A 144,179-nucleotide genomic window follows, 5' to 3' on the forward strand; every position below is an offset into this window, starting at 1 on the left:
CTTGCATAATAGGTTATCATTTAATATTTTCTTTAGGACATCCCACATGATTTGTTTTAGTGTATATTAGTATGCTGTTGGAATATATTACTTTAGAATTAAAGTTTAATTTGAAAAAACTTTTATCACAGGCAACTCACTCACTCTTGGCCTGAATGATTCATTACAACTAACAAGCACAAAAAATCTGCGATCGTCACAAAAACTAGACACGTCCACCTGCCAGAGATCTCAACTTGCAGTCAAGAGCACCAATGACGAAGATGTACAACTCAAAAAGCGTGCAGCTACATTTGTGCAAGATATCCTAGCCACTGCAGTTGCAAAATGCCAAGCCATAGAACAAGACGAGAACAACACTGACCGTAAGAACATAATACACTACCATCATGCCTAAGCCAATTGAAAGGCCTACCACTAGCATATAGATATCGAAAAGTAATTCAAGCCATCAAATGTGGAGCATGTGTACCTAAAGACAACCTCTCCCCAACACCCAACCCAGTCCACCTCGTTAAATAAACCAATCAATCTCTCATCCTTTTTTTATAATTGATTAAATTCTCTTTCACATTTATATTTAGATTTGTTCTCAGAATTGAAGGACAAAATATATAGCTCATGTTTTTCTGTTTTCTTTTCGTCTCTTAATTTAATTTTCTTGTTTTGTTTTTAGATAAACAATTTGATGATGAATAACGGTTATTTAAATTTTTTTTAAATAAATTCATTTTTTTTTATCTTAATCATAAAAGAATTGTATAATAATTGATTATAATTTTAGACATATCAAAATAATTGTAATAATATCTTTATAGACAAGGCAACTGAAGCACAGCAGCCAGCTGAAACCTCCACCTCTGATGAGGATGTCGAGCTTGACAATCTGGCAACAAGTCTTGTGGAAGAAACTTTGTCAATAGTAATGGCAGAACACCTGGCCACTGTTCATAACAATGAAGCACATCATCCAACTGCAGGTAGGCCAGCCTTGCATAATAGCTTATCCTCTAATATTTTCTTTAGGACATCCCACATATTTTTTTTTTTAGTTTATATTAGTATGCTGTTGGAATATATTACTTTATAATTAAAGTTTAATTTGAAAAAACTTTTATCACAGTCAACCCACTCACCCCTAGCCTGAATGACTCATTACAACTAACAAGCGCAAAACATCTGCGATCGTCACAAAAACTAGACACGTCCACCTGCCAGACATCTCAACTTGCAGTCAAGAGCACCAATGACGAAGATGTACAACTCAAAAAGCGTGCAGCTACATTTGTGCAAGATATCCTAGCCACTGCAGTTGCAAAATGCCAAGCCATAGAACAAGACGAGAACAACACTGACCGTAAGAACATACACTACCATCATGCCTAAGCCAATTGAAAGGCCTACCACTAGCATAAATAGATATCGAAAAGTAATTCAAGCCATCAAATGTGGAGCATGTGTACCTATAGCCAACCTCTCCCCAACACCCAACCCAGTCCACCTCGTTAAATAAACCAATCAATCTCTCATCTTTTTTTATCTCTTGAATTGAAGGACAAAATATATAGCTCATGTTTTTCTGTTTTCTTTTCGTCTCTTAATTTAATTTTCTTGTTTTGTTTTTAGATAAACAATTTGATGATGAATAACGGTTATTTAAATTTTTTTAAAATAAAGTCTTTTTTTTTTATCTTAATCATAAAAGAATTGTATAATAATTGATTATAATTTTAGACATATCAAAATAATTGTAATAATATCTCTATAGACAAGGCAACTGAAGCACAGCAGCCAGCTGAAACCTCCACCTCTGATGAGGATGTCGAGCTTGACAATCTGGCAACAAGTCTTGTGGAAGAAACTTTGTCAATAGTAATGGCAGAACAACTGGCCACTGTTCATAACAATGAAGCACATCATCCAACTGCAGGTAGGCCAGCCTTGCATTATAGCTTATCATCTAATATTTTCTTTAGGACATCCCACATGATTTGTTTTAGTGTATATTAGTATGCTGTTGGAATATATTACTTTAGAATTAAAGTTTAATTTGAAAAAACTTTTATCACAGGAAACTCACTCACTCTTGGCCTTAATGGCTCATTACAATTAACAAGCGCAAAACATCTGCGATCGACACAAAAACTAGACACGTCCACCTTTGAGACATCACAATTTGCAGTCAAGAGCAACAATAATGAGGATGTACAACTCAAACAGCGTGTAGCTACATTTATACAAGATGTCCTAGCCACTGCAGTTGCAAAATATCAAGCCATAGAGCAAGACGAGAACAACACTGACCGTAAGAACATACACTACCTTTATGACTAAGCCAATTGATAGGCGGCCTAACCAACCGATTTCCTAAACTGTTATATTTATTAACAATTAGAAATCTATATTATAACATATCAATAACCCAATTTGTTTTTGCTCTCCCCCTCCTCCTAGACCTCACAACCTATACTTGTACAGATCGATGGTCAGAATATGGAGACACTTTCTTCAGATTGAAAGGAAATACTATGGCAGGTGGCCACTTTGTAAGTAACTCATAGACCCTGCCCCACAAAAACATGTACACAGGCAGTGGCATGTGCCTCTTTCAATGTACGCAGTTTAATGAATGTCAAAAAAGAGGAAAACAAATTCTTCTTCCCAAAAATAATTTTTTCCCAACAAAAGCAAAAACCAGAAAAAGAAAATTTAAGCAAAATAAAGACGATCTAGGCTACCAAACAACAGGACACTGACCTTCACTACATAAAACGTTATTATGCGGATGCTATACGATTATGCCCAACCCCACATTAGGCGACTAGTAGTACCACGGTACCATCCATAGTCCATATTATTATTTTTTTTTTTACTATGTTTGAATTTTTTATAGGCATCAGATTGCAAAAGCATCCAGGAACAGAATGACGAAATGGATGAAGCATTTTATAAGTATGAAGTGGAAAGTGATTATGACTGGATAGACATGGGACCTTCAGACCCAAGCGATGAAGAACCAGATGCCTGGGTGAGGCAGAGAGCTATCGCCCAGAGATTAGCAGCCAAGGCTGCAAGGAGATCTTTGAATATTAACCCTGGTAAGCCAACTGAAGCCTCCATCTGTGATGATGATGAGGAGCTGAACAATCATCCAACTGCAGGTAGGTCAGCCTTGCATAATAGCTTATCATTTAATATTTTCTTTAGGACATCCCACATGATTTGTTTTAGTATATATTATATAAATATTAAACTTTTATCACAGTCAACTCACTCACTCTTGGCCTGAATGACTCATTACAACTAACAAGCACAAAACATCTGCGATCGACACTAAAACTAGACACGTCCACCTGCCAGACATCACAACTTGCAGTCATGTTCACCAATGATGAAGATGTGCATCTCAAACAGCAAGCAGCTACCTTTGTACAAAATGTCCTATCAACTGCAGTTGCAAAATGTCAAGACGAGAACAACACTGACCGTAAGAACATACACTATCATCAATTGATAACATACAGTATTTATTTGTAGATTTCTAAAAGAAGTTTTAAGCTGTAAAAAAGGAGTGTGTGTACCTGTAGCCAACCTCTCTCCCAACACCCACCCAGTTAAATAGACAAATCAATCTTTCATCTTTTGTTTTTTTAAACAGATTCTTGTTTACATTTGTTCATTCTCATTTTTAAAGGAGACAGTATATTAAGCTCATCTTTTTCTGTTTTCTTTTCATCTCTTAATTTCCTTTTCATGCTTTGTTTTTCGACGAAAAATTTTATGATTAAAGAAAATTTGAATAAAAAAAGATAAATATTCATGATTTGTTGTTATAATTGTTATTATTATTGTATAATTTTTAGAATATTAATTAATTGTAATAATTATCAAACAAATTTCTCTATAGACAAGGCAACTGAAGCCCAGCAGAAAACTGCAGCAGAGCAGACAACTGCAGAAAAGCAAACAACTGCAGCCTCCATCTCTGAGGAGGATGAGGAGCTCGACAAGCTTTCAAATTCTGTTGTTCAAGATGTTTTGTCAAAGGTCGCAGAAAATCTTGCCACCACCAACCTGCTAACTGAAAAACAGCAGACAACTGATGCCCAGCAGCCACCTGAATCAGCCTACACGGATACAGTAGAGAAAGATCAGAGGAAAGGTACAATATGACTTTTCATTCATATGAATTTTCATTTAAGCCTAACCAATCATTTCTTATACTGTTATATTTTTTAACAATTTGATATCTATATTATAACATATCAGTAACTGAATTTCCTTTTACCCTGCCCTAGATCTCACAACCGATACTTGCACAGAATACGGAGACCCTTTCTTCGGAATCAAAGGAGATACAGCTATGGCAGGTGGACAATTTGTAAGTAACTCATAGACCTCACAAAAACAGGTACACAACAAGCAGTGGCATGAGCCTATTTCAATGTACTTAATTTACTGAATGTGAAAAGAGTGAAAAAATAATTCGGCTTCCCAAAAATAATTTAAAAATAAAGAAGATCTAGGCTATCAAACAACAGGACAATGACCATCCTTGTACATAAAACGTTTTGTGCGTATGCGATATGATTATGCCCCACCCCACAACATTTCATTAGAGTCCACGGTACCATCCATAATCCGTATTATTTTTTTAAAGTTTTTACTATGTTTGAATTTTTTATAGGCATCAGATTGCAAAAGCATCCAGGAACAGAATGACGAAATGGATGAAGCATTTTATAAGTATGGAATGGAAAGTGACTATGACTGGATAGACATGGGACCTACAGACCCAAGCGACGAAGAACCAGATGCCTGGGTGAGGCAGAGAGCTATCGCCCAAAGATTAGCAGCTAAGGCTGCTATGAAATCATCGAATATTAACCCTGGTAAGTTTATTTTTATTTTTAAAAGCTGATTTGTTTGTCTACGCTTTACAAATTCTTCCCTATTAGTAGGGCCTCATGAGTACTAAAAATATTCATTCATTTTAATGTTTAGACCAACACGAGCTACAAGACGTCGACAATGATGAGGAAACAAATTGCCGACCAATAGTAGTTGACATGACATCACTGGCTGACATGACAGCAGATGATGATCCAAACTTAACCTATCATGATGCTACGATAGACCAATACAATTACTGAATACTTTAATCATATTTACAATGGACTAATTATAATCATTTCAATATTAATTTTTACGATAAGGATACATTATTTGATATGTTTGTTTTATGAATTTTACAGTTGTGCAATAATAAATGAAAATTTGATATATATATTGTAAACTTTGTTTTTAATTTTATTTATTTCTCTTTCGGGCTTTTGATTTTAATATAGTTAATGAAATCTTTTTACTTTCCTACATTGAAGTACTTTCTATTATAATAATTATAAATAAGATAAGAATTTCACCTAATTAACACATAAAGTACTACAAATCATTATTGTCAATTCTGTATGATTTTAATTGGTTCTATATTAATTATATCCTTATTCTCATATAAAACAAAAAATCAATAAAACCGCTAAACTCAGTTTTTAAATAATTTTGATAATTTAATAAATAAAATTTTTGAATACTAGTATTGTAAGATGAAATGACAGAAATGTTAAAATTATTGAGAGAATTTAAAATATTAATTAATTCAGGCTTCTCTGATTATTGTTAAAAAAACCAAAAATAACACTCTGACAACATAAAATCAGAGCCATATAAATATATATATATGGCTCTGCATAAAATAATTTTTAACGGTCGATAAACTTTTTAACAGCACTTAGGCCCAACATTCGGTTCACGATGTGAGGACATAGTTACCATTTCTGGCATTATTATTATTATTATTTTATTTTTCTTTTATTAGGTGATATTTTATAATAAAAAGATCACTTATTGTTATTGTATGAAAATATTATTATTGTTTTACTTTATTTTTAGTCGCATTCAACGGTCGGTCGGTTGGTCGGTAAATACTAACTTGAGCACACGACTGCAACCATGTATATGGACTTGTTTCTTATTTTTACTATTTCAAAGACTTATTTTTTCACCAAAACACTTGGCGTTTGTCCATCCATAGTCGTCAGTTCTTGCACTTTTTTTAAATACCTTTTTGACAAAATTCTCCGGCCCAATTTCCACATTTAAATTAGTTTATTTTTGCACAGTGACAACATCGTCGCAGATCCGTTTTTAATAGTGGGTGAAGGGATGTATAAAAATGAAATACTTTGCGAGCGAACCAAGGGCCCAGGTCGGGAACCAGGGGGATGGGGGAAAGCCCACTTGAAAGCTCGGCTCTTTGAGTAATTTATAGATCGTTTCAATCGATTTCTGAACACATAAAAATTCCACCCAGAAGAATACAATTAGGTTACGCATTTTTTAAGCACTGGTCCTGATGCCCCACTGGGTATATATTCACACAAAATATATAATCTTTATTTGTATGTAGATACTGTATTTTCAGAAATTACATACGATATGTCGATATAAGAAGTCTTACTTTATATTTCATTTCAATAATTTAACGATTTTGCCTTTCAAAAGTGAGGGGGACAATCACTCACTAATCAAATTATCTACAACTCCGTGGATGCGTAAGATCGTATCTGTAAATTTGGTGATTTACTATAACAACTTTTAATTGATGTCCACTTGTCTGTTGTTAGTAACATACCTTTTACGAGCTTATATCGAATATTCTTCTTATGGCATGAGAACATTTCCCGAATGATCTTAATCGAAACGGTACTGAGTTTGGTCTTCTAGCGTCCCAGCCGCTCCCCCAAAAGTCATCCATTCAGAAGCACTGATGAACACAGTTTATCCGTGGTGGCTATGAGTGGTCCGGTCCCGGGACATGACTAATTATAATTATGCCCGAGAGCACTCTATAGAATTTCAATGAATTGTATGTTTGTACTAACTTAATGCTGTACTTTATTCTTTATTCTTACAACCAACAGTGCACGGGTTCATAATACAAATATATATTTAAAAACACAACGATAACATGTTTATAATAATACCGTTCAAAAAACATTTAAATTGCGAACCGCAACAGTTAAAAATACCTAAAAAATTATTAGATTTATAATTATAAATCTTGAAACGAAGATTATGAACACAGACATTAAATTAAATTAGATTAAGACATTTAAACAGAAAAAAATAAATAAAAAAAATAAAGTCCTGTTTTGCTTTTCTTTTAAATGGGGAAAACGATATATACTATATAACTTAGATTTAATAATTCATTAATTTTGTAGACGATTTCAATAAATCGTATAAATTAATAATATAACACATAGGCCATGTTTCATTTTATACCTACACTTTCTTAAAATTATTTTTGTGTTTGTAAACATTAATGTTTAAAAAACAAACATTCTTTGTGCCGCACTTGGGGTATGCGTATGACATGTCGGTGCGCTTTGCATGACGTCACACAATCACCATGGATAGAAATGTAAACGTACGCACGAAACAAAACCTCAAATGGCAACTAGCGACAGCTTGTGCCGGATGGCTGGTGAATAGCCCGATAAATATCGGTCGTTTTTCCAGTCTTTACAACCGTTTTCGGAAGTATTTTAATAAATTAATTGATATGCCTATTTCTCTTTGTTGTGGAATTAAACTCCGCCTTCCCAAATGTTTACGTAGAACAAGAATAGGTAAGTTAATTACGTTACATTACAACATAGGCCTAGTCTGATTCTAACTTTAGGCAAGTTATCCTATCTAGGCACCATGCCTAATTTAGGTTATATTACAATGATCTGCGCACTTAATTAGTAACTGGTGTTGTTTTCTTTACATTTTTGGTAGGCCTATTTACACTTTAAAAAGATAAGGTTAAAAGTATTAAAACTATGGGAAAATGGCATAATTATTGTTACAATAATGTTTGTTGTTTATGTAACCGTAGTTACTGAACTTGTAGTGGTGCGTATAAAATGGTCGCGTAAAAGAGCATCAGCGCGGTCTTAGTTGACCTCTCACGTCACGAGATCACAAAAAGCGGTGTGACGTATGTAAAACAATGAATTGCTCTGGGGGGCGTGGCCTGTATTATAATCACAATGCTATTGGTGTAAAGTTAGGCGCTTAATTACGTCATAAAATGAAAAAAAAATCGTGATACGTTGCGAGTGTGTGGGGTGTGTTTGTTGTCGAGAGTCGGTGGTTGATCGGGGGTCGGATCCGTGGACGTGGTAGTTTGTACTAGCTTAGGCCTTAGGCTAGCTATAGGCCTACTAGGCCTAGTAGTAGAAGCAGTAGGCCTACTGGCCAAAACCACAAAACATGCCTAGCTAGGCCTAGGTAGCGGTACTACTACTAGCCTACTACAGTAGGGGTAGGCCTAGTACTAGCCTAGCCTATAGAGGGCCTAGCTAGGCCTAGAGCCTGCCCTGAGGCTAGCCTAGCCTCAGCTCAGGCCTAGCTAGAGTAGTAGGTCTAGACTCTCTAGGCTAGGCCTAATGCTAGTCATCTAGGCCCTAGCTAGGCTAGCCTCTAGCCAGCTACACTAGCTTAGCCTCTCTATAGCTTTAGCCTAGGCTAGTAGGGTAGGTAGGCCTAATTAGTATATAGAATTATAGGTTAGGCAGCCTAACCTAGAGGCCTACTACTAGGCTAGCCTAGGCCTTAGCCTAGTACTAGCTAGTAGAAAGCTAGCCTCTAGCTAGGGCTAGGCCTACTATTATAGGCTAGACTAGCCTAGTATTAACTATTATTAGTTTAATAGTTTAGTATTACGAGGCCTCTCACTAGGCGATCCTATACTAAGCTACCCAAGAGTATAAGAGCCTACCTAGCTAGGAGGCCTGGCTAGTATTTTAGGCTGTGCCCTATCTAGCCTAGTTGATATCCCTTCCCAACCAACACTCTATCTTCACGCATTGCAAGGCCGTAGCGAGAGGTTAAAATCAGACGAAGCAATATGCTTTTAATATAATTATATTATATAAAATATGAACTCAGCTTCTTAGTGGGCTGGGTTGTGAAATTTTCAGAGATAATTCGAGCGCCTCTTCTTCCTCATGCTAACTACGGCCCTGCATTGTTCATATTGGTATCTTTTTTTGTAGTTGTAGCAGTCTTACCAGCAGGACCCCCAGCCCCAGTAGTAGCAGCAGCAACAGGAGATGTAGAAGATGAATCCTATAGACCAATAGATGGAAGTTCAAACAATCAATCATCATCTTCACCTGCTGCAGGTAGGCCAGCCTTGCATAATAGCCTATCATTTACTATTTTCCTTAGGACACCACAGATTTGTATACAGTATATAGGGTATGCTGTTTACTTTAGAATTAAAGATTAATTTGAAAAATTTTTATCACAGTCAACTCACTCACTCCTGGCCTGAATGACTTATTACAACTAACAAGCGCAAAACATCTGCGATTGACACTAAAACTAGACACGTCCACCTGCCAGACATCGCAACTTGCAGTCAAGAGCACCAATGACGAAGATGTGCAACTCAAAAAGCGTGCAGCTACATTTGTACAAGATGTCCTAGCCACTGCAGTTGCAAAATGCCAAGCCATAGAACAAGACGAGAACAACACTGACCGTAAGAACATACACTACCTTTATGCCTAAGCCAATTGAAAGGCCTACCACTAGCATAAATAGATATCGAAATAATTTTCTTGTTTTGTTTTTAGATAAAGAATTTGATGATGAATAATTGTTATTTGAATTTTTTTTAAATAAAGTCTTTTTTTTATCTTAATCATAAAAGAATTGTATAATAATTGATTATAATTTTAGACATATCAAAATAATTGTAATAATGTCTCTTTAGACAAGGCAACTGAAGCACAGCAGCCAGCTGAAACCTCCACCTCTGATGAGGATGTCGAGCTTGACAATCTGGCCACAAATCTTGTGGAAGAAACTTTGTCAGTAGTAATGGCAGAACAACTGGCAACTGTTCATAACAATAAAGCACATTATCCAACTGCAGGTAGGCCAGCCTTGCATAATAGGTTATCATTTAATATTTTCTTTAGGACATCCCACATGATTTGTTTTAGTGTATATTAGTATGCTGTTGGAATATATTACTTTAGAATTAAAGTTTAATTTGAAAAAACTTTTATCACAGGCAACTCACTCACTCTTGGCCTGAATGATTCATTACAACTAACAAGCACAAAAAATCTGCGATCGTCACAAAAACTAGACACGTCCACCTGCCAGAGATCTCAACTTGCAGTCAAGAGCACCAATGACGAAGATGTACAACTCAAAAAGCGTGCAGCTACATTTGTGCAAGATATCCTAGCCACTGCAGTTGCAAAATGCCAAGCCATAGAACAAGACGAGAACAACACTGACCGTAAGAACATAATACACTACCATCATGCCTAAGCCAATTGAAAGGCCTACCACTAGCATATAGATATCGAAAAGTAATTCAAGCCATCAAATGTGGAGCATGTGTACCTAAAGACAACCTCTCCCCAACACCCAACCCAGTCCACCTCGTTAAATAAACCAATCAATCTCTCATCCTTTTTTTATAATTGATTAAATTCTCTTTCACATTTATATTTAGATTTGTTCTCAGAATTGAAGGACAAAATATATAGCTCATGTTTTTCTGTTTTCTTTTCGTCTCTTAATTTAATTTTCTTGTTTTGTTTTTAGATAAACAATTTGATGATGAATAACGGTTATTTAAATTTTTTTTAAATAAATTCATTTTTTTTTATCTTAATCATAAAAGAATTGTATAATAATTGATTATAATTTTAGACATATCAAAATAATTGTAATAATATCTTTATAGACAAGGCAACTGAAGCACAGCAGCCAGCTGAAACCTCCACCTCTGATGAGGATGTCGAGCTTGACAATCTGGCAACAAGTCTTGTGGAAGAAACTTTGTCAATAGTAATGGCAGAACACCTGGCCACTGTTCATAACAATGAAGCACATCATCCAACTGCAGGTAGGCCAGCCTTGCATAATAGCTTATCCTCTAATATTTTCTTTAGGACATCCCACATATTTTTTTTTTTAGTTTATATTAGTATGCTGTTGGAATATATTACTTTATAATTAAAGTTTAATTTGAAAAAACTTTTATCACAGTCAACCCACTCACCCCTAGCCTGAATGACTCATTACAACTAACAAGCGCAAAACATCTGCGATCGTCACAAAAACTAGACACGTCCACCTGCCAGACATCTCAACTTGCAGTCAAGAGCACCAATGACGAAGATGTACAACTCAAAAAGCGTGCAGCTACATTTGTGCAAGATATCCTAGCCACTGCAGTTGCAAAATGCCAAGCCATAGAACAAGACGAGAACAACACTGACCGTAAGAACATACACTACCATCATGCCTAAGCCAATTGAAAGGCCTACCACTAGCATAAATAGATATCGAAAAGTAATTCAAGCCATCAAATGTGGAGCATGTGTACCTAAAGACAACCTCTCCCCAACACCCACCCCAGTCCACCTCGTTAAATAAACCAATCAATCTCTCATCTTTTTTTTATAATTGGTTAAATTCTCTTTCACATTTATATTTAGATTTGTTCTCAGAATTGAAGGACAAAATATATAGCTCATGTTTTTCTGTTTTCTTTTCGTCTCTTAATTTAATTTTCTTGTTTTGTTTTTAGATAAACAATTTGATGATGAATAACGGTTATTTAAATTTTTTTTAAATAAAGTCTTTTTTTTTTATCTTAATCATAAAAGAATTGTATAATAATTGATTATAATTTTAGACATATCAAAATAATTGTAATAATATCTTTATAGACAAGGCAACTGAAGCACAGCAGCCAGCTGAAACCTCCACCTCTGATGAGGATGTCGAGCTTGACAATCTGGCAACAAGTCTTGTGGAAGAAACTTTGTCAATAGTAATGGCAGAACACCTGGCCACTGTTCATGACAATGAAGCACATCATCCAACTGCAGGTAGGCCAGCCTTGCATTATAGCTTATCATCTAATATTTTCTTTAGGACATCCCACATGATTTGTTTTAGTGTATATCAGTATGCTGTTGGAATATATTACTTTAGAATTAAAGTTTAATTTGAAAAAACTTTTATCACAGGTAACTCACTCACTCTTGGCCTGAATGATTCATTACAACTAACAAGCGCAAAACATCTGCGATCGACACAAAAACTAGACACGTCCACCTGCCAGACATCGCAACTTGCAGTCAAGAGCATCAACGACGAAGATATGGAAATCAAACAGCGTGCAGCTACCTTTGTGCAAGATGTCCTAGCCACTGCAGTTGCAAAATGCCAAGCCATAGAACAAGACGAGAACAACACTGACCGTAAGAACATACACTACCATCATGCCTAAGCCAATTAAAAGGCCTACCACTAGCATAAATAGATATCGAAAAGTAGTTTAAGCCATCAAAGTTGGAGCATGTGTACCTAATGCCAACCTCTCCCCAACACCCACCACAGTCCACCTCAATAAATAAACCAATCTCTCATCTTTTTTATAATAATTGGTTAAATTCTTGTTCACATTTATATTTAGATTTGTTCTCAGAATTGAAGGACAAAATATATAGCTCATGTTTTTCTTTTTTCTTTTCGTCTCTTAATTTAATTTTCTTGTTTTGTTTTTAGATAAAGAATTTGATGATGAATAACGGTTATTTAAATTTTTTTTAAATAAAGTCTTTTTTTTTATCTTAATCATAAAAGAATTGTATAATAATTGATTATAATTTTAGACATATCAAAATAATTGTAATAATATCTTTATAGACAAGGCAACTGAAGCACAGCAGCCAGCTGAAACCTCCACCTCTGATGAGGATGTCGAGCTTGACAATCTGGCAACAAGTCTTGTGGAAGAAACTTTGTCAATAGTAATGGCAGAACAACTGGCCACTGTTCATAACAATGAAGCACATCATCCAACTGCAGGTAGGCCAGCCTTGCATTATAGCTTATCATCTAATATTTTCTTTAGGACATCCCACATGATTTGTTTTAGTGTATATTAGTATGCTGTTGGAATATATTACTTTTGAATTAAAGTTTAATTTGAAAAAAACTTTTATCACAGGCAACTCACTCACTCTTGGCCTTAATGGCTCATTACAATTAACAAGCGCAAAACATCTGCGATCGACACAAAAACTAGACACGTGTACCTGTGAGACATCACAATTTGCAGTCAAGAGCAACAATAATGAGGATGTACAACTCAAACAGCTTGTAGCTACATTTATACAAGATGTCCTAGCCACTGCAGTTGCAAAATGTCAAGCCATAGAGCAAGACGAGAACAACACTGACCGTAAGAACATACACTACCTTTATGCCTAAGCCAATTGATAGGCGGCCTAACCAACCGATTTCCTAAACTGTTATATTTATTAACAATTAGAAATCTATATTATAACATATCAATAACCCAATTTGTTTTTGCTCTCCCCCTCCTCCTAGACCTCACAACCTATACTTGTACAGATCGATGGTCAGAATATGGAGACACTTTCTTCAGATTGAAAGGAAATACTATGGCAGGTGGCCACTTTGTAAGTAACTCATAGACCCTGCCCCACAAAAACATGTACACAGGCAGTGGCATGTGCCTCTTTCAATGTACGCAGTTTAATGAATGTCAAAAAAGAGGAAAACAAATTCTGCTTCCCAAAAATAATTTTTTCCCAACAAAAGCAAAAACCAGAAAAAGAAAATTTAAGCAAAATAAAGACGATCTAGGCTACCAAACAACAGGACACTGACCTTCACTACATAAAACGTTATTATGCGGATGCTATACGATTATGCCCAACCCCACATTAGGCGACTGGTAGTACCACGGTACCATCCATAGTCCATATTATTTTATTTTTTTTATTTACTATGTTTTAATTTTTTATAGGCATCAGATTGCAAAAGCATCCAGGAACAGAATGACGAAATGGATGAAGCATTTTATAAGTATGGAGTGGAAAGTGACTATGACTGGATAGACATGGGACCTACAGACCCAAGCGACGAAGAACCAGATGCCTGGGTGAGGCAGAGAGCTATCGCCCAGAGATTAGCAGCTAAGGCTGCTATGAAATCATCGAATATTAACCCTGGTAAGTTTATTTTTATTTTTAATAGCTGATTTGTTTGTCTACGATTTACAAATTCTTCCCTATTAGTAGGGCCTCATGAGTACTAAAAATATTCATTCATTTTAATATTTAGACCAACACGAGCTACAAGACGTCGACAATGATGAGGAAACAAATTGCCGACCAATAGTAGTTGACATGACATCACTGGCTGACATTACAGCAGATGATGATTCAAACTTAACCGATCATGATGCTACGATAGACCAATACAATTACTGAATACTTTAATCATATTTACAATGGACTAATTATAATCATTTCAATATTAATTTTACGATAAAGATACATTATTTGATATGTTTGTTTTATGAATTTTACAGTTGTGCAATAATAAATGATAATTTGATATATATTGTAAACTTTGTTTTAAATTTTATTTATTTCTCTGTGATATATATCTCAAGTGGACCCAATTTGGTACAAGGGGAGCACAGCGATATAACAGAAATAAAGTCACTAAATGTTAATATCTCATTTCGTATGTTAATAAACTGTGCTCAAGTGGACCCAATTTGAAACCAATGGAGCACACTGATATAAAATAGAAATAAGTTACTGACTTTAATATCTTTTCGTATGTACTGTGCTCAAGTGGACCCAATTTGGCGCCAGTGGAGCACACTGATATAACATAGAAAATAATTAAGTCACTGAACTTTAATATCTGTTTGTATGTTCTATACATTGTAAGCAAGTGGACCCAATCTTGCGCCAGTGGAGCACAGATAATATGGAAATAAAATATTTCATTCGTATGTTAATACACGTCTGTTCTCATGCGCAAGTGGACCCAATTTGGTTCTAGTGGAGAACAGTGATATAAAATAAAAATAATAAAGTCACTGCATTTTATTAATTTTTTTTATGTTAATACAGAGCTGAGAGCACTCGACCTGAGCATGACTTGTTGCGCCACAAAGTAGTACATGACTGGACAGCTGATAATAGTCTATTTATACGTGTATTACGTAATTCTACGTCATACATATTAACCTTGTCAAAACCAAAATGACCAGTTAGCTCAGTCGCCTGAGCGTCGTGTTGACAACACATAATTATGTCCTGGGTTCAATTCCCACACAGGTCGGTGGAATAGATTTAAAGCTATGCGAGAAACTGTGTTTGGGGTTCACAGATATGTCCACCTTTCTGTTTAAAACAAAAATTAAAAGAAATTAAATATATAATTCCATCGCAGGTGTACAAAACGGTTTGGTATGCCGTTCGTTGTTATGCAATAGTTCTGTAGGAAAGGTGTATAGGAAAGATGGAATTGTTTGTCACTCTGATAACTTTAAAAACTAGAAAGACACTCCGAGAGGGCATACCTCCGCCCACTGTAAAATTCTCCTACATAAGATTTCTCCGGTAAAAAAGAAATATATACGGTATATATTTGTGTGTGACTTAATGCTGTTTCTGATTTAGGCTAATTTAAATACAAGCATGACGTGTATGCGAGTTTGGCGTAATGGTTATGTAACAAGCCTTTCAACAACAATAGCTTCAGTTGACTAACAATAGAACAGCAACGCGAAAATCAAACGAGTGAATTTGAAAAGAAATAGGTTTTTTTAAACTACTCGCATCAAAAAACGTGCACATAAATAAAATTATGTTTTAAAATTACAAATCAGAAATTATAACTCTTGCCTCTTGTACAAAAATGAAGTTTTTTGGACTTGCAGTTTTCGATAAAATGCAATTACAGTTTACTTGTTACTTTAAGACTGCTCGCCGGCTTTTTGACAAATTTTGTCCTATCTTTTAACACTAGCAGGTCTGAAAAGTATACTAAAATGTGGTCCAGAATTAGGACTGTTGTCCGAATTGGTCCCACAATTTAATGGAATGGTCCTTGACCACATATCTATTGTACATTCATTTTGGTAAAGACCTTGTAATTACTTTTTGAGTAATACTTGGCCAAATCAAAATTGGCCTCCTGACATTGACCCAATTTTTACCAAAAGTGTGTGGGTTATGCTGTATGATTTAGGCTAATTTCACTACAATCATGTGTATACGAGTTTGGTGTCAAGGTTATGTTCAACTAACAATAGCGCTTCAGTCGACTAACAATAGAACAGCAACGCGACAAACAAACGGGTGAATTTTAAAAGAATTAGGTTTTTTAAACTATTCGCATCAAAAAACCTGTATATTATTATTAAATCAACTTATGTTTTAAAATTACAAATCACAAATTATAACTCTTGCCACTTGTACAAAAATGAAGTTTTTTGGAGAAGTAGTTCTCGAGAAAATGCAATTTTAGTTTACTTGTTAATTTAAGACTGCTCACCGGCTTTTGATAATTCTGTCCTATCTTTTAACACTAGCAGGTCTGAAAATAATTTTTAAAAGTGGTCCAGAATTGGGACCGTGGTCCAGATTTTAACCAAAATTGGGCAGTGTCGTTCTTGCACCAGGTGATGTATGGTAGTAATTTGGAGTCATTCGAATCAAAATTGTGAGCGCTAGAGTGATGACAAACAAACAAACACACACACACACACACAAACCGCACCGATCAACATACTTGGCCAATTTTCAATTTGGCCAAGTAACAAACAGACAAACACACACGCGATCGATTACATTATACCTCCTTGGCGGAGGTAAAAAATAAAACAGCGCCATCTATTTTTTACTGGTCGATGAACTTTTTAACAGCAGGTACTTCCGGTTCATGAGACGATGGATATTAATAAATGAGTGGACGATATTATATTTTTGTTGTTTATTCTGAAAGTTTTGTTGTTCAAAAGAATTAAATTCTATGAAGAAACACCACGTGCTTGTAATATATCGTTGTATAACATATATACCCTCTATTTCTCGGTAAGTTTAGTTAGATATTTGTGATTGATTAATATTAGAAAGGATCCATTTACTTTTGATTTGTGTGTATGTTTACACATTTCATTGTTCTCTGGCGCTCGGATCGTGTGTCGTGGTGGTACGTGTATGAGGTTTTTCGTCGGCGTGGAGGGATGGGTATACTCTCATGGAACTTCGGCCTAGGCCCTATCTCTTAGCAAAGAAGGCCTAGCCATGACATTAACCATTGTAACCAAATTACTATTATTTTTAGTAACTTTATTCAATCAGGCCTAGGTAGACAGATAGGCCATGTTTGCTTGGTTAAGTCATTACAATATGAATACAAATTTATAAACAATCATATCATTATGATATGAATGAAGAGAATTTATTAATAATTATAATATTGAAACAACATGCTGCCGTACATATTCATTCATACAGTACAGATGACAATGTTATGCGTGAGTGTCTTTCTTGTATAGTAGGCCTAGCCTAGAGGCCTAGTTATTCATTTTTCTTGTGAACTTTATTCAATCAAGCGTAGGCCTAGTAAGTAGTAGGCTAAATTCATAATTAATAATAATATTAATAACCATAACAACGTGTGTAAGGAAGTACAGTGATTTTTACAAAAAATATTAATTATAAAATATACATTGATTATTTACAAACATTACAGTAGGCCTAATGATAATAATAAAAAATAAGAAAATACTTACTAGGCCTACTGTAGGCCTATTATTAATTGAATTATTCTGACCATGGAGGCTATTTTTATACCTCCATGTACTGACTAAGTATTATTGAAAAAAAAATATAGAAGTTGAATAATGAATACTGAATATTATAATGTTTCATGATTTATTAATCTATATATCAGCCTAACCCATGTGTTGAATAACAATATATCACTCAGTGATAGTAAGAAGATCCAACCAGACATCACATGTTATTACTTTTAATCCCAATGTCAGCCGGTTGAATTAAACCACTTCCTACAGCAGTTGTACTGTACATGCTATACTACAGTACTACTGTATAGGAAAATGCAATTCATCCAGTAAGGCAAGCAATTTAAAGGCAAATTCAGTTATATAGTTATATAGGCATACAGATACAGTAAATTGTTTCCTTGATAAAAAAAATGTTTGTTGAATATATTTTAAAGTCACATTTAATAGTCAAATTTAACTGTTTATTTTTTCATTTTTTTTTCTTTATTTTTTCTACCAAAGTCTGATTTTAATGTTTTTTGTAGACAATACCATGAAATGAAAAGTATTCTCTTTATACAGGGGTGTCCACTCTGTATAAGTTGGTTGTAGTGAAATTTTGCCCTTCAGGGATAGTGTCCTCTACAGTACTGTATGTGTATCCAGAAGAACTAAAGGTCATATTTTATTTCTGAACATACAGGAGAATGAGTTGTTATTAGGAACTCACTTTATGAAGCCTCTGGGTTATCTGGTTAGGTGGCCAGTTCCTTTTCATACCACCTATCCTACCTACAGTATTTTCAACCAGGTACTCATTTAAAGTTAAAACTGCCCTTAAGATGTGACCTACAATTTATTACTCTTTTATTAATTAAAATAATAACAATAACTATAATCACAATAACAATAATTAAAAATAATAATAACCACTACAGTAGTATTAAATGACTATAATTTTTATGTGTTTAAATTTTAAATGTAAATATGTATGATGTTGGTATGATGTAGTATGTTTAAGCGGATATTAGCCCTTGATGGCATTTGCAGCAATAAAGAAATTGACTTGAATTGAATTGAGTGGTCGGGAATTGAACCCAGGTCTCTCTGTATGACAGTAAAGTGTTCTAACCACTCAGCTACCCAACTCCTGAATGGGGTTGTCTATGAAGCCTTCTACAGCAACTAACAATGCTATGGCGCCAGTTTTCTGGGTTATACTGTAGTTACCAATTTCAGAGAATCCTGTCATGTTTGTTTTGATAAACAACTGTATACTGTTAATAAAACATCTGTTGGTTTCCTTTTACAGTATTTTAAAGCAATCATTTATGATTTTATTTCCTTTGACAAAATTTCAACTTTGAACTTGATCAGGTGATATGTAGGGTTTTTGATTCAATTGATTACACACAGAAAATAGGAACTAGACAAAATCAATTGTGCTTCGTTCCCAAAAAGATGTGTTGTTGTAACAATAGCAATATACAGTACAGTTGCAACACGCCATTGGAATCTGTGAGTGTGACAGCCTTTCATACTGTTTCTCATCACAGTTAAATAGTACTGATATGCTATAGCTATTGTAATGAGCACTGCAGTCTACTAAATTACTTTATCTTCGTTTTGTTTGTCAATCATAGTTTTCATAGAACATTATACAATGGGTAAGTATAGTTTGTTAAGTTCTGTTTACACTATCAAACTTTATGTGACAACAAAATGTGATGTGGCCATATATACTGTATGGACATGATACTGATTGTCACTATTACCATATTTGAGCACATCACTACAATATTTGGGCACATCACACTTGTTTGATAAGTGTAGACAAGGCTTTAATGTTGAACTCTTGCTTTGAATTGAGATCATGTTATGTGCATACCTTCCATTACTGCATGCATGACAGTAACCAACTTTTACCAGGGGCTAATTCAACTGGCTCAGCAAGCAAAGTTTCCTACTTATACTGTTTGGAGAATTATTAAATCCAATTAAATAGTGTGTTTTCTTGTGTAGAGTATATTTATGTTTTATTATAACACCTAATACATTCCTGTCATTTTGAAATCCAATAGCAATATCGTGAAACGAGGTAGTGACGCACATGGCACGATCTATCCTTTACAATAACAATATCAGAACAATGACAATGACAAGAATCTACTTATAAAACAAATAACGTTTTTATATTTGTCCGATGGTACAAATAATTCCATTTTAGTGAAATATAACATTCTATTTTCGCCTCATGAAAATAGAATTTCATCTGTGACTCACCTCATGAAATTATTTGTACCATCACATTTCATAAACATTCACTATCCTCCCCATAACTCCCACTATACATTTTCTGTTTCCGCCCCTGCTTAATGTACTGTATCAGGGAATAATTTCGCCAGTGTAGCATAGCAAAAAGCTATACAAAACAACCTTATTGCTACACATTTCTAAAATTGTATAGCAAAAATACAATACAAAACTATGTTCCTGGACTAAAAAATCAGTTTGATTAGCAATATTGCTAAATAAAATTTTACAATGAAATTTTTCCCTGTGTATGTCAGTTCAGGAATAGGGCCTACTGTACTTTTCTCTATATTCTTTCCGCTTTTGATAATCAAGTGTTGCATTGCATTACATTAATAATAGTTACTGTAATACTTTATAATCAGACTATTACTCTTGTATGAATATTAGCACACTCATTTAATGCGTACTGTAGTGTATGGTGACTTGATTCTAAAATGACTACAGTATTTACTTTTTATTGTGTTGTCAGGACACAAAGTGTTCAAAACATTGAGATTTACTGTAGATTTAGATTAACTTATGATTGACTGTCATAATTGGTTTTTGCTTTAATAATAAACAATTAAAATAATGCTGTGTTTAGTAGAGCTACTTTTTACAGAATGCTCCATTAAGAACCTACTATTGATCGGTGCATGGATTAAATTATATTTTTGGAAAAAAAAGCAAGCCTTCAGTACTACTACTAACTACAGTATAGTAAATTTGTTAATGATTGTAAAAAAATCAGGTATGCAGTAATGAGACAGTCTGTCCATATTGTCAGTAAGCCTTATTAATCCTCCAGGAATTTTACTCCCACAACTCAAGAACCAATAGCAACTGAGGCACTCTACAGTGATCACTAAAGCCCTGTTCACACACACAGCTGCTGAGCTGCGGTAATAAATTATTAACCAGCATTGGTTTCCTTTCTGAAGTACAGTAGGTCATGTTATAACAACATGATGGTAGCATCCAGCCAGTTTATTTGCAATATTTTATTTTCTGCAACAATATGGGACATGTAGGCCTAACTGATCAATTCCTGTCATAAGTAGGAATGCTCATGCTGCCCCGTCTGTTAAAAAAATGTGGCTGCAAAGGGTGTTAGGAATAATCATGAATGTTAGTCTAGTATGTTTGTTTCCAGAGATTGGAGTACGTCCTTTATGGGTCCACAATCACCACAATGCAGTTCCAAATAATAAATATCCTGGATTTATAAAGCACATAATGTTGTGAAATTTCTTAGAGCTGTACATATTTATTACCCCGGTCATTTTTTTATCAAACACGTATGGAAACACTCCCATATTGCAGGCTGGTATCAGCGTAAAGTACACAACAAGTTGTACACAACATAATTTCCTTGCCAAAGGATACAAGCAATACGACAAGAGTTGGATTCGAACCCACGATCTCACGACCATTAGTCCAGTGATGAACACACTGTAAAGGGTTTCTTTTACATTCTTTTGACAGTTATTAGTAGAAATCACAGAATAGAAACTTTCCCCTTAAAATCTTTTCCACAAACATTATGTTTGGTTATCTTCCAAAACAATTCTTATTGAAATGTTCTGCACTACCCTTACTTTCTTCCAAGGATAATAATTTAAATTTTATACTGGTTGAGATAATATCACACCAATAAGTCATTAAGATAAAAATATCAAATGGTTAAAGAGATGCATTTATGATTTAATGGTGCAGTGTGTAGCAAGCTTTGGGTGTTAAAATTTGAAAATAGTAAAAACAGTAGTTGCAAGGTCTTCCCTAAAAGGGTATGTTGTCTTCATACTTTAGGGTTGGTGCTACTAGGTGAAAAGTAAGCTACTGTATAGGTGGATGAGTTGTATACAGTAGGCAATACAGTATGTTCACAATGACGTGTACGGCATAAGACTGACGTACTGTATGAATTTGCATGTGAAATAGACTAGGCAGAATTGCTATTGTTAACGCCACTCGCTACACGTGGCTGGCTGGGGATTTTAGACAAAAGCCATCATTTTCAAACTACTCTGGGCTGCTTCCTTCAATTCTTAAAACTTTAAGATATCATGACTACACTACAGTACATTGCAATTCTATGTTTAAAGGCATTCGTTATTTTGAATGCTGTTGTCAACTTGTTCATCTTATCAATTTAGAATGTGGATTACCTTTATGACTTGCATAAACCACGCCAGAGAGAGACAAAAGAACAATTTTAATGGAACATCCCAACTGAAAATAGGATAGTCTGCTTAAAGGCACCTCACTCTAAATGGGAGTATCATATGGCCATAATCCATAACCCCATTATGGTGCCCTCTGATAAACCTTACTTTTTTTTGGTACTAATACAGTATTTTTTGTTTTAAAATAATAATAATATTTCATTGTTATACTCTTGTTTTGATTCTAGGTGCTGTCCTTATTCTGTCCTTGTTTCTCTCTACCAATCAATCTAATTCTCATCACCAAAAATGAGTACTCTACACGATATATGGACAAAAATGTCTGAATATATAGAGATGCGGACATTGGAGCGTGAGAACGGTATCACGCACGAACACGACGATGAGATCATTGAAGCTGCGTCGAGTAACGGCGGACTCCTTAGCGGCATGGGGTACTTCTTAGGCTGGCGCCAAAAGTTAATGGTGAAACAAACAAGCGATTCAGACAAGTCACGACTGAGACACAGAAAGAAGAACGGTATCAAGAACGAGAAAGACAGTGGACACGACTTTGTACCGATACGGTTAATGACGAATCCGACGTGGTGCGATAAATGCGGGGCATTCATCTGGGGATTTTATGCACAGAGCTTCCGATGTAAACGTAAGTACAATTTATTTTAAAATGTTTTAATTTGTAATCATGGGAATACAGTAGAACACACCATACAGTAGTTTGTATACCCCGTATTAAGGGGACATTTTTCTGTGAAATCAACACTACAGCCAATCCCTATCCAAAGGACACCCATTGTTAAAGGGACACTTTGTTTGGTCCTGAAGGTATCTTTAAAAGAGGTTCTACTGAATACTAATTACTACCGATTTTTAAAGAAAGTTTTATACTGAACAGTCACTTTCATACATGTCACATCAACTAAACTGTACTGTATCTGGAGGAATAGTAGGAACGCAATTTCTACTATCAGTTTGATAAAATCCATAGTCTTAATAGTAATTGTCTCCATTGAAATCGCAAAGGTGTTCCGGCCCGGCTGTCCAAGAGGACTTTGAAAGCATTGTTTTATTGTTGTAAAATACATACATACTGTACATACACTGGTAACAGTACAGCTACAGTATACTCTAGTCTTCCTGTTGAGTAATATTATTGAAATTATTTATGCTGGTTGGTATCAACTAAAGTATCAATGAATCTGCTATAAATCCACACAGTTTGACAAAGAATAAGTAATTTTGCATACCACTCGTGTTACAGTAGGTCTACTGTACTGACTTTTAGATCATGTGCGAAGTCTTTTTTTACTATTATTAAATATTAAAGAATTATATAAATATTGGTTTTGTATTTTATTTTAAAGTACTTTGTATAGAATGGTATACTGTACAAACTAGCATACTGTAAATTACTGTACAAAATGGCATAGAATGGTATAGTTTACTGTACAGAATAGTATAGTTTACTGTACAGAATAGTATAGTTTACTGTACAGAATAGTAAAGTTTACTGTACAGAATGGTATAGTTTACTGTACAGAATAGTAAACATTTCATTTGAATAAACAAAATATAATATTGATTGTGTTTTCTTGCTAATATAATAGCATCCTGTCTCAATTTTGAATACTTTCATTTTGGTTATTGTTGTACTGCAGTTAGTAGGTGAGTGGTTTTGTCTGCATACAACCAGATTCAGTCAAGTTGACCTTTCAACTCTCTGTATTGTGCTATTTCTGATACATTTATACAATAAAAATCAATGGTTTCACTTAGTGTTTAGTATATGGCCATAAAAAAACTCTACAGTCACATCACAGTGATAAAATTAATATTTGTAAATTGTCTGAATGTACAGTATTAATGCAATAATGATCTATTCTATAATTAATAATAAATAATACAAACTTCTTTAAAGTTTTGATTCGTTTTCAAAAGAAAAGAAATACATTTTTTTTCTATTATAAAATAATAAAAAGATTTTCTTTTTCGTTGGAAGATTGTTTTCAGTACTCACTCGGACTGTAAAGTATTTTTTCCTTCTTTTTTTTCTATAACAATCAAATATGTTTAGGATACTAAACAACAATTTAAAAATAAATTGTAGTGGTACAGTGTTGCTTTGTGTTTAAAAATTCTTGCTTACCAATCATTGGGGATATGTTTCAAAGCCCTAGCACAGTACTTTCTCATGCCCAAAATAAAGTGCCATTGCCTTAAAAAAAAACCTCATAAACTTTGTTTTTAGAAGCATCACAAGGGGTTTTTTTCCAGCGTATAATTATCAAGTCATGTGCATTTTGTTGGACACATTAAAATTTAAACAAAACAAATAATATTGCCATGTGATTGCTACCTAATGTACCTATTTTTAAAAGTACAGTATGTTTTTCGCATGTGACAACTCCTTTAGGAAGTAATTCAGGTTTCACAGAGAATATCCTGATTATCCGAAGTTCATGAACGTACAGTACAGCATCACGGTTGATTTTGTATTTTAAATTAATAACAGATGTACTGTATGATTACACAACATTTTACAAATAGTAATACCTTACATCTTCTGGTATAATCCCAACCCCTCTAGAACATGAAATCGGGCCGATTTTTGGTGGTGGGACTATACCCGGAGAAACCATGGTTCAGGTAAAAATGATTGGTAAGCTTTCTTGTAAAAACTCATCTGAACTTGCTAGAGAGAGGTCTACAGTACATCCAGACCAAAAGTCAATACTAGGACTACCTACAGTATAGCAGGGATGCCTGTTTGTGAAATCAGACATAAAGTAGGGATTGGGATTAGACCTGAAGTGGGATAATAATAATAATAATAAACAGTATTTATATAGCGCCTAATGGATCACTGACCCCTCTAGGTGCTTTACATAGGACCTTAACTAATGGTAATAAACTATCCCCCGCCGGACACCATTCCGGTATTTCTTAGTCGAGGTTTCGGGGATGGAGACAATCAATAATGTGAAAAAAAAATGTAACTAAGCTTAACTATGCTTAACTAAGGTAAAACTATCCCCCGCCGGACACCATCCCGGTATTTCTGAGTCAAGGTTTCGGGGCCAGAATTAAGAATAGAGAGTAAATGAAGCATGCACAACTTAAGCTAGGGTTAAACAGGTATACCCGAAGATACAGTAATAATAATAATATGTTGATCTTATATAGACTTGCTTAATATGCAAAGCCTCTAATGAACAGTACTGTATGCGCTTCTGATTATTACCCCAGAATTGTTTTCAATCAAACACATCAACAACATAATCTCATAAATGTTGCAGCCGTAATCAGCGCAGTTGTGTTTTGACCTGGTATACCAGGTACCAACTTTGTAAAACATAGGTAGAGAAAGGCAAATGTAAGTAAAGGCCTACTGTAGGATACAAGCATTGAATTTGTTTGCTTGTTTGTTTTTATTGATTTTCCACACTAAAATGAATATGATAATTAAGTAACAATAAACATATATAAGAAAGATGTGTGGCTGGTGGGCAAATAAGTTCAAAGAACTTTAGGCTTACCCACCAGAAAAGATACAATAAACATAATCAAGTGAGATACAAGAAAGCCAAAAATAGCAAATCAAATCATCAATTAAAGAAAAAAAAAAAATAGAAATGTAGAGTAAATAAACTTTTCATTTGTAGTTGAAATCAATTTGGTATTAAATACTGTATGATTGAATACAACAAGTCATTGTAACATGAACATCTGCAGGATGTGCTCTACACCATACAGTACACTTGGTGTCTATTTGCCGCTTCTTTTAATATTCAATGATATTATCTAACTGCAAGAAGTAGGCTTTTCCTTAATTAGGTTCTATTGTACTACTTCCTTTTCCATTTATGATATTCTGTTTGATAAAGACATTGTTCAGAATCAAATCTAATGGCATGTTTTCCAATTTCCCTTTTTTCATTTTCCTGTTTCAGTATGTTACAGAACTTACAGCCTTTTTTGTGTTTTTTATTTTTTTTAAATTTGTATTTTTCTTGTCTAATAATAACTATCGGGTAGAAATTACTTCATGTAAAAGAAACCGATCATGTTCGAATGATTTATTTAAATGATAATGTTTTGCAAAAGTTGGTTATTGGTGTTTTATTTATTTTCTTTTTGCTCATTCATTACAGTATACCGTATTTTACTATTTACTATATCGACTTTTAAACGTTATATTGTTGATTTAACATTAACAACGTTCTTTACAATTTACAAACCCTTCCATAAGGCAAACTACAGCATGCACTGTTGTTAACCTTTAGTATTTAAACACATGTGTTTTATATCATAAAAAAACTAATGTGTGTATTAGCAATATCTGTAGATTATACATTATAACATATTTCACTGTACCTACAGTATGTACTGCTGTTCGATCCTGATCTAGTGTCAGGGTTGTTTGTAACCCAACTTTTTCTGCTCCATCCCTAAAGAAAGCTTGAGAGATGAGATGAGACCACATTTACACTTACAGTTTGGGCCAGCCCTGGGTCTGCAATCGATAAGTGTAAACATGCCATAAAGTTAGGCCAGCTCTGGGCCAGATGCAGACCTGGACCATCTTGAGAGATGGTTCCAGGAGCGACTTGTATGTTTTGGATGGCTTATGTCATGAACCGTGACCAAAAAACGCTTGAGAAAATTAAGTACAGTAAATTTTGTATTGTACTGCATCGTACAATACTGATCTTACTGTTTTAATTTATCAATAATTAATTAATGAATTAATTCTATTATTTATTATATTACTCTTATCATTTTTGCCTCCCTAGTCTGTTCAGTTTAAAAATCTATGTTTTTTGGTTTCAGTCTCCAACATCTCATTACACAAATGAGCAAAATGTATGAAGAATAGTTTTAGTTTAAATACTGTGACATCTGTCAGCAATAACTAGTAATGTTGTTAGATAGAAGAAGCTGTACTGTACAATACATATTATTTTTCAAAATATTTTTAATGACTCTGAGTTAGAATCTCTGCAGATACATGTAGTTGGTAGAGTACTCAATTTGTTTGTCAACTGTTGTTTTGTTTAATACATTAGGAGAATCTAAATACAGCCTTATATTTATTCTGTGCCTAACTTACCTAGATAAACTGACATTGGCCTATTTAACTACAACTCAAATACATACAATTAAATATTTACCCCTATTAGACAATGGTACATTCTATGAACTTTGCCCCCAATTTTTGAGAAACAGTAGTTTTCAATATTAGTTTATCCAGCGGTACTCAAACTCAGTTTGGTTTGTGTAATTGTTGAAAGTGAGGCTGGTTTAACAGTCCAGTACCCATCTTGTTTAGCGAGAGGTCATGGTTTAAATCTTTTCGGTTTCAGTTAATTTTATACCAAAGTGTGAATTGAGGCTTACTATAGAATTTTCCTTTTCCTTTTGAACTTCCTTTGAATTAAATTTAGTGTGTGAACATCCTTTGAAAGTTTGATGTTACAGGATATTGACTTTTGTACTACCTCTTTTAACCTGTACAGTACAATACAACTGAGTTGACCATGAATGATGATACCAGAAATTATCAATAATGTATTGATTATGTGGTATTGCGTAATACCTCACAGTACTACAGTACATTATTTCCAACATCTATTATTATTTATGTTGAATGTACTGTATTTTCCCACAATTTGTGGGCTACTGTATAGTAATTTTAAGGTTAAAATTTATGGTTTTTATTACCCCTTTTGTTTGGGACTCAACAAAGTGACACTGAATAGGGGTTTGTTTAAGAATGATTCTACTGTACACTGTTATTCAAATTTTAGAAGATGGCTATCAACGGAAAGAGGTTATAAACTCATAATGTAGGCCTACTGTACAGCTAGAGAGACTAGCTTTGATGCATGTTAATATGGTTAGCTGTTATTCAAATTTTAGAAGATGGCTATCAGCGGAAAAATGTTATAAACTCATAATGTAGGCCTACAACTAGAGAGACTAGCTTTGAAGCATGTTAATATGGTTAGCTGTTATTCAAATTTTAGAAGATGGCTATCAGTATCAGCCGAAAGAGGTTATAAACTCATAATAGAGAATATTTTGCTTTGTTGCATGTTGTGGTAATTATGGTACAAAAAGTGAATAGCCTACCTATATCTAGGATGTGGTCTAATAATGGAAATAAGTGAATTATTAATTAACTTAATTAATATCAGTACTATCACATGTCAAGGTGAATAACCTTTCTAATTAATCTGATTAATTATTGTCTAGTCTGTGAATCCTTGGACATTCCACTTTTAGTACAATGGAGCAGCACCATGACCACTAATTAAGGAGAAATACCATAAGTCATCCGGATTATTTTAGTTCAAATTAGTGTCCCCTGACTAATTAAATGTTGTTTTATTAAATTAGTACTGTTGACAGTGCCTTTTCATTGTAATACTAATAGGTAGTTGCTGGCTTCTAGTTTTACTACTAACTATAGTTCTGTAATTAGTTTGATCAGATGTTTCTTCCATTTTAATTTTATAGAAACCCTAATGAATCTTGTTTGTTTATTCTATTCTGTCGCCATTGATTGATGGCTTTGACCTCTCCACCAGTACTCTGATAATTAGAAAGATAGAGGACAGCAAACATACCAATTTGAGAAAAGAATGGATGTTCCTATTTTATATCATACATTGTAATAAAACCATATTTTTCTTATAAATTTATTAGTGCCATCCTGAATATGGATTTAATTTTCCTGCAATTTTCCAATCCAATATGTCGTTCATTATCACACTACCATTCAAATTAAGCATTATTGTTTTGAATGTACAATAATGTATGCATGAGTTATTGAAAATCAAGTGTTCTCATTTTGTGACAAATAAAGTTCTGTACATCTGTTTATCCCTTTGTCACAAATGTTCACACATAGTTCATCTTCATCAATGGCAATTAATGTGGTGATGCTATAACACAATCATTTTTTTTTTTTCATTTAATAATAATTTGTTTTATTGATTTTATTGAAGTGCAGCACCTAATTTGTCCAATTATTCACAGTATCCATAGCTACAAAATTTCCCCACAATGCACATCAACTATTATTTACCCACAAATGCACATCAACACCCACTGACCTCTGAACTTTAAATCTTATATGAATTTCAGTCAAAAATCAATCATATTTCTTTGTTGATTTTCAAATGAAACAAAGAAATTATCGCACCTTATGTTTTATAACATAGCATCAAATGCAGTGATTCCCATGAGAAATTGCCCTTTTAGTGACAACTTCCATGTCCCCAAATTGTGAACTCCATTAGATTAAAATATTTTATCAAGTTGGTGACACAATAGATGAATTGTTTGTCAGGTTTCCATGTTGTAATAGCAACCTCATTGGTATGTTGTTGTAAAGTTGTATTTTTGGAATTATTTGAATGAGCTCTTTCAATGAATTTGGTTTGAAAGATGGATCGTAGTAGCGTCGGTCTGCCCTGTTACGAAGTTGTTCTCTCTACAGGTATTGTAATTTTTCTCCTTCTATATTTTTAAAACCATTGGTATAATTTTTGAATGAAAATGAATAATTATCATCAATATGTTAAGACCGTTATTTTGTTTTATCCTTTCTAGTTCTAGTTGTCCCATGACCTAGAGGGGCGTAGCAGATAAGATAGGCCTATACTCATCATGATACGATACACAGGCATAGCCATAACTCCCAGCCGTGCCTATAGTATCTCCTCTACTTTTCAAGGAACATTTTCAATAAAAAGATTTGATCATTAGATCAAGACACAACTTTGCACTGATTACTAGCTGCATTATGGGAGTATGTTTCCATAAAGGTTTGATCCAAAAAAATGATTGGGGTAATAATGTTCAGCGCTTAGAGAAGCTTGCTTGTAGAGCGCTATATAAGAATGAACTATTATTATTATTAGAATTTAAAAGGAGTAGAAAACATAGTTTTTCATTGCGTTTTTGACTATATATAATTTGATTATACTGCATATTGGATAAATTGGTATTATCGTCAAAATAGACTTGTAGGTCTGCCACTGTACTCTGCCAAAAATATTCTGAGTGATAGTTATTCTATAATTTTTGTTTAGTCCTAGTTTCAGCTTTGATGGCTTGACTTTAGCCTAGATGTAATTTAGGGTATGGTAATAAAAATGCTTAACATCCCTATGAGTCACTATACATTGTCATCAAACTGTTAATGACATTTTCAGAGAAAATTAAATAGATTTTTTTTACAAAGGTACCTGTAAAATAATTGTATACTTTGTGGACAGTACTAATTGTAGGGTACCTGTATCTTTCTTGTTATGAATCACTAAACATGGGTACTACTATGTAATATTGAAGACTTAAGATTTAATAAATTTAATTTTCATCTTTAAATGAGGAAAGTTGAATTAGGCCTCTAAAGCTCTGTCTAGTACACTATCAAACCTTATGTGACAAGAAAATGTGATGTGCCCATTATGGATATGATGAATTCTGATGTCATACTAGCATACTGTATTTGGGCATATCAATACCATTTTTTGTCAAACTAGTTTGATAGTGTAGGCAGAGCTTTAGGATCTATGGTAGCTAGCCGGTAGTGCCTACCCAGATGAGCAGATCCCCTTTCCTTTCGAATAGTGTACACATTTTTGTACGATTTTGCCAGATGTTGGTATGTTTTGATAGATGTGCTGTTCTGAGGAACACAAGACTATATTTTTAGCTTGATTAATTTTTATCCAGGTAAGCACCATTCATTCAAGCAATGAATCATCCAAATATTTATAGAAATATTACATCATCAATTGCAACGTGGATAATATGATGTGTGCTTGCATAGAAAACGTAAATTATTGCCTTCATGCATCATTGATTAATATTATTATTTGGTTGAACTATTGACTGGATATGCTGAAACCTATTCCCTCAGATTTTAATATTAATGAGCCAGGGTTAAGCTCGTGCTTGACTGATCACTATAATTATTAGTCTGCTCCCCTCTATAGTTGAATTTTTAAGTTTTATATTGAGGGCAGTATAGATGGAAACTTTTGCCTACTTTTATCAACTCTAATTCTTGTATACTGTATGTGACTGAGCATAGTCCCAGTGGGCTTGATTAGAACACATTTTCAAAAAATGTTGCAGGTGGGATTCTTTATTATTATATTAAATTACATTTTAATAATAAATTTACTTAAATGTGATTATGCTCGAGTTTGGGATCCTCGGTTATCATATTTTCTTCATTATTTTTAATAAAAGTATGTTTGTTTTTGTCGGCAAGTTCTTAATTAACTAATTAGCCCTCTTAGAAGTTACTGTACCTTTTAAAAAATCTTTTTGGAGTTTATTAAGCAAGATCATTTACTATAGTTTATGGAACTAGAGAGAATAATATTTCAAAGGTTTATAGAAGTAGTCTATAGTGTGATTGAGATTATAGGTTGAAATATATCCTGACTTTCAAATTTAAAAGATTAAACTTGTTAAAGAATGATTTGGCTCAAACTATTAAAAGTACGCAATTTGTTCATTGACAAAAAGGACATGGTCCGATGCCTTTAAAGGAAAATAGATTACCTAACGACTCCACTGAGTCTTATTATTAAAGCGTGGATCTATTTTGTGTAAAGGAAGCCAATCCCTCATAATCCAGTAAAGAAGGGCGTATTGCTATAAGCTTGGTCAATAGCATGAAACTAGATTTACAACTTGAACTACGACCCCAGGATAGCATGCTATGGTTGTCCGTATTTACAAAAACAATATTTTCGGTGATTGTTTTTCAAAGAATCCAATTAGTAGTTGGATATTTGAAAGGCCCTAAACATACACAGAATTGACAAAGCATGTTTCTTTACACCATCGTCATAGTACACTCATCATACTATTTTGTGCCATTCATTTCTGCATGGTATATATCATTATCATCTATCATAGTGACCATTACAGAAAAAAAAGTGGTCTTTTTGATTGTAAAAAATAATGACCGATGAATTAATGATGTGCCCATTTTTTGTTCTATTACAATAAATTCACAAATGGCCTTCAAAATAAAAAAAAGAAATTTAAAAGGTGTGTAAATCTTAACAAGTCAACGACCGGAACCTTCAATGAATTTAAAGCTGCCGTGACGTTTACAAATCTTTAACAGTACGCTATACCTCTTTAATTCATAAAAACTGCGATTATATTTGTGTGAGATTGTCTCTTTAATATGCGTGGTATTCTAAAAGGAAACGGCTTGATACTTGACAGGAAGGTAGTGCACACTAGATCGATTGTTTTAACGATTTTAATTGGCTTTTTTTTCCTCGGTTAAAAACTGACCCTGATAGTTTAATTTTAGACAACTTTAATTTCAACCGGTTTGGCAAACGCATTTCTAGAAATAAGATGAGATATCGTTTTTGTTTTATTTCTTTTTTGGTTTTATTCCATAAAGTATAAAGAGAAATTGAACATGCTTTACAATATGGTAGTGTTTTTACTCTACAGCTCACTATGTTGGTCAGTTTGTCTGTAAACACTAACTTGAGCATGTGACTGCAGCCATGTATATGCCCTTGTTAAATTAAAAAACCATGGCAGAATGGGATTATTTACATAAGGAAACTATCCACAAATGATTGAGAAAATATGAAAATATTTTCGATTTACCCTAAAATAACATTGAAATTAAAAGTTTAACTTGTTTTAATATCAGATTTTAAACTGGCTTCTTTTACAATTCAATTCGTCAACACTGTTAAGTACAGGTGTCAATACTGCACATGTATGCTAATTAACCACCTGTATAACAAACATTGACTCAGTCAATTGATTTGTTAAATTGCGCACTTCCTAATATCTCTCTCTTCCTGTGATTCAGTTTTAGATAAAAATGGCGTTTCCAATTCGAAATTAAATATAGTGCGAAATAAATTATCTTTAATTAAACAGTTTAGACGCGTTGGAGTAACTTTGCATATTTTGTTATGTTTTGGTGTTTACCGAATGATTACACAGGCAGTTAGATCATAGGTGACTCAATAGACTTGGAGCCTGATATTCTACACGATGAGGTTGTCTGCACAGGCTGTTCCTTCCTTTACCCCTCCCTAGTAGATTGTTCAGTTGATCAATTTACAAATGTAATATTAAACGAATGAACACCATCACTCATCATCCATACATTAATTTTCCTATGTTTCAACTAGCCGGACCTCAATCAAAGTTTGAAATTTAACCATACTTTTTTGCACCTTATTAAATTAAAATTAATTTGTTTCTGATTTTATAGCGAGCCAAGTTTGTTTTAATCTGCAATCTATATATTTCCATTTCCTCCAGGCCAGTTTTTAGGTCAATTTCAATATTTTAGATTAAAAAATATATATATTTGTATAACTCTGAACTTTTTTGTAACACTTTTTGCACCATAATTTGTCAATAGAGTTCTGAAACTAGGTTAGCGTTCACATTTTTATGTCAATTGCAATACTTTTAAATGAACATTTATTAATATTTTTATATTACTGAACTTTTTAGTAACATTTGATTGTTCAAAGTTCACCATAATTTGTGAATAAAGTTGTGAAACTGGGTTACAGTTGGAATGATAAATTTATTATAATTTGTTTTGATCTGTGAAAGCAAAATACACAATACTCCTACAGTTAATAGCCTAATATTTTTCAAGATACAGTCAGATTCCCTTATCGTCTTCCTGGTTATCCTGCCTCTTGGGGGAGTCTAAACACTCCTCTGACGTCATCATCATCTACATCTTAAATTTTGTTATTGGATTTTTATCTCTATGGGACACTAGAAATTATCTGTTTACCAAAGAGTATTCAGTATCACTATAAAAAGACATAACTCAAGTTGTTACATGTAATTTAAAGTTACTGATATGAGGGAAAGTATTTTATAATGTGTTCAGTTTGTAAGTACCTACCGTAGTGTGCAGTACAGCACGTTGACTAGAGCACTCTGTAGATATTGCAAGGTACAATTGTGTACCTTAGTGATTTGTCACTGTACCACGCACCTGTATAAAAAAAGCGATATTTGGCGTGGCGTAAAAATGTCAACAGGATGTTTTCAGTTCACAAAGTCTGTTTATAACTTCTCTTTTAACAGATCGCTATGTAAGTAATTTTTTTTTACTTATTTAATTTTTAAAATATTTATAAATGTCTTGATATTCTTATTTAGTTATTATTGTCTGTGAATTTGCTTTTTATTATCTAATTGTATTTTGAAATATAAATTATCTGGCAAAAGTAATATCATCATCATCATCACCATCACCATCATATCATTTTATGCTCCACATCTTCCAACAAGTTTCGCTCAAAAATATTTTGAATTTTCAAAGCCAAACCTATGACATCTGTCTTCCAACATAAAAGGAAACGTACTCAATTAGTGCACACAGTAAATTGAAGAAAGTCAAATATATAATACTCTGTCTACACTATAGTATCAAACTAGTTTGACAAAAATGTGTTGTGCCCAAATATGGTAGTGATATGCCCAAATATGGTAGTGATGTGCCCAAATATGGTAGTGATGTGTCCAAATATGGTAGTGATGTGCCCAAATATGGTAGTGATGTGCCCAAATATGGTAGTGATGTGCCCAAATATGGTAGTGATATTCCCAAATATTGTAGTGATATGCCCAAATGGTAGTGATGTGCCCAAATATAGTAGTGATATGCCTATAAATATGGTAGTGATATGCCTATAAATATGGTAGTGATATGACATCATCGTGTTCATATGGGCACACCACCTTTAAAGTTGTTTCCTCTTGACAAGAAACATTTTTTTAGGCCATATCTGAACTTTAATAATTAAATTAACTTTTAAAATAAAAAAAATTAATTAAATTATTCTTTAATCCATGTGGCAAATCCTGTAAAAGTTTCTTAATTACAGTTTTATCTAAACATCTGTTTACAGAAATAACAACTAAACTGTTCATACATTAACAAGAAAAACAAACTAGATAATATCATTACAATATCCAGAATGTTTAATCTTTATTGCTAATTAGTGACTAAGATATTTTCTATAGAGTTAGTAGAGATTGCATGTTTTCCTTGTAGGAGCCAACCACCGGTTACAGGTGTATCTGTATTCTGTTCTGTGGACTGACATTAACTTAATGTTTTATTTATAACAATGTTTACACAGTATTTTTAATCGGAGTAATAGTATGATCTATTGGAGTTATAGTTGAGGTTTAGATTGTTGTTGTACAAGTTAAAAAGGTGGTTATTGTTTTCTCATTTTTTTTTCTCATGTGTGTGTCAATAGTGCTATATTGGTACAGTATTTTTAACAAGTTTTGTTTAGTATTAAATTTAGAAAATTATACACATAATTTCTATGGATCTAATATTCTTATAATTTTATTTAAAGGTGACTTTCCTTTTCCGGATAAATTATCTGAAATAATTATTAAATATAATAAATGATAACAGATTTCCTCATTTTCAGATTTTATAATATTAATATTGTATATAGAATGGGAAGGTGACTACCCATACCCTCTTTATTTTCCCTTAACTCCATCCAGCACCGCAGAACTCTATACCCTCTTTAATGCCCCTTAACTCCCCCTTAAAAGCTGAAAGTTTATTTGTGAATGAATCATAGTTGAGGAATTCTTGTTGTTTGCACAAAACAAACATAATACCATTGAATAAACTTTGAAAAGCCTAAAGCATTTTATTCACAAAATTACTCCACATAAAAATGGTAACTCCCTAGCTCATGAATATTCTTTAATGGCATTATTTACACTGACCAATCAGCAGATAGTTTTCCGTAGTCTGACAAGAAGTAATGAATTATTCATCAGATGAGGTAATTGTGTGATGTCATTGCTCCCTCATGCGGATAGTTCTATTCTTGTCTGGTTTTCAGTTGAGTTAGCAGAGTCTACCTGATTTCACTAAGGTTTTTCAAAATATCTTACAATAATATATGATTAGACGCTGATGTGGACGCCACACTGGTTAGAAAAAGAACAGCACAAAATGTTTGTGATATTATGCTCAAAATTGAGGCAGACCTTTAGTAAGGCTGCAGAATGGCTTTCTTGGACTTATAAAGATAAGAAAAAACCTGAAGTGAACAGTAATGGAATGATAGTAGCCTGTGCTAACGGAGGTACGTAAAAAGGATTTTAAAGATTACCTTTTTGATAGCCTACAGTACATCGTTTAGAGCTATACTTAAATCACTGTTGATTGCATCACTTTTACCGTCAAGGCACTACAGTATCCACCCATTGTTAATTGATAATTTTTTCTAATTAGAAATATTTTTATAAGCTACTAGGAATTTTTTTATTAGATTTCTTCCCTTGGCAGCTGTTGATTTAAAAAAATGATAATTGATTCTTGGATGTGTTGTTAGGCGTCATGTGATACAAAGTGCACTGCATTAATTATCTTTTCTATCAGTCTATTAAATACATGCTTTTAATTTTTGCTTGGAATACAGTAGTGGGTGTAGCTTTTTTTGTCTCATACTAATTTTTATGTTGTGTATTTAAATGCAGGGAGGGTCAAACATGTTATTGTTTATTTTGTTTATTATAAAGTACAGGTAAACAGGGTACCTGTATAATATGCTAATTATTATTACTCTCACAAGTTGATTGGTTGTTTGTTATGTTTTTCCTTGTACAATTGTTGTTCAGAGTAATAATATTATATACTATTATTATTATATTAAATATTTAATTAAGTTTAAACAATATATAATTAGTAGAAACTGCACTCAATTAACATCAAACAAATGCGCGCAAAATATTGTGAGTAACAAACGCCGTAATAATTTATACCAGATTTTGTGATACAATTGCTTATTTATTGTTTTTTTTGTACACTACAATTGTAATACAGTAAATTATATTATAATTTTACACAATTATTATTATACTAGTGTAAACAAATTTATAATTAGTAGGAACTGAACTTTGTCAATTGACATCAAACAAACACGCGCCAAATATTGTGAGTAACCAATGTTGAAATAATTCATACCGGGCGGCGGATTTGGTGATACAATTGTTATTTTAAAAATTCAATAATAACTACTGTAAGTAGCTTACTGGAATGTCTCTATAATGAAGGTGATTTTACACAATATTACCCTCAAAGTTGCGTAATTAAAATCCTATTATTACTCGTTTTCTTAACAATCGCATCTTACACATGATTTCTCAAATTTCTCTATTTTAATCATTTCAACATGAGTACTTACAATAAACAATTAAGTTATTGTAACCCAGGGTCACTTTCAGGTGACCTTTCACAGTTTTAATCCACTGTTAAAACTATTGTTTAAAGTGGTATTCAATTGTATAACATTTTGGAGGGAATTCATAGTCCTTTTCCTGTGTTGACACTACTGTCGATGTTTAAGAGCATTAAAAGATTTAAATGCCACACCTGGTAGTTCAGTAGATTTAATATCAGTGTCTCGGAATATACAGCTGTACGTTCTGTAGATTAATTACATTATACTAATATTTACTCATATTCACTTATTGTAACAATACTATCTACATCAGTTAAAATACTTCATTAGTAGCAGTAAAATATAATATTTCATAATAGTACAGATTGGAACACTTTAATTATTTTTGTCAAAGATTCATTTACTTTGCAACTCATAAAGGCATTCTACTGTACCATTTCTACAATATTAATTGTACTTACCTAAAACTCTGTAAATTTAATATGAAATTTTAACAGAATACTGTATTGTAAGTGTAACATTCACATTTATTTCTGAGTAAATACATTAGAATCCCTATTGGGGACACCTTCATTCAAGACCAAACAAATTATCTCCTTAATACTGTAGAGGTGGAAAGGAAAATTCCTGGAAAGGTGACAACCATATTGTACAGTAGTATTGATATTACAGACTGTAGCCTACTGTATATTAATTTCGAAATGTCCCCATAATAAATGCATGGTTCTACCGCATCTGATATGTTGATGAAGTCATTGCCAGGAAATAAAGTACTAATCTAATACAACTATAATGACCTTATTAATAAAAATAATTACTGTACATGATTAACATTATACTAGTCTATTCTCACTTTGACTTTGTCCATAAAAAATTACCTAAACATTATGTTATTTTTTAACTGGCTGTTGATTGAATTTTTAACGATGTCCTTGATTTAGATGACAGGTTTTTAAAATCATTGCCAAATATCTCTATCAAAATTATCTTTAACCTAAATTAGTAACTGGTACATTTCTTAGTCATTTAAAAACAGAATGATAGCCCATAGTTTCAACTAAATCTTGGTACATGTAGAACAATTGAGGTGTCATGGATAGAAGTATTAATGACTGTAAACATTTGTTGTGCATATACAGTATTTTGGTTTAAGCATTTACAATGTCCTGTAGTTATGTTATGACTGTTTTATTTGCGACATGCTTCAATTTGTTTATAAGGATAAAAAAATGCTGTTTTCCCATCATGTGGTTTTACAGTTACTGTAGTTTCCCAAGAAACACAGGGAAAGTTTTCTGTGAGTCATTTTTAAAAGTATCTGTTTTATTGAACTATTCAATTATTATTTAATGTTAAAAAAGTGTTCAACAAATTTAAAAGATTTTCTAGTCTTGTGGCTGTTTTTGATTGCGACATGTTCTAATTTTTTCCCATGTGTGATTTATAATCTGCTTAAAAATACAAGAAACTGGTTGCCCATCATGTGACTCTAGTTGCCCAATTTGGAAAGGTTTTTGCGGGTCATGCCTAAATTATTAACATAGAGATAGTGTTATTTAACTAGAGAGGCCCTTGTATATAAAAGTGTTTAGTATTCAACAAATTGAAAATGTTGTCTTGAGACTTATAGAAATATCAGACAAGATCAGGTGAGACATTTTGCAACAGGGCTGGAAATGACATAAGAGCTTCATCTACAGTACTTCCAAGTGACTTCTTAAACTTTCTTTCTCCTTTCACAATTCAAAGTTAAATTTCTTATCATTTTAGCCCACAAGTACTGCACATGTTTTATAGACTGATATGCTTTTTTTTTCTGTGTGTTTTAACTCTTACCAGTTGGTCTGACCTGGTCCAGTTTGACGTGACTCAATTGTGTCGTGTCAGTTCTAGCTGAGAGGGCCTAGCTATGGGAGGTTGTCAGAAATGAGTCACAGAAAGTTGACGAAACGTCAAATTTGTTAAATTAACTTTAAAGACCCTGTAGTTATCATGGCAGTACTGTCGATGATTAACATACAGTCTTGGGCTCCCTGCTGCTAATTAGCATAAGGTTTTTATTCAAATGTACGCCCTGGGTGTTTTGTTGTTGAAGGATTTTGGCAAGAAGCAGGACTTCTCGATGAATAAGATCTTGATTTGGTTAAGGGTTGTTTAATGAAGCCTGCATTAATATAAGTTTGTTGGCCAGTGTCTGGAAATTTGTCAAGTTTTGGATTGAAATAAAAGATGTCTATCACGGTAGCCTTAATACGTTATTTTATAAGGGTGTGTATAGTTAAACTAAAACGAAAAAAAAATCATGTCATATTTTTGCTATCACTAACTACAGTAGAGAAACATGTACTGTAGACATACTGTAACTGTACATATTGGGAATTGAATGTTTATTAATTATTCTATTATAATTAATAATTTCTTGAGGTACCCCGAATCAGAGGACACCCCTACGGGTATAAAGTGGATAGATTCCTTTGAAATGATCCAAGAAAAATATGGTCTAAGTTCCAAGTTCAACTTTATTTATCCACGGAGACCCAGATCAACACAAGATTGTTCTTTCCTGGGACTGTTTAACAACCCCTATTCAGAGGGACAGACACCCATATTAAGAAGACACTTTAATGAGTTCAACCTTATTAGAGGTTCTATAAAAAGTAATGTTTATTTAAATATGTTTCAATTTTTTTTTTAATATTTTGTTTTGACTTTCTCTTTATTTAGTACATATTTTAATTTTATGAAATCTGCAAATTTGTTAACACCTTTTTGGTGATTGGATTAAATAGGTTTAACTTTTATTGTATACCTGCCAAATGGTGTCCTGAGGTAAACTTTATATTGTTGTTGTTTTACAAAGAAACTGACGTGTAATTGACGTCATCGTTGCACACAAACAGAGATTCCAACTGTTACAATAACCGAGCACAGTTTGAAGTACCTGTGTAGCGATAAAAATAAGTTAAATATTAATGTCTTGCTTTATCAACTTTGATTTCAGTTTCAGGTCCTTTTAAACTACTATTCATTTATGTTAAACAATTTAATTTGAAATTGAATCATACTAACTACTCAAAATAAATTTGAAAATTTAATTGTAAGATGTTTGTAGTGGAAATTTTATTTTCAGGTAAATTATACTGCAGAAAGTTGTTTAAAAATTCAACCCAGACTTAACTTAATTTGTTTCTTGATAGTTTGTGAAAATATTCTTCTTGTTCTCCAACTACTACTGTAGTTCTTACTGTTGTTTTAAATTTTAAATAAGATTATAAGATTTTTGTCCAATGCTTGCTTGCAGTAAGCATGTAGGTTTGGGGTTGGTTAACATACTAGTATTGCTATTTGGTTGGATCTTTCTTTTGTAAACACATTGAGACTATGACATATTTTATTAAATATGATCATGTTGATGAGAACGTTCTTTAAGTCTGTCCCCATCCCCTCTTGGCAACTATAAGTATTTTTCTACCAAATGTATGCATAATTCCAGCGCAATCCTACCCCACTCAAGTTCGTTTCACTTCCCTTCTTGCCATCGCTTTGTTACTTTCCACACAATATAAAACACATTTTTTTCTATGTGGCCGTAAATAATAAACATGTGTTTGTCGTGGGAATTAGCTTCCCAAGAAATTATAATTCGGAAGTTTGAAAATAGATTGTATCAAGAATAATACGATGTTCGATTTTCTTCCCATAGAGGCCTTTTAAATATTAAAAATAAATGTTTAAGTACTTTATCAAATTAATTAGCTAGTTCTGTAAATTATTTTAACTAGCTACAACAGTGTTCTGTAAAGTCTGTTAGCTACTGTAGCTAACAGAAATCTTTTGTAATCCGTCACTGTTTAATAAGTACTGTAACTTATAGTCTGTTAGCTAGCTAAATTTGATTTCTACAAAGTGACTACAGTATACTAGGTAGTGCTCTGTAATGTCTGGTAGTGTTCTGTAAAGTTTGTTAATTTGCTACAGAAATTATTCTGTAAAGTTTGTTAACTAACTACAGAGAGTGTTCTGTAAAGTGTGTTAACTTGCTACAGAAAGTGTTCTGTAAAGTTTGTTAACTTGCTACAAAAAGTGTTCTGTAAAGTTTGTTAACTAGCTACAGAGAGTGTTCTGTAAGTGTGTTAACTAGCTACAGAGAGTGATCTACCTATAGTTTCTGTATGGTCTGTGAAAACTAGCTAAATGTAGAGTGTTCTGCAAAAACTAGCATTATGTACTTGTTTGTAGAATGCTGTATAGTTGCTAGCTACAGGTAGTGTTCTGTAAAGTCAGTAACCAGCTACTGGCAGTATCAGATGGTGTTCTGTTGTAGATATGATAAAGGTGGGAAGAGAACCATTTACCAACTTCAATCTTTATCCAGTAATGAGAGACCATTGGGTGAATCCTAGGATATGAACCCATTCATAATGTAGGGTGTAACTTTGACCATCCTTTTATTGTCAACTCATTGTTCTCTATCCAGCCTATTGTTTTCCCTCTTCTAATTGAACAATCATTGTATTGTATTAAGCTTCTATATCCATAAGGTATTTGTAAGCTTCCCTTTTAGTTCATTCCTTTTTTTCCTAAGCTAGAACAAGGAAGAAACGAAACTGTACTCAACACATCAATTAACAGTTTCTCTTTGATAGGAGCACTTCGTGCCATGTTGATAATTGATCCAAGTTTTGTCAAACCAATTTTATAGAATTTCAAACGTGTGTTAAGTATTTTATTAAAGTTTTGAATTATGAAGTTTGTAAAATCTAGGTGTAGATTATGCGGATGGGTTAAAGAAAAGTTGGAACAAGTTTCAAAAGGTAAGGTTGCTGTGTAATTTAGAGTATGTAAATTGTATTCAAATTTAAAAAGTATTTGTCAACATCCTATAAATTACTTATTAAAGTTGATAGTTATTGTACTATTAACAACTGTTGCTGTTTTTATAGTACTGTTGAACCACTATTAAAGAAACACACATAGCAGAGTCCCCGTTAATAGGAATGTTCCAATGGAGGAGTTCTACGATTCATAAGTTATTTAATGTTCTGTTCTTTATGATTTTGAGAGGCTAAGAAATACATTATTAATGCTAAGTTTACAATAAGTGTTGATACTCTGGTTTTAAATTAGGAATGTTTACTAAGTTTTATAGAGTTTTTTTAGTTTTTTTTCAGAAACAAGCATTGGGTTGGCCCAAAACTTATAGTAAATTAAACTTTAAGAAAATAGAGAGTTTGTGGTTTTCTGGAAGTTCTTGTAGTGGTTTCTATTTAGTGGTTTCTGGATGTGAAAGGCCATTTGTATCAGTTACAGTAATTAACATCTTTCTATATAGTATCATCAGTGTTTCATTAAACCTACAGTTAATCTTATTAAAAAAGTTTTACTTTATCCTCCATAATAAATAACAGTAATGCCACACGTTGAAGTCGATACACGAAATGAATATCGGAAAAATTATAACACTTTTCGAGTGTACTTTAATCCAATTACCTTTCCAACCAAAACACTGTCGTACGATCAAATTTAAATCAAACAATTTCATATGTTTCTTCAGCCTAGTTTTACTTTTCAAATCAGTGTTATTAGTAAATTGGCAAAAGTTGTTGTTTAATAAGGAGTAGGGGAGAAATAAAAAATTAACTGTTTCCCTTTTTATCTACATAATTATGTTAATTTATTAAATTTACAAATAACAGCTAATTCAATTAATAATATTTTATCATGTTTCTCTTTTAGTATGTTTTCCGAATTTTCTGAGGATATTGATTTTGTACTAATTCAATAACTCTTGTTGTTTTAAAGTTGTGAGGTATTTAGTCAAGGTTAATAACTTTCAAAAGAAACCTACAGTATAAAGAGTGTCTCTTTAATATTTCTTTACTAAATGATATTTTGAAAATAGATTTCTTTTCAATGCCAAACAATTAAATGTAAAAGGTGTACCAATAAAGTTTATTACTGTCCAGTATGTTTTTCGAAAAGTTAAAATATGCTATATTTAATATGTTAATGTACTATAAGTTTAGCAGGCAGCCACCTTTAACTGATAGGTAACTAATTTAGTAGCGATGGCCTTATTTTAAAAATATATTAAAACCGTAGTCTGTAAGAAAGTAAAAATACTTATTTTATATGTTTACACTTTTGTAAAATGATGTGAATGTCTATTACCAGTTGATTACTTATTTTAACATGATACAGTTTCTGAAAAAATATCCGCCTTTTCTCTGACGTTCAGGAAACTGCAATTCAATTGCAGTTAGGGCTGAATGAATGAAGGACAGGAAATGTACAATATGTTTACAGTCTATTGTGTTGGGCAGAGTCCAAAGAACTACTGTAGTAAAAAACGCATGCTTATTTTACTGTATGACTATTTGCTGTGTCCAGTTTCATATTTAACCGGTCTTTTCTTCTAAACTGAGGCTAGCCTCATTTTAAGTTTTTTCCGCCAACTGACACTACAGACTGACAACCTGTGCTGTAGTTACCAATTATGTACAGTACAGTAGTGATAGGGTTATGAAACTGTATTTTTGTATTTTTTAAGCTTTAATTAACAGTCATCATACTTACTGTACAGTACATCTCCAGTAAACCACAGACTGATCCCACAGAAAATATGTTTTTGTAGTTACTCTATACAACTCTACAGTATACTCTAAGATCCTGGTTGCAAGATTCTACAGTTTTAGTACACATTACTGTATATTTTTTATTTTTTTATGTAATGAACAAACAATTAGTAAATAAAAAAACAAACAAATTTGTTGTTTTCAATCTATGATTATTTTATAGCTGATACTAAAGGAGTTCTCATGGTCATATAATCCTGTCTGGACTAAGGAGTTCACCCACAACCTGTGGTGCAGTACTCGCCTACACAAAAAACAATTTGATTAAACGACGTCAATAATAATTGTATGAAGGTGTATTGGAATGTAAAATCCTACAGTATTTTGTAAATTATATAGTAAATTTAGTTAGTATTTTACCATTTTCTTCCAAACAAATTTAGTAAATTAATGGAAACATTGTCACACTTTTTTCTTGCCATAACAGCTTCCGATTCCTAAGTGATTTGTAACAGTCTCCGCTGCAAAGTCCACATTCATTAAATGTTGTTTAAATAAATCTACAGTAGAGAATGTTCAAGCAAAATGTACTTGTTATTGTACTGAACATCTTATTTTTTTTCAAGATTTTTAATCTGTAAATTACAGTAAAACTAAGTGATTTACTAAGTGATTTGTAACAGTCTCCGCTGCAAAGTCCACATTCATTAAATGTTGTTTAAATAAATCTACAGTAGAGAATGTTCAAGAAAAATGTACTTGTTATTGTACTGAACATCTTATTTTTTTTCAAGATTTTTAATCTGTAATACAGTAAAACTGCTATTAAGGAGACACCTTCAGGACCCAACACATTGTGCCCATTAAGAAGGGTGTTAAAACATATATTTCTCCATGTTGATTTTACAGAAAGTGACCCTTTTATAGCGGTCCCACTGAATAGGGACATCCCAAGAAGAGATTTTACTGTAAAAACACAATACATTATTTTCTTTTGAACATGTTATTGTTATACTTGTCATCATTTTCTTTAAATACAATCTCAATCAGTTCTCCTTAACAGACAATTAAGGAAACATTACCACGTGCTGAAACAATTTATTCTCGATCATGTGACACAAATATTGGGTGGAGTACACTGATTGTATTTCCTTATTGACTGTAATTGTGAAAGTCCAACGATCTATAGCTGCTGTTTCTGTCGCCAATGTAGTCCTTGTTTCGTAAGATCGACCTGATATGCATGTAAATTTTAGCATGCAGTATTTAAAAAAAAAAACTGTGACGATGCCTTTGGACATTTATCAGCTGCAGAAAGCCCTGCATTTGTCAGGTGATTGCGGATATGGTGCGTGCAAGTTGTTTTATATGTTGTTGCAAATATATTTATTACCTTACTGTATAACTACGATAGTTTTTAGCTTCTGTATTTGACTGATTGAAACAATGTGCTAGGCCATTCAGTTTGCTTTGAGTTGTCTGTTATAAGAAAAGTGTATAGGATTTAAGCTCTGTCTACACTATCAAACTTTATGTGTAAAAACATATGATGTGCTGCCCAATGGACATGATGATGTCATATCACTTCCATATTTGGGCACATTGTACTAGTTTGATAGTGTGGAAAGGCTTCTCCCCATAACATAGAGTTTGCATGGGATTTTTGTGTACATGTATTTAAACTTGCTACTGTAGGATATTTTAGCTTTGGTTGGATTTGACTGATTGAAGCAATGGAGTGCACATAGGCCAGTCAGTTTGCTAGAGTAGTTGTATTGTATAAAGTATTATAGGCTTGAATTGAATAAGAGAGATGACGACAACACATATCTATGAATAGGATTCTGTATCATGTTGATGGACAATTTTCCATATGGGAAATTCCATAAATGTGCTAAGCTGCAGTATGAGGTCATTTTTTGTCATCTCTCTAAGATGTCTTCCTTATCACAAAAACTGTTTAGAAGCACACCATTATGATAAGCGACAGTCAAATGTAATAAAAAACACATTGTACATCACCTCACTGTAGCAAAACTCCCGAGTATACAGTTCAATACCAGAGAACACTATCAAAACAAAACACAAGGGTTGACAAGCTATTTTTGCTAGTGGATGTTAAAGACCTTATAATGGATATTCACATGTTTGACTGTTTACAGTACAGTAATATTAATGAGGGGAAAAACGATTCTAATTTTCTATTTTGGTTTACAAACTGTGTCGTAAATCCTGCGAATAATGATAGTAATGTTGCACACTTCCTGGTTGCACAAGCAATAAAAAAGATGTTAACGTATCAAAGATGACGTATTTTAAAGATCGAATTGAAACTTCTAAGACATATTATAACACAATTAATAAAAACACGCCCCAATGATAGTCTCACTGAATTTTTATTTTCTATGAAGTTATTCTTCAAATCGTAAACAAGGTCAAACTGTAACAGATGTTTTACGATTTACTAACGTTTTCGTTAAAATAAAAACTGTTTAAAATGTATCCGATGGACAAAATCCAGTATGCTAAATATTAAATTTGATTGGTTAGAAATCTAAATTTGTGATGCTTTGTAACGTAATCGTTATACACTAAACGTACATTGCGCTTCCATAATAGAACAAAAGCTGGTCAGTGTCATAAGATGTTGTTTTTCCACTACAGTTATCCTGGTTCGGACATGGAGTTGTCCTGACGTACTATATGAACAGCATTACTGTAGAGCTTTTGTTAAGTGAATACAGTACTCCACAAAAATTTTTTTTGTTCAAAAAATATTGTTCATATTTGGAATTTAACGTTGCCTATATTAAATTAATTTCAATTTTATTTTAGATTGCAACTACACATGTCATTACAAATGCGTAAAAGTGAATACAGTACTCCATTTTTTTTTTTCAAAAAATATTGTTCATATTTGGAATTTAACGTTGCCTATATTAAATTAATTTCAATTTTATTTTAGATTGCAACTACACATGTCATTACAAATGCGTAAAAGACGTCAGACTTGGATGCAAGAAGACGCAAGAATTCCGAGACCAATATGAAGAAGAGGATACAGACGGTGGATTCACAAATGTAGCGCAGACAACGGTAGTTCCATCTAAGGTACCCGTTGTTAGTACTCAAAGCTTTTTGTTTTACAAAATAAAATAAGTAATAATTTCAATAGTAGATACTTAGTGTACCCAAGCAACTTTAGTGTTAACTCAAGCGAATACCAAGGTTGACCGGACACATTTCTAAAAGTTTGCCAGACTAGAAAACTCGGACAAACTGCAGCAAACTAGTTTGCTAAGGTTTTGGAACAACTCAGCCAATCAAGTGACAGATCTATAGTCATGTGTTAGAATTGCCAACATTTAGGATGAGACTAATAGTCCCCAAAAACTTCACCCAACTGTCGAGAATTGTTAGATAACACAATTGGTTGTAGTAATAAGAGAACCATTTGTGCGAATTCATAATTTATTTTCAATAACTTGTGTTAACAAAATTATGAAATTCAAATCTAATCATTTAAGATCAGAAACCTTGGCACAATTAATACAGTAATATTCAGTCTCCAGTTGGATTATTCCAAACTAAAAAATAGAAGTTTCAATTATACCATATGATTTTATTTGAGGCTGTGATTGGTTGTTTGCTGGTCACCTGATAATGTCAATGGCCCAAGCTCTTCCTGTTATACAATTTTCAAATGATGCAATTTACTTATCTACAGTACACATGCTCAGTAGAACTACTAACATACCTGACAGATTATATAATTGGTATACTGTACTGTAATTGAGTGAACAAAAAAAAAACGTACAGTAAAGATCTACCATTACTTTTCAGTAACAATAACAGTACCCTGAACTCGGACCAAAAACCATATTATTATAATAATTATATTATGTTGTCATTCCATACAATTACAACAATACCTTATCCTTAATCTTACTTTATCCTATATGTAATATATAAAAGTAAATCATATACATACTGAAAAAGTGAAAAAAAGGATGACAATACAATGATTAATTAACATGTTTTGCCCAGCCTAGGAATTAGGATACATAGTATTTGATGTAATATTTATTTTTATTTTTATTTTCCTTTTTTTGCAGATCCCTGTTGGTGTTTGCTCTCCGTTGTTGACACGGGACCAATTAAAGAAAAGAATTGATATGTACAACTCAAATGCGGATGGGACAGCCATCACTTTGGTAAGGTTTCTTCGCCTCTTTGGAACAGACTTCCACTTTATGTCAACATTCACCCGCTTTTATTTTCAACCTGTTATTGGTGTTTTACACTGTTGGTTTGATATAAAGAATAAAAAAATCAAAAAAAAAAAAAAAAAAAAAAAAAAAAAAAAAAAAAATGAATGTTAAAGACACATTTCTTCAGCAAAATTCAGGGTACAATGCGCCTTTGAATCATTTTTTTTAATTGGCTGGTTATTAACTTAATAATATATAATAAAATACAGTAAATATTACAAACAAACAAACTTATTACTAAAACAACTCATATTTGATCACAAATTGAAATCTGATTTTCAAATATAATCAATGTACAGCTACGTAGTCTAACTGTGCTCACAACCAATTAATAAAAATTGTCAAAACATTAACAAAATATTGTATGAAATATGATATTATATTTACATTTTACTCTATGTGTCATTATAAAAAGAATTATAAAACGGATTATATTCATTTCTCTTCTTGGCCTTCAATTATACTTCGCCAGCACATTTTAAAACCGTCCATATTTTTTTTTTAAATGCTTAAAAAACGTGATTAAAAAGACCGCTGCCAATAGAAATGTATTCACTATTTCGCATAATATATCCATCCATTTTGCTTTCAAGCCTTATGTTAGCAAACACTTAAAATTTGATTTAATCTATAAGTAGTTATTAATGTTTAATGTCTTTGTTTGAAAAAACATGAAATGAGAAAAACAGGAAATTTGAATATAGCGACGTACATTATGTTTATGATATGGAAGAATATTGATATCGAATATTAACATGTTTGCTGGCTTTCATCAAGAGAAAACAACAACATTTGAATAATTCAATTTGCCTTCTTTTTTTTCATAGAGTTTATTTGTTGGATATTTATAGTTACACTACAGTACAATTGTAAAAAACAATTATTTCTAAAGTCCAGATGAAATTAAACAAAAAAACAAAAAAAAATTCTCCCAATACTGGACACCTTTGGGTTGGTTTTCTGGAAAGTCTGGTACAGTCAAATATCCCAATACCAGACACCTTTGGGCTGGCATACAGTATGTCTGGTTTTCTGGATAATCTGGTATTTAGAACTTTTGAAAGTCTGGTTTTCAGAGAGTTCTGTACCAGTCACCTTTGGCTGGGCTTCAGATTTTGAAATTCTGATTATTCAAGATAAATATCTTTGACGACTTCAATTCAATTAATGTTAGGTTTACCTTTATTTATACCACACCCCCATAAAGTTATAAATCAGTATTATTAACCTTAACGGACAAATAAGTAATGGTTTTTTGAAATCTAATATCATCATTGTCCTCATTGTCTCGTATCGTCGTATTCTGGGCAAGCGTCGCTCTCAACTTGAGAGATTTCTCTGTCTTCTGCATTTCCTGTCCATGGTAGTGTCCCTGTCTTCTTCACTATCTCGTCTCTTCATCTAATACTAAGACGCTCACTTTACAGACACTAGATATACATGACCAGTATGGATCAATTTATAAAAACAGTTAATTATATAAAAAAAACAATTAGCCTAGGTCATTGATAATTCCATTTAAATTGTAAACTATAATTGAATGGAAATTTAATTTCGTTTTTTCTCCTTCAAAACTTTTTTAAAGCCTTGGAGATCGTTTGATAAAATGTACTGTATGTGAAACATTGATAATATTCAATAATGTTTGCGACACTAAATAGCATTAATTGACGTAAAATATTCCAGATATTATCCAAACCCTTGGGTTTGAGAAATTTGCATATGTCATGCTGTTTTTTTATATGATTGATCGCAGTTAGACTCTGATGTACCGCCAAATTAGATTACCATACAATGTTCATTTAATAACATTTTCATTTTTACTTTCTCTTGGCAGGAAAGCGAGGGATGTAGTTTCGTAGGATCAGTAAGAGTGCGACTGAATCTTTCCCGACCAATCAGTGTACCAACAGACTCTCACATGGCACGGTGCCATGGCGCACCGGAGCAGTACGATCATTGCGAGGACACGTCAAGAGCGAGGACATCTTTCTTTCTTCCAAAAAATACTGTAAAGGTATACAAACAGTCCATCTTTGAATTGTTAAAAATAGAACACCTCTTTAGAGGACCCCTTCAGAGCCCAAACAATGTGTCGGCTTGTGTTAATTAAAGCATACACCGACCCTCATACAGTTCACTGGAAAATGTCCTCTTAATAGTGATGTCCCCTTAATAGCGGTGTCCCCTGAATAAGAGTGTCTCAGATAATAGAATCTATCCACATAGCTTCTCACTGCCTTTTCTCTCACTGACTTCGTATAGCATTTTCTCATGGTATCATTTCTTCATGTTTTCGTAGGCCTTACACATTACTAGCGAAACCACAGCTCAAGAGGTTATTATGCTGCTACTAAACAAGTTTAAGGTTATAGATAATCCACAGAAGTTTGCCTTATTTGAAAAGATTGATGAGAATGGAAAATGTAAGTGTTATGACAGTTATCATAATTATTATTGCATCATCATCATTATCACCATAGTCACATTATTAACAATATTAAACTTTTCAAAATCCATAATATAAACTCAAGCTCACACTAAAACTTTATGTGACAACAAAATGTGATGTGCCCATTGTGGAAATAAAGATGTCGTATCGCTACCATATTTATGCATATCACTACCATAATTGGCACATCACACTTTGTTCAAACTAGTTTGATAGTGTAGATGGATCTTCACAAAATAAATTAAATGTAAATTTACTTTTGTTGTTGCAGCTCTTATTAGACGTTTAGGAGACCAAGAGTGCCCGCTGTTTCTCTGCTTGTCTTGGGGCGGGGATAATGGAATGAAGCGATTTTTGCTGCAAGAAAATGAAACTGGACAAATTCTCGTAAGTATATACTGCAAAAAAAACTTATTCTTATTTAGCAATAAACATACAAAACAACAAAAAATATTATAACGTACAAAAAAACAACAAAAAACACCACAAAGAAAGATAGCAGGAAATACAAAGAAAAACCTATTCTTAATAGAAAAAAAAACAAAAAACAACACATAACAGTAACACATACAAAACAAAAATATCACAAAAAACATACCAAACATTAAAAAAAGAAACACCACAAAGCAAGTTATCAGGAAACACTAAGAAAAACTTATTGTTAATGGAAAAAAAACAACAACAAAAAACATACAAAAAATACCACAAAAAACATTCAAAACAACAACACCACAAACAACAACAAAATTACCACAAAAAACATTCAAAACTACAACACCACAAACAACAACAACATAAATACAAAACACAACATATTTGTATTAGTTTGTATTTTTAATAACCTTGACTCCATTATTAATGACTTATTATATAGATCTCTTTACAGACGTACTACCAGCAGTTTTTCAAAATTCTGAATAATCAAATTTTAATAATATTATGGTTTTGTGTTGTGATGATGACCTGAATTAGTCTTTATTTGTCCTTGTACACAATAATAAATAAAACATCACTGTTTCTCCTTTCCATTCTGTCTCTCCTGTCCCCTCCATCTCACAACTTCGCCCCCCCCAATCCTCTGTATACTCATCCCTTTCCCCTATAACACTTGGTAACAGGCACGAACAAACCCCCCAATGCCAAATATTTCATATTTCCTTCCATTGAACATTTTTTAATCTCAACCGCTTATAATTTCACTTTTAATGACAATATGAGGTTTTGAATTAATTATTAGTTGTGTTAAATTTGGAAAATAAAAGTTGTTTTGAACTTTTAATTTGTGGATTTTCCCAAGAGATTTCAAAACATAAACCAAGTTTTGCTAGGTCATTTATAAATTTGTAAATGAATAGGAAGTATTAGGAACCAGCACAGATTACATAAGCTCTGTTCCTTCATGTTTTCAAAGGTTTTAACATTTTCCTGGAACAATGGATAGCATTAATGTTTTCTTAGAACTTAGAACCAGGAAATATCTCAAATTATTATATCAAATCTTCCATTTAAGTTATATAACGTTAGTTCATTTAAGAAATTTAAGAAATTATTAATAAAATGTATAAAACAGTTATAAACGGTCTTAGCCAGCGCTACCGGCTATAATTCGTGACGTAGCAAGTAGTCTTATATTATAGACCATTGCTATACCGCAGTCTAACCTGCAAACTGTCTTTAAAATTAAAGCCTACTCGAAGGAGTCTTAAAACAGTCTTAATCATTTCTCATTATTTATCGTCAAAGATAACCAATTGAACGAGTTTTAAGTGTTAAATCAAATAATGGTGATTTTATTCTTATATAGGCCTAGAACAGATTTTCTTGCGTAGAAATGTACGTACTGTTATGATTGTGAATTGAACAAGCGTGATGAACATTACCTTATTTGGTATTCTACGCGAAAAGTACGCCCTCAATTTGTTACTTTACGCTGTCTTATCTAAGACTGTTTTATAGCAATGGTCTAACAGGGGTGGCTTTAGTAAGACCATCTATCTGATAAAGCCGGCTTTAATCGGGGAGTTAAGACCATCAGTTAAGACTGTTTTATAGCAATGGTCTAACAAGGGTGGCTTTAGTAAGACCGTCTATCTGATAAAGCTGGCTTTAATCGGGGAGTTAAGACCATCAGTTAAGACTGTTTTATAGCAATGGTCTAACAAGGGTGGCTTTAGTAAGACCATCTATCTGATAAAGCCGGCTTTAATCGGGAAGTTAAGACCATCAGTTAAGACGGTTTTATAGCAATCCACCCCTGATCTTTCTCAGTGTAGTTAATTTATTTGTGAAAATATTCAGACATTTATGACAGTCATCAGACAAACTCGGGTTAGGTTTACATACACACGTCATGTGACTCACCAACAACCAACCATGACTAACCGTCTGCAACAGGTTAACATTTTGTTTAATTACTCTGAACTATAGTTTGCTAAAGCTCTGTTTACACTATCAAACTTTATGTAACAATAAAATACCTTTACATGAATATAATAACATCATAGCACTACCATATTTGGGCACATCACACTTTGTTTGTCAAACTAGTTTGATAGTGTAGACAGAGCTTAATACTAAAATGACAATCAGGTATCTGCATATCCCATCACATCCTATCATACTTAGGTCTCAAGGGAGTGGAGTAGAAAAATCCTTGAGTTTCTAGTTCTGGCACTAGGCTAGGATTGAACCAAGGGCCTTAGGATTGGAAAGCCTCAAGCTACAGCTTTAATATAAAACTGAATGCTCTTTTGCTACACCATGATATCTTGTTTTCCTTACAATTTGATTTTTAAAATATATTTTAAGTAGTGTATCTTTGAATTTGAGTCATTTTCTGTCAGGTTTTAAGGAAGTTGATGGTATAAATAAGTAAATAGTTTGAGTACAGTTTGTTTACATTTTCATCATGAACATGTGACGCACTTTAAAATTATCTTCAGTAGATCAACATTTTATGAGATTTGATTAAATAACATAGTCTAGCCGTTTAGATTACTTGCTTTTTCTGAGGATTTTAAAGGCTTCCTTTTCCATTAAGTAGAGTTACTGTATAATGTTATTATAATGATTTGCATTATGACGAATAAGGCAATAATCCTGTATGGTTCTAACTACAACAAGTGAAAATTATGACTGAATGTATTGTTAGGGCTATTTTAGTGGTCTTTAGATGGTCTAAAGCTCTGTCTACCCTATCAAACTTTACGTGGCAAAAATTTGATCTTCAGGCACAGCACACTTTCTTGTCACAAAGTTTGATAGTGTAGACCTAGCTATTTACACAATATTGTGTAAATCTTGTAAGATCGGTGCCTTGATGAATTCTATTCAGTTGGCCTTTGCTTTACCTTGATCAGCTTGCTGGAAAATTGTACTGCATGTTTAAAAAGTCGGCTGGACCAGTTAGGATGAAAGTCTTTTCTTATAATACCCAGGGTGGCCTTAATAAGTATGTGCCGTAGGATGATAATACATATCTATTAATGTTTATATGTTACAAGAATCTTCATCATTATTCAAGTCTTACCTCCTGTATCAGACTACTGCTACTACTAAATACCTTAATAATCTCTAAGCATGTTTTCTGATTAAAATTCAGACAAGTAAAGATGATTAATGGGGCAGCTCAAAAGCAACTTAAATTCTTTTTAAGATTATAGAACATAGCATTGTTTGTTTAAATGATGAATTAAATTCTACAGCTGACACAATGTCCACAGTTTTCTAGAAAAAAATGATGAAATAGAAGAATATATAATATACTGCGAGTTTCTGTTTATATCTGTGTATAGGAATATAATATTAATCTATGGTTTAAGAAACTGTAAAAAGGTAAAGGTGAGTCCCGTGTTCTCTGAACGTAGGGGAATGAGCTGTTAGGAGCTCATTGTACTAAGCCTCGGCATTATGTGGTAGGGTGGCCAGTTCCTTTCCACGCCGCCTTTTTTCTCCCTAGTATTTTCAACCAGGTACTCATTTACAGCTGAGTGGACTGGGAGTTGTCGGGAATTGAACCCGGGTCTATCTGTATGACAGTCAAGTGTCCTAACCACTCGGCTATCAAGAAACTGTATTGTATTGAATAAAATGTTTTAAATGAATATTATAATCCCATGCTGAAGTATAATCCCATGCTGAAGTACAATCCCATTCTAAAAAGTATAATCGCATTCTAAAAAGTATAATGATAATCCCATGCTGAAGTATAATCCCATGCTGAAGTATAATCCCATGCTGAAGTATAAACCCATGCTGAAGCATAAACCCATTCTAAAAAGTATAATCCCATGCTGAAGTATAATCCCATGCTGAAGTATAATCCCATTCTGAAGTATAATCCCATTCTGAAGTATAATCCCATGCTGAAGTATAATCCAATGCTGAATTATAATCCCACGCTGAAGTACAATCCCGTGCTGAAGTATAATCCCATGCTGAAGTATAATCCCATGCTGAATTATAATCCCACGCTGAAGTACAATCCCGTGCTGAAGTATAATCCCATTCTGAAGTATAATCCCATTCTGAAGTATAATCCCATGCTGAAGTATAAACCCATGCTGAAGTATAAACCCATGCTGAAGTATAATCCCATGCTGAAGTATAAACCCATGCTGAAGCATAAACCCATTCTAAAAAGTATAATCCCATGCTGAAGTATAATCCCATGCTGAAGTATAATCCCATGCTGAAGTATAATCCAATGCTGAATTATAATCCCGTGCTGAAGTATAATCCCATTCTGAAGTATAATCCCATTCTGAAGTATAATCCCATTCTGAAGTATAATCCCATTCTGAAGTATAATCCCATGCTGAAGTATAATCCCATGCTGAAGTATAATCCCATGCTGAAGTATAATCCCATGCTGAAGTATAAACCCATGCTGAAGCATAAACCCATTCTAAAAAGTATAATCCCATGCTGAAGTATAATCCCATGCTGAAGTATAATCCCATTCTGAAGTATAATCCCATGCTGAAGTATAATCCAATGCTGAATTATAATCCCGTGCTGAAGTATAATCCCATTCTGAAGTATAATCCCATTCTGAAGTATAATCCCATTCTGAAGTATAATCCCATTCTGAAGTATAATCCCATGCTGAAGTATAATCCCATGCTGAAGTATAATCCCATGTTCAAGTACAATCACATGTTCAAGTACAATCACATGTTCAAGTACAATCACATGTTATTTTTATTTTATTTTATTTTATTTAATTTTCAGGCAAACATACATGACAACACAGCGGTGCAGCACCCTGAGGATTGCCATGAGTGCAAAGCACTATCGAGATGGCTCTCCATATACTGCACTAGAACATATAAGACAAACATATACACAAGATGCTCTACATAGACAAAGATTGTTCAAGTACAATCACATGTTCAAGTACAATCCCATGCTGAAATCTAATCATTATCATCCTTGTTGTGTTACTGATAGATTTGAGAACTTTGTTAAAATTATCTTTCTGTTTCATTGTCACTTACAGTGGGAAAATTTCAGCAATGCAGAGTTGACCAACTTCTTGATGATGCTGGATAAAGAACAAGAAGACCACATTGCTGAAATCCGTCACCGATATGCAATGAAAGCGATACGTTTACGGGACTGTATGAAAGCAGCCAAGAAACGAGAAAAAGGAAAAGCATAAACGAAGAAATACATAAACATATGCAGAATATAAATTATTATTTTAAATACTGAAGAAAGTATAATGTATACTTCATATTAATATTAAATTATTAAATATTGTTGAATTACTAGGTCATCAAATGAAATGTTGAAATTGATTATGTTTCAACACTATAGTGTTTGTCATAATAATAACAAAATATATGAAGACTATTGTATTTCATCATCAAATGAATTAAAATAATGTTAATGACATATTTCAATTCAGCAATTTCGTCGTCATCATGATATATTTCAAAATTAAAAACTAAACAATTTCACAATATTCCATTATAAAAATTAAATAAAATCATCATGTTGATGGTATATTTCAACATTTATGTTATCATCAAATGATATAAAGCTATTACGCTGAAATTCAACGTTTCTACTTGCTTATATCTTATCATTGATGATGACAAAATTAATGTTGTAATATATAATCTTGATATCAAAAAGGTCTTTGTTTCCTATGAAGTTTCCATTATACTTTTATCAGTTATTATAAGTTTAACTGACTTCTATTACTATTTTCCTAATATATTTTGGATCGAATACATGCTCTGAATTTCCACATTCCATCCAAATTTGAATAAGTACTCAATCGGAACAAAATGTAATGAGCTTTGATATTATTATTTTGAATTCTAATTTTAGTTGAAATTTATCAACTTGTATTACAAAAACATACTAAGAAAATCATTATTTTGAAATATTTTTGCATGTTTTTTGGTTAAAATGGAGAAATATATAGCCAAAATATAAATAATTCTGAATATTTTAACAATGAACTTTTGCAGCATTATCTAATTATAGTTTTTTTCATACTTGGTAAAGTTTTAATTAAAGTTAATTAACTGATAGGTCAGGATGCTAGGAACAGGAAGTTAGGGTCATGAAGCTAGGAACAGGAAGTTAGGGTCATGAAGCTAGGGTCAAAGGTTGTTAAGTGTTAGCTAATTCAGAAGATTTGTTAAGTATCTTAAGTGAATGAGGCAGGAAAATTTAAACAGATAGGATATAATTATTGATCATGACAACTTAAGCTGTGTTTCAAGCATTACCAATTCTCACATCAATCAATGACTACAAGAAAATCCTCTGAATAAAGTCAGGTAAATTAAAGAAAATTAGCTCTTTTAAACATTGATGGAAGGTTTGCCTTACCTGCTGTTAGTACAGTAGATGTGTGGATATTCTACATTGTTTTATTTTGAGTTAACGTCTGTCTAATTATTCATTATTAATGAATATAATCTATATTAAGATTTGTTTATAACTAACCATATTGATGTTTCTTTCAAATTAAATGAGTTATTAATATAATGTCGCCATTAAACCTCCACCAATTGGGTTGTCCCAATGATGTTAGAAGGGGGTTAATATTACCCTTATAACCCATTTGATCTTATGGTGTGGGTCTTTGACTATGACATATGATTCTGTCTGTAAACTTTGCGCATGTTTCTCTTCCAATCACATCCATCCATTCTTGTTGTCGTGGCAATACAGTGTTTTAACATGCTGAACCACAAATAATTTATGTTCAAATAATGTTTAATCCTAATAATACTGTATTGTGTTATGACTATATTATCACAAAGTTTATTAGTTGACTATTCAATATTTATACAAGTTCGTCATTGTTGACGTAGTTTGCCAATGTTTTAATAGGATGCAATGAATAAATAATTCCCTTTGTTTTCGTCCTCACTACCAATAATTAATTTTCTTATAGTACATTGCATTATTTGCTGTTAATTGTAATAAACACAATGCCAGCCTTTGTTGTCTGATCTGAGAATAGTAGGCCTAGGTTTAGAATCCGTCAAGTTTTTTTTATACAGTAGGTAGACCTAAAGCTCTGTCTACACTATCGAAATGTGATGTGCCCATATATGGACATGATGATGTTGTATCACCACGATATTAGGGCACATCACACTTTTTTGGATAGTGTAGACAGAGCTTTAGTCAAGATTGTCTAGGCTAGGGACCATCTATCAAATCACTTTGACACTCTCTGGCAAGTGTATGCATAATTTTTATTATTTTTCTAAAATGTTGTTTTTTAAATATCTTTTATTTTGGAAAACTGCAGTGTTTTGCCTCAAGATCTAATGCTTTTGTCGATTTTCTTTCAAAATTATTCCACTCTTTTTTTTTTTTTTAACTCAAAATAAATATGAAACCCAAAAAAAAAAAATTAAAAACACATTCTAACCTTATACTGATTTTTTAATAGTATTTTCCATATTTGAAAATTAATATTATTTTATTTTGTTTTTCTTATATTCTTCATAAACATTTACTGTAACTCTACCCATGCTAATTGTTGTATATGAATATATTTATGTTTATATCTAACTGTGTATATTTAACTCTGTAAAGTGATTTGTAAATAACATGTATATCATTGTATATATTATACTGTAAAAAATGTATATAATGCTAGGCTTAGGCTAGGTTATTTAAATTAAAGTGTTTAAAACCTTGTAAAAACCTCTGATGTTTATACACTTGACCATTGTAATTAAATGTTTGCATGGCGAGAAAATGCTAATCATTTTTACGGTACACCATGTAATTAAAAAAAGATAAAAACATTTTTTATTCGCAGTTTTTGTTATAACAGTGTTTTACCATATCGGTATATGCTGTATTTAAAGGTATAGCAAACACAGAGGTCCACTGGATAGCATTTATCATAAAGATATAATAAATCATTTTTCAATATAATTCAATTTTTTTATGAAATATTATTATGGGAAAAAAAATACAAAGACAAATGCTTGAGTTATAAACATCAGAACGTCAAAGTTGAGGTAAAGATAGGAGTATTGTTAAGTATTATTTTAAGATATTGAAACAAGTTATGTTAAATAAAATGATATGGTATTGTGAAGTCCATTGTTAAAAGGTGCTACCGTTGTTATCTGTAAGTTGTTGATACCAAATTAAATCTCTGTACTGTACTGTATCTATACTGTGTGCAGTATCTTAGGAAAAACCTGTAATACAGTATCATATGAATTACAGTTGGTGCCTTTAGTCAGAGTCAGAAGCCTAACCTTAGTGTAACACTAGGACACATGTGATACAATGTGACACTGTATTACAGCATTTGCCTGATACTGTATATAAAATGCCATACAGTATGTGTAAATTTAGCACAGAGACGAAGGTGACTGTTCCCATTCTTTATTTAAGTCTAATACACCATGCAAACTTTTTTTTTCACTTTATTTTCCACTTATTCAAAGATAATATCTTTAACCTCATCCAAAAACGTCACGATATATTAACATTACAATTATAAATGACAGGTGTGGTTGCAAGCCATTGATAACCCCTTCCCTCGAAAGTAGTCTCATGGGGTTTTTATAACCCCTAAGGAAGCTGTGACATGTCAAAATACTTTACTTGATTCCTTATTAACAAATAGGATACCTTGATTGGATTGTTAATTATGAATATTAATTTCAAAAGAAAATATAACAAGTTAAATTAACCTTCTGTGAAATAAAAATTAAAAATTAGTAATCTTTGATGGTTATTTAAGTTCTGCATGATTATTTATGGTTTGCCTTTGACATGGTATTAATTATTTCTAATTAATTTGTGGATGACTATATGGAAACCAGCAAGTTCCATAAGTTTGCTAACAATTATATCGATTTGATCATCTTGTAAGATAAGAGAGTTAATGACAGAAATATCCTGTAATATTGAATTGAAAACAAAGAATGATAACTTATATTAAGATGACGTTCATTTTTTAAGATATTGTATTGATAAAGTTAAGTCGGATACATAGAGTTTCAATAAAAAATAAGTCTTAAGTATTAAACTCCTTGTTTATAATATTTTATAAGTTTGGTTTGTTGTGTGAAAGAAATTGGTTATAAGGATTTTATGATTCAATAAGTAACAAAAAATAAAGCTCTGTCTACACTATCAAACTAGTCTGACAGAAAAAGTGTGATGTGCCCAAATATGGTAGTGATATTCTCAAATATGGTAGTGATATGTCATCATCATATCCATATATGGGCACATCAAATTTTTTTGTCACATAAAGTTTGATAGTGTAAACAGAGCTTTAGATAGTTTTGAAGACAAATTATTTATGTATTTACTGTTTTTGATGATTGAACAAATATGCAGGCATATACATTGAATCATTCCATGATGGACATCCATTGCAGTATGTTCCTTCATTCTCCAATCAATCCAATCCAATTTTTTTCTGCTCAATGTTTGTTCGATACTTCATTTGATGTCAGTGGAATATATCATACCTTGACGTATGTAATACAACAATGTACTGTATTAGCTGCTAAAGGGTAACATAGCAAATGGTGCGTTTGGACTTTATGAAAAATATGACTCGCAACGATCTTTATATTTTGGTTTATCTAGTTGAAAAATGAAAGTGAAATTTTGGAGGATTTTTAGGTTGTTTGATATAGGGTTGAATGTTGCGATATTGTTATTAGTATGTCAATGTCACATTCACTTACTATAAATAGGCCCACAGTCTGGATTATGTGTATTTTAGTACATTATAGTTCGAGGAATGAACCTGGTTAAACCTTTGTGGTCATTTTTCCAATCAATTACATCTGTCTTGATACTAGGCTTATTTTCTACCTCTCGATTACCAGATGTTTAACCTGTATAATAATAATATAATAATTATTTCATTATGGAATCATTTCAACATTCTGGTTTCTTTTGTATATTTTTATTAATATTTAAACAAATTTTATAGAAGAAAAAAAATAAAAAAATAATTAAATAATATTTATCGCATAATATACAATCTACAATAATGTAATTAATTGATATAAAAAAATGTATTAAATAAATAATATCATTTGAGTAAAAGAACAAATCACACATCTACACATAATCAAACATCGTATATCTCTAACAATTTTTTCAATCTTCTACCGACTAAAGCCGAAGTATAGTCGTTATCTCGGAACCGTTCTATGGTTACCACCAGGTAGGCTTACTTCATCAAAGCTTCTATGAATGGATGTACTGGTTGGGAGCAGAAAAACTAGTAGACATACCCAGTACCGTTTTGATTACGATCAATCGGGAAATTACCTCACGACATACATAATCATCAACGTTTACCATTGTAGTTCCATTTCTCCTTAATATTGTTTTAGATATGTAACTATTATTTTTATAACTCTAAAAGTTTAATATGAAAGTTACACTATGTTTAATTGTTTGCATGGTAAATAGACATAGGCTTGTAGTAGCTTAGTGGTTAACGTGATTGCCTTCCAATCCCGGGGTTCAATCCTGACCTAGTGCTAAGGTCTGGGTTGCACTATTTATTTCTTAAAAGGAAAGTTGCAATTGGCCTAGCATTACTCTAGAGAGTGGTTGTAGCATAACAACTAAACTGTCAAGAAATTATCAACTTTGCTTTATTTCCTTTCTGAAACAGACGGTGTACCGCAATTTTTAGTGTTTATTCCCCAAGCAGGATTATTTTTTTAGTTAATTCAAACTATTGTATGGAATCATTTCAACATTCTGTTTTCGTCTTTTCCTTAGTTTACTTCTTTTATAATGCTAGTTAATAATGACACACTTTCTGCTAGGCCTATAAATCCATGCCAAGAAGAAATAGTACAACACATTTATTTTATCCTCAGGAAATCCATGACATAAACAAGTTCTTTGTTGTGTACTGAATTTAACATAATTCCCAGGCTATTTTACATTATGTTTGTCTAAAACATCATAAAAATATAATAAAAACAAGAATACTCCATTTATACCCGAAATCCCCCAGATACTAAACTGTTCCAGTTCAAGCTATTTCCTTAATTCATCTTGAGACTATTTTTACACAATACAATAGAAAGTGAAATATTGGTTTATTTTACTTTGGACATATGTCAGGGGTTTATTTTTTTTTAAATATTGTCATTATGGCGATAAATCGCAAATAATCTCCAGAAGTAATTAATTAATTATACAATGTTCCAACAAACGAATTGCAAATTTGTTTGTGTTTTCTGCATAGCTTACCTGTATAAACCGACGTAGGCCCTTTCCCCTCTGAGAGGAGAACATATACCTCAAAAAGTAACTAACGAGCAATTAACAGACCTGGGTAGTGTCAATTACCAATAAATATTGCTGATCAATTTGGTTTAGTTTACTGGCCTGGACCTGTTAAGGTTAGAGATAGACTGCTGACATGTTGCAGTAAAAGTGATACACTTTATAGTCTTGAGAATGATTGTTGCATTTTTTATCTCAATGGCCTACTTCAGAACGGTTTCATTTTTTGTTTCTTAAGTAGGTCTCGTCATTCTCAACGGCCAGACATAGGTTATATGTATAATTTGATTATTTTATCAGAATCATCACTCCATATGTTGAAGTAGTTATTCAATCTTCTGATTATTCACCCAGAGGTTTTAATGTTGTAAATTGGACATCATTTTAAAATTTATGTTTGCCGCCCTCTATCTTTGAAAACATTATTATTAGGTAATACTCACTATGTAGGACGTCTATTGCTTTTCTGTTTTCTTATTCTTATTCCTTCAAAAGTGTTTTAAGTTGTTTAAATTGAACTGGCAATTTTTTATTTGTTTGCCGCCCTCTATGTTTAAAAACTTTATTATTGGGTAATACTCAGTAGCGAGTCGTCTTTTTTATTTATATTTTTTTTTTCGTATTCTTATTTTTTAAACAGTATATTAAGTTGTTGAAATTGAACGATTTTTAATTTGGTTGCTGCCCTCTATGCATGAAAACATTATTATTAGGTAATCCCAAAATAATAAATACTGTATCATATTTATTTCTCTTCTTTTATTATAAAAACATAATCTATATTTTCACTTAGAATGAGAATTCGAAACATATTTCATATTTTCACTTACAGTAGAATTTAGAAAATACCCATATTTAGGAAACACTTTCTGACATGAACGAAGGCAATATGATTTAACACTAGAGTCAAGGAACTTGAGGGGATACTTTCTTTGGCCCTGAAGGTCCCCTAATAGATTTTATTTTTATTTTTATTTTATTCAATCGAAACCAACAGCGATAATTACCGCCACTAACAGGTTTGATACAACAAAGCCAGGACTGTTTAAAGCACCTTGATTGGTCCTGACATTGATCAAGGGCTTCTCTTGTCCAGTGCCCACCTTGACCGGAGGTCTGAGGCAGATACTAGATGCAGGGGCTGCCATAAGAGTCAGCAGTGCTGATTTCAAATGCCTAACTGGACCCTAGCTCCGTATACAGCACCCGCTATTCCCAGATGGTCTCCCATCCAAGCTCTAATCAGGCCCAACGTTGCTTAACTTCGGTGATCTGACGAGAACCGGTGTTTCAACGTGGTAAAGCCGTATTTCAGAGAGATGTTCTACTGTATAAAAATCCAGATACTGTTTAAAACAAAGTTTCAAGATAACAATCTAAATTTTAAAGACCAGATTGTTTTAATCAAAATATATTTTCTGACATAAAACATAATAACAAGTATTACTTTTACATTTTTTTTCTTTTATGTTTTCTAAATAACGTATTAATGTATAGCAACAATCTAAACAAAAATGTGTTTCTTAATTTTTAAATATAATTTTCTCTAAATCGCAACAATAATTGTGAGAAATAACCTGGACCAGGATTTGAACTAGTGCACTGGAATTGGTAAGAAAAATATGCCACATTTAGTCTATGGGATATTGACACACACGTCTGTGTTGTTCTTTGTAATAATACCAATGTCCTATAGAATGGACATTTTAATAAAAACTGTCCAGTCTGCCTCCCTCTATCAAGAGGTTAAGTTTTTCTGTTCACGGTATTTCTTGTAATGCTGCGTTATGTCCTGGTCTAGCTGGTAATACATTGGAATACGTATTGAAGGTTTCGGGTCCAAATCCACAATGTTGCAGTGGTATTTAAATAAGTTCCCATTACCTGAAGATATATGTTGACTTGCATCTTCCACTCTAAGAAAAAAGAAAAAAATAATAAAATAATTTGTAAATATCAATAGTAAATAAATCCAGGTGATGTAGGCTATACAAGCTTCCATTCTAGTTTTCACCTCCTGATCTCTTCTTATTTTTGCACATATGGCCCTTCATACAATAATCATTGAGTTGTTGGCTCTCTCATTAGTTCACTAAATTTAGCTTTTAATCACAGGTGCTGTTTATGCAAATCAACCAAATATGTTTTTCTTATTCTCCTTAGTTTGCAGAGGCAACACATACAATGTTTTTCAGAGACTAACAATGTAGAGATGTCATTTTGGTAAGTGAATCTATATTTTTGTTTTTGATACAAGCCAAAGAACTTTATACATTATAACCTTCATAGTTTTAAAATGTGTGTAATTTATTTATTTATACAATGAGTAAATAGATTCAAGTGTACACCAACATCAAACACGTTATCAATCGATAAGTAATCAAGAAATATTTGCAACAAATAAATACAGAAAGCACTAAATTTTAGTCAAAGTGCTGTTTTCTGGGAAACATTAACCACAAACCATCACAAATTTTTACTTTTTCTGTTTACTGCCCTCAATATGATCGTACAGTGGGAATCTGTAAACCTTTCTTAAAGTAATTTTTTGTTTAATTTATACACAAATCCAATTGGAAAATAATCTGTTCTGTTCCAACTTAATGCGGTTTCATTTTCTTTTTTCAACTTCCTCAATATCAAACTTACTTTGCATTTGTTGTCCGTTGCATGGTAACCATGATAGAGCAGTCCTTTGTTGTAGCAGCTATTAGGAACTCCCTGATTTTTTGCACGGCATAGTCAATTGTTTCTTTCGTACTGTTGTTTCTAGTGACCTGGGTCATCATAGGTAACTGGTCTATAAAATGTTCATTAAATGGTCCTTCTAGAGAGTATTTCTCTCTAAAAAAAATAAAGAAAAACATTAAATGAATTCTCTCATTGATAGCATGTGTGCTATCAATGACAGCAAATATTTTTTCTAGACACATAGCAAAATCAAATATACTGTAGTGTATATCTGAGTTATCTAGAATCCAACTTGTACCATTTGATAGAGAATTGAGGTAAGGCATTACACCTTAGCTCATCATGATGAGAGTAGTCTTGGTAAACAACCTTGTTTTGTTGTCAGAAGTTTGCGGTACACCATGTATGTTAGTTCAACAGTTCTTTTCAGAACTAACATACGTGGTGTACCGCAAACTTATATCAACATTTGATTGTGACATGCAAACCTTCAAACAATATACAACCTTGTTTTACTTTATATAGACCAATAGGTGGCCAGTGACTTTGATTACAGTATCATATTATATCCTTACCTATCTTCTGGGTGTTGAGATATATGTTCCTGTAGTTGTTGATAAAGTGGATAGATGCCCTCTATGTCCAAATCATCTAATCGTTGCACATTTAATATACGATCCAATATACAACCAACTGGCAGAGAATTATTTACCTTATCTATGTATTTGTAGAAATTAATAAAAACAATATCATGAGAGTGTTAATAAAACGTCCCTTTAATAGAGGTTAGCCAATATCATGAGAGTGTTAATAAAATGTCCCTTTAATAGAGGTTAGCGATAATGGTAGTAGTCTACTGTAGTATAGTAGTCCTCCCAATCGTTTCACAAGAAAGTGTCCCTTAATAGGGATGTTTACTGAATAGTATATGTCTTCTGAAAAATTTAGTATTATGTCTTCTGAATAGGAGTGTGCATTGAATAGGTGTGTCCTGTTTAGGAGTGTGTGCTGAATAGGAGTGTGTGCTGAATAGGAGTGTGTATTGAATAGGGGTGTGTCCTGGATAGGAGGGTGTGTCCTGGATAGGAGTGTGTGCTGAATAGGATTATGTACTAAAAAGGGGTGTGTCCTGGATAAGAGTGTGTGCTGAATAGGATTATGTACTGAATAGGGGTGTGTCCTTGATAGGAGTGTGTCCTTGATAGTAGTGTGTGCTGAATAGGATTATGTATTGAATAGGGGTGTGTCCTGGATAGGAGTGTGTGCTGAATATGAGTGTGTACTGAATAGGGGTGTGTCCTTGATAGGAGTGTTTGCTGAATAGGATTATGTATTGAATAGGGGTGTGTCCTGGATAGGAGTGTGTGCTGAATAAGAGTGTGTATTGAATAGGGGTGTGTCCTTGATAGGAGTATGTGCTGAATAGGATTATGTACTGAATAGGGGTGTGTCCTTGATAGGAGGGTGTACTGAATAGGGGTGTGTCCTTAACAGGAGGGTGTACTGAATAGGGGTGTGTCCTTGATAGGAGGGTGTACTGAATAGGGGTGTGTCCTTGATAGGAGGGTGTACTGAATAGGGGTGTGTCCTTAACAGGAGGGTGTACTGAATAGGGGTGTGTCCTTGATAGGAGGGTGTACTGAATAGGGGTGTGTCCTTAACAGGAGGGTGTACTGAATAGGGGTGTGTCCTTGATAGGAGGGTGTACTGAATAGGGGTGTGTCCTTGATAGGAGGGTGTACTGAATAGGGGTGTGTCCTTGATAGGAGGGTGTACTCAATAGGGATGTGTCCTTGATAGGAGGGTGTACTGAATAGGGGTGTGTCCTTAACAGGAGGGTGTACTGAATAGGGGTGTGTCCTTAACAGGAGGGTGTACTGAATAGGGGTGTGTCCTTGATAGGAGGGTGTACTGAATAGGGGTGTGTCCTTGATAGGAGGGTGTACTGAATAGGGGTGTGTCCTTGATAGGAGGGTGTACTGAATAGGGGTGTGTCCTTAACAGGAGTGTGTACTCAATAGTAGGGAAAGAGAGTTTCTACTGTATAACATTGTAGTTAGACAGTTACTACGTGCTGATAAGTTACTAAATAATGCAATTCCAAGAAACTTATACTGTAATTACTTCATTAAATAAAAACAATTCTATATATATTGCTGCAACAATTTGCACTAATTGGCTTTTGGCACGGTGCCTTGCACGGTAAACCACAAACCTCAGAGGTCCTTCAAACGAATTTGTTTTGTTTGTTTCATTTTTATTAGCATGACTTGTAACAAGTTATTTATTAATATCTTTATTAAATTGTTTGCGATGCAGTTGAACGATCAACAAGATCATTAACGCTCCTGCAGGAGTAGTACATGATCTAAGAAGGTAAATGTATGCAGCTCTTTATGACCTTTGACATGTATGTCTTCTGACCTGTATATAGGTCTTCACGACTTCTATACAGGTCATTGGAACTGCAGGTCATTGGAACCTTGGCGAGTAACAACATCCGTCTAGGTTAGCTTAAGTTGCACTCACATGGAGTTTCCAAACTTACCTGCACCACTCGGTTTAAACTGACTCTCAAGGCACTGGTTCGTAGTTTGAGGTCGCTTTACTTCGATATTACCTTCCGTGGCTATGAGTACTGTTTGTATTAGATGTAGGAAGTCTAGCAGACAGGAACTGTGAATAAGACGCCAACAAATATAAGTAGTATAAAAGATAATAATAAAAATAAATTGGTGTTATAAAACATGTTTATTAATCTCTCCGAAGGCTACAGTAGCAATATATGCAAGCAATGAATTAGGCCAATGTAGCAATAAGTCAACAGTGAGGAATAATCTTATGTTATTTTGTACCTATATGCATATGAGATTAGTATATTAGGAAATATATATTGAAGCAATTAGAACATAATTTGTCATATTGAAAAGGTCGTGCACAGGTAGGATGTACCTGCCTGAACTAAGCATCCGCGAATGGTACCTGTTATATTACAAACAGAAAGTACACTAATGCTAGTTAACTTATTCTCTATGCACTAATGTCATTTACTATCTAATGTAACATATTATCCACCAACAAATATATTACACCCCACAGTGTCACTTATTCTCCAGTGACAAATCATGTTATTTATTCAAGAATGTCACATTATGTCACTTATATAGCTTTCCTTTATTAACTTTAATTTTATTTATTTTTCAATAACAAACCATAACTTATTCTCAAATGTCCATATTTCTAATGTCACTTATTTTGTAATCTGTATGATACATGTCATTTATTCTCAAATGACAGTGTCATTTACTGTCACTTATTATTCTCTGAAGACAATACATATTTTTTTAAAGAATTAAATTAAATCTATTAGGCTAGGCCTTAAAAGCTATTCAACGGCAAGTGTATGTGTGTGTTACTGTCTGACGCTCTGTCTACACTATCAAACTAGTTTGACGACAAAAAGAGCGATGTACCCAAATATGGTAGTGATATATCACATGTTACATAAAATTTGATAGTGTAGACAGAGCTTCAAACAAGCTTAATTTTTAGAAGGTCAGCTACAGGCATGAATAAGACCTATCTTACAGTGATATCGGTTAATTGTTGTGTTTCTTGCATATTTTTGTAATTCTGTTTTGAGAAAATATTACATTTATTATTTATATTTGTGGAAAATATTTTATATATTCTTACTGATTTAAAGAATTATGTCCATCTTTATTTTCTGAACTTGATCCAAATTGCGATTTTAAAAGGTCGGTCAACCGTTGACGATCCTGAGAAGTTGGCGTGTGTTGTCCGTTATTTGAAAAAATTAATTGGCCATTCTAGGAATAGAAAAGCGCTTAAAAAATAAATGAGCTTTTATAGTAAAACAAATAATGTTACTACAGTCATCCACAATTGTAAAGCAAGGGTGCCGCAAACCATAGCTATATACAATCGGAAACTCTTCAAGTTACAGGTTATTCCGCCATTTACATTTACTCTTCGAAAACCGTAGAATTTACCAAAAACATTTTCTTTATTTCCAACGAACCCAAATATTTAAAAGCTTTGTCTGCTGCAGGAACATCCTGATAGACTTACCATAAATATCCTAAGATTGTTTTGTGGTGTTTTTATAAGGCATGAAAGAGCATACATCATTCTTTCTTCATTCCTAAAAAAATACATGGTCATAAAATAGCAAACAATGAATGTTTATGAGCGTGATGGTATAAATAATAGGTGGAAGATGAGAGGTTATATTTAACCAAAGGTACTGGAGCATAAGGAAAGCATAGTTCTTATGCTGTTGTTAAGGGGTTGCGGTGTCCAGCCTTCAGCCAGTAAAAATCTATGTTATTTGGAGCGATTGATAGAACACAATTGTTATCATGACGTGATGATCACCCAATCAAATGAGAGGAATCTATTACTGTAAGTCCTTATGATTTGCAAACTCTCCCAAATGACTTCAATAACAAAAGTAGGTACAAACCCTGAAAATAGATCTATAGGGCAGTACAAACTAGCCGAATCCCATGTTCCAAATTCCAACTAGAAAAAAAATGTTTAAAAAAATATTAGGAAAACAATTATTCAGTGTTAGTGAGAGTATGATTGTATTATGGTAAATAGAGGATTCAGATCCTAGATGAATGGTAAGAAAGCATGTTATCACCAAGCTTTAGGAAAAGTATTTTGTAGTAATTATATAATCTAAAGTTCTGTCTACACTATCAAACTTTATGTGACAAAAAAATGTGATGTGCCCTTATATGGATATGATGATGTCATATCACTACCGTATTTGGGCACATCACTACCATATTTGGGCGCATCACACTTTTTTTGTCAAACTAGTTTGATAGTGTAGACTGAGCTTAATATATGATGTTACCTTTAATTTTTGATACATACAGAATTTACAGGCAGTCTTTTTGATCGACCTTTCTTCACTGATTGGCTTACAATCTGGTAGGAATCCCATTTTTGGCTAAAATATTTTTAAAAAGCAATTAAGTATTGGGTTAAAGATGGGGGTCGGGTATTGACGGCCTATTCTAGGAGATACAAATTGCTGGTGGTTAGATAGAATTTTCCAAATTGTCATGTAGGCCTATTTACTGATGTTGATCTCTAGTTTGAAAGGGGGACTTGTCAGGAAAAAGGGACTTCGTGACACCCATGACTTTGGGCCTGACAATTTTGTTTCTTTACACAATGGAAATTACTTATGTGTTCATTGCAATAAAGGTGAAAGGTTAAATTAAAGTAATAGATCAAAAATTAAAACACAGAGAAGAGTTTACAATCCTAAAAAGTACTTTATTTATTATCCATAACCAATTCTCTGTAATGTATCTAAACTTTGGACAGTAACATTGTCAAATTCTGTGATACACAATAACATGTTTTTCACATGTGATGTCTGTATCACAGGCTATAACCTTTAAACTTACACAAAATAGGCCTACATACGACACTGTTTTACATAATTCTCCTACACTGAACATATAATATGGAGATACAGGGTTATAGTGAATCGGTGGTATTTTAATTTTTTCTTCCTTTTCAGAGCCTTTATTTAAACAAGTTTTCTATTAATACGTATTTTAAATTAGTGGTATCAACCTAAAGATTATTATTACCTTAATTTCTACACAAAATACTGGATTGGTATTCTTCCTGTCGGAAGGCTGAACGGAGCAAAGATCTGGCAGGCTTATAGCGTATTCACTCTCTTCATCAACCTCCGTGTCCAGACGTTTAGCTGGCCTCAATTTTCTCACCTTTTCACTTATACCCTTTAAAAAATCTACTGACACTGGAACAATTTCCTATGAGACAAACAAAAGAAAATTACAGTATAAATTTATGACTCTTTCTTCTTTCTTTCTTTAATTTCTTTTCCTTTTCTTTCTTTTTCTGATAAAACAATGTTTGGGAGTTAAATGCATACAAGATGTTCCAAAGGTTAGCAACAGGATTAGGTATTTTCAATTAGCATTATTCCAGCCCAGATTTTCAATAACATTTGCATATTATCTGTTTTACTAAATTTAGTAATTTCAATTTGATAAAGTAAAGTAAAAAATTAAATAACATGCCCTCTATTGCTTTCTGTATTATTTTGTCGAGTATTTTTCTCAGTTTCTGAGAACTTATATATATATATTTTTTCATTAATCATGATAGTGTGCAGATTCATGACTCTCCGTTTAAGAATATACAAACTGAAACTAACATACAGTCCCAATTAAAGGGGCACTTTCCTGTGAAATTAATTAAGAGAAATATATGTTTTAGCACTATGGCAAAACCGTTATTAAAAGGACACTTTGTTGGGTCCTGAAGATGTTCCCTTAATAGAGGTTCTGCTGTATATCTGTTAAATTAAATAATCACCAGTAAATTCAAATTTCCTGTAAAAGGAACAAGGAAAATGTATCTTTTAACATTGCGGCACCCCTATACAGGGCGATCCTATTAGAGGGAAACTTTGTTGAATGTTGAAGATGTCCCCTTAATAGAGGTTCTATGGTTTACTAAAGAATACTGTACCACTATCTATTTATTATTATTTTGTTTTGCATCATTGCTTTTAAGGAGTCTTTTGTTTAAATATTTGTTATGGAGACAATTATAGTATAATAAAGGACCATATGGATTTAGTACCATAAGGCTAAGCTGTGGTTTTTGCAATACCAAACCACAGGATTTGATTTCCTGCTCAACATACCACAACTAATATCTAGTCAGGGATCATGACAACATTATTTTACTGCAGTTTGGACTGACAATTTTTTTGTATTGTTTTTTTTTTATTTATTCAACTTGTAACTTGTTGTGTCCTTTGGATATTGTGCTCCGCCAACAGAGCAAACAGAATTTCTATGTTTTTTTTCTTAAAACAAATGACAATAAATGACACTTGACTTGACTTGAAGTTCTCACTAAGTGGTAAACACATCTAACATGGTCCAGTCGCAGTTGCACAGTGGCTGTGTGTGAAAATGGCTGTGTGTGTGTGTGTGTACTAGTACACAAGGGTAACCCCCTACTCGTCTCGAAAGATGTACTAGGTTCTTTAAAGTGCACATGAGCCAGATGTGTAAACTGGACCTACGGTTTATTAGTCTTTATCCAAGAAGACTCATTCTACCACCAGAACCATGGCGCGAGTGAGCCTCAGGTTAAAAAGAACGCAAAACATAGTAGTAGAATATTATTGACATGATCCCTTTAATAAATCAAACATTAGCGGGATTGTAGTAGTCAGGACATTTAGAAAATATACTATAAAGGAAAGCAAAAACAGGAAAATAAAAAACACCACAAACAGGATAAATAATTACACTGGAACAATCCATTTTCTAAATAGGGTTAACAATACCTTTAAGAATAATCATTTTATAAGCCTTTTCACACTACCTCATTGGTAATATAAATTTACAAATGTCATGCTTTAAATGGTAAATGCATGGTTAAGGGATTTTAAAATACCAAAAGTATTGGATATATTGAAAACGTTTTGTTGTACACATGTTTTTGAATACTGCAGAAACTATAAAGTATTAGACATGATTTTATATACTGTAGAAGCTATTTTTGCACCACTCCTTTAGGCATTTATATTCAAGAGAACGGAATCATTAGAAAAAAGTTACCATATGGTAGCTTATTGTTTACTACGGCTATGAGTATTGAGTATTTGGAAGAAATATTTCTATTTATTTATTAAGAGGTCCCACTTTTGTGTTGGGCTTTTAACCCATAATTTACCCCTTTTATAAATTAATATACCTACAGCAATTGGGACAACTTCTTCTCCTAGAAGAGGTCTAAGAACACCCTCAGAATATTGCAGCATGCGTCTACACAACTGTAGCTTGCCCTCACTGTCACTACTCTTCGGGTCCTGTAAGCCAAAAATAATAATTTTCAGTTTTATAACTTGCTTATGTTTGCAGGCAAATCAAACATTATGTGACAAAAATGTGATTTGCCCATATATAAAAATGATGTAATTTCACTACCATAATTGGGCATATCACTACCATATTTGGACATATCACACTTTTTTGTCAAACTAGTTTGATAGCGTAGACAGAGCTTAAGTGATTGAATTTATATAGTTATCCTTGGCAATGTGCCTAAAATGAAAAAATAAGTTAAAAACTTGTATTTAATAATATAATTCTGTAAGTTAATTAACATACTTTAGTATCACACTTGACAACAACTTTCTTCTTCCGTAACTTGAAAACTCTATTGGTCTGAAAAAAAAATATGATGAATGTGACACAGGTCCATGGAAGGATCACATTCGGGAGATATGAAGGTGTCCAATGAACAGGACAGGGGTGTTCCAAAGGATGAGGGAGGGGGTCTACAGTGTCCCAGAGGTAAGGGGAGTGGGGGGGGGGGGGCTACTGTAGTATGTTTGTGTGATACCATTTCTTTGATATGGTCAAATTGATCAAACTTTACCTACCTTTGTATTTGCGATGACTAAAGATGAATTTCCTTCGCCACGATACACCCAATCAGATGTATCCATTGCTCTGTAAAATAGGTTATACTTATTGTAAACATGAACATTATTAAATTAACAAAATTTCTTTTTTGTTATTGTTTTAAATGTTTGTTTTATGAAATATATTGTATAAAGAATGTTTTGGACAAACATCACTATTTGACAGTCATATATAAGGTGTATATGCCTAGCCTTGGCTTATAAGAATCCTTAAGATTGGGACAGCAGAGGCCAGACAGAGCAGCAGAAGAGAAGGGGAGGGGAGGGGTGGAGAAAGAGGGAGAAATTTCCAGTTGAATAAGGAATAATATTGTAAAAAATGTACTTATTAAGCAGATATACTATCATGGTTAGTAGAAAATTTTGTATAGCTTCTATAAATAACTGTAAACACCAGATTAGGACAAATTTAGTTAGACAAGTCTAGGCCTAAGCTGAAGCAGGGCGAGATTAATGAGGACGCGGGACAGGAGGCCACTTACCCGCCTATGAGAGAGTAGAATTAACACCCGGTGATGCTAGGTAGGCCTAGGCACTCACAACATAACGTATGTTTTCTCTAAGTAGACCCTAGCTATATTTAAAATTACCTCATCCAAAATATGTATAAATTATACAATATAAAGTATTTATTGTTACCAAAATCGCTAATAATTACATTAGCATATATTTTTCTGCTAAAAATGCCCGCAAAATTTAAGAATTTCTGCAAATAGCGCCCTCAATTATTTAGATAATAATTTATGCATAAACTTTTTCCAAGATGATTTAAAATGTTGTCGATTAAAACACAGGTGTAATTTACATAATCCTATCACGCTATTGTTTCCTATACCGGATTTGGTACATTATTTCATTTTCATATCTTGTTGTAAAAACATGTGTACGTAGGCCGCGCATATGCAAGGATATTATTAACATTATGCATGTTTTACAATATTATAATCTATGCTAGTATTCAATTACGTAATATTATTAACACTTGACGTAGGCTTAGGGGGTGGAATGCGTGTTGCTTTAAATAGATTTGATACAACAAGGACAGGACGTACGTAAACAGTTCTGGATGTTCAAAAAGCAAGGCTAATAATTTATCTTAATGTATAGATATAAATCTTTCAAAGATCAAGGTTTAGCCGGACCTCATCGTATACACATCATCATGAACTTTGGTCTAGCCTTGTTATTGTGCGGACTGTTGTGTGAATCTGTATACTTGACATTGATCGTACGTTAATCACGGTGTGAGTGATGCCTGACATTGACTTTGTCGATGACCCTCGATCGACAAATCTACCTTTTGTTTACTATTTTTGTTTACAAACAACAAGGCACTCAACCGACATGCCTCCACGATCACTCGAAATATTCGTCATTGTTGACGCTTAAACGCTGGCCAACAATACCATTATGATGAGAATTCGGTTAGGCCTCAGTGGGATCACTCTTTACAATAACCTTTTTTCCCGGAATTAGTGCATTTTTACTCAGCTAGTACTGGATCATTGTATCTCTTTGATCTTAAAATTATGCCCATGTCTTTGTTAACAATGGAATTGTCAGTAAGCCTATCACAAATCGTGTTTGGATCGGTTACATGCAATTGGTGTACGCGGTACACTGCACAGTACAAGCTTTAAAATACAATTTAATATATCAAAATGTAAAAAAAAAATAGTAGGCCTCATTTAGTATGGGAACTGCCTCAAAGAACAGATAGAGGCCAGTGACATTGCTCCACCATGGCATTATTCATTCGATGATTCTCTCTGTAGGCCTATACTTAACTGTATTTAGATTTTCTAGTCATTGGAAAATTCCGTAATATCGCTTAGTTAGTAATATACCATTAACCACTATCCTAAACGTACAGTACATGATAACAGCAACTGGTAAATCATGGCCACGCCCAGTAAAAACACACCCCTTCCGTTTGTTATTCCGTTATTCATCATATCATTTATCATATTATATCTGATGGTTACCTCACCTTCGTATTATTTTCCGGCATATCCGGTCTTTTTATTCATGAATTATGTTTCTGCATCCAATAACCTATTTAGTTTTGAAATTGCGGCCATTTTGTTTTTCACATTTTAAGGGTGAAGATCTAAAAATTTCCGGACTGGGTAAACAGCATTTGAATTCAGCACCCCAAAATTACACACACACGAAATGCCTACAGCATCTTATTAGAGTGGAAATATGACTATCTGGACTAGTCTATATACGCATTGAATAATCACCAAAATTTTACATTATTCATGTAAATATCGCCCTCTATAATTAATAATATGCCTTTTCAATAAATTTACAGGCATATCAAGTTCCTCTTAATTTAATTTATTTGTACTGTATAAACAAGAACATATGGTTCTTCGATCAACAATAATAGGCTACTGAACCAAGTTATAAAAAAGGCTGGCCCCTTGATATGCTAATCATCGCTAGAATTATCATATCTCTTTAATAACAATGCATATAGCAGGGAGTTGTTATTAGATAATAACAACTCCCTGCATATAGTAAACACTTTAAATCGATATATCCGGGAACTTTAAATAAGATAGCACCACGAGGTCGTTTAGTTATTGGTTTTGTTAGTTTACTATTTTTCCAGTGTTGCCATCAGTTTTCCCATCAAATAATATTGACGAACTGTGTACCATTCATCAATGAATACCTAATTGAATTACCTGTTGTCAGCATGGTCAACAAAAGCTGCATCATCATCATTGACATCATCATCATCATCTTATGATCAGCATCAACATTATCATCATCATCTCATGGTCATGATGATGATGATGATCATCATCATCATTATTATCGTCTCCATCATCATTATCATCGACATCATCATCACCGTCGACATCATCATGCGACCACCCGAGTCTAGGGCCTTTTCTAGTTGCACGACTGTCACTGATCATCATCATCTTAATGATTTCATGATAATTATCATCATCGACATCATCATCATCATCATCGACATTATCATCATTAGCATCATCGACATCATCGTCGTAATCGACATCATCATTATCATTTCATCATCTCATGATCATCATCATCATCACCAACATCATCGGCATCATCATCATCATCTCATGATCATCATTAACATTTTCATCATCGGCATCATCATCATCATTATCATCATCGTCATCGACATCATCTCATGATCATCATCATCTCATGATGATCATTATCATCATCATCATCCCATGATCATCATATCATCATCATGATCATCATATCATCATCATGATCATCATCATAAGGATCAATCATCATTATCATCATCATCACACTCCTACACCAGTCATCATCTTTCATAGATATTAATATCATTCTGAGATGAGAGTAGTAGTAAGTCAGTACAGTTTATCTTTGTGTTAAATTATACGTAATTGTTACTTACTATGGACCAGCGAGTCCAACAAAGATTGAATTGAAAAAAAAGTTAAATATAATCATAATGATTGAATACGATTGTGAATCATTCATAATTTTTACTGATTCCTTTGTGTCACTCCTCTTTTTCTACCATCACAATGAAACAATGGATTCGTGTAATGACTATCCAATATTGCAAATACGACAAAGAAACAATTTCATTACAATCTCGATTTATTACCATCGATGTGTTAGCATTGTCTATTAATCGTTTCGATCGATCGTCAAAACGATCAAAAGATGATGAGTAATTGTTTGATGAAAAATATAAATATTAATTTTTAAATTCTGAATATGACTCTTAATCTTTCTTTTCTTTCTTTTTTTTATCTGTAAAAATAGTTTCTATAGGCCTAATTTATGTTTTTTTTATGTATAATATTTAAATTTCTTTATTTATGTAACCTAGTGATATACTTGTGTTACAGTGATAGGTTCCAGGTTTTTTTTTTGTGTGTTTTTGTGTCGCACGCCTAGTCATCATCACAGTCATTGGTTATCATGTTTTTTAAAAGTTTATTTTCGGATATTTGGCAATACAATTACAAGAATAAAGAATTGTTGTAATTCCTTAATCTAACTATATGTTTTTGTTGGGATTTTATCGTTGGAATCTTTTTTTTTTATAGTTTATATAACATGTTTTTATACTGTTGATTTCGGCAATACGATAATAAAGAATTGGTTTAATTCCATAACTATGTTTTTGTTGGATTTTATCAATGGAGACTTTGTTTTTTGTTTAGTTTGTGCATAGAGATATTATCTCATGGTTTGTGTAACATTTTTTATATAATTGACAGTTAAAAAAAAAAGAATAAAGAGTCTGTTTTAATTCCATAATCTAACAATGTTTTTGTTAGGATTTTATTGTTGTTTTGTTAAGTTTATAGAATAATTAGCAGTACAGGGATAAGAAGAAGAGTCTGTTTTAATTAAAAAATCTAACCATTTTTAGCATTTGAATCTTTACTTTTTGTTTAGTTTATATAATGTTGTTAGTGTTATTTCTGATATAATTGGCAGTACAAGGATAAGAAGAGAAAGCCTGTTTAAATTCAACAATCTAACCATTTTCTATCATTTGAATCTTTGCTTTTTGTTTAGTTTATTATAATGTTGTTAGTGTTATTTGTGATATAATTGACAGTACCTCCATGGTACATGTTGATTTTCTCACTCGGATTGGTATTGATTAGATGTTGTAACAACTCCCTGATCAGATTGTATCTAAACCTGCAATGATTATGTACGGTGGTAGTACCGTAAAACAACGATATTAAAAGATCCATATCATTAGACAATATAAACAATATCACTAATATTTAATCATTATATTATATAACACGTGACACATCTTTTAATGCAGGTTATTGTGTTTTAGTCTTTGTTGTAATTTGTATTGTACCATGTAAAGCCATCTCTCGTGATTCATATTATCATTATAACAACAATGAATAGGCTTACCATTATACAGAAATAAAATAGGCTAAATTAGTAGTTGTTAGTCCAGGATTTTATTTTTTTGAATTGTTGTTTTTGTTATTAGCTATTTTGTACCGAATGTTGATGGGAAATTATCGTTTGTGTTTGACTTGTTTACCCAAATCTATGGTTTTAAGAGTTTTGAATACTGAAAGTGATCTTACACAATGAATATCTGTTACGGTCTTCATATCTCTTCACTAAATCCGAGAAAATCCTATTTTAGTGTGAATTTCTATCAAGTATTGTTGTGCATATAAGGCCTTTTTTATTCCGGAAAAAAAGTGATCAATCAATAGTTGCAATGTAGGGTTCATGTTTGTATTCCAGTAATATGTTATCCCATAGAGATATTCAAATATCTATTGTTATCCAACAAAAAAAAAAACCAAAAAAATGGCCCACAAGACACCCAAATACTAATAATCCCTGTACGATGGTACCGTATGGAACGCCATACAATAGGTACATTGTGTCCGTTCTCTACTGTTTCTAAACAATGAAATGTAGTAATCGTGACAAGGGCCATGTAATGTACCTTAATGAAAGGTCATCGAGATAACTTATCACCTGTTTGTGCAATATGGTGTATTCAAGATAACCCTACGTCACCCCTACTCCATCTCCATTTCGATATGATTGTCAGTGCATATTGTATATGTTTAGGCTTACCACTGCAAAGTAGTGCAACATTTGTAAGCTTAGAAATAATCTCCGCAAACCCCCCTCCAACCCTCGCACCCATGCTCTTTTCACCGGAGACCAGAATTATGTTTGGTCAAATCATACCTTAGACAGCAGACGAATTAAATCTATCTTTTCTTTATTTCATTTTCATTTCGTTTATTTATTTATATACCATAATGTAAAATATACAGAGATGAATTGGCCAGGGACTGCTAAAGTAAACCAGGATTACTATAACTTCAAGAGTCAACAGTCCCCATGATCTTTTATACACACGTTTGCAATTTTCCCTTCTTCATACAACACCCAACCTCTATCTTGAAACGACGTCCAAGTATCAGTAAAATATTAATGTTATGAATATCAACAAACAAAGGGATTATTCATTTCAATCGTTCTTGCAGTTAAAAATATTGAATTACAACTATCGTTTTTACAATTTATAAAAATAGCAACAATTGGATAATCATAACAATACAATTTAACAAAAATACCAGTGTCAAAATATATATAATATATCGATATTATCGTTAGTGGAAATTTTCCGCGACTTCTGATATGATAAATCTACCGATTATACTGTGTAATCATCATTATGAGATGAGTGAATCATCATTGTTGGCCGTCTAATGAAATACAGTACCATCTAGTAGGCAGTGGAACATCCAGAAAATTCAGGAAAGTTTAAAGAAACGTATCACACTGATAATGTACAGCGTATTAGAAACGTCTCGATTGGCAGTTATTTCTTGTATGCTTAGACTTAATATGTCTACTCCCTGATGTAATAGTTTGTGTTTATTAGGTAAATATGTATAGATATGTTCTTTATCAACAAAATGTGTAAAGATTCATCAGGAAGATTATATCAATAATCATTATTCGATGTTTCATGGTTGATTTATCAAGGAATATAACAATTATAAAGATTTTTAAATATATTTAGTACACTAATAAGGCATGTTGTAATAATTTTCGCTTAATTTAAATAGTTCGAATTGGACTAAATTATAGGCAGATTTTACCGAGATCACGTTAAAGTGGGGTTGGTATTTGACAAGTTTTTTTACTTCTTTTCGATCTCTGAAGAAACAGTTCTTATTTATTGCTACCATTTAAGTTATTGTAAATGCATCCTGCTTTTCTAATTGTGAATGTTAAAATGTTGAAAGTTTCCATTGGTAACATCTTTCCATCATTTGCAAAACAAAACAGGCATATGTTAGCCATGCCCTGTTCATGTAGACATATATTGTCAGTGTGTGCACAAATATGCGTCAGTAAGCCTTAGTACTGTATCATATCATTACATTTTTTGACAAAAATAATATTGAGGTTTTCACAATGAGAAATAGGTCGAAAGGCCCTCGGTAGCGAATGCGCTGAACCAATCGTAAACAAAGGGACCTTGTTTTAAATCTGGAATAACTAAAATAGGACAACCTACCACTGGTTTTTGACGTAAGGAATGCCAGTCCTGCTGTGTGTACCTTACCCGGGGACACATTCCGTCGATAAAAATCATGAAATTGATCCTCACTGCTGTTTATATTGTTTTTAGCCTCCGTACAGTATTAGGTCTAGGTACCATATGATATTGACAAGAGTTGCATCTGTTTCACATGCCAATATTAATATTTTAGGCCTTGTGTGTATCTAGTAATTATAACATACCCCTTCTTCCCCTGTCTCCTTTCTCCCACCCTGTCTCCCCCTCCGTCTCCTCCCACGTACATTTCTCCTCCCACCCCTCCCCTCCCCCCCCCCCCCATTTTTCAACACATTGTTATTGTTAGTCCTTGTCAGGCCACATTTATCAAACGAGCTAAGCAAAAGGTATTATCTTAACTTTTGTAAGTTAATAATTTAGCTTAAGTCATTTTTTTCCCTAAAATTACCTAGCACACTTAACGTATACAGTATTATTTTTCTTAAATTTTAAATGACGAAATCTATTTCATAAGATGAAAAGACACCTTGTTGTCATGGAGGAAAGTTTATTTTTCACTTAAGTGATAAGCAAAAATATTGATAAAAGCCAGTCTTCATCTTAATCAAAAGCATCATAACTAATACGACAATATTTGTATTTTGGTAAAAACCCATAGCAACAACGGATCGGTTTTTGTAACTTCTGTATTTTATTAAGGAATTTTTCTCGATGAATGCACCCCTGTGTTGTTCGTTCATTCGCCCATTCCCAAAACATCAACAACTCATTGACCTGTTTCTCGACACAGCCTCAGCTGATTGATTACAATCTAACCAGTGATTGGTTGAATTGCCTTTGTTGTCATAAAACGTAATAGCCTGCCTTTGGTCTCTTGTTTGCAGGGAAATCCTTTATCGCTTTCATTCTCCAATTCAAGGCTAATAGTCTGCAAAAAGCATCATCGAGGCGTGCTTCCTTTCTGATTGGTTGGAATATACACGGTTGCTATGTGAACAGCTCGTTGCCAGGTACGATTATAAGTTCACCAAAGCGTCAAAATATGCCCAAGTAATGCAACAATAACACGATTCAGCGAAGCGATTTCAGCCAATTAAAGTTCAAAAGTGCTCGAAGGTGTTTTAGCAACTTAAGCCTGGCCAAGCTGGAAGTATTATTCTTTTTGTACTGAAACACGTTCATAACAATCGAACATCTGCTGCTTCTAAAATGTCAATAAACAAAATCCGATAGAGGTAAATTCAAGGTGACCCTAGTTTACCTCGTAAATGATTTAATTCTTACAGAATACTCGCCTATTTTAACAGATCAGCTTCCTGTGTTAATTGGAATGCGATAGTTTTCTTGATAAGTGCATTACGTAAATCCATAAAGAAATAATCCTCTACTGTAAATCTAAACTTCTTTCTTTATAATCTATTGTTACTCCAGAAGTTAGAGCAAAATTATCCTTGTTATACAATATTATGTATTCGGGACAAATTGTAGATTACTTTGCAGTAAAGAAATTGTTTCTGTTTTTCCCTACTTGATATTTATTTAGAATGGCATCCCATTATGTCAAAGGATATGCCAATGTATAAATGACTATGTATACATCCTCTCCTCTTCCTCCTCCAAATTACATCTTCTTTCCCTGATTTTGAGTATGTGATAACCATTCTGGCTAATGTCCTTTCAAACAGCTTTAGTGTTTATCTATCAATACAACATATCTTGATGCAGTCAACACTGTGTACTTCGTTTTATACTGCAACATTAAGATTAGAATTGGTGGGAATATTATTTTGTAATCATTCGTGTAGAAAATTCACGCCAAATAAAGACACATTGTACCAAATAAGGATCATCTTAGTTCGCACTTTTTGGCACATATGACGTTTCATATGTATACTACTTGAGCTTGCAAACTTGTATTTCATAACTACAGACTTGCGGCAAGTCTAGCACTTTACCAGTAAGCTTTGACACAAGACGTTTGACCAATCTCTTGTGATGCATCCCTACCAAGCGGAGAAGTTCCCATGTTGATTTATCAACTTACGCTAATAAAACATGGAATCGAACATTTGTTTACCTGTAAAGGTAGTGCAGGTGTAGCATAAATCAGCATGGGCAAGCTCTACTGCATAAATCATGCGTGTTTGATGGCTCAACCAGACCCATTTTGTATCACACTCTTGGGTATTGTCTTGTCTGGCACTTTACAACTTGACTGTATCAGGTAACTTGTTTGCATGGAAATTCACCACCATTTTGACATATGGAAATTGTTATGTTTTTAATCCTTCCCCCTCCAACAGGCTTTTCCAAGAATTCAATTTTGTTTTGCCTATGAATTTGTTTTCCTATTTTACCTTTTTTATAGTATACCGTTTCATTTGTTTTATCTTTTGAAATATATTGTGTTATTTTACGGATGTTATTAACTGGTATTGCATTTAAAAGGTTTATACTGCTATATTCTATACTCTGAATATATTTAGATACTTTGGTAATTAATTCCCTCCTGTTTCAGAGGGAATTTACCAACTATCTAAATTCGTTACATACACATTTCTCTGTACCCTCATTTGTTTTCTGCAGCACTGCAAATGTTATTTATCTACAACAATCAGGGAAAACATTTCATGTTGAAATTTTGTTTAGCAATATTGCTAATCAAACTGATTTTTTAGTCCAGAAACATAGTTTTTGTACGGTTTTTTTTTCTACACATTAGAAATGTAGCAGTAAGTAAGGTTGTTTTAATTTTTACAGGTTTTTTCTAAGTACACTGCCGACATTATTTCCAGTGTTACAACACGATTTGTGAAAAGAACTATTTCCATACATACTACTACAACAGTCTAAATCAAAATATTATTATTACGTGATCTAAAATGAACGCTTTGTTGCTATGAGGTTTCTACAATAACAAATTACAACTCGTTTCAGTTCCGAAAGGTTGAAGTATTTCCGTTACGTCACGTCCGTTTAATGCGATCGTCTGGGAATGGATTTCCCATGTCCATGAACCAAAACAGAGGTGATTCCATGGTAATGTGTAGGCCTATATTAAAACTTAGAAACAAATATAATACGACTGGACACCAGATAAAGAAACAGAACACAGTTAGATAATTTGATATTTCGATAATCAAATCAAGAATCTAATTCTTCAAAATGATCAACACAGCAGATCAAAACCTTCTAAAAAATGTGCCAAATCTCTTTATTTTCCGCTAAACTCGTTTCATTTTACTGATTTCACGTTTTTTATTCCCTAGTTGTTGTTTTCTTTTCTGTTTATTGTTTCATTAATAAAAAGATATTTTTTCCTCTTTGTGTAACTAGTTTTGATGCCAAAATAAACTCCAGTTTGTGTGTACTTTGCTTTAAATCATTTTACGATTCCAACTCGAGCGTTTAAAATTGAAATTGAATGGACTGTATAATTCATCAACACAAATAATTAATGATAATACAAATATAACGCCATAGCATTTTATATCACTGTTTACACAATTATTGATGATCGGTTCAGCGAAGTGATTATTTATTCATGCTTAAGCTAAATCCCGGATGTAAACGTCTTTACTTTATCTTTAATTTATTGACTGGAAGAACAATTAAGTTGGCGGGAAATTCTATTTTCAGACAATAAAATATATTATTAATGGTTTCTGTAAATATGAGAATCAAATACTGTAAAATCACAAGAAGCACTGTTTCTTGTAATTATTACCATTTTTTATCTGAATCACGACATTTCTTCTTAATGTGGGCCTAAATAAAAGTAAACTATTATTTGTCATTTTTCAGTAAAGTAATCCAGTTCCCACTTTTCAACTCACCCCTTGGCCAAGTCTCCCCTTCACAAAGTCGTACCGTACCGTTTCAAAGTCGTCCCGTACCGTTTCAAAGTCGTCCCATACACTCTCCCTCCCACCTTCTTTCAAAGTCAAGTCTTCACAAAGTCAATAATTTTCAAAGTCGCCCCAATACACATTACCCACTTTTCAAAGTCGATCCTTCACAAAGTCGTTCAATTCCAATTTATTTCGAAACTATTTTAACATACATGATATACACAGTAAATGTTAAACACGTTTGTTAATATGAAATTGCATTTAAGTTTAGTCGAGTGGTGGAAGGGTGGTGGGTGGTGGAGGAGTCATATAAGTCAGACATACTTTAAGCAGGGAGTTGTTCTTTAAGTTTGACCCATCCCAAGATATAACTTTAATGTCGCCCCCAATACACATTACTCCTTTTCACAGTCCACCCTTCACAACGTCGTTCCGTTTCAAAGTTCTCCCCTTTTCATTTCGAGTATCAAAGTCTCTTGTTTATACCTAGCTAGTACTACAGTATTACAAGCTGGTACCAATAGGCCTATAGTTCATACGGTAGCTTTTAGAAATCGGTTTTAGGAATCTCTCATTAAAAAATGTATGTATGACCAACTTCAAACTTTTAATTTCCTTGTACCAACGCATCTCATTAAGTCTCTGTTGGTATGAAACAATTAAGTTTTGTTTGGAAACAAAAACAGCACCAGCATCTTTAGGTATAAAGTAAAATACCCGTATTTTACAATTATTGTTCACCTTCTAAACAATTGGTTACATCAGTGTTAGGCCCTCATCAGTACGTCTTTATGGATTATTCCATTTTGTTATTAAGTTACCCACAAAGAATTAATCTACCTGCTTATTATTCAAACGCATTGTGCGCTATTCATTGGTACGAAACGTCTATGGGAATCTACTTCAGCCAGTGACAAATACCTTTGTTAACATTTGCCCTGGGGAGCCAGGCCAACGAATACGGTGACTTTATTATGTTAATACTACTGTCTCATAGATCTGCTATTTATCTTCCTTTTCTTTTTTTGGCCCAGTTTCGTCCAACGAATCGTCCTACTGAAAATGAACCGAATCGCATCGGGTCGAATCGTCCCGTATTCAACTGCTTGAATCTAAAGTATTGTACTGTATTGTGGATCTTATTGTAGATATCCGTACAATAAGTAGACGTTTGTGACTGTATACTCATGTATTTATTTTTCTATACTTTTGTAATTTGTAAGTAAGATATCAGTAAGATATGATGTTATAAATATTCATATGTCTACTTAACTTCGCCTTAACCAAACAGACTTTTCCAAACTTGACGTGTCTGCAAATACTAGTTGCTTATTCAAAAGCATTACTTTATATTAGTTTTTAATAATTTGGCCTTCGTACCATCTGGGTGAATGATTGAATAATCAATTTCTAATCCAGAAGTTCTTTGATTGAAGATTATCTTCGGCGCAACCAATTGTTGTTAACCCGAATACATTCTTATTACTCTTTCTGATGCTTTGTATCCAGAACTCATAAGTATCTAAAATGTGAAGAACTTGTTAATTAACATGCATAATATAACACTTGACCTTTAGTATACCACCAGTATAATATGAAGTTAGCTCACTAACACATTCTAAGTACTACTGATCAAGTGCGTGGGTTAAGAAAATATTCAGCATTTGCAAACTGGACATTTTGTCTATTTCCTGCAATTGAAACCTGACATTTATAATTTAAATTCCTCGACTCATTAAAGATAGAAATTTCCTTATAAAGTAATAGTTTTATTCATTTCATGGTAGGTTCTAATCTTAACTCATGTGGTTTTAAATCTCGGGCACAGGCATGAATTTTAATTATAATATCTGGTTAATTGAACATAAATCAAATATTTGTAACAGAAATCAAGACGAAAAAACATGAACATTTTTCAAAATTCTGCCATAAAAACCAGCAAGACCTTTTTTCAGTAGTAGGTAGTTTAACCCAATGTAATAACATGTCTGGTGACTCCCTGAAAGTGAAAAAATGTTGAGTTATCAAATGTTTTGTTTTTCTCCATTTCAAGATCCAAGAAATGTGATTGTTCCACTTATAATTGAAATTCATTTTGCTTTGCATAATTAAGACAATAAAAAACAATACTACCACAAGAACAACACATCAAATTGCACAAACGCTCCAATGTTAAAATACGGTTTATAGGCCAATGCTTAAAATAATGTTAAAACTAATTACAAATTCAATTAAAGTTACAGTGCTAATTGTCGATAAAACGATGCAATCCAATGCATTGTATATAGACTTACAGTTGTAGTTACAGGCCCGTATAACAGTTAACACCTTACAGTTTTGTTTTTTGTTGTTTTTTTTTTAATTAAAGAACCATAACATTAAATAGAAAAGTACTTAAGTACCTAATTATCGTCCACGATTGAACTATTTAAAGTCCGAAATATACTAATTATGTTGTAACATTCTGTCATATAGATTTGCTTGAAAATCTATAGAACTAGTGCGAGTATAGTAAACTTTAGAAACGTTTTCAAAGAAAGGAGCTGTGGAAGTCTGACGTCATGATCGACTCTGACGTCATTTCCTCGTCAAAATGGAACTCGTTCGGGTAGAAACGTCCTTTGCGAGATTAAATAATATTGCTAATTCTGTCGTGACACATTCATAGGTATGAATAGGTGTCCAGTCGAGTGCATCACACTTTGTTATGATTCAATCGTGAAGGTATTTAATCATTTTGACGTACACAAACGAAACAACATTTATATTATATTTTATTGCAGTTTTGTTAACATTACATTAAAATATGACTCATTATGAGTCGATGAATGATCACTACAACTTATAGTTAGTTGCATTTGTGTTTTTCTTTGATTTGTTTTTTTCGTTTTCGGTACCTATGGGTTTCTATGAAGTACAGTACCGTTTTATGATTTTTTTAAACATTTGTAATTGTCGATTATTATTACCTTAGTGACGTTTGTTGCATAATCTTTATGACTTTTCATTAGCTCTTCTTTCATTTTCTAATTATTTACAAACGATTGTTTTCCTTCCTGACGTCACTATTACATTAAACGCGAGTCGGCGTAACCCTTTTCGTATTGTTTCCCGTAGTGGTTTGCCTCGAGATTTATGTTCTTTTCAGGACCTGTATAATAGTATCCTGATTGACCTATTTTAGGTTATCAAACAACGCCCTATACCCACTTTCTGTGTGCATTTCGCCAATTCATGTTATTTTCCGGCTAGGCTGGGTGGCACAGTTGGCCTCAGTGTATAGTACACATTATCTAATTAGGCCCTAGATTTAGGTCTACATTGATAGGCTTCTCTCAGCCTGAAAAAACTCTCGCTTACAGATTACCGGGGCTTAATCAGACCCTTGAAGATTGTAGATAGTGACAAAATAAAGTAACAGAAAGGAAAACTCGGATGAAATTTGGTAAAGTCTTTAAACGAAAAAAAAATCTGTTTATAGAAACGGTAAATTCTTCCGGTGATAAGAAAAGGTCAGGTTTTCGAAAAGGAAATAATTTATTTAAAAAGTCATCATCAATGTAGAGTTAGTTTCAATTCTTTGTTCATATACTACTTACTTTATAAGCCTTTAAAATTCATAGAATTGGCTGTTTAAAATAAAGTTCCGCAAAGAGTTTCTTTCGCATTGTGTATTAGTATTATAGTGCTTTAGTATATTTTAAACCCGGATCATTACACAATTACACTGTTTTATTACTTCAGCACGTCATATAAATACATTTTAAATTACCGTATTTTTCCCATACCGGTTTCAGCATTCGAGTTCATGATTGTGAGATAAAAAAAAATAGAATGACTGTATTCCTTCATTTTTCTATCTATATTTTTTTAAACAGTAACTGTACTGTCTCCACGTTAATAAAAAAAAAAAAAGCGGCCAATGTTATAATGATATGATTATTCAGTATTTCACTTTTTGTGTATGTCCAGTCCTGACATTTTATTTGACCTATCCCAATTTGTTTATATGTTGTTATTCAATTTACTTTTAGTTATTCGTCCATTATAGTGTTTATTATAATTACCTATTGATAAACACTGCAGTCCCTATGTAACTGTAGGCCCTGTGTAACTGTAGGCCCTGTGTAACTGTAGGCCCTGTGTAACTGTAGGCCCTATGTAACTGTAGGCCCTGTGTAACTGTAGGCCCTGTGTAACTGTAGGCCCTGTGTAACTGTAGGCCCTATGTAACTGTAGGCCCTATGTAACTGTAGGCCCTATGTAACTGTAGGCCCTGTGTAACTGTAGGCCCTGTGTAACTGTAGGCCCTGTGTAACTGTAGGCCCTATGTAACTGTAGGCCCTGTGTAACTGTAGGCCCTGTGTAACTGTAGGCCCTGTGTAACTGTAGGCCCTGTGTAACTGTAGGCCCTGTGTAACTGTAGGCCCTGTGTAACTGTAGGCCCTGTGTAACTGTAGGCCCTGTGTAACTGTAGGCCCTGTGTAACTGTAGGCCCTGTGTAACTGTAGGCCCTGTGTAACTGTAGGCCCTGTGTAACTGTAGGCCCTGTGTAACTGTAGGCCCTGTGTAACTGTAGGCCATGTGTAACTGTAGGCCCTGTGTAACTGTAGGCCCTGTGTAACTGTAGGCCCTGTGTAACTGTAGGCCCTGTGTAACTGTAGGCCCTGTGTAACTGTAGGCCCTGTGTAACTGTAGGCCCTGTGTAACTGTAGGCCCTGTGTAACTGTAGGCCCTGTGTAACTGTAGGCCCTGTGTAACTGTAGGCCCTGTGTAACTGTAGGCCCTGTGTAACTGTAGGCCCTGTGTAACTGTAGGCCCTGTGTAACTGTAGGCCCTGTGTAACTGTAGGCCCTGTGTAACTGTAAGCCCTGTGTAACTGTAGGCCCTGTGTAACTGTAGGCCCTATGTAACTGTAGGCCCTGTGTAACTGTAGGCCCTGTGTAACTGTAGGCCCTGTGTAACTGTAGGCCCTGTGTAACTGTAGGCCCTGTGTAACTGTAGGCCCTGTGTAACTGTAGGCCCTATGTAACTGTAGGCCCTATAGCCTGTCGAAATTGTATACGGTATATCTTTATTTCCTTCTGTTGATTATCGTATACATTCTAAAACTTATTAGTCCCAATATATTTAGGCCTAATCTTTGTTTTTAATTTTTCTTCTGGAAAACGTTTGATTATTTGGTGTTCTCATGATGTTTTGCATCATACCGTTGGGGTTAGAGCAGAAGTTACTGTGTAGTGTCATTTCATTCTTTCCTGGTTAGAGTTAGGCCCAACGACGCTAACAATATATTGTGTTTGAACTGATCTGAGGGTATAGTGTAGTTTATTAATTAGTTTTAAAAAAGGGGTAGGGCCTATACCGTTTCAGAATTTTAAAAAAAATGTTTATCGTGGTTGATAATGCTGGTGGTATAGGCGAGAAATATATTGTTTACGATTTTACATTATTTCCATCTATTTAAAGATTGCTGGCTGATAAACACCTTTTCATATCTCCTTTGTACTGGTTTCTGAAGCCTTGTTTGTTTATTGACCGCCTACCTTGCTTTTCAATTAATCAATATGGTTTTTGCTGGTATCCGGTATTAAAGTAAAGCTTCTAATGATTTATGTCAACAAGCTTTGTGTAACACTTACATAATGCTCAACTATAATATTTTCTTGAACTTTTAATAATGGTTTCTAAATTTGGGCCAATCGCGGCTACTCATGATGTAAATAATTAAGTTAAATTTTATTTGCACTAATATTTAATATTATTTCAACAATATTTTACGAGGGTGGTCTATCCACCTGAAGCTGATCATTAGGGACCTTCAGAACAATACAATATGACAACATAACATACAACGCGATTAAAAATATAGAATTAAGGTTTTATTACAAAAAAACAGGCAAAACTAAAAAAATATTGATATCTATTTCGTTTAATTTCTTTAATGGTTTATGTATTGATATTCTAATAGAGAAGAAATAGCATGTAAAGTATAGAAACTGCAAATAAAAAATATTTCTATTTATTTTCCTTAATTTCTTTAATGGCTTATGTATTGAGATTCTAATAGAAAAGAAATAGCATGTAAAGTATAGAAACTGTGAAAACAAAAATATTTCTATTTATTTTCCTTAATAGTTTCTACATTGAGATTGTATAGAGAAAGAAATAGCATTTTAAGTATACGAACTATAGAAAAAGCAATGACTTAAAATAAAACAAAGTTAAAGATCTTTATTTAAATCTAACTGTTTGTAACAAACTCGTACTATTCTAACTAAAATACTCAAACATTGTACTGTATGCAATCTCTCAATGTTTTGTGCATTGGATTGTTGTATATTTACGAGAGTTCCTGCAAGTAATGTAAACATTTTAGCTATGTCACAAAAAAATTCCTAAAAACAAACCGTTGTACTGTGTACCCGGGACTGTGTATATTACATAACCGTACCAAAGTCGTTCCATTAGGTTCTAACGATCTTCTGTTTTAACTAAAATAAAAAAGATTACCATAAAAAATCGTTTGACCGTACTGCTGCTGCGTTGCCCTTCTGCTAATGGGAAACCATACGCGCAGAAGAACTGATTTAATTTTAAGCCTCGCAAGATTCTGGCCTTCTGAATTTCCTGTTTTGTCGTTTCGCGAAATTGAAACTTGGCCTCGTGCCATGGTAAGCACAGAAATAAACTACACAGAAGAATATCTTCATAGCTAGCTATCATAATATTATCGATGATATAATATTATTAACACGTATGTAATAAGATTGATAACGATCTTATTAAAGATGTAACAATATTATCAGAGGTGTTATGATCATTCAATCCAATTATGCAATGGTATACGTATCTTCATGGAGTAATCTTTCAAAATAGTGATTTATCTTATTTAAGTTAGTACTGTAGTGTGCAATGAATTATGAATGGATTTGAACTGTGTCTTGCGCAAATCGAGGGGTGGTACTATTCGGTTTCGAATCATCACCAGAACTCGTGCTATAGAACCCAGGAAGACATATTAAGTATCACCCATGGGTGTCTACTGAATAGGGTTGGCCGTAGTGTTAAAATATATTATCAATAGTTTGTTTCACATGGAATGTCCCCTAAAAAGGGTGTCCCTGAATAGGGTTTGGCCGTACTGTAGTGTTAAAGCATAATGTTACCCTATAGTTTCACATGGAATGTCCCTTTTTAATAAGGGTGTTCCTCAATAGGGGTTGATCGATTATTAAAGCTTAATGTTTGCTTAGTTTGTTTCATGGAATGTATAGTTTCCCTCCCCTTAATAAGGGTGTCCTTTTACATGTGTGTCCCCTGAATAGTGGTGTTCAAAAGATATTGTTCTACTTTATTTGATCATGGAGGTATAAAAAAGATTTGATAAAGGTAATAACTTGACATGAGAAAAGAACTGCAATTTTTAACCGGTCCTGTACTGACATTTGTGAGGAATTATATCACCCTAACTATTTTCTACATGTTTATACCGGGAAAGTGAACTCTTCCTTGGTTATGCAGTATCAGGCTTAATGCATAATGTCGCTGTGCGTCTTGTAAATAATAAATACGCTCATTATATTCTACTCTACATTATGTATGTATATTGTTGCCAATTGATAATCGAACCATCGCGCGTTTATCATTAATCATACGGATGCTAATTATGACTAATAATCACAAACGCCCAAGCAGATCAAATTAAACCAATTAAAAATGCTCTAATTAATTCAGTAAATGATTATCCCTTTCGATGCAAGCAACAAACCAAAAACGTGCCTATGACATAATGTAGTGCCTATGACATAATGTAGTGCCTATGACATAATGTAGTGCCTATGACATAATGTAGCCTGACATGTTTTAGTTTTCTCGATACAGCCCGGAGCGTGGAAATAATACAGATACAGATACAGATACAGATTCATGTATTGTCCAAAATAATAATGGAAATTACAGTGCTCATAAACCTTGGCTTGCCTAAAATAAATATAAATATAACGGGGACTATCTAACAAATGTTTTGTTATAATGCCTTAACCCAGCTGGGTAGAACGAGTACTTGTAACGGTCCGTCTGCGCATTCACCGTCCTCATCCTACCACTTCTAACGATAACGGAGCCGATAATGTCCTTATGAAGAGGATGGTTGGTGTCTTCCAATATAGTATGGAACACATCGGCAAGACGTTCGCTGTAGAAAGAGTCGAGCGTTTGCACAGACGAACCAATTACTTTCCCCGCTCTACCCAGCACCTTTTCAATTCGGTCTTTATCCCCTTTACTGATATTCCCAGCCCAGCCCAACATACAATAACCCCAAATAGATAACATCACTGATGAGTAAAACATTTTACAAATATCCAGCTTTACTCCAAACGAACCGAGTTTCCTCAGGCAGTACAGCCTTGTATTTAACTTCTTAACTATATGGTCAACATGAATCCCCCATTTAAGCTTACAGTCAAATACTACTCCCAGGTACTTATAATTGTTAACAATCTCTACTTCTTTTCCTTTAATGTATACCGGGTCCATACTGTCAGACCTATTGTGTTTTCGAAAATCAATCCGCATTTCTTTCGTTTTATTTATGTTTAGTTCAAGAAAATTATTGCCACAGTAATCGGTGAATCGAATAACCTCATACATTATAGTACTGTACTGTATACAACACTATACAATTGAACTGTTTGTTTAGGATGAACTTTTCAGTAAGGCCTACATTAATTAAGCCTTTTAACCATTGACTATGGTCCATGTTTCAACAATGCACTTACCCAAGAGAGTCCAATGACTATAGGTACACTGTGCTACAGACAGTGTGCCGTGTGTTACAAGTACAGCATTTAGACAGACAGCAACGTGTATGACTTGCTATAGTTTTACAGATAACACCTAGGGACAGTAGCAGAATCGGGTAATAGGTTCATGTTTCAACAATGTATCCATCTGTCCAACAAAGCCGTATACTTTTCAGCAACATTAAACTAAATACTAAACTAAATATAGTAAAATGTGAAATTAATGAGGACTCGCAGGTGTCCTCGAGTGTCTTCTCAATAGAGGTTGACTGTAGTATTAAAAGATGTATTTATTTTTATTTAACCTTGTTTATGAAGGTGGCCCTAACCAGCATTATGCTGCTAATGATGTTGGTGGTCTATCGTTTGTTCCACGGTAAGGTTCTTCTATATGTGTGTCCCTTGAATAGAGGTGACGCGTCCCAGCGGAGAGGTTTTACCATAGAGATATATAATAGTAATACCTCTAATGGTTCTACTATACCAAGTATAATAAATAATATTATAATAAAATTATAATATAATATTAATCACCATCCTACAATGTATCTACTTTCTTGTAAGTAATTAAATTTCCGCCCGCGTCACATCCATAACAGATTGTGACCTAGGCCTACTGTGTTGCTGTTATTGATTGAAGATTATTGAAGAGTAACGACCTCCGGTAACAATAGGCCTAATCAATGTAATGAGACAGATTGTTCTAACGACGACATTTCTGATGCTAATAAATATAGGCCTATTGAATTTAGAAAATATAAAACAAAAAAACTGTTTTTATATAGCTTGAATTCTAACACATGATTAGGCCTATTTAATGTCATACTTAGAATTTAGAATTACCACATAAGTGTCCCTTGAAGGGTCCCCACTCAATAATGTATGGTCATAGTTTCATTGGGAATGGAGTGTCTCTTTTCAGAAGTGTTCATTCGATGTTTGTTCGTAGTTTTACGAGAAGTGTCTGCTTAAAGTTTGGTTCAAAGCTTGGTTCCCACTAGAACGTAACGCAAGGACGTAAACGCAACGCAAGCGTTTTAACCAATGACAAGCGAAGTTATAGACAGTTAGCAATCACAAGCGAATAAGCCATCGCTTGTGATTGGTCAATTCACTTGCGTTGCGTTACGTCCTTGTGGTTGCGTCGCTAGTGGGAACCACGCTTTAAGCGACCAATCACAAGCGATGGCTTATTCGCTTGTGATTGCGACCAATCACAAGCGATGGCTTTTCGCTTGTGATTGCTAACTGTCTATAACTTACCTTATCATTGGTTAAAACGCTTGCGTTGCGTTTACGTCCTTGCATTACGTTCTAGTGGGAACCAAGCTTTAGGACGCAATGTAGGGACGTAACGCAACGCAAAGTGATTTGACCAATCTCAAGCGATGGATTTTTTGAACAGTCATGTGTGATTGGTCAACTCGTTTGCGTTGCGTCTACGCCCTTGCGTTACGTCCTAGTGGGAATCAAGCTTAACAGGCGTATCCATAGGTGTGAATCAAAGAATGGTTCACATTACTGTATTAAATGAGTTTAACCCACGAAATTGTCAAAACGGAAAAAAGTCATTTTGTTCCTTTTATGGCATTAATAATTCAATTATCTATTCTTACTATTATATGTACCAATTACTGTTTTAAACTTTTATGTGGGCCCCATCGAAAACGAAAATTATAAATAATTTATTGTAATGACTGACTGGACGGATGTATCAGTCCTTGTTTATTAATACTATGCTAATCATATGCTAATCATATGCTAATCATATGCTAATCATATGCTTAATTTGTTTATCACAGTTTAAAATAGATTATGTGAGCTTAGTCCTCCCTCTCATTTGTTTGTATATTTCATCTTTTATTGTTTGAAATGAGTGTGTAGTCTAGAAATAATATTGTCATTTTTCCACTGTATTTCATTTTTTTTTCTTAAGCTGCAGTAATACTTTGTCAGACACTGTTTAAGCTTGTTCATTCATTCATGTACATTTTGTTTTCTATACTTTGGAAATTCCGGATTGAAGCTCAAAAAAAGGGGTGGAGTGGTGATGAGACTCCGTATCTACTATGCACACGGTAGGCCTATATCAATATCAATGCGCAGTCCTTACATGAGTGCTTCAGTAGGCCTAAGTAATTTTACAGTCCTTCAAAATGTGGCTATGAAAATACAACCATACCTAGATATATGCTAAGTTTGGATCGGCTTAAAGGCAACAACTCAAAATGGCCTAGGCCTGTGTGCAGTATAGTCAGCATCAATTGAAATATCTCCTCCTCTGTGTACAAACAATTATCACATTCACTTTAGATCACAGAGAACAACCATGCATATAAATACATTCCATTAGGTTGGATCATAGAGATATTAATAATGTCTATGGTTGGATCGGTCGACCTAAGCTAAAACAAAGTTAAGACCTAAGTATCATGAAACTGAAGTCTATATTAAGGGTGATAGTCAGGTCTAATTTTAAGCAATATCATTAAAATATCTATATCAACATCCGCAAGGGATACAGGCCTAGACAAATTAATAATCTAAGTAAGTCCTCGGTCTCCACTCAGATGTATATCAAAATTAATCGAAAGTTACCCAAGAGCCGTACTTATTTATACCATCGCGAAATTATTGAAAATATTGACCTTGCAGAGTTCTGTAATATCAACTTGATCAAAACCGTGTCAAAATTAATTAACCGTGTATTAAGCAAGAAGCATCAGTAATTGATAAACACTGGTTTGATTTTTGTTGAATCACTTCTTAATTTGCTTAGTAAGAACAGTGTGAAGAACAATTTTATTTAATCAAGGCTTTTGTGGTTCCAATGTGGGCTAGCAACTGAGCCATGGCGATATAAAATAAGCTAGAACTTCTAGTACTATAACCACAACAGGAAAACAGTGTTAGGCCTATTATACCATGTAACAAACAACTAACATGGAGTTCGTTGATCATGTATATATAATAGTGTGCTGTATAGTCTTATACTGTATATACTGTATTTATTATGAATCCAAAGGCAAATTACTGAAAAAATGTCAATGCTGTGGGTGTCAGTGGCTGGATCTCAATGGAGATACACAAAAAAAGGCGAAAAGCTAAATCAAAACGATAAGTAAAACAGCCAGAAAAGTTAGCAGAGCTTTCGGGCAACACTAGCTCTTCATTAGTGTATTTATTATAACTAGACATGAAACTCGTCACTTTGACGAATTAATTATCCGCACCATGACAAACGCCACGTGCACGTCATACGTTGGAATATTGCACACAGATAAAGATTATGGCATTATGAAAAGAACTGAAGAATATGATATGCTGTTAGTGCTGAATTCTGTCAATTTTGTGTCATATATAGTATATACATGCAAACAGTATAATCTGTATACATATTACAGTGTAGAATAGGTGAAATTACGGGACCAGCCATTTATTCCATTTTTTAACATGGCGACGGTATCAAAATGAAACACTTAGATAGCAATTTCAGAAGGAAATTATCTCAGGAACAACATATTAACGTGTAGAAGAAATAGTATATATGTTCCATAATAACAATGTTACATCGTGTATAAAACAACTAAAATTTAGTACGTTGATCATTACAGTAGTATACTATAGTCGTATATACTGTATAATTATTATAATATAATAATACTTATATATAATATTTTATTTTCCATAATGGTATAGTTTCCATAGAGATTTCATGGTTTCCTTTGTTCATGTCAATACGTATAGTAGTAGTACATTTAACCTGATGACTCGTTGGAGGGAATATCCATTGAAGTGTTTGTTTTAAAAAACGGTTTGCTGATAATATTGATAAAATATCTGGTATCCATGGCTTGTGTAAATAAATGCATGTTTCATGATTCCAAGTGTTATTTCACAAACAAAGTAAACCCCCCGTTTTAATAGGCCTACTTGTATCTGTAATGAAGTAACCAAAATAATGTATTGCATAATTGTATTTAAAAAAAACATGAAAAATTAAGATTAATTAAATCAGACTTTAATTTAAATAGGTTATTTTGTAGTTTTAATAAAGTTAATCACTTCCGTAGAAGAAAAACACCAAAAAATAATGTTTTTACTTATAAAATAACATAATAAATTGTTAAACTCAACTAAAAATCCATTGGCTGGCAGCCAATTTGACAATTTTTTGCTTTAAATTACAGTTTTTTCAGAAAAATATAGTTGATAATTATTATGTGACATTACAATGGCATATTCAACAAAAATGTAAAAATGATTTTTCAGACGATACATCTTTAATTAACAAATCCCTGGAATATGGTACATTTTATATCTCACGTAGGCAGGTCTACAAGACGTACATTGAATGTATAGGAATTCATTCAAATCCTGATCCAAATTCTATTTCCTGCGTTCATTATTTTGATTTTAAAAATGCTGGTAGGCAGCTGTTGCTCCACGAAGGGATAGTTTTCCTCCATGTTTTTTTTTTTTTTTAAACCATATTTAATGAGGGTGATCCATCCAGCTAATGCTGATCATTAGGGACCCTCAGAGGTTCACAAGACAAATATATACACAAGATGCTCTACATAAACAAAGTTTTTACAAGTCTTTGGGAGTGGAGTTGTAATTTGGTCCTTAGAAAAAATCCTGACATGTGACGGGACTTGAACCCAGGACCCTTGGAATGGTAGCCAAGCATCATAACCACCAAGCCTCAACTAGGCGAAGATTTCCCAAGTTGTATGAATCACCAGAAGAAATTGAAGATGAGCTTTATGTTTTACCAGAAAAGAAAAACATTCCCTTATTTTACTGATTTGATTTCCAAAAAGAGAAACACTTCAAAACTTTTAGTTGCTTCAACGAATGTTCACATGTCATACTGCTCCAGTATAGTTTGATTGGTTTCATTCGTGTATATTCATAGATCTATTAGTATTATTACTGTATATTTGGAAAAGTACCAACTATTTGAAAATGCTGGTACAGAACTAGGAACTGTATATTGTCTTTTAAAATACTGTAGTACACTGTATAAAATGTGTACATACTATTTCTCACTTTCCAAATACAGTGCTGTAATAAGACTCACTTGTGTCCGACGACCGGAAATTGGTAAAATATTGACTTAAAATCAATTTGGATGTTGAGAAATAATACAATGATTGAATTGAATTCAATAATATTATTGATTTGTGAGTGTCAATGACGTATTTGTGCCAAATAGCACAATAATATGTTGCTATACTGTACTGTGCTTCTGGCATTGGTGGGAAGATTAAAATTAAAAATAACAGTTTTTCGTATCATTTTGGAACAATATTGAACAGTGTATACTGTTTTTTTTTTGCATTTTATACAAAGTACAATACAACACTTTTTCTTGGCTTAAAACGTTTTAATATACTGTACTATAAGAAGCCTCTGCCTACAGTATCTTCAAGTGCTATCGTATGACTATTATTAAGTGAATTTTTTAATTTAAATTTCTCCAACAAATTACCGAATCATGCCATGTTATAATTATTTGTTTTAAATGAAAATATTAACAATATCCTTACATATTTTGTCCGTGCACAAATATTTTAATGATGTAACCTGTTAAAAAGAATCATAATTTTAATCATTGCATTTAATTGTTTAAATTATTCAAGCATCTGTGTTTTTAATTATATTATATACAGAATTAATAATTCAATTTTTTTATAGAAAGAATTATATTTATTGCATTTATTTTTAATGTATTCACTATTGAATTTTTTGCTATAATGTGTTTGTGTTTTTAGGTCGAATGTTCTGCTGAAACGTATTGAAACAAACTATGTATAATGACGATATCTGACTCATAATGAATGTGAATTATTCAACGAAACAATAAGTTCTAAGTGTAATAACCTACCTTGCAAATCGAACGAATTTCTATTACAACAGTAGCTCTCCGTGTGGTGTTAATAGGTGGAGATCTTTCAACGGAATAGAACAATGCGTTCTTTACACTTTCTGTCTTTTGTTGTTTAGAAATAATTGTTAAGGAAAGCATTATTTCCCGCCGTAACATAATAGATGATTCACCTTTACTTAATTTTTACGCTGTTTTCTTTCTTATTAAATAAAAGCCATCTTCGTAGCCCACGCATAATCTTTAGCATTAAACTGCACTAAAAATTGCAACTGCAGTTTTTCATAAATAAATTTCTTTGATAAAAGTTAGCTGTAGTACAAAATAGCCGTAACATAATACATGATTCACCTTTACTTAATTGTTATGCTGGTTTCTTTCTTATTAAATAAAAGCCATCTTCGGAGCCCACGCATAATGTTTAGCATTAAAGCAGCACTAACATTGCAACAGCAGTTGTTCATATATAAATCGCCTTGCTAAACTCTATAGTACAAAACAGCAATATCATACCTGTATAATATCCAGCTGGTAGTTTTGAGTTGTGGTTTCAATGCGCATTTAAGGGGAAGACGTTCAATATTACTGTGTATTAATGTAAACATGTACATTTCAACATCTAAACCATAAGAAAAACTGTAGCATCAACGTTGTAGTATCCATTTTGGTAGTTACTGTATTGCCATGATAATTAGAAAGAGAAACTTTACACATCAGCATTATTAATGACCTCTGACCCTTCTATCAAACCGTATAAGTAGAAAATATGTTTTTGTGTATAAAAATAATAATACAAATGAAACTATGAAATTAAATTCATTTTCTTTTATTTCTCGTCTGCAAATCTTATTTTGCATTTTTTGCTTTTATGTTTTATTCTGAAACTTATATCTGTACATATCTTCAAAGTACAAAACTTGTGGGTAACAGTCCCAATTGCACAAGTCCAAAAACAACTTCACTGTACAGTTTTGTAATATACAGATCTTTTATCTACAAATTGTTTAGTCAGTTAGCTAAAAGTATAACTAAGAATGACAGAAATGAATTCAAATATTAATTGTATATCTAAGGCATTCTCATAGTGGCTCATTAGCACCTGAACGAATATCAGGAATGTGAAGATAATACATTACAAAGAAAAGAAAAAAACTGATTCCAAATCAGAATTAAAATATCTTTGTTTAAAAGAGAAAATGCTAAATTACTATAATAATTATGCTAGATTTGAAAGCACACGCTATATAAAATAAACTACAGAAATTACGCGGGAAAAAACTAGATATCATTACAACACAATGTGTGTAAATTTGGTCTGTGATTTAGGAGTCATCTTTCGATATCCTAATGAAATAAGTATTACGTAATGTTAAACCACACCTATTTTCAACAAAGGAATAATTATATGAATGTACACAGTACTGTATTAAGACATTGAAGTAGAGAAGAGTAATGAAACATCCCGGGAATTTGATCGCATCCAATTAACATTTGTTTTCGTTAATGATTTATCATTTAGACGAACCCCATATGTTCGTAAACACTTCAGTTGCAATGAGCACTGCTGTTGTAGATTGAATTATGATTTATCAAAAATGCTGTTGTCAGCAAATCTTTAAAAAAGGTTATTGAATAATACTGTGACATGGAAATGCATCGGAACCAACATTTATACAATTGTGTACGTATACGAGTTTGAATTACTCAGAATATGGCTGAAAATTTCAGTAAGAATAAAATAAATATTTAATATTAAAATTCAATATAGCAAGTACTGATGTTTTTAACATGACGTACTATTTACCGATAAAATAGAAATTATTATTAATTTAATTATCAAAATAAAAAGTATACCTTTCTTCTCATTAAAATTTGGTTAAAAAATCATCAGATAAAATATGTTTGACAATGTATTTCCAACAAGATAAACGGAACAAATATGAATAAAAACAAAGATTTCAGTTCATGTTAAAGTTCGATGGATGATGAACGATGTTAGAGTCTGCCTTTGGTTTGGTCAAGCCGAGAAGAAGTACTGTAATGGTCACACTACTTGACTTCAATCGGTCCGTTAAAATTACAATTGACTTGTTTTGGACGCATTTGTGTTTTGCAGTCTCTCAAGATGTATTGTTGTTGGTTGTCAATTTCTAACGTTGGGCTACTACATGTTGAGGATGATCTAGATTCAGTTGATGATGTTTCACTATCGTAAAAGGTACAAATCGAACCATCTTCACCAATGCGATAAGCTACTTCGAAGGGATCAACCCATATGGTTAATTCGCTAGGGAGAAGCTTCTGGATACGACTGCGTGGGATACCAGCAGCAATGGCTGACTGGAGAATTAACGGGTCCATATTGAGAATGTTGATCCGCATACACCTAAATCCACTTCCTCTGACTGGTCGTTCGGGAAACCAGTGTTTCTCGTACTTTTCGTTCAATCTTGAATCAAGTTCTGTACAGAAATCTTCCAAAACATTTTCCGGTACCCGTCGAGTACGGAGTAAATTAGAAAGGAACGTCACGGCGCTTGTAATTTCTTCAATCATTTTAAAATAGTAATTCTAAATTCTTCTTTAAATAGTTTTACTGCTACTGAAAAGTAGATAGTAAAGTTCCAAAAATGGAATCTTATTCAGCTCTTTGTTTTTGTCAAAAAAAACAAGATGTCTTCCGATGTTTTTACAATCACTTTACAAAACGTTCTGAAATTTAACTTTCCACAGCATCAAAATACTCAAAAAAGATTTTCGTGGGATATAATGACTAATCTCAACTGATTTCGAGTAATAAAATGCCGAATAATGTATGGAAGACGGTAAAAAAATTAAAAACTGTGAGGTTTTTACCGTCACGAACTTGCCTTCATCGTTACTTTCTGCATCTGGACGCTGAGTCAGGGCATACGCTTGTTTTATTTCTCATTGTCCTCTTCGGCTTGTGTGGGCTACGTCATAAGCAGGCTATAATCCAACCAATCAGTGAATAGCAATTAGTGACGTTACAAGGCTTAGTATATTATTTTGTCAACATAGGTCATTCATTCCTTTTTTGTTATGAAGATTAAACAATGGGGAAAACCACTATCTAAATAGGGGTGTGGGTGGCTATTAATAGATCGTGTTCTTGTTTGCTGATGGAAAGTCTAATATTTCATAACTGTTACGTTAATAGTTTATCAATATTGTTATCTCTATGGGAAAGATAAGTCCTACCATTACAAAATATCCTCGTACAATACCGTACTGTATAAGAAACCCGATGTGGCACAAACAATACTGATCACAAATGCACCAACCCAATTAAGATCTAGTCTTGAAGATAAATATGTTTCCAATTTGCGGGTATTTATGTTCAATAATTAAACGTAGACTTCTTGATAGTTAACTTGTCAGACTATAGTGAAATAATAAGTATATTAATTTATTTAAGCCTATCACCATCGTGATCAGACGACAGGCAACATAGTCGCTAAGTATCCTGGGCGATGAAAACAATCTGAATACCAAGACCCTTTTCTACATTATTGTATCGTGTATGTGTTGTGTTTCTTCTTGTTCTCTCTTCTGATTCGTATCTTTTTTCATATTATAAACATAATACATCATGTAAAAACAGTACATAACATACTTCCTGACCTATAGTTTGTATTTAGTCTGACAAAGGTTGTTTTGTTTATTTTTAGTTTAATTGTCTATCTGATAAATGATGTCAGTTTTTATAAGATACATAAATATGTAAAGTACTGTACTGTAATTCAGCCTTACTTGTTCGTGTTGTTATTTTCCCTTATTTATAACATAAGTGGATGTAAACAAACTAATCATTCAGCCATATTTGTTGTTATTATAAAAGATGTTAGTTCTGGAACGTCTTGTTGATTTTGGCAGGATTTTTGTATTTATATTGTACCTAAAGAATGGCAGTTCTGAACTTCTGGGGCGTGGTTGAGATTGTGATGTTTGGGGAGGGGACCACACACAATAATAACTTGATGCTCTGTCTGTGTACTGAAAATTCTTTTGGAATGACGTTTCATTGTTTTCAATTTCTTGCGATCGATCTATGCATGAGGTCTAATCGTTCATGCGGCACGTAAACAGTGTTAAAGATCAGTTTGAGGGCGTAGTGTCAATGTACTGAAGTTATGTAGCTCCTCGTGAAGAAAAAAAAAGTTGACTGAAACGAAAAAAAAAAAACCACATTTTATGTTGCTCTACTTAGACTATTATTTCTTGGTTGTGGCACGACGTGACAATTCTATCGTTTCGTGTAAAATAACCGAATTAGAGTATTGTGTGACGTCATTGTTAGTAGTCGTACAGAACGTGCCTGAATGCATATTCTTTCAGAACAGCAACAGAAAACAAAAACAAAAAAAGGGGGGGGGGGCGTTGTTTGAGTAATAGCCTTGTTTCAGGGAGTTATTATCTGTAACTGTACCTTTGAAGAAACACATGACGAAGAAAGGTTAGCTTCCATGGGTCTGAACAGGGCCTAATAAGGCCCTGTTCAGACCCATGGCGTTAGACCGTTTTAGCGTACGACGCTAAAAGAATGTGTGTCTGAACAGTTGGGGATTAGCGTACAACGCGTCGTACAATGGTTGTAGCGTTGTAGTGGAAAACGGTTGATAGTACCGTTTTAGCGTACGACGCTACTGTAAGTCAACGTTGTATCCAATCAGAACATTTCCTGTTATGACGCGAAAAAATGTTTGACCTAGGCTGACATCTTGTATCGTCAATGTGTGAGATGGATTTCAATAACAAAAAGGCCAGAATAAATAAGGCCTAACTACACTACAAATACAACTGTTACAAAGGCTACAAACTATTATCAACTGATTACCATTATATTTTCTAACAAATGACATAAATGCATGCACCTTGTATTTAAACATAGGGACTACGATCCCATCCGCTTTTAGGCCTAGCTAGGCCTAGAGCCATTCACGCATTTCATTCAGGCTAAAAACTAGCGTGGGACATCAAGTCACTCATTCATACAAGGCATACTAGACTGGACAAGTTTAATGCTGAAAACCCCCTAACTCCTAAAAAAAAGCCAGTAAACAAACAAGGGGAGCTGTGTCCCTTTTATTAGCAAGTTAAGGGTTATTTTCAACCGACTGGACCAAAGAATATATATCTTTGACTGGACTGGATAGACTAATCACAATCATTTTTTTCTTCATCATTACGAGGCCTGCTCTATTTTCGTAACACAAGAGCCTGGGGAAAATGTTTTTTACTACAAAATAAAAACAATAGAAACAGAAATTTGGCTTTACTATATTTTTCTTAAATAAATGCTGAGGTATGTTTTATTTACGGCAAATTTTGTCATAATTGTAGGGCTGAGATCTAGGCCTATATACAGTGGAAATAATGATGAAAACACGTGGGTAAGAGCACATGAATATGCAACTAGAAACAACCTGGATGACGTACTTCCGCCGTTGTAACGATAATCGTACGCTATGGGTCTGAACACCTCGTTTTTTTCTCTGCGGTTTGTAACGTGACCTTGATAGTAACGTTGTACGCTAAAACGGTCTAACGCCATGGGTCTGAACAGGGCCTTATATGTTGATTATTATTAATTTTAGGATAAAATAATTTAGGGAATTTGTACAAAAACAATCAGACATTTCCCTTCTTTCATTTTGTTCTTCCTTTTCTTATCTTTCTTTCTTTCTTATTTCTTTAACGGTATGTATCAGTATAATAGAAATGGTTAAATGACGCCATTTGCGTCAGGAGTTAGGATGACAGAACCATGATATGGCAACATATCCCGACAACAAATCCTAAAAAACAGCATACGTTTTGTAGCCTGTGTGTAACTAGACAACTTGAAGATGAGTTCTTCTCAAATATTGGTAGAAGGAGGGGGAAAGACAGTATAATCTGAAATGTTTTAAGGATAGGCGTATACCTAAGGCCTAGCTCAGCTTCTAAAATTAGCGCGGCGAAAAGGCCTACGTGCCGAGTCGCATATATCATGGCATAAATAAAGACACTTTCCTCCATGGCCGAGCCTACTATATTGTATATAATATATATATTGCTTATATACTGTATATGGTTTAAACAAAATTATTTCTCCGTTGATAATATTAAAAGATGCGACAAAATCAACACACAACAAACAAAATTACATCGAACGCCCTCTATAGTTTGATCTCACCAAGGGTAGGTGCGTTTATTTATTTATTATTGAATAAAACCTTACTTTTTAAAACATCAAAACGTGTTTTGATCAAGGGAGTTTGTGATTTTTAATACACACACGTTTTCTTTCATATTCATATTTCTTAAAAACATTTTTTAATAACTTGTATACAGTAGTATAATTATAATGAATATTGTTTTTAAACAGTGTTTTATAGTAGCCTATACATATGATATTCTAGCCTAGTATAATTATGATAAAGATACCATGAATTCGTAGTTATATAATAATTGTAATTAGTACAGTACTTCTATTCTATGTCATTGCTTTAATTAACATATTTAAATCTGTGATTGCATAACGTAATTTGAATAAATTATTTTACTTAACATAAATGGAATGTTTTTTAATCTTAACAACAAAAGCTACGGTTACCATTTATACAGTTGAAAAATATTATTCTAATAAGATCCGTAACAGTTAAAGATGTACTGTCCCCCCAAAACCTGAAAAATAAAGATTAATAAAATCAGACTTTGAATAGATTATTTTGTCATTTTAATAAAGTTAATCACTTCCGTAGAAAAAAACCCGAAAAAATTATGTTTTCACTTATAAAATGACAAAATAAATAGTTAGATTGAACTAAAAACCCATTAGCAGCCAATTTGACTATTTTTTGCTTTAAATTACAGTTTTTTCAGTAAATAAATTGGTTTTCGATACAATTTTTGGTCAAAAGGGATAACTTTTATTTGACATTAAAATGGCATATTCAACAAAGAAAATGTAAACAATTATTTTTCAGGGGACAATACATCTTTAAACTTATATACGATCAATTACAGTTTAAATTAAAATACAAAATCGCGATCAGTTCACTCTCTCCATAACATGAGTTGTTGAACTGATCAAATGCCGGTTTAGGCTCAACTATGCTGATTCATCAGATTTTATCAAAAATCACTTAACTAAAAGCAATTTCAAATAGATAAATTTACATTCAAATTTCGAAAGATTTAGACGCAGATGTACAGGGCATGCGTAATACATATGTTATGCTTTGCGAATTCCTGTTTTCAGACACTTTCGAACTCAACCACACCATTGAGGTATATACCTCCATGACCACACTAACTGTATAAATGGTTACTGCGCATGTATCTTCTGGAGAACTAAGTATTGACATTAGAGGGCAGCAAACATACAATTGGAATTATTGTTATGGAAGACTTTGAAAAGTGGACGAAAAGCATAATATTAGGCCTAAGATATAAAATAAGTAAAATATTCAAATATAAACATAAGTAGTTCATGGTGGAAAAATGTTAATTTGCTATGACTAATTTAACGGTGTCAAATAGGGCCTAGACTCTCGAGAACATAACGGCCTTGCTTGACTGAGTAGCGTACAATACGGTAAATTCCTTTACTCCTCGTATGTTAAGCCCGAGTATAATATTCGTGCGATATGTAACAAAAATCACATTTATATGTAACTATGTAGGCTTACATGTTACTGTCCGTTTTAACTTGAAAGCAGAAGATTATACCTTACGTTTTCAACAGGTTGCCGTTAGTAGTAGATGTACCAAAGTACAGGCCTAGCCTACCGGTATTGCGAAAATCATAGAGATATTATAGGCATAGTACGTCTCTTAAAAGTCTCATGTAAAAAACACATTATAACCACAATGTAGGCCTATATAACTATATATTCACGTTACATAATGTCAATTGAGCCATAACGCCTACTTCAATAACAAAGGTGGAAAGGATTATTAGCGTTGAAATTCCACTGACTCTCTATGTGATTAAATATGATTAATTATCAAGTGGAACATAGAAGATGTAAAACGTTAAATGCATATTCAGAAAATGTAGGTAATGTATATATGTTGCCGAACCCAAACGTTTAACGTAGGTTATCTGTTAAAACGACAATTTTAGCGAAAGTTTCATTTAGCGGGATATGCCGTGTGTTCGGTTGAAACTAATACACAAGGGGTACGTTTGTTCACTTATTGTATAATATTGTAGTCAAATAGTATGTTTACCTACATCATTATCAATTATTTAAAACCATACTAGTAATATATTATGTCGTCATTTTAAGGAAAGGATGGAGATCGAACCTAACTACTCGATATTAGGACGGAGGACGATACCATACGACCATAATTTTGATGCAATCATTAACGTCATATACTATTTCTTTTTCATTAGGAAATCATGCTTGTATCAGACCACCTTAGCAGCATAACTAAACATTGCATTTGAATTATCAAGCAAAAAAAAAAGGAATTGGAAGAACGTTGAAAAGACGCTGAAATAATTCGGTGAAAACGGTAAGCGTTTGTCATGTTATATTTATTCGTGTTGTTAAAGACATTGTTAAGTTATCGGAGATTACGGTTCATGTGCCGCGCCTTGCACGTCTGTTAAACTCCTGTGTGATGTAAATACAACAGTAACCCCTTCTTTGTGACCCCTATTAATAAGGGGACACCCATTTCCCAACGGTGTCCCCTAAATAAAGGTTACTGTATTATGAAACAGTTTGTGCAAATAAGTGCAACGAGTTACCATTTTCAGTTGAAGAGGAAACATAATAACTCTACGTATACACACGTAACGACATGTTATGCAAATTAGTTCCTCGTGATGTTGCGTGTTTATTCTAGTGGTTTTTTTTTCTTATTGGTGATGTCATCATTTTAAAATGTATTCTACGATCTTGTTCTTCACATCATCAATCAAGTCATGGGTTAATTTAGCAAAAATATAATATTGATCCTTTCCGACTTCATAAATTATTCAGATTTTTTATTTATCGTCAAGGATATCATGAACTGAATGCGCGTACTATGTGACGCGCGCGTTGATGATATGATGAAATATTGTACGCGCATTTAACATGTGTCTTATTGTAGAGTCACTATTATTTCTACTGACATTCTAAGATAAGAACGAGATGGCGTGATTCCCTTAAATACATCGTGGTATTCGGCGTAATATCTTTCTGTTGGTAATCTTTAAGGATATTATCCACTGTAATTCCATACATTTATATATATAAAGATTAATAATTCCATTTATCATTATGACAAAGTCACTGAACTTAATGAATTGAAAAGACTATTATTTGCTTCCCACCTTCTCATTAACGACCGGTTATTTTTAAAATTCTACTGCATTTCGGGGTTTTCTTGTAATCCGTGTATGGCCCAGTTGTATTTTCATCTTCAGTAAATAGTATTGACATGATCAGCGGTAATTTACACATTTTCTTAATTGGAAAGGGTATGACGTGTATTAATTAGGTTATATTGTGTTTAATATCATACACAGTTAGTGTATAAGTGTATTGCATTAAATATTATAATATTTTTGTTCACAAATTATAGCATGGCTATCAATCAATGAAACTAAAATAATTATAGTCGTGCTGAAACAGTGAGGTTCAGAAAAGGACATGCTACAACTAATACATCACAATGAATGTGGTATTTAGCGATGTTACATTGTTGTACAATCATATTAGTGATATACTGTTGTAGTGTGTTACCGAGTTTGTTTTCGCGCCGCGCCTTTAGGCAGTTATATTCCCAGAGGAAGTAAGCATTAAGAAGCGAAACGCGAAACTATAGTACTATAGGCTGACAGAATTGATAATTTGTAAACTAATTTATAGGTCCATGCTCGACCCATACCATGCAGTCTGTTTGTAGGCTAGCTGTCAAAGTAAGCCGGGTATAATAAATACTATAGTTTAGTTTATGAGTAGGCCTACCACGAATATTCATGATTCATTTTCATATTTTAGACACGTTAGTAGGCCTATTTTTTTGTACAGTGGTTATATCAATGGTATTTCAGATAAAGGTATACAGTAATATGAAACATTTTTAGGAGTCTATTTTGTTGATTACAATGCTAAGAGTTTTTGGTTTTTATATATTTTTACATTAATATATTGTTTATTTCCATATGTAGTATATAAACATGTCAGTACAGAATTGTGTTTCTACATGGTGCAATAGTTTGTAATAGAGAGAGTATAAAGCAGTCTATTTTGTTTCTAATTTATTCTATTTGTTTACGGTACTTGCTATAATGTTCAGGATTTTCAAATTCATGAAGTGTATATTACTGTGATTTACATTGATTACACGTCGTTTTATTTTGGCAATCATTTGCGAGGCACACGTTTTGACATTGAGGACGCTATTATACACGTACGATAGGTCTAAGGGTTAGTTAGAGTTACTACTTTAAGCTAATATCTGGTTTTACAAATCTAATAGAGTGAGATTTATTGTGCAGCAAATTATAACAATTTAATACAATAATATTGCTATTGTTATAATAGGCAAAGAGAGAAACATCGCATATTATAGGAGCTTTTTCGAGACAGGTGTGGTTATTTGATTGGTAAATTCTCAATAGGTGTCTGTATATTCTTTAGTGTTGTCATGTGTGTGCTAGAGAGACATAACGTGAAATTCACGCGCAGAATAGCCTACCATTTGACGCGAGTATATAAACGCTATCAAAACTGTACAAACCATTACAAACGTATAGCGATAGCGTTCATGAGCTTCGCGCATGCGTGCTAGACAAGCGAGGCAATGTATGCTGAGCGAGATTTAGGCCTAATCATAATCGGTTTGAACTTTATTTAATAATTGTCATATTTCTTTTATATATTGATGTTGATCTATACATTTCGTCCGGTGACTATACCGCAAAAGAACAGCAATATTTTTTTATGCATTTTTGAACGCGCACTGTAACAGATTTAGGAGGTTTTTTTTATCCATTTTTACCAAAATCATCTATTTCAGCCAGAACTCATTATGGCTTGTTTTTAGTTTGATGATAGATCTATTCCGAACCATCTGGTAAAAGAATACAAAACACATTAATATATAATAACATTTTTTGAAGATCCATTCATTCTGAAGGGCACAACAAGCTAACATACATTTAAATGTAACATTTTACATACATTTTTGTGCGCTAGCCAGAGAGGAATTTGGTTAAAACCTGTTTAAATATGTCGGTTTATGCAGTGCAACATTGAATGCTTACAAATTACGTATAATCAAGAGCGAACAGTCACGTAATGCTGTCAGTAAAATGTTCGCTAAATGTAAATGTTTGGTTGGCATAGCAACAAAAAAACATTTGGTGATTAATATCGTGTGAATATCTTGAATGATCTATACTCAACATCCCATTGTCTTCTTCTACAGTATAACTCCTCCTTTGGGACACCCCGAATAAGGGGACACTTTCCCAGGATATGAACCAATGAAAACATATTATATTTTAACACACATCCAATCTGGCTTTTCAACAGACACTTGGTTGTGTCTCAATTGTGTCCTCTTAACAGGGGTTCTCTGCATACGACGATAAGAACATGTGGTTTTGGTAGTCTGTTCACGCTATTGGCTGAATAAGTGGGTATAATGAAAAAAGATTAACAATTTAGGCCTAACTATAAACAGCATAATTTAAATTTTGAAGAAGCAGCGCATAGAAATGGTAAATTTGCAGAAATTGCCATTATAGAGATTTAGTGCATTAATGCTAAGGCTTATTTAGTTATAAAATATCTTATGTTTGTAATATTGCGCGCAAAACATTAAGATAACGTTATTGAAGTTAAGAAGTCTGACATGGACATACTGGTTTAAAATGGAAAATGGTGTTTGGTACGTATTCGTGTGGAGCGTAGTTATTTAGTAATATAAACGATTTTTTACTATAACTTAAGGACAATATTTAAAGATATACGAGGCTTAATTCCACATGTTGCAGTGGAAGCTTTGTAGATCCATGTATAATAATGCTGACATTTTGATCACAACAGTAATCGCAATCGCAATCGTTTGCCATCGTTCAAGTGTTCCTTACAATTCAACAGAATCTTCCTCTGTGGCATATTCCAAAAGACGTCTTAGGACTCTTGCCCATGAATAAAGGGTCGTTGAGCTCTATGAATCATGCAAAATTTTATAGCATGGCTCCGTAGCATAACTAACTATATATTAACTTTGGTCACGAACAATCATCGAATTCTCCAGCGACGTAAAACACTGCACAACATTTCTCACGGTGTCCACTTTCCCAATGCTGTCGTTGGCACTGTATGCTGCAGTATCGCGACAGCTTGCAGTTCCCACAAAGCTTAAGTGTCACTACGCAGTTTTCGTCTGACTTCTTACATGTCGGGAGTGAACACCACTTGACTGGTATGTCAGCATTGTTATTGTTCAATATCGGGCGGTTCCAGTTCTCACTGCACAGCCCTACAGGGTAATGACTAATGATGCCATTCGCACGTCGTAAGTTTTCACCAACTCGCCCAGCGAGTTCAAAAATCTTCAGACGTCTGCCTTCTTCATGAGTCTTTAGATCATTGCAGTATTGTGATATTGACTTGAAGACCAATCCAGTATCAACGTATTCCTTTCCAACGGCTCCTGGAGACGTTATGATATTCAAGATTCGCAAACACGACTCTCCGTGCTCTGAGTTTTTAACTTTAGGAAGACAGCAGACAATTAACTGCAGAAGGCCACTCGTGCTAAAGTCAATTTTTGACGTGAAACCAACTTCCCCGTTGCACAGCAACATGTTGTGAACAATGGCATATATAGCTCTGGACACACTGTCCGCTTGTGCGCAGCTTTCCATAGCCATCATTGTATGGCGTTTTTCTGGTTTCATATTTTGCGTCAGACTATGAATGAATATTGGAAATATCCCTCTGCTTTTGGCGGCAATTCTTTTTCTCCCACTGCCGTACGCACACGCCATCCAAACTAATTCGAGTACATTGTGAAATAAAAATTCCTCTTTTACGCTGTGTAAAATTTGTAGGTGAGCGAGGCATATTTCCAGGCATGTTTCTGTTATCGTTTGCACGTAGCGCCAATAAAGATCACGTGATGATTCAGGCAAGATGGCAAGGGCTTTGAGGAAGTCACGTAATCTCCATTGATCTTGAAGCGATGACGCGTTACGAATCCAACTATCAACTCGCTCCGCTTCCTCTTCAATCGAATACTCACTAAGGTCCATTGCCATTGTGGTATATGTATCTTGTAAAATTCTAACGTATTTATACAACATTAATCTCTAATATGATAGAACACACACAGGATAAAAATTCCACAACTTGGTTTAATTTGACCATTGCTAGCAATGGAAGTGTTCGAGTCAACGCTAGTAGTTTGATGTTGACGTAGAACATTACGAAACACCCGCGTGCACTGTTTGATAGTACATGTGGTAATCCAAAGGACATATGTTGCTCGTTTCCAAAATCATGATCCTGTAAAAGTAGAGAAATGTCAAATTATAACCAGAACTTATAAACTGAACACAATTCTAGTCGATTGTGCGACTTGGCACCAAAGACTACAACTGCGCATTTGCATATTTATTTACAACCGGAAATATTAGCGCCTCCTATAGTTGATTTCTTAATACGCGTAAGAAATGATACTTTTCTTGTGAGTATCATTGCATTTAATACCATGTTTACAGGATTAAAAAAGTGTATGCATGACATTTCTAAACATTAATATCAGTAACATTGCCAAATTTGTATAGACCCACAGTTTTCGGAAGCAAGTAGCAGAATTTAGGCATATCAAAACAGAGAGAACTAAATTACCGGTCAGGTCTTGGTAAATAGGGAAGTGGAATGAATGCTGATGGCCTGGGGCATAGCTTTGGTTTAGACTTTAAGTAGAGACATCAGTTAATTCATGTAACTATGACCGCTTCATGCTAACTATATAAACATAAACTGAGTTTCAATCAGTTTTGATAATACGCTTTTGTTGTGAAATTACACTTCATTTTTAGGTACGTGTCTGTGTCAGTGAACCTGATACATTGTGTATGATTCATTTGAATTTATTGTTTTTTTAGTCTGTAAACGATGAAAACAAATAATTATTAAGAAAAATTAATTACACACACCGGTATATAAATAAACAAAACCATAATGTTTCGGCTGGGACAAATTATTATATTTGATTTGTTTTAAAGAAGGTTCATGGTCGAACACTATAGATTTTCTGTTATTTATTTTTCATGTAATTCATATTCAAAAAATTATGAATATATTAAAATTATTCAATCAATAATACATTTATTTCCACTTCGAAACATAGGAAGAGTGTAGTGGCTAAATAAGTAATAGACACAATTATAAAGGGTTATGCCTATTTTTAAATGTAAGATAGTATAAACTGTTGAAACCCCAAACGGAAACATAGCGCCCCTATAGTTTATGCCTTAACACGTTATAAACAAAATCGCGTATTATATCAAAATGTTTAACACCAAGTTTACCAGGGGTAAATAAAATATATACACGACATTTTTCAAATGTTTGCAAGATAAGGTAGACTGTTTAAAAACTCCATTCATCATTATTTACAACCGGAAATATAGCGCCCCTATAGTTTATGTTTTAATACATTAAAAAATTGAAAATTCATTATCTTTAATACCACTGTAATATCTTTATCTCAAAATTGCATATGCATGACATTTTTACAAATGTTTGTAATAAAATGTAATCTTTTAAAACCTATAATCATTATCTCCAACCGGAAATATAGCGCCTCCTATAGTTTTGGTCTTTTAAGTAATAAACTATAGGAGGCGCTATATTTCCGGTTGGAGATAAAGATTATTAAAATACGTTAGAAAGAAATCATTGCGTTTAATAGTATGTTTACCAGGGTAAAAAAAAGTATATGTATGGTATTTAAAAAAAAATGTTGTAAGATAATTTAGACTGTTAAAACTCCATTAATCATATTCACTACCGAAAATGTAGCGCCTCCAATAGTTTATATCTTAATACTTTTTAGACAGAAATGGTACATTGATATCATTTAATACAACTGTATCTTTGTTAAAATGACATTTCTAAAAATGTTTGTGTGAGATAATATCGACTGTGTTAAAACCCAATTAATCATTATTTACAACCGGAAATATAGCGCCCCTATAGTTTATGTTTTAATACATTAGAAAATTGAAAATTCATTATCTTTAATACCACTGTAATATCTTTATCTTAAAATTGTATATGCATGGTTTATTTTCTTAATATTTTAGAAAGAAATTACACTTTTTTGTGTATCATTGCGTTGAATACCGAGTTTACCATGTGAGTAAAAAGGTGTATAAATGCCATTTCTAAACATGTTTGCAAAATAAGGTAGACATTTAAAAGCCCTTATCATTTATATATAATATGGCTCTGGTACAACCGGAAATACAGCGCCTCCTATAATGTATGTCTCATAAAGAAAATGATAAACTGTGGATTATGCTCTTCATTATTATTTCTGATGAAAATACTTCTTCGACCTATTGTATATTACCTTATGGATATTTTGCCTTTTAGACACGTTGTAAATTTATTGTTCAAGAGTTATTCATTCTGTTAATGTTACAGATACGGGTATTATATCGTACGGCTGACACACATTAAGTAACCTCTATTAGGCATTTATGATTTGTCGATTAAATAATATATCAACAACATTACTTAGTGTCACCCGGTCAATAGTTTTTTTACGCTGTGTTTCTATTTCAGATATTAGTATAATGTATGTTTAACTGTCCCTCATTTAACCTAAGATAATTTTTTAGTAAATGTAATAGGCGTAGTTTTTTTTAGAAACACAGACAATGGCACTAACTTGTTGATTGAGAGATTGAGAATTGAGAAGAAAACTGGTAAAATATTCAATTGCGAAGTTACTCTTCGACCACGCCCGGTCTCGGGACCAGTAACATATAGGTTTCACTTACTCAGCACAACAAAATGCAGAGAAGAAAAAAAAAAATGCCTATAGAAAAACACTAAGGTGAATTGTTATATAGGTTCCCCTTTAACATCTGATCTATTAGGATATATTTTCCTTAAGAACATTAGCTTAACATTTTTTATGCGTACATTTCAAAACTGAGGTACTCGCGAGTATTGCGAGTAACATTATAGGCGTACGCACTACATAGCACTTCGTCCTTGTCCTTGTTGTGTGATATGCGTGTAACATGTGTATGTCAGGCACACACCAGTTATACTATGAAGGAATGCAAGCATGCGTCTTTGCCACCTAATCTAAGCCTCTCAATAGTACTGCATTTTAATCATGATAATAATTATAGTAATACCTTACCGATATAAGTACCGTAGTGCATGTATGCATGACCTAATACAATATTGTCTGTTAGGATTTCTCATTATACAAATTACCAATGCGAGGATACGGCATCTTACGGTAAATGATAGACAAGGGAAATCACACTTCATTGACCGGCTGATCGTAGTCTTTTAGGTATGAAGGAATCAAACTCGGAGCCTCTAAAGTGGTTATACAATTATTTTAATTGCAGGCCTTTCGGCTCTTTAATGCTTGAGTGTCATCTCTTAGAACTTTAATTAATTAAATATAGTTCCCACAAAGCGTTTACAAGTTCAGCAGACGTTCAGACATGACTGACGACGCGCGCGTTTTTGTCATGAGGAGACACAATGAAAGTGAAGCGCGCGTTTTCGTCATGATGAGACACAATGCAAGTGACGCGCGCGTTCAAACATTGGTGATAGAGTAATTTAGATTTTGCGACGACCTTAATGGCCTAAGCTCTTTCTAGACTATCAAATTTTATGTGACAAACTAGTGTGATGTGCCAATATATGGACATGATGATGTCATATCACTACCATATTTAGGCGCATCACATTTTTTTGTCACACTAATTTGATAGTGTAGACAGAGCTTTAGACATATGATTCATACTACTACATTGGGCTGGAAATTATTGTCAAGTCGTCGGATCCAATTTGATCGAATTTAGGTCTAGGTTGCGACCTTGGATATCCACAGTTACGCATTTGAACTGTTTTTGTGGTCGTTACAAGAGTTTTCAGTGCTGGACGAGAAATTGAACAAATAACGTAATACATAATTTACAATAACCTAGGTGGTCACAAACAATTGAACAAATGACGCAATACATAATTTACAACATATTAGGGGTCACAAATCGGAAACTCCCTCAGAAAATCCGACATTTGTAAGCACATGTCAACGTTGTATATCTTTATGATGGCACTCTGCATCACGTATTTAATGCGTCAAATAAAAGAGGTGGGCTCGAGCTGTCGTGAATACACGGCGCCTACATCCATCTAACATCATCATACCAAACGTACAACAACTATATATATATATATATATATATATATATATATAAGTCATGACCAACGTTTTAGCCTTCCATATAATTAAATATACATGTGTTTTTGTGAATAATTGTCTAATGAGACGCTGTAATTACATAGTTGTCATTATTCCATCTGGGATCAACTTAATTTGTGACAGATCTAATCATATGTGTGCTTTTACATATTAAGCGTCACATTGCATGGGAAATGGGAACATTACTACACTTATTTATCAACTGCGCATGTACGTATGACGTAATTCTCCCTGCACAACATTTTCAGCATTATAATACAAAGTACCATCATTCACAGTGGGACATTTTAACTGCGCATGTGCGAACGAGTAACGGATATTGCCTACCGTACCAGTGCATCTTGAAGTCATTATTATAAATTATTAAAACATAACTCCGCTTCATTAATAAGTAATTATATTATTATAACCTAGCCATCCTATTTGCCGAGAAAGCACTGACCGTTACAAACATGTGTCATGTTCTCCATTCTTTAGAAAATAATTGTTAGTTAAAATTAATTAAAGTTGAGGACATAAATTTGTGACGTGTTAGTGTAAACATGACGCGTTAGTGCATCATAAACGTGTCTGTGTACACATCATTTATGACGTGTCTCTGTAAACATATATGAGGTGTTAGTGTAAACGTATTACGTGTTAATGTAAACTTACGGCGTTTTGGTGTAACATATGACGTGTTTATATACATATATAACGTATTAGTGTAAACATATTACGTGTTGGTGTAAACATATTACGTGTTAGTGTAAACATAACGTGTTAGTGTAAACATATTACGTGTTAATTTAAATATATGCCGTGTTAGTGTATACGTATGACGAGATTGTGTAAACATACGACTGTTGTCAATGACGTGTTAGTGTAAAAATATTACGTGTTAGTGTAAACACATTACGTGTATAACGTGTTAGTGTAATTATATTACGTGTTAGTGTAAACAGATGACGTGTTAATGTAAATACATGACGTGTATGTTTAAACATAAAGACAATTATATGACGTATTAGTGTAAACTGGTGACGTGTTAGTGTAACTGACGTGTTTATGCAAACATGTTTGTGTTAAACTATGATGTATTACTTTAAACACATGACGTGTTACAGTGAACATGTGTTATTTTATTTTATTTTTATTTATTATTTATTTATTCAACTTCTCACTAACACTGTTAGTGAAGGATCGGGACGAACAGGTGGTAAACACCTCTAAAACGGTCCAGTCCCAATTTGCACAGTGGCTGTGTGTGACAGTGGCTGTGTTTGTGTGGACTAGTACACCGGGGTAACCCCCTACTCGTCTCGAAAGATGTACTAGGTTCTTTAAAGTGCACATGAGCTACGTGTACACTGGACCTACGGTTTATAGTCTTTATCCGAGAAACTAAATAATTCTACTTAGTGTTATTAGTTAGGAAGTTTCAGAATGGTGAGAATTAAGTTTCCCGAATGCCAATTATCTTTTTAATAAGAATAGTGATGGTCAAGATGAAAGGCTTCAGCAAAATCAATTATGCAAAGTTTAACATAATTTCCTCAACACTCAGCATCTCTAAGAACCGTATAAATCATGGTATTAGATCATTATTCTCAAGTGGATTATGTCAAAAGATTGTTTAAGATCTAAAGAATGCATAATGTTTAAAATAAAATCTTTATACCCATCTCTCTATGAGTGAGGGAATTTAACGTTGAAATGTGGGCGAATTGACCAGCCTAGATTCTTAATCTAATGGATGACGCTCTTTTTCGGATAATGATAGGCCTGTAAGTGGTAGATAGATATTATAATCTTTTATACAAGCCTGGGTTATTATTGTTAGATAGATTGTTGATAGCCTTTTATATAACACCTATATAAATTCCTGTCATTTGATTGGACGAATGTGGGTCACATGGCGTGCAATAGTACGCACTATTCAACGATCGTTAAATAGTACTTTTTGAAACATTTTTGTGTACGAAAAAAAAACGTCTAGATGTTATATAAAACAAATAATGAATGTTTTGTATTCGTGTGATGGTACAAATAATGGCACTTGGTGAATGATGAAAGGTTATATCAACTCGGCTTTGCCTCGTTGATATAACCTTTCATCATTCACCTCGTGCCATTATTTGTACCATTGCACTCATAAACATTCATTATTTGTATAATATTTGATTAACTTAGTAAGTTGACCTAGGCCTACATAAAAGAGTTTATAGTATTTCTACCCCTTTTAGGCCTATATATAAATAGTTTATTATGTTATATTATATTTAGTGACGTCATGTTTTAGATTTATACAGACGAATATGATGTAATCACGTTAGTCTGGCAGGTGGTGTAGATATAGTTATAATAATTAGTTCGAAAAGGCTTCCTAATAATAATTAAGCAATAATAAAAAAATATATAATACACAACGTTATCATGGCAAGACTATGCACACATTATCATTACAAACCCATTCATATTATATGCTATATACACAAGCATGAGTGGATATTCGATTAATGTATACATATTTAACATACATTAATATATGTATGTTGCTTTATTTAACCAGCGTAATATTTCGATTCCCAATACAATGTCATGACTCTACATAATAATCAAAGAATATTTTGCTGCCATTTCGAATCAAGTACGCATGCAACGAAGCTGAAATTGTGATTTTAGTTTCTCTGGAAAATGATTTGTAATTTTGAACGATCTAGATTCAGTTGACTTGTATAGTCAATGTATGTTACATTATATCATATATTCAGTGATTATTCAAGGGCGCATATATTTTAATCTATGTTTTAAAATTGATATATGATACTATTATACTATATTGCACTGCTATAAACATTATTGTGCTTAAATGCTTTTTATTCATTTTTTCATTTCATTTCACAAAACATATTATCATTACTATACTATATTGCACTGCTAAAAGAATGTTGTGCTATAATGGACTTTGATTTTTTTTAAATGGTAATACTTTTTGTATAGAATTATAATAATTATATAATTTTTAAAAGGTAATAATGATAATGTCATTTCCATTGTACTTTATTGCACTGCGTTACAAATATTGTGCTATAAAGGCTTTAGATTTAAATAATATTCTGGAACTAGACATTCAATAGATTCGTATGACTCGTGAGTCTAGCTATAGTCTGTGTAGGGTTATACTAACTATGTCTCTACCTCATGGATCGCAAACATTTCAAAGTATGGCAAGCCAATGCATGTCTGTAATATTGTCTACAGTTTTATTTCAACTTTGTGTGTGATTCATAATTACATAATTTAGGCCACATTATTCCACAAGATTGGTTCAGCATTGTTATTTATATTGCTACTGTATATCCTATCGATCATAACCAATTCGTCTGTGTTTAATTTTGTTTAATTAATAAGACTATGTCTTTTTGAAGTGATTCGAGCGTGATATAAGAGGCGGTCGACCTTTACAAACCTAGTAATGCTAGACTTACCGATCTTACAATGTTAATTTGTTTACTTACAAACGTGTCGATAGCCAAATCGTTATTTCAACAAACTTCTCTAGTCTAATTTTACATGTTTTGACAATTGTGCTATTTGACCATATGAGTTTATTTTAACTGAACAACACATAGTGTATGTATATAACGTGCCTTAAACCAAAACAATATAATTTAGTTTGGCGGTACTGGTCTAATCAAGGATTATACCATTATGCTGTTTTTTGCACGTTGGTTGATCAAACCCGTTAGATTATTCTGTAGCATAGGACGTTGCATTAACATTGAAAATTTTCATCTGATTTGAGGATACGATATTTTAAAAAAGATATTAAAAATAAGGTTGCATTAACATTTAAGACAAGCGAGCAACTCGCATAATATAATTCATGGAAACAGTTCGAGTGTTCATTCCATTAATGCCGTTTCCCCGTACTTCGTATAACATTTACGTTTAACCTCGCGTATCGCACGAAGATTACACGCGTTTAATAGATAATGGCGATTAATGAACGGTAGCTAGTTGATTGCTAAAGAGTAGTCTGGGTTCCAGACGAAGATTTGACTTAATGTAAATGTGGTACATTAATATTAGTTAAAAGATAAATATTTTGGCACACATGGCGTTTCATACGTGTACTAGACAAACATTGAAAACCCTTGAAATAACTACAGACTATGGACAAGTCTACGGTAGCTAACGAGTATATTTTAGATTAAACCTAAGAATAACTCATTTTGTTTAAATTGAATAACTGGTTTATATTATTATTATACAGATAACCAAAAATCAAATTACTTTATTTCCTTGCAACATAATATTAGTAGTTTAGACAACGAGAGCGTATATTATCGTTATCCTCAAGGCAAAGTTAGTAATGATATTGTTGGTCGTAAATATATCCTAATTGGTACTGAGAGTAATTGAAATAAAAAGAAGTTTACCTTTATTCATTTCATACTCAACTGCGAGCACAAACTCGCCAGTTACAGGATGAGATAAACTAGTATATAGTATATCATGCTTATAATCTAAGTCTCATTTGAGGCTTAGGGAATGGAATTGAAAGAGTCGTGAGTAACGACTCTGCTGGCACTAGGTCAAGATTGAACCACGGACCTTGGGATTGGAAGGCAAGCATATTAACCACCTTTTATTTATTTATTTAATTCTAATATCTTTATCCGGGGTAACACAATGGGGTAAAGAAAAACCTGTTTTACATCCTGGTCCTCATTAGTTTAGTGGAAATTAGTTTCGTGAAAAAGCGTCCTTATCTGGGCAAAGATTCGTTTAAAGTTCTGTTCAAATAATAACATATATATTTACCTTGTTTTAGTGAGCATATGAAATCAGTGGTAAAACGTATTTTCCTCATCAGTAAGATTTACAGATCTCTTGTTGATAATCAATTTGTTAGAACATTTGAAATGTCCGTTGCATACCACTAGTGCCTCAAAAGTGATACTCGTCTTGTAAGTGGTTTGTATACAATGTAACACTGGAAGACAACAAAACTAATTGATATATCTGCAGTGTGCAACGTGAGTTGCGTCACCGAAAGTGCGTCGACAAGGAGTTTTTGATGATTCCCAGAAATCTATGATCATGCGCAGAACGTTAAACTCAAACCTGGGTAGTTTAGTGCGGCGTTAATAAAACTGAATACGGACTCCAAAAATTGACCAACTTTAGGACAATTTACACGGACGACGAATGGTAACCGTTAGCGGAAAACCGCGGAGCTTGTCTGACGTAGAATCTGTATCTATCCTAAATAGACCGTTCGCTTATAAATGGTTATAGGCCTGACATATATTCTGTATTTTGTATTACCATTACCCCTCGTCTGTGTCAATTGGCCTTTACAGTACTGATTATACCATTTTTACTTTTGTCACTCGAACCGTACAGTGTTGATATCATAGAAGATAAATGTTAATAAAAAAACAGGATAGAATCACGGAATAATAATTACTATAAGGTTTATACGTACGCGTCGTGACGTTTTCTCCCAAACCCTTCCCACCATGCGTCGCACACGATATTTGCGATAAACCTTATTACTACTCATTGGTAGGGGCTATTTTCCGGTTCCATATTGTTGTTCCATATTGTTTATATTCAAGTCCTCAATTGCATAATAATAACATGAAGGAATTCCTCAATGCTCACTACCTTGCATTAAGAAACAAACTGCCTCGTTGATGAGGTGTTTAATTATATAATTAGTTTCATAATTAAATTATAAATACATTGTTTAATTCCTTATAATGGTTACGTTGCATATTTAAATTAGGATGCAAAATCGCCAGTGTCAAAAAGTGGTTGACGCGCGCGTGCCTTTATTGTTGCCTGAGTTTGACCGCGCTCGTGACGTTTTGTTTACGCGATCGCGCTGTCGCCCAGATGAGATATTCGTAACATTATCGAGAAATCAATCTTCGACCTTATAAAAATAAAAATGAAAAATAAATGAACAGGAATCCGATCCATTTGTACACAGCCAGCGATATAAATTCAACGTTGCATTTATTGCGTCGAAAACATGCAATGTATCATATTATTGTAACTCACATTACACTACTCAGACAACCTTATTGAATATCCAACGTTTTGCTGAGGTTCAACGCAGGTGAATTGGATTTTTTATTCAGAATATTCAGAAATAAGAACATTATAAAGCTGATAAAGCTTAGTTTAATAGATTTGTTTCGTGGACTGCGTTAAACACATCATGCATTCTGCGGTTTCCTTTAATTGAATAAAATAAATTAAACAGTAAAACCTTAATAATAATCATGTTTAAAGTATTGTTGACGATATGAATAGGCTATTAATAAAATTTAATGGCATAACCCAACCTAAATGTAAATCCGATTATCACTATCCTATACAAATTGGTTAATACATTATAATTATGTATTGCCTATTATGTGACGCCTCTGTTATAGACCGAACCTAACCTACCCCAATTTTAATGAATTATTCATGATTTCTGCCTTAATTAGATAGGAAAAAAAATAATGCATCCGGGCCAATGCACAGAAAACAAAGTAATTATACTATCCTATTTGGCAAATGTTTTGAAAAGTATATTTCCATGTTAAAAAATGACATGCTCTTTTCTCTAAGTTTTAATTTAAATTTATGAATTTTGATTGATAGCGATTAAATCGTACATTCACACTTCGTATATTAAACGAACGGATTAAATGAGAAAAATGATACAAAGTGCTCGGTTCATTATTCTTGTAATTATGATGTAATTACGTACAAAACGTAGACAAAGTGTTAAATAATATTTTATATACACATATAATACATCTGAAGGGAATGAACACTGTCCAGGTTCAAAGGTCATATATCTGATATCGAAGTGTAGCATAGTTTTCCAATTCCGTAATAATTTGTACGGCACGCGAGATTATATTATAACCCAACACGCACGCTTATAACAAGTTTTTAAGTAAATTTGAGTCCGGGTTTACATTTAGTAATTGAGTCGCTCAAATAGTATTTAATAAATAGAATCTAAATAAACAAGTAATATTAGTACTGCCACAAAGAAAAGAGAGTACGCGCGCGTTCAAATGTCGATGAATATAATGTGTATAAATACGCGCGCGCCACCAAATGGCGGTAGAAGAATGTTTTTGCCTTTTTTACGCGCGCGTTCAAACACTGATGATGAATGTGTACTTCTTTATACGCGCGCGTTCAAACACTGATAAATATTTACAACTTTGTACGCGCATTCAAATGCTGATAAAATAGATAATTATATTTGTCTTGTTCGTAAGTGTCACTGAAGATAACAGCCACTAAAATTAAAACTAAGCCCTGGCAAGGCCTCCAAGTAAACCTTCATAATCGACCTGATTTATGATACTATTACTGCTTCGTATTAGGTGATTGGTTATTTAGGTATTCATTTTAAGTATGATGCGTTATGAGTTCGTCCATATTTATAGTCAAAGCATTCATTTCTTTAAGTAACATATCGTAGTTGCTGGTATTATAATTATTATTAAGACGCTGGCTATTTAACAATCGCAATGATATGATAAAATTATATATTAACAAAACACTGGCCTAGTGTTAGGTTTTACAAAAGCTAGAAATGTTTTCTTGATGTTTTTTTTTTAATGGGAAATAAAGTAAATGGGAGTAGGCTATGTTTGTGTATCTTTTTTTTTCGAGATGAGTGATATAGACTTCGAGTATCATTTCAAACATTTTAATCTCAACTAATTCGTAGTCTTGAATCGAATCAACCCATCTTTCCTTTGCCGGTGACCGCGCCCCATAAATTATTTGAAATAGAAAGCCGCAAAGTAAGAGAAAATGGTGTCAAAAATTGTGACCGGCCTATAGTTATTATTATTTATGCACGTGTTGTTTCATTTAACTTGATCGTGATATTTTTTTAAGCCTTTTGAGCACAAAGTTTGTTTAGGCGAATATTTACTTCCATTAACATTTTGACATTAACATTATAATGTAGTAATGTTTATTGAGATGTCTGAGTTGTAATGGCTGTCAAGGGTTATTACCTTCTGATAAACGGGATAAAAGAAGACCTACTACCAAATTGGAAATTTGAATTAGGAGGTCATAGAGCATAACTCATCTATGATCGTTGTCTTTTCTTATCTCTTTCGCTTAATTCCGGGTTATTTTTTTCTTTCTTGTACTTTCCAATTTCCGATTACATCCATTTCGAGTTTTAATTACAGTTAGGCCTAATTAGACATTCCATGACGTAATTTCGAAAACGAACGTACCCATTAATTTTTGAAGATGGACATTTATTACACATTCCGTAATTTGCGATTACTTCCACAAAGAAGCATTTTAGTTAATCCAGGGAGTTGTTATTAGACAACTCCCTGGTTAATCAATACAATAGCCCGTCAAAATGAAGACAGCAGCATACTCATACGCATACTGTCTGTATTCAGTTAGTGTTGGGATTAGGATTAGTGTTGGGATTATGATTAGGGTTAGGATTAGTGTTACGATTAGTGTTAGGATTCGGATTAGTGTTACGATTAGTGTTATGATTGGGATTAGTGTTACGATTAGTGTTAGGATTAATGTTAGGATTAGGATTAGTTTTAGGATTAGTGTTATGATTAATGTTAGGATTAGTGTTATGATTAAAATTAGGATTAGTGTTTACTGTTACTAGTCCTACGATTAGTGTTTGGATTAGGATTAGTGATTATGATTTGTATTATTATTAATATTAGGATTTAGCTTAGAATTAGTGTTATGATTAGGGTTATGATTAGTGTTAGGAGTAATATTAATACTTCGGATTAAGATTACTTAGGATTAGTGTATTCATATTGATGGCCCGAATATATCTCGCATGCCAGGAATGATCTGTTTCAGTCTTGAGGGTTTCGATTTACTACTTACACTCATGTATGAATTATCATTTACCACACCGAGTGGCCTCTTTCTAAATTCTGCAAAATTTAATTCTAAATGATTGTACTGAATTATTTTCTCGAGATTGTATTTTATGTTTTCTATGATGTTATCTTCTTGAATAAACGCCAATATTTGTCAGTCATTCATGTTGTGTTTAACCTGAATAAATCAATATTTAAACCAACATTAATGTATGAATGAATGCATGAATGAATTTTTTTTCATGAGTACTCGAAACACTCGAATCGCTGCTATATCAACAACGTTTGCCACGACAGTCATCTAGCTTAAGTATCAGTCATTTTTCAAACAGTAATTGAAATTGTCGTCTATATTAATTTGTCATAAATATCTATGTATGTTCTTTGTTATAGAAGTCATTTTTTGTTTATTTTAATCAGTTCGGACATTATTATGCAGATTGACAAGAATATAGAAATACGCATATTAATTCTTTTTATACCTCATAATACACTCGTCTACGACAGGTTAATAAATATTAGTTAATACATTATTTGATATTAGTTGTTGATGATAGGTATGGAAGGCGCAAACTGAAAAAAACACCTGATTCAGATTAAGAATTAACGTAAATTCCTTCACGTAGAATTAAGAATTTGTTCGATTATTTTTACTTTAATTCATTTTGACAAAGAAACGCTTAATAGCCACGTGATTCCTTACAACGCGCCCACGTGACGTTCATGTTAAAACATTTGTAATGTTAAATATGTTACAGTAGCGTACGTTACTGTATATGCATTAAAATAGTGTGCATTGCCATACATTTTATATATTCGTTTGCTACTAAAATATATTAGTAATTACAACATTCTCCATGACTTAATACCGTATCTGTACTAAAGCTTGGTTCCCACTAGAACGTAACGCAAGGACGTAAACGCAACGCAAGCGTTTTAACCAATGACAGGCGAAGTTATAGACAGTTAGCAATCACAAGCGAATAAGCCATCGCTTGTGATTGGTCAATTCACTTGCGTAGCGTTACGTCCTTGCGTTGCGTCGCTAGTGGGAACCACGCTTTAGGCATGGTCTACCAGCACTGGACACTGCCATTATCTCTCTATCTGTAATTACCAGTGAATTTTACACACCAAAACACAATCTTTTAGCATATTAACACTTATTTATCAATATTTTGTATCATCATTCATATGAATTACTCTCTATACCCATCCATCCTTACAATTATTATTTCCATAATTATTTAATCATTTATCAATTATGGTTATCATTATCGTTAATATCAACACAACCTATTATCATTTTCATCATATTTATCTATGTTGTTAACATATTCACATCATCATGTTTTTCAAAAAATAATATTTATATCAATTAATCGTGATAACTTCCGATTGCAGCCTTTTATAATATAATTTTCATAATAAATATGGTTTACGAAATGTATTAAATGCATGAAAATCAATGCATTTCATCTCATTTCAGACGTGTAATACTATGTTGGCTTATTCCATACGGCTACAAATCGTTATGCTTATGTAATGTATTAAACTACGATTTGTAGTCAGCATTTTATTCACAGTCATACATCACCACATACAGAATTACACTCGTGTTTTTAAATCACGCATTATAAAGTCGTTAGGACGAATCTCGCCAAATGCAATTGAAAAAAAAATCTATCGTTTGGAATTTACTTAACATGCCCGTATAGTCTGTCTGTTACTTACTAAAGTATCTACTAAATATTTAAATATACTGTTTTGTAATTCTATAAACGATGAAAATCATATACTTTAGCATGAGTACTGTAATTTGCAAGGTATGTATAGTGAGCGTGCATTTGTTGATAACAATTTCCGTTTATTATCAATATCATTCCATCATCACCTTCATCACTCTCAATTTTCTTAATTTATATCACAAAAGTCAAGATAATTCAAAGCTAAATTTAATACACAACGTTATTTATACAGAATACAGAAACAGTGGCATGTAAAACCATAATTATTATAGTCCGACTCGTCAACAAGAGCGTAATGTTGGCGCGCGCGTATCATCATCTGAATGCGCGCGTATTATCACCTGAAAGCTTGCGTATCATCATCTGGAAGCGCGAGTATCATCATCTAAAAGTGCGCGTATCCTCAACTGAAAGCACGCGGTCAATATCGACGTGGTGTACAAAGGTAACTATTATTGATATCAGGTTTTCAACGCGCGCGTTTCCTTTTTTTCATGACGTCTCTTCATACTGAATTCATATTTATTCTATTACATCAATTTAACCAAGCAATCGTTGCTGTTAACCTCAAACCTTCGTCATGCATAAAATAAATGTTATGACATCCACATCAATTGTTGAAATATCGTCGCGTTATTATATTTCCATAAACAAAACGTCTGTATGATAAACGAAGAGGAAATCCTAGCTTGCGCGGGGAACGTGCAGTGCGTATTAACTAAAAAAAGTATTAAAGGCCTAATATTATTATAAAAATGATATAAATTAAAAATGACTTAAGGTGTATACGAATTTTCGGGAGTCAAAAGTAGGTTCAACATTCCTACAATTGTCATCAATATTGGTACGCGCATCTCATCGTCGTAGCTTCAGTAGCTCATCACATGGCCCACCGATCCACTATTGCACTGTTTAATATAAAATAATGTATAACTTACGTTTTTAGTTGTGAATCCTCATATACATAGCGTTATTCACAGCCGTTCAGTAATAGAGTGTTGTCGCTCTATGAGCATACTTCTAATCCATTAAATTGCCTTATCGTTCTGAAGTTGTACTTACAGAAAAATCATCCTGATCTGCTTTCGAATGAACTCATTTAACTCACGTTAGAGGGTGCTAGTACTTGTTCTCAGTACATCTTCTATGGACATTGGAAGCATTGCTTCCGAAATTATTATTTAACGCCCTCAAGTATTACCACAACAGATGAGTACAAACTGTGTTGATCTAAAAAAAATATTGTGATATGATATATTTACCGCCCACCATATTATCTACTAACATTTATTTTAATATTTATCTAATTCAATAATATATTATATATATATATTTTTTATTTTTTTTTTTGTCTTCCTTCAAAATTATATAATGTAACCTAAATCTAAATAAAATAAATAAATAATACAGTACTAAAAATAAGACTAAATAGTATAATAAAAATAGTATCACGTTTAATTAAATTACAAATAACTATTAAAATTAAATATAAGAACAAATAATCATATAGGCCTAACAGGTGCATTTATTTTAATAATAACAGTATCATAAAATCAATTAGCAATTATATATATATATATACCGGTATATATTTTTTTTTTTTTATTTTTTTTTTATTAATAATAATGATAATATATTCGCTTTAAACTTGAACATATTAAGAATACTGATAATAAATAGATAATAACATTAACTCCATCATATAGGTTAAGTATTGTTCGATCTGTAAGATTACCTTGTTTTTACTATTTCATTTTACTTGTATAATTCGCTTCTTAGTTAAGACTTAAATGTTATTTTTTGATACTTTTATTTTTGTTTTTACACTGCCTTGTAAATTAACGCACCGTCTTATAAACGTGTGCCGCTGATACAAAAGCGTTTGTTCAATAAATTTATCTATCTCCCTCTATGGATTGGTAGTTTTCCCAGGGCACTCCACTCTGTGACGTCATGAATTACTTACTTGTGGCCTTTTGTCATTTTTGTCTCTGCCAGCAGTATAGGAATGCTGTAATATATATAGTAATCGTAGTATACAAATAATGAATGGTTATCAGCTGGCAGCCACGCCCTGACATTTTCATACGTCAGAACAGTCTTTTTTTCGTAGGCCTACAAGAAAAGCTGAACAAGAATATTACACTCTTACGTAAGAGTGCACTATAATATTTATTTTATCTCATGACCCGCAATCCTCCAATCAATATCAAGAATCTACTTTTGTGTGTTATAATGCTACGAAGCTAATTTCGACCCTAGATTGGTTGGTTCCGACTAGAGACGCAACAAAAAGACGTGCCATAACGCAAGGTAAATTATTTGACCAATCACAAGCGATGGGTTATTCGAACTGTCACTGGTTAATTGGGCAACTCGCTTGCGTCGCGTCTCTATAATGGGAACAAAACTTTAATAGTGTATATACGGTAGTTGAATGTGACTGAAATAGAAAGAATGGGGGTGTGGTTGTAGGGTATTATTAGCAAATATATGAGACACAAGCTATAATACGTTACTAAATTAAATCAGTTGAAAATCGACCTAAATAACTTAAATTATCTAGTAAACTAAGTGGAGATCTGTTGTTTGATTTAACGCCTTAACGATCCCATGGGATACGAGTTTGTCATTAAATAAGGAATAACCACATGATCAACGTCACGGATTGTCACTTTCGTACGCAACGCCTTCCATTTCTCCCTGCAGGTTACCTTCAGTGAATAGAAACTTGAGTTTATTCCGAAAATAATTTGCATAATGTGTCGTTGTTTGTCTGTTTGCGTAATAGATTATTGCAACAACAGTGAAGTCACACTCCTTTGGTGATAAGATTTTGCTCTCTCCAGGATTGTTTGTGATAGCTAACGGTTTTACATGTGAAGTGAATCTACAAAGATAACTTATTTGGTTTCAAATCGACTGATATTCAGCGAGTAATTCTTGTTGACATGTTTAAACACAATTTAATGTTGGTTTTAGAATAGTATTTCCACTTTTATATATATTTTAAGTTAGTAATGAATATTTAAAAAAAAAATTAAATGGATTCGAGGTGATGATCGAAATACTGTACCATTATTCTTCCCCAGAGAAAGTTTGTTTGTTCACATCTATAGAGGGCGCTTTCTTTGTGTGCCTTTGTTTTATTTCTCGCGACAAATTGGTTGATTTTATTATGTACAAGCTATTTATGGTAGTACTATACTATACTAATTTACAGTAGCAGTTTCAAACCCATTGACGTTTCTGGTTTAGGCCAGAAAAAACACACTTGTTTCTAACATTTTGAACAATGCTGACGTCATAGTCATAGCGCCCTCTGAGATGTATTAGAATACGAATGATGATTGGTGTTCCTGCATCATCTCGTTGGGTGTGGTGAGAATCTAAAAACTATAGTTTTGTTCAAAATGTGAAATTTTTTTGTACAGAATAAAGACAGAACTACATCGTGTCCAAATTTAGAAACTGTCCAATTTAGAGAAACTGTCCAATTTAGAGAAACTGCCCAATTTAGAGAAACTGTCCAATTTAGAGAAATCCAGAGTTGTTGAAATGCTATCCAGAATAGCGACAGTGTCCAAAATGTTAGAAGCTTTCCAATATGAATTCCAATTTGCTCAAAATGTTATTTGTTTTCCGGAATAACGACAGGAGAGGTCGAAAATGAAGTTAACTGTTACATGTATATACCAATATAGAGAAACTCTGATATTCGTCCAAAATGTGAACATTTTGTCAAAAGAAAACAACGGGTATGTTGTGTCTAAAAATATAGCAACTATCCAATTAAAGACATTTTTCAAAATGTGTCCAAAATGATCTCTTTTCTTCAGAATAACAAAGTTGTAGGCCAACAGTACAATTGTGTCCAAAGACACTCTCCATTTCCATATTTCACACGTTGGGGAAAAATAATCTACCAGAGTACGCATTTTAATCAGATCATTACACGATAAAAAAAAAAGCTCATAAACTTAGCATTTGTTCCACATTTTTTTTTAATCAAAGCAGGTTTCATCATCATCACCGTTGCTCGCTAATCATGTTGTACTTAATAATATTACAAACTCAAACCTTACATAAAAATAATTTACATTATAATCTGCAAATTAAAACATAGTCTCAGATTACACAGTTTAGTTAAAGTTCATTACTCAATACTTGGTGCCATTACGACGCAATTAAATTAATTTGACCAATCATAAGCGAGAATTCGGATGATTCGTCGCTTGTGATTGGACAAACTATACTTGATGTGGTTTAACATTGTTGTCTTGTCTCCTAGTGGGAACGAAGCCTAATGCTCTTAACTCACTACTGTATGGTAGTAGTCAACAGTTTGGTTCCAACTAGGAAGCAACACTAGAACATAAACGCAACCACAAGTTGACCAATTACAAGCGATGAATTATTCAAACTATCGCTTGTAATTGATCAACTCGCTTGCGTTGCGCTTACGTCCTTGCGTTGCGATCTAGTTGGAACCAATCTTTAATATTGTCTCTATTGTGACAATTACTCCATATACCGTATTATATAAAGAAGAAAGACGTACATAAAAAACGTAATCAAATGTCATATAATATTGCAAGCATGATCAAAGACGTTATAAAAAATAACGTATATTAGAAATAAATAATAGTTCTTTAACCATTTGTTCTTTTTTCATTAGGCTTAAAGAAATTAAAACACACTCTACATATATAAAATAATGACATTAGTAAATAAATAAATATATAAATAAATGATATATGCACACACACTGTTAACTATATTTTTAAAATAAATGACTATTTAGGCTTTTATTACGTAAAATAAACACGCTCCTTTCGACTTTTAGAGAATTGTATTTTTTTGTCTTTATGTTTTGTATTAAAGTTGTTTATTCTCACGCATATCTGCTGAATAATTATAAAGAGAACTCACACACATGTTGTCTTTCGTTCCATTATTCCATAAATTGTGGAAAAATAGAACAGTATATCAGTCACGTGATTGCAGGACATCCAAGATATGAGTATTGCATCCTGGGTAATCTTAAGCTCTGTCTACACTATCAAAGTGACAAAAAAGTGTGCCCAATTTATATGGTAGCGATATGCCCAAATAAGGTAACAATATGACATCAACATGTCCATATGGCCATACCACATGTTTTTGTCACATAAAGTTTGATAGTGTGGACAGAGCTTTAAACAATGACTGTTGAAATGTGTAATACCTTTTTTGTCTTGCTATTTATCTAATCTGGTTAGGTTAGTAATACTATTTAAATATTATTCAGGGATTTAGCAAAGGCCAGATGATCTTCTTAAGCCTATTGGCTAAGAAATTGCAAGAATGATTGAGAGAGATGCGTGGGAGGCATTTTGAATTTAATTATTAGGCCTAAGATCACAACAATAAAGAAAAGGTGAATTAATTTTTCTAGGACTGTTGTACGATGTTGAATAATATATTCGTTCCTATTATAATAATTTAATAATAATATATACGCGGTCTTAATCGCATACGCCTATAAATTGAAAGTAAAACATATGCCAATTCGGAAAAAAAATAATCGAGATTCGGTGGATATCAAACAAGTAGCTTTCTCCAAAACTTTCAATTTCACCATATTGGTTAGGCTGTTTAAAAAAAACGTAGGCCTACCACTGTAATAGGCATATATCAGCCACGCGCTAATATGTAATTTCTTCCTTAAACTTAAAACCTTTCAAGAGTATCTCTTTAAAATACTAGGCCTAGATTTAAATAAATACATTTATGGGAGGTATGAATTATGTCAGATATCCGGTTATTTATTGGTTTTTATCGTGGAAGAAGAAGAACGTTATTGGCTTTAAATAGCAACAAAAAGACAGTTAATTGAAGAATTTTTCTAATCAGAAATCTAACCATATTTCCATATTTGAATCTGATTAATTTCTTGAGATATGAATTTCATTAGTCGCTTTAATTTCAATTGAATATTTAATTTTCTATTTTGTATGCTTTAAATTAAAAACTGCTGGAAGACTTAAATTAAAATGTATATGCTTACATTTATAAGCATTACAGTTACCTATTCCAGTACATTGTCGGTACCACAAAGAGAGATAAAGTTGACTGGCGGCGCACAAAAGCAATTTTTCATCAACTGTTGAACGCGCGCGTCAACTTGTCTCTTGGTTTGCTTGCGCGTACAAAAGATGTATTGTTTCAACGTAGTCGCTTATGTACCGATTGATACGATCATGCTTTTTTTTTCAAGAAGAAAATTTGTAAAAAAAAAAACATACAGCATCCGATTAATTTTGATTTTGTTGTTGCCATCTTCATCCTAATTTTGTATCGTCATCAATATATTTTTTTTTTTTTTGTAGAAGCAAAGTAGGCCTATCTACGTTAAATTAATTAATCGCTAAATTTAGTAAAGTAATGTATTTGATGTGCCGGTAAAAATGATTACTAGTAAGTAGGAGAGTAGTTACATAGTTAGTAGTAGTTACATAACACACCTTATCGTGGATATCATTATAATTAAGACAATTAATGACTAAAGCTCTGTATACACTATATCATTCTGGCTGTGATGTGTCCAAATATGGTAGTGATATACCCAAATATGGTAGTGATATACCCAAATATGGTAGTGATATACCCAAATATGGTAGTGATATACCCAAATACGGTTGTGATATGTCATCGTGTAGTATACTATGGGCATATCAACATTTTTTTCACATAAAGTTTGAGAGTGTAGACAGAGCTTAAAGCTATGTCTAGTTTCACCCAAAAAAGTGCGATTTGCCCAAATATGGTAGTGATATGACATGTCCACATATGGGCACATCACATTTTTGGTAGTGTAGACAGAGCTTTACAAAGAAAATATACATTTTGAGCATTCAGTTTTTAGAAATGTTTCAGAAATTGATACTATATCATGTTTTAACAAAGAAGTAAATGAATTACACCTACATTAATTATCCAGATCACGAATCCTCTTTAAAATTAAAAATGCATTGAGAATTATTAGAAACATGGTTTTCACTCCATTCTACAAGTCGACATATTCATAGTCTGATACTAAATTTTGTCAATGATTTTTTTTTGCGATGAACTTCCTCTGACAACAGAACTTGTTTTTAATTGAGGCGTATGTTGTGTATCCTCCATTAATGTATCTGAAAACAACTCTTTATCGATATTGTTCGTATATAAAACTGGAAAACTGCTGCGAAATTCTTCGCGTAATTTTAATTTTAATTTTGTCGACAAACGTTATTCCACAACGTTACTCCTTTGGCTTTCTTTCAGTTCGAATAATTCATCGCTTGTGATTGGTCAACTCACTTACGTTGCGTTACGTCATTGTGTTGCGTCTAAACCGGGAGAGAACACTATTCATTTAGTCGCATATTTTAATTTATTAACATAAGAACATTGGTTTGAATGTAATGTGAATTAGTTAATGTACCTGTTGCGTAGACTTAAACGTCACATTTGTTTATCCGCGTAAAATGATATGCAAGACGATTTCATCACAAAATAATTCCGACGTCATCAATTATCAATATGAATTAGGAATACATTTTCTTCTCAGACTGGAAATGACATAGGTGGTATAGCCTAAGGGCTTACTCGTCATATACATAGAATATGTTTGGTGGGTAGTGATTTTTGAAGCAACAGAATAGGATGAAATCTATCAATTTTATTATTAAAGATGTATTGTCCCACAAAAATGAAATATAAAGATGAATAAAATCAGATTTGTAATAAGCCATTTTGCAGTTTTAATAAGGTATTCACTTCTGTAGAAAAGATAATATAAAAAAATTATTTTACTTATAAAACGACAAAAGAAACTGTTAATTTAGCCAAAAACCATTGTCTGAATTGTAAACAGACAATTTATGTATTTTCTGCTTTAAATTACATTTTTTTAAGGAAAATAATGTTGTTTTCGATCCAGTATTTGGTCAAAGTGAATAACTATTATGTGAAATTGAAATGGCATATTCAACAACAAAAAAGGTTTTGACAAAATTAGAAGGTTTGCATGAATAAGAAGTACTATCCACAGACCTTAGACTTGCGTTTACACGATGTACTGCAAACAATACTTTAGTATCATCAATGGAAAGACGGCTTTTTAACAATAAAACATTCTAAATCATGACCGTTCTCCCAGTGCGCTCTTTGGCATGCTTCATTGCAGTATCTACACAGCATGCACCTCGAGCAAACTTTTAAATGATTATTCCTATCTTCGGCTTTTCCACAGTCATTCCACGAGCACCAATGCACCATTTTAATAGTAGGGTTTCTATATATCAACCTATCCCTTTTAGTTCCTGGAAAACCAATAGGATAAAAACGTTTATAGCATCCTTTGGCTCGTCTTAAATTTTCTCCTATTCGCGCAATAAGTTCAGCAATGTGTATACCCGACTTCAAAGTCGGGTCGATAGCAACAATATACGCCCATATACCGCTTGCAGCTCGCATTACCCGACAGTCGTTTAGAGACGTTACTGCTACGCTGTTTCCACTCTCTGCGATGCAGTCAATGATTTTTAAACAAATCTCGGCTACGAATATATTCTTTGTTGTTGTCACCAGTTTTGTTATGGTATTCACAAGCCCGGAATGGCACGATACAGCGATGTGCTGAGGATCATTTGTGAAAGCTAAGGCGTTGTGAAGAAGCGCGAGAGCAGACACCATTATCGCCTGCGTACGGTTATAACCGATATCGCTTGTCGGTGAATCAAGGTCCGTCGAAACTGCTGGCTCTGTTTCTTTCTGCAAATGCAAACAATTCAGACAGATTTCGTTTAGTACTGGAAATAGTTCGCTATCCATGTAACAGAGACGCCTCGAAACTGGTTTGTACAGGCTAGACATCCATAAAAGACGAAGAACATTATCAATTTTAAGATCGTCTGGTGAGAACTGTGATCCGCGACTCACGAGGTACTGCGTACTGTACTGCAGAACCTTTTCAGACAAACGTTGAACAATTTGGCAGTATCTGATCATATTAACCGTCGCTAGTTCATCCATGGCGTCCAGTAATTGCAGTAACTGCCACTGGTCCTCCATATTTGCTGATCGCAGATGGCGGGCAAAGTTACGCACATGCGCGTCGACTTCACCAGACAGTAAAGCTGCTAACGTTTGCTCGTGCAGGAACGACGGTCGAATGCCTGATATCGGCGTCGTACATGTACTGTTTGTGTCAGCTGAGGCCATAGCACTGGTTCCACGCGGTAAATAGCCATTGGCAGCCTAGGCTGCTCACACGTTTAAACAGAATTCGTATTGTAAAGCTGAATGTCCATCCTAAGAAAAATTGTTTATTGCATTTTTGCCTTCGTCAGCGTTCGAGCACCTGAAATAAAAAATAAATAATTGTTACATCACGTTTCATGGTTTCCTTAGTTACTAGTTTCACGTTCCAGAACCGTGTCACTGCTGACTATTACCCTTAACAATGTAGCAGACTTATTTTACGTTTAGGTATGTTTCGTAAACAATGTTGTCCCCGATTACTGTCACTCTTAATTGTTTTCTATAAATTAAGATTCATTGGCGTATTGATAGGATAAATAATCAGAATAGGATTTTTCGAATGCCTGCAATTACGGCCTTGAGTAATTGATTAGGCCTGGTTCTCATTCCATTCTGCGCATCTGCGCAAACGCGTAAGTTTTCAGCGGCTGTATTATAGAACAGTAGTTGAAACATTAAGCTCTTTCTACACTATCAAACTTGTATAAACACGATGACAAACACTTTTTTGTAAAAGTAGTTTGATAGTGTAGACATGGCTTTAGAGGCATCTGAAACTCGAGCTGTTAACCGTGTTCCCATTCGGACGCGATTATCATACATCGCGTCCTTGCGTTGCGTCTTATGCTTGGTTCCCACTAGAGACGCAACACAAGGACGTAAATTAACGTAAATGAGTTGACCAATCACAAGCGATGGATTATTCGAACTGTCGCTTGTCATTGATCAACACGCTTGCGTTGCGTTTACGTCCTTCCGTTGCGTCCTAGTGTGAACCAAGCTTTAGTGGCAACCAAGCTTTAATATTTATCTTTCTCTAGTCTACATGCATTATATGTCGGTTTGTCCGTTGGGCCTAGTAGGCCGGTTAATGACTTCTTCATAATGAAACGAATCCAATAAACGTGTCATATTGATACTTAATATCATAACCACATCATTTCTCAACATAAATATTTATGTTTCAAATAAATATGCCATGTGACGAGAAGTGCTCAGATGGAACATGTTTATCGGTGATTTCATTAATTGCTACAAACAAGCAACACATGATGTTAAGTCCATCTATAGATCCGAGTCTGTCTATAGATCTGAGTCTCTTTATACGTCCGAGTCCATGGATAGATCTGATATTTTCTATAGATCCGAGTCCATAGGTCCGTGTTCAATAGATCCGAGTCCTATAGATCCGAGTCCTATATATCCGAGACATTTTGAAGTTATGTTAGCTGTACTGGAGACACGTAGAGATACGTTAAGCACAACAAGGACGTAAGCGCAACGCAATTAAGTTGACCAATCACAGGTGACTTTTCGGTAGATAGATCTGATCCTGATTGGTCAAATTACGATACGTCATTGAATTGTGTCATATTGGGAGTCCAACCTCATGGCCTATTATTATACGTGTTCGTGCTAATGTTTCTCCTATGAATAGCAACCATAGTTATACAGAGTTTTATTGCCTGGCATTTTTCTAACGCCTCGTCGTGAAAAAATGTCCCTTATTATTAGGCTATCAATTCGATCATATTTCTAGACGTAATTTCCCCTGAAGGCGTGACGACAGACTAACATTTCTGAGCAGACAATGTAGACTAAATCATGCAATCAATAAAAGAAAGACAATTATGCTACGTTGAAACATAGTACATCGTTTCCTCGTGAAATAAAATATTTTCTAATTATGTTTTTGTCATAATAATACGTTACTTTATACAGTTTTCGAATACAAAGGGGATAGCTTTTAAGATATTGCGACGGATATATATATTGTTTTTGCATATGTTGATTTTTAATTTGGAGAATTTGGTATTTTACATAAAATAAGTGAATGCGTGTAAGCTCAGGTGAAATCATCATTAATTGTGAAATTGATCATAAGCTTTAGGTACCGATTATAGGCTTATTTCATTGTTTTTATTCAACCGTTTTTCAATCCTGCCGTTAAATTTAATACAACAATAACTGTAGTTTAATATATTTAAACGAATTTAGGTCGACGTAACCACATTTTTTGTTGAGGTTTTCCACTTTAGTCCAATACCGTAAAAGAAACGTTAATTAAAGATGTAGGTCTATGGTCCCCTGAAAATATAAATGTTAAAAATATTTTTGTTGAATATGCCATTTTAATGTCACATAATATCCGCTTTGAAAAAAAAATGTATTTACCTGAAAAAAACTGTAATTTAACACCAAAAATAGTCAAATTGGCTGCCAGCAAATGGGGTTTTGGTTGAATTTAACTATAGTTATTTGTCATTTTATAAGTGAATTTATTTTTTGTTTTTTTTCCACGAAAGTAATTAACTTTATTAAACTATAAAATAAGCTATTAAAAGTCTGATTTTATTAGTCTTCATTTATCATCTTTTTTTAAGTGGGGGGGGGGGGGGGGAACAATGCATCTTTAATCATACTATAATATTCATTTGTGCTCCAAAGGGCTTCCGAAACCACAAATGGCATTTTACGCCACATTCGGTGTTTTAGTTCCTCTTCATTTTTTCCCGTTCCTTCCTTTTTCCTCTCCCTTCCATAAATATGAAATGCGATATTTGTAGAATAACAATTTGTTTCATATTTGAAAAAGTTCGTAGACCCTCTAGACAGTTCAGCGGAATAACCAGACTAATGCTCAACATAATCATTATGTTTTTCTACTAATATTCATATACACAGTCAGTCGGCGTCTATGATGATTAATTAAATGTATGCGCTTGAGGCGTTCCACAGAGCTACATTATGCGTGCCATACTTTTCTCGTGTTAGTAGTTATTCCCATACAATTATTCAAGTATACTTGTATCCGTAAAAATATAGCAAACATGAGGACTTCAAGTCCCCAATGAATCAATTCAACACTTAAAGTAATATCGTGAAGATGAAGCCTAAATTTGCCTTTATAGCGATTATAGCAATCTTCCAAACTTTAATCAAGCCGAAATCTTGATTCCCACTTGAGGTAGAACTTAACATAAGAACGTATAACGCAACGCAATCAATTTGACCAATCATGTCGCGATGTAGCATCTAAACTATCAAATGGTCGGCTCACATGCGTTGCGCTTACATCATCATTGTGATAGAAACTGTGCTCAGCATATCTTGCGTTGCGCCTACGTCGTTGCGTTGCGTCAAACTTAAGTATCAAGTTGTGTTTCTTCGACAACAATTATATTATTATTATTATAAATGAGAGAATCCAGATCTACAACATGTGTTTTTATTAAGAAATAGACTATGAAAATATTAAGTGCGAATTAATTAAAGCTTAGTGTTCTAAGCGTAACTATTTTTGTAAGTAATCACTACTAATACATCCATCTGTTTCAGTTTGCATTAATAATGTCTTGTCAACTCTGTTTTTAGCATTAAACATGTAATGTCAAAAACAGCTGCGATAAAATTTTGCTTATAGAGATTGGGTCCGTAAGGATGCGTCTACGTACTTGCGTTGAGTCTCATGCTTTATATAGATTGGTTCCTACTAGGCCTGGATGCAACGCAAGCGCATCGCGAGTTAGTTGACCAATCACAAGTGACAGTTCGGATGATCCATCGCGTCAAGTTTTGTCAAATTACGCTTGGCTTCCACTAGAGACGCAACGACGACGTAACGCAACGTAAGTGATTTAACCAATCACAAGCGATTGATTATTCGGACAGTAGCTTGCCATTGGTCAACTCACTTGCTTTTCTCATAGGAGGAAGTTTCCGTTCAGATACACATTTTGAAGATCATTTTCATCAGGATCTGCACAGTTTCATTCACTTTATTCGAGGAATTCATTTTAAAAAACAAGCCTAATCTTTAGAAGCAATAATAATATTCGTGTCACGCATCAGTAATTTTAGTTTGCACTAAGACATTAAACTAATGAATACCTAATTAACAGTAACATATACAGGATAACAAAACTTACAAGAAGATTACAAAAAGTTATGGACACATAATTAGACTACCAGATGAAACACCAATTAAACAAACTATGAAAGAAACGAAAAAGAAAGTAAACAGACCACCAGGAAGACAAAAAAAACTGGATAAACCAAATAATGATAATAATGTATTAAAAGCCAATCTTGGACAAAAATGTGAATTTAAAACAGTACCATTGAAAAAAATCAATATCTAAAATCTGTCAGAATTTCTGATCAACGACAATTTACTAAAGCTCTGTCTACACTATCAAACTAGTTTGACAAAAGAAAAGTGTGCCCTAATTTGGCTCACTTTTGAAGTGATATGCCCAAATATGGTAGTGATTTTCCCATATATGGTAGTGATATGACATACATAGGCACATCACATTTTCTGTCACTTAAAGTTTGATAGTGTAGACAGAGCTTAAGTCAGTAAAAATGAATGGAATTAAAAACTCTGGATTGTTTCACGTATACGTTTGATTAATTTAATGGTTTTTGCATTAAGTCAGAGATTCTAACAATTTATATCTTTTAATACATACTATTACTGTGCAGTTCAAAGGTCATTACAAAGATGTTTTTGTACAACAGTTTCGTCAATAATATAATTACATTTCTAAGAATGTCAAATGAAACAATTTACAATCAACACAGGATTTATAATCATTTGCTTGAAGATAGGAATTACAATGTTTGACATTCTGGTTCACATAAACTTATGTCAAGTCATGATTCTGGATATCCTACCTTTGCAAGTGCATTGGAAAATGGAAAATAAATGTATATTTATTTAATTGAAAAAAGACCAATTCCAATTTCAATTTAAAAAAAATACAATTATAAAGGCTAAACAATTCTAGAAAAAATAAATGTTATTAATGATAATAAATATATTTAATTATTATTATAATAGAAGTTTCTTTATTGTTAAAGGTAATAAACGAAATTAGAAGGGCGTAATAGATTCGCCTATATTATGAACAAGTTATTGTTTGTTGTGTAAAGTAAATGCCCCAAATCTATGCTTAGAGATGCCTTTAGATATTCATCTGGACTTTCCCCAAGTATGTAGCTTACTTTATTGTCCTTTTTAGTTCATCACGTATGAAACGCCATATGTGCCAAAATAGTCTGGGTTCCGTCTGGAACCCAGACTAATATTCCTCTTGCATTAAGAAAAAAATGAAAAACATAGAGCAATTTACACGAGTATTAAAAAAAATTTGAACGAAGCCTAGTCAGTGTGGCGGTCGGTCGACAAAGTCATTCACTTTCATCATTGTTACACAATTACAGTATATTTTATACGCGTTTCAATTTCTTAAACCCTCCAACAATAATCTCCATTTTATAAAGTGCGTGCTTAAAATATGCAGTGCTTAATCCGACAACGAGGCATAGCATTAGGTAAGTTATTAAAGCAGCGTAAAGGTTGTGATTCGCAATATTGATAATTCGATATTCTAAGCCCATCAATTATTACTACTGTTGTTATGAAATATTTATCAACAATCCTTCAGAAATGCAATATTCAGGTGGAGGCATTTGCATAATAAGGGGTGATGAAGTCAGCCTGCAAAATCGCCTGATCGTGAAAAATATTCGAAGATCTATTATAGGCCTACAAAACATTTCATAATATACAATCACAAAGGAATTAATTTTTACTCTCTGTTTTCACACCAATGTCAATCTAGGTGTCATTATTACTTGGCAAAAAAGAATTTTGCCAAGTGTAGTATTCACTTTGTTACTTGGCCAAATTGAAAATTGGCCAAGTATGTTGATCTGTTTGGTTTGTGTGTTTGTTTGTTTGTCATCACTCTAGCGCTCACAGTTTTGATTCGAATGACTCCAAATTACTACCATACATGTCACCTGGTGCAAGGACGACACTGCCCAATTTTGGTTAAAATCTAGGCCACGGTCCCAATTCTGGACCACTTTTAAAAATTATTTTCAGACCTGCTAGTGTTAAAAGATAGGACAGAATTATCAAAAGCCGGTGAGCAGTCTTAAATTAACAAGTAAACTAAAATTGCATTTTCTTGAGAACTACTTGTCCAAAAAACTTCATTTTTGTACAAGAGGCAAGAGTTATAATTTGTGATTTGTAATTTTAAAACATAAGTTGATTTAATATACAGGTTTTTTTATGCGAATAGTTTAAAAAACCTAATTCTTTTCAAATTCACCCTTGTGTTTGTCGCGTTGCTGTTCTATTGTTAGTCGACTGAAGCTATTGTTAGTTGAACATAACCTTTACACCAAACTCGTATACACATGATTGTAGTGAAATTAGCCTAAAATCACACAGCATAAGAAACACACTTTAGGTGAAAATTAGGTCAATGTCAGGAGGCCAATTTTGATTTGGCCAAGTATCGCGCTATGCGCGAAGGCTAGTTTGTATGTTTGTATGTTTGTTTGTTTGTTTGTTAGCACGATAGCGCCTACAGTTTTCAAGTTATCTTTCTGAATGTTTGGGTGTAGATAGGTATATACGTTCAGACCATGCCTATTAAAAATCAACAAAATTATTTTATTAATAACTTCACAAATAACAAAAATGATATTATTTTCAGACCGGCTAGTGTTAAAAGATAGGAGACAATTTTCAAAAGCCGGCGAGCAGCAGTCTTAAAGTAACAAGTGTACTGAAATTGCATTTTCTCGAGAACTACTTGTCCAAAAAACATCATTTTTGTACAAGAGGCAAGATTTATAAATTGTGATTTGTAATTTTTAAAACATAATTTGATTTAATGTACAGGTTTTTTGATACGAGTAGTTTTAAAAAACCTATTTCTTTTCAAATTCACCCGTCTGTTTTTCGCGTTGCTGTTCTATTGTTATTCAAATTAAACTATTGTTAGTTGATAATTAATTTTTTTAGTACTGTACTTGCGTGTGTCCTTCCTTATTTCATTCTGTACATAGGTATATATACTTACAGAACATGCCTATTAATTTTCAGAAAAACTGATATATTGGTCATGTCTCAAAAGCTTATCTTCCGTACGATATATTAAATAGCACGCATTCTGTCTTTTTTTAACATGAACATATTCTTTGATATGGACCAAAACATATAGTCGACTGGTCACGCGGTTAAGCTTACTACATGGGTTAAGGCAGAGGCGCCGCAAATCAGCACAGCTTCAAGACACTCCTCGACCATTATTCTGGTCAATCTTGATTTTAGAAAGGTCATTGTTGCAATGCCGGAATTGTTTGTATTACAAATTAATTAAACCAATTATTAACCTTAGCAGTATTTTAACCATGTAAAGCTAATACCTAAAGCAAAAATTGTATCTTTCAACATGCTTCCAGTCAGTGGATATATTTTGCCAAGTACTTCATTCAGTTTCTGAGTGCTTTCATTTTCCCATATCAGACGATTTCTTAAATAG

At 33.2% G+C, this 144,179-nt stretch overlaps 4 protein-coding genes, 1 long non-coding RNA gene and 1 pseudogene across 10 annotated transcripts; 2 read left to right on the plus strand and 4 right to left on the minus strand.

The window, feature by feature from the left end:
- Positions 1-263: 263 nt before the first annotated feature.
- Positions 264-14,494, plus strand: LOC140058302 (uncharacterized). The gene is made up of 12 exons (XM_072103865.1): positions 264-297; positions 819-980; positions 1,124-1,357; positions 1,769-1,930; positions 2,072-2,305; positions 2,455-2,546; positions 2,894-3,161; positions 3,266-3,487; positions 3,908-4,162; positions 4,299-4,381; positions 13,928-14,132; positions 14,245-14,494. Exons 1-12 carry the CDS (start codon positions 264-266, stop codon positions 14,391-14,393), a joined length of 2,100 nt encoding a protein of 699 aa, XP_071959966.1. The 3' UTR covers positions 14,394-14,494.
- A 2,333-nt stretch (positions 14,495-16,827) lies between these two features.
- On the plus strand, positions 16,828-56,545 carry LOC140059179 (ras association domain-containing protein 1-like). 6 transcript variants are annotated; one of them, XM_072105033.1, is made up of 9 exons: positions 16,829-17,018; positions 19,360-19,383; positions 22,425-22,843; positions 47,007-47,161; positions 48,157-48,255; positions 50,150-50,329; positions 50,615-50,738; positions 51,036-51,151; positions 56,265-56,545. In XM_072105033.1, exons 3-9 carry the CDS (start codon positions 22,486-22,488, stop codon positions 56,424-56,426), a joined length of 1,194 nt encoding a protein of 397 aa, XP_071961134.1. In that variant the 5' UTR covers positions 16,829-17,018; positions 19,360-19,383; positions 22,425-22,485; the 3' UTR covers positions 56,427-56,545. The 6 variants fall into 6 exon arrangements, with proteins under 6 accessions (XP_071961135.1, XP_071961134.1, XP_071961133.1 ...); XM_072105034.1 differs by lacking the exon at positions 19,360-19,383 and having other exon boundaries at positions 16,828-17,018; positions 47,007-47,152; XM_072105032.1 differs by lacking the exon at positions 19,360-19,383 and having other exon boundaries at positions 56,265-56,544.
- Positions 56,546-63,736: 7,191 nt separating this feature from the next.
- On the minus strand, positions 63,737-63,854 carry LOC140059657 (5S ribosomal RNA; annotated as a pseudogene).
- A 37,587-nt stretch (positions 63,855-101,441) lies between these two features.
- LOC140058303 (protein BTG2-like) lies at positions 101,442-101,948 on the minus strand. Its single transcript, XM_072103867.1, has one exon. It carries the CDS (start codon positions 101,946-101,948, stop codon positions 101,442-101,444), a length of 507 nt encoding a protein of 168 aa, XP_071959968.1.
- A 10,571-nt stretch (positions 101,949-112,519) lies between these two features.
- On the minus strand, positions 112,520-128,571 carry LOC140059553 (uncharacterized). The gene is made up of 3 exons (XR_011847218.1): positions 128,481-128,571; positions 121,701-121,872; positions 112,520-112,924 (listed from the first exon to the last, which is right to left on the minus strand). It is a non-coding gene; the product is annotated as an uncharacterized lncRNA (long non-coding RNA).
- Positions 128,572-134,511: 5,940 nt separating this feature from the next.
- On the minus strand, positions 134,512-136,863 carry LOC140059037 (uncharacterized). Its single transcript, XM_072104854.1, has 2 exons — positions 135,622-136,863; positions 134,512-134,915 (listed from the first exon to the last, which is right to left on the minus strand). Exon 1 carries the CDS (start codon positions 136,789-136,791, stop codon positions 135,670-135,672), a length of 1,122 nt encoding a protein of 373 aa, XP_071960955.1. The 5' UTR covers positions 136,792-136,863; the 3' UTR covers positions 134,512-134,915; positions 135,622-135,669.
- Positions 136,864-144,179: the final 7,316 nt, after the last annotated feature.

The sequence above is a fragment of the Antedon mediterranea genome, chromosome 9, assembly GCF_964355755.1.
Source record: "Antedon mediterranea chromosome 9, ecAntMedi1.1, whole genome shotgun sequence".
Taxonomy (NCBI): domain Eukaryota; kingdom Metazoa; phylum Echinodermata; class Crinoidea; order Comatulida; family Antedonidae; genus Antedon; species Antedon mediterranea.

Excerpts from the sequence above, each read along its gene's own strand:
- LOC140058303 (XM_072103867.1), bottom strand. The coding sequence starts at position 101,948 with ATGATTGAAGAAATTACAAGCGCCGTGACGTTCCTTTCTAATTTACTC.
- LOC140059179 (XM_072105033.1), top strand. The coding sequence starts at position 22,486 with ATGAGTACTCTACACGATATATGGACAAAAATGTCTGAATATATAGAG. Across the intron at positions 47,162-48,156 it reads TTCCATCTAAGGTACCCGTT|ATCCCTGTTGGTGTTTGCTC; the intron begins GTTAGTACTCAA and ends CTTTTTTTGCAG. Across the intron at positions 48,256-50,149 it reads ATGGGACAGCCATCACTTTG|GAAAGCGAGGGATGTAGTTT; the intron begins GTAAGGTTTCTT and ends TTCTCTTGGCAG.
- LOC140058302 (XM_072103865.1), top strand. The coding sequence starts at position 264 with ATGTACAACTCAAAAAGCGTGCAGCTACATTTGT. Across the intron at positions 1,358-1,768 it reads AGACGAGAACAACACTGACC|ACAAGGCAACTGAAGCACAG; the intron begins GTAAGAACATAC and ends ATATCTCTATAG. Across the intron at positions 3,488-3,907 it reads AGACGAGAACAACACTGACC|ACAAGGCAACTGAAGCCCAG; the intron begins GTAAGAACATAC and ends ATTTCTCTATAG.
- LOC140059037 (XM_072104854.1), bottom strand. The coding sequence starts at position 136,791 with ATGGCCTCAGCTGACACAAACAGTACATGTACGACGCCGATATCAGGC.